Below are 106,840 nucleotides of genomic sequence, written 5' to 3'. Positions count from 1 at the left end.
TCCCCCACCAACCCCCGATCTTCTTGGGGGTTACTCATATCACGTTTTCTCTGGGCCTGAGCGAGCCTGAGCTCTTTTCCTAGATGCCCCTAGCTAGCTGGCCCTTGGCCAGAGCCTGACCACAGCACCCAATGTCAGAGGAACCGCATCTCGCATGGTCTCAGCTGGCCCACAGCTCAGGGAAAACTGGTCATGTTGGACCATCAGCCTGCTCCTTATTACACCGCCCCCCATACATGCACCGAAAGTGCCAGGGATTGGCATCTTTGGGGGCAAGGACCGTTAAATCTCAAAAAGATAAGGTCTTAGTGGTGGAATTTCCAGCACTGGGAAACAGCAGGGGGGCAGATTTCAGGTCAGGGTCAGTGCAGCCGTCGTCCACTCCAATGGAGAACCCCAAAAATGGCTCCACCTCCATCCAACACCTCAAGTGGGCCTTTCGAAGGACCCCCTACTCCACCCCATGCCCCGTGCCCTCAAGCATGTCTTCTATCCAAGACCACAAGGCAGCTACTGGCAATCACCTCCAAAGTCTCCATCAGCGTGCCAGGCCACTCTGTTCTTTGAATGAGAGCCCCTTCTTGAACTAACGCCTAAGAATCTTACAATCATAGAACTTTCATCCGGCGATTGGTGGTAACCCCTCCCTTTGTCATGGAGTTTTCCTGTGCTGTGCACCTTCACAGCCACCCTGTTGGGGTGGACTTGACCTCCAACACATCCTAGCAGCCCGCCAAGGGGCCTCCATTCCACAGAGGATCCAACAGAGGCCGAGGGACGTTATGTCCCTTGCTCAGGGATGTGAGGCTAGCCAAGTGGCACGTTTGGCACTTGAGTTCAGAGCTGATGACCCCAAATTAGTTCAGAGTGCACTTAATGCAGAGATTCTCAACCTGTGGGTCGAGACCCCTTTGGGGGTCAAACAACCCTTTCACAGGGGTCACCTAAGACCATCGGAAGACATATTTCCGATGGTCTTAAGAACAGAGACACCACTCCTCTATCCATCTCCAGGCAGGTCCACCCACAAGCCTACATATGCCCACACACGAGTACCCGGCATGAAAACTGATATCCATGCTACACCACGCTTCAAGACAAAATTGCATTGATTTGTCATTAGAAATAAATATTTCACACTATATAATTATACATCGTGTGATTAATCGGTATGCTTTAATGCTGCTCAATTTGTAAACAATGAAAACACATCCTGCCTATCAGATATTTACATGATGATTCATAATAGTAGCAAAATGACAGTGATGAAGTAGCAACGACAATAATGTGACGGTTGGGGGTCCCCACCACATGAGGAACTGTGTGAAAGGGTCACAGCGTGAGGAAGGCGGAGAAGCCCTGACTTAATGGATCCTTGTTCTGACTTTTCAAAGTCTGGAAGAAACCAAGACCTGAGAGGTCTCCACACGCCAGACACAGACTCGAGACTAGATTGGGGGGTCTGACTCCTGGATCTTCCCCCCAAATCTCTTTCTAAAACCAAACTACCTGCTAATCGATTCTGACCCATAGCGACCCTATAGAGCAGGGTAGAACTTCCCCAATGGGTTTCCAAGACTACAGCACTTGGGGTTGTAGAAAGTCTCATCTTTCTCCCTAGGAGTGGTTTGTGGTTTCACACTGCTGACCTTGTGGTTAGCAGCCCAAAGCATAAGTGTCACTACTACACCCCCGAGGCTACCTTTCAGGATCCCCCAAAGACCTACCAATCGCCCCAGCTCCCAAAGAAGAGGGCATGGTTCAACCAACCTCGCTCCACGAAAGTCACTCCGGCCCCACCTGGTCAGCGGGCGCTGTATCTGGAAGCACCCACAGTGGCTGGAAGGGATGTTGGGCAAGAGGTCAGGCCCGACTGTCCTGGAAGAAGAAGTAGCTGTTACTGCTGTCCCTGCTGAGTGTCTCAGACGATATTTTTGGTTGAATATATATATATATATATCCCTTCTGTCTCCCAGGAGCTGAGCTCATGGGTAGCCAATCCTGAGAGACCGCCCGCCTACACCTGCTATGCCCAGACACACAGCTGCTTCCCGCTTCTCCAGTGATATGAGGCTTAGCTCAGCCTCCCTGGGAAAAAAAAACAAAAAACAGTTTCACTCTACAACTTCCTTATTGCACCCAACCCCAAGAAGAAACTAACCTCGGGTCTGGCTAAGGGCAGGAAGGCCAGTCTGCAGAATTGTAAACAAGCCAAGTTATGGGAAACGAAGGTAAAAGGAAGGAGGGAGGCTGTCCTGGCTCGGCTGCAGTTTTTCACCTCCCCTGCCCTCCCCCACTTCTCTCCCAACATCCATGGGAGGGAAGGATCTAGAAAGAGAAGCCAAGGATGGCACACATACCTCCTTCCACCTGGAGACCAGAGCAGAAGGAAGAGCAGTACGTGGGCATGTTTTCCAAATCCCACTGCCCCAGCCAGGGTCACCACGAATCTTAAGAGAGCACTTTAAGAAGTCTATGATTGTTGTTTTCTAACATGAGTGACAGTCTCAGAAACCCACAGGGGCAGTTCTACCCATTCCTGCAGCGTCGCTCTGAGTTGGCATTGACTCGATGGCAGTGAGTTTGGTTTGTTGGGGGGCGGGGGGGGCAGGTAACAGTGTTTGCAGGGAGCTCTGATGACATGGTGGGTTGTGTGTCCGGCTCCTAACCACAAGATCGGTAGTTCAAACCCACCAGTCGCCTTGCTGGAGAAAGAAGAGGCTTTCGACTTCCATAAAGATTTACAGCCTGGAAACCTACTGCAAACCCATTTCTACTCTGTCCTATTGGGTTGCTGGGAGTTGGAATCAACTTGATGGCTGTGAGTTTGGAGGTTTGTTGTATAGTTTCTATGTTTCTATTGATAGAGAACATATGTTTGCGATCAGGGGGGAACAGCCAGTTCTATGCAAACAGAAGACAGGGATAAAAACAAAGGTTGGTTCCTTGGTTAATGGACTTGGGGAGACAATGCGGAGTAAATAGGGGAGCTTGGGGATCCAGATCTGGAACCACCTGCCGGCTACACAACGACTCTGAGCTACTTTTAGAAAATGAGCATTTTAATTGAAACACGCTTCTGAGGGTGATTGTTAGTTCCAAACGAGATGGTGCTCATAAAGGAAAGAACATGTACTGAATCCATACTGCAGCGGTTCTCAACCTGTGGGTCACGACCCCTTTGGGGGTTCGAACAACCCTTTCACAGGGGTTGCCCAATTCATAGCAGTAGCAAAATGACAGTGATGAAGTAGCCATGAAAATAATGTTATGGTTGGGGGTCACCACCACATGAAGAGCTGTATCCAAGGGTCACCTCATAAGGAAGGTTAAGAACCACTGGCCTACTGGGTTCCACGCACTTGGTCCTTCCTGGGTGCTAGCAATGCCGCGTGGCTAATATGTGCTGATGATAAAGGGCCATTGGTTTGCTTTTGATAGTAAAGTTAGTAATACATCCTTCATTCTGTCACAAGACGGGGTTTGAACTATCTCAGCACAGGCTCTAGAGAGTCGATTAGCCTGAGAGATGACATAAATCTCTATATTGTATCTGAATAGCCACTTCTTTCGGGCCTCTTCACATGGCCTGTGCTCTCTGTTCAGAAGGGCCAAGAGCCCAGCCTCACGGAGGCCACAGTGCACAGGCATGCCTGGGACATCTTGCAGGTTTGGGCCTGTTATCGGGCGAGACCAACAAACTCCAAACCAGATCACTGCCGTCAAGTCATCCCAACTCCGAGTGACCCTTTAGCACAGGGGAGAGCTGTCCCTGTGGGTTTCTGGGATTGTGACTCTGCGTGAGCTGAAAGCCTCGTCTTTCTCCCATGGAGCAGCTGGTGGTTTTGAACTGCTGACTTGCTGGCAGCAGCCCAACAAGTCACTCACTACACCACCAGGGCTCCAGGCCCCGGAAAGGGCTTCATGCTTGAGAAAGTAGCCGGTCAGGGAAAAGAGGGAGAGCATCAGGAGGTGGATGGACACATTGGCTGCCACAATGGCCTCAGACATAACGGCCATCGTGAGCATGGCACAGGACCAGACAGTGTCTCCGCCTGCTGTGCAAGCAGTCGCTATGACTCAGTGGCACTAACAACTGCAATCAAACACGCATCAAAGCCATGAGAGCCCAGGCTTGTGGTGGCCCTGCAGCACATACAAAAGTCAAGTTTACCCTGCGCTGTCGTCTGTTCAGTGGGAGACAGCGTTGTGAAGGAGCCATGGTGGCAGAGTGGTGAATCATTGGGCTGCCAGCTACAAGGTCAGTGGTTTGAAACCACCGATGGCTCCTCGGGAGAAACATGGGGCTTTCTACTCCCGGAAAGAGCGACAGTCTCGGAAACTCACCGGGGCAGTTCCACCCTGTCCTCCAGGGTGTTACGGAGAGACAGAGACACAGAGCAAGCACCTGCTGCTGTGTGGCCACAGATTCTCCAAGTGCCCAAGACACGGTCAGCTGGGAAGCTCAGTGAAGAGAGAGCGGTCTCTGTAGGGGGAAGACACACACACACACACACAGAGGTAGTCGTGGACCCAGGTGCAAGTGCAGAGCACACAGCTGGACTTGGGCACCCAAAAGGAGCCCTGGTGGTGCTGCAGGTTCAGCATTGAGCAGCCAACCACCAGGTTGGTAGTTCAAACACACAAGCTGCTCCACAGGTGAGAGATGAAGCTGTCTGCTCCATAAAGATTGATGGGGACACGACCCAAGGCCTTGAAAACCCTTCATAGGGTTGCTATGAGTTGCCATCAACTCTGTGGCAGTGGGTTTGGTTCTGGGTTGGTCCCGGAACCCAGCAATACGTACACTCGTTGGTTCCCACAGGAGAGCTTAAGCGGGTTAAGGCCTCTGGCCGCTGATGGAAAGGTTCGCGGGGTGAGTCCTTCCTCGTTGTCTGGGAGGAAAGGTGTAGGGATGTCCTGAAAAACCAGCCACTGAAAACGGGCTGGCGCTCAGCTCTACTCTCTCTCTCTCTCTCTCTCTCTCTCTCTCTCTCTCTCTCTCTCTCTCTCTCTCTCTCTCACACACACACACACACACACACACAGCAGCTGGTCAGAAGGAAGAACAGGCGTGGGACATTCCCGTCTCCTGCCTCTCCATTCTTCCAATGGAGAGTCTTCTACATTTCGGGATGCCAAAGACGCAACCAAGCTCTGCCAAAGACCAAGCCTTGGGCCTGGCGTGTGTGCACAGGCACAGCAGCTGCCTGGTCTCGGCACCGCAGGGCTGGCCACTTGCCACGCGAGGACCGGTGCAAAAGAACCGGTGGGGCTCCTTGTTCAAAGTGTTCTACGAGTTTCAAGACGTTTCAAGACGGCAGCACCAGATCAGCAAGCCAAGCATGGCTCCTCTGAGCCCCACTCCCTGTGTGACTGCACGGGCCCTGATGGGGGCAGACCCCAACCAAATACTGTGAGAAAAGATGACAGCGGAAGAGAGAGGGTGACGCGCAAAGAAAATCGGATTCAAGGACAGTGTACCCCAAAGTATACAACTCACAAGTACACAGCTCAGTGAGGAGTCAGAAAGGCAATAAAACAGGTGACCAGCCTCCCGATTAAGAAATAGACATGCCCAGTGCCCCAGACGCTCCCTCAGACCCCTTTCCAATTAGCATCCCCCCACCCCCCACCCCCGCCCCTCCGCGCATGGGCAGCACTACCCTGGCTTCCAGCAGCTTCTGTTAGTTGTGCCTGGTTTTTGTTTTCAATGTTACTGTGATAAAATATATTTTTCAAGTTGCCACTTTAGCCATTTTAAAGTATCCAATGTCTTGACATGAGTCACACCGGCCATGTCACTGCTATCCGGGACCCCAAGTTTTCATCACCTCAAACAGAAACTGCTCTGCTTCAAGGGAACTCCCATCCCGCACAGCCCCCGGTAACCATAAATCGACTTCCTCTCTCCATGCCTTTGCCTGCTCTAGACTTCCCATACATAAGAGCCTTCGAGAGTTACCTTGCTATTTCACTCGGAATAATTGCTTTCAAGATCCAGCCACAGCATGACCTGTATCGGGACTTCATTTTCTTTGTGGCTCCATAGTGTCCCATTGTACGGAGGTACCACACTGTCTTCACCCACACTGGATTGGTAGACATGTGGGTAGTTGCCACCCTTGGGCTGTTGTCACCTTGGAGACTATGTTTCCAAGCTGGCTGCCTGTTCGTGATTCTTCAAAAGAACTCAATGCCTCAGAATAAAATGACCCTTACTTATGAGGTTATTGAGTGATTTTTAGGAAACCAGTCTGCTCAAGGCCTAAGGTTCAAAAGAAGATCCAGGGCGAGGGGCTAGGTCTGTCATCCCAACTCCGTTGCTGCCGTCGAGTGGATTCTAACTCCTAGCGTCCACCTCCATGGACCCCAAAAATCTGGATTCCAGGAGCTTAAAACTGCTTCTCAACTATTTACAATAGACACAAACGTGAACATTTGAACTCCTTGGATAGATGTACATCAACACTAAAAAGAGACCCAAAGGCACATCAGTTAAAGCACCCAGCTGCTAACCGAAAGATCGGTGGTCCTAAGCCGCCCACCACTCCCCGGCAGAAAGAGCGTGGCAGGCTGCTTCCAGAACGCTGCATAACATTGGACACCTGCAGGGCAGGTTCTCTGGGGTCACTATCAGTCAGAATAGACTTGAAGACAATGCATGTAGTCACACAGAACAGAGAGAGCTTTTTATTCTGAGAGTGTGTGCAGTCATTTGTTCAGAAAGGCTCCCCATGCTCCTGCATGTCCTGGGTATAAAACAAGGGAACACAGAAGATATATTTTGGTCTTGAGTGAAAATGATAAACCAACCAAACAAACAAACAAACACACGCTAGCTGCCCTGTCCAATCGATTCTGACTCATAGTGATCGACTCTGGGTAGACAAGGGTTCTGTAAGATTTCCAGCAGCTTATTTGTCAGAAGCAGACCGCCAGGCCTTTCTCTTGAGGCAACTCTGGGTGGGTTTGAACCTGCAACCTTTCTGTTAGTAACTGAGCCCTTAGAAGTTTGCCCCACTCAAGAACTTCAAGTTAAAGTGAAAGGGTCCCAAGTCAAGAGGGACTGATAGAACGAGAAGAAGCTGTGCAGAAAACTATTCTCGGAGCGTATTTCAGAAGAGAACTTCCTAAAGGAACACTCAGGGGGTTTGGAATTCCGTTTCCATGAAATCAGTTCGCGTCCTGGCAGTAGGATTTACATTATGAAAATGTAGCATGTGCCTTAGTGACTCGGGGGACAAAGAGCATGCTTGATGAGAGAACACACCCCCTGCCTGGAATCGAGGGCAGGGCACAGTCCAAGCCCGGTCTGCACCCTGGGGAAATGCCCCCTTCCCTCCTGCTTCCCTCTCTTCAAAGTCTGTGGTCCCACCCTTTTCCATGCCTGGGCAGGACCCAGGCCAAAGTCCACCAGCAAGAAGAGAGTCCCAGAAAATTCTTTTGGTTGGGATATGAAATGGAAAACTGGGTTCCTTGTGTCCAGAGTGCTCACTCCATCGACATTCCTGCCCGCTCTTCCCTGATCCCGCCACCGACCTTCTTGGTCCTCCCACTGACTCCAGGAGATTCCTGGATCCCCTGCTAGGACAACTTGGAGGACCAGCAGGATGGAGGAGGAAAGCACAGCTTTGGGATGAGACTGTGTGGGCGTGTCCGCAGCATGGTCGCTACTGATGCTCCTAACATCAGTGGTCACCCTCAGACGGTATCTGATGCCTGGAGACGCAGGCACGCCAGTGGAGAGCTCTGCTCCAACAGGTTTTCAAGGATTTCCATAGCAATCAGGCTTGCTCCTGGGACAGCTCTGCTGTGGATTTGAACTACCCACCTTTCCGTTAGCAGCTGTCAGTTAACTATTTGCACCGCGCAGGCACTCTGACGATGATTTAGTCAATGTCTACACTATATCAGGCTGGGAGCCCTGGTGGCCTGGTGGTTTCACCTCGGGCTGCTGAATGCAGAGTCAACAGTTTGCAATTAACAGCCACACTGTGGGGGAGAGTGGGGGCTTTCTAAGTCCAGGGAAAAACTGACAGTCTCAGAATCCACCTGGGGCAGTTCTTACTCTGCCCAGCTGGGGCACCCTCCCTAGAGGGTCACTATGAGTCAGCACTGGCTCCACGGAGCAGTGGGTCTGGTTTTTTGTTCGTTTGTTTATTTTAATAAATCATTTTATTGGGGGCTCATACAATTCTTATCACAATCCATCTATCCATCCATTGTGTCAAGCACATTTGTACATTTGTTGCCATCATCATTCTCAAAACATTTGCTTTCTACTTGAGCCCTTGGTATCAGTTCCTTTTTCCCCTCCCTCCCTCAAGAACCCTTGATAATTTATAAATTATTATTATTTTGTCATGTCTTACACTGACCGATGTCTCCTTTATCCACTTTTCTGTTGTCTATCCCCCTGGGAGGGGGTTATAAGTACATCATTGTGATTGGTTCCCTCTTTCTCCCCGCACCTTCCCATTCCCCTCCTGGTATGGCTCCTCTCAATATTGGTCCTGAGGGGTTTATCTGTCCTGGATTCCATGTGTTTCCAGCTCTTCTCTGAACATGCTCTGGTCTAGCCAGATTTGTACGGTAGAATTGGGGTCATGATAGTAGGGGGCGGGCAGGGTGGGGAGCATTAAAGAACTAGAGGAAAGTTGTATGTTTCATCACTGCTACACTGCACCCCTACTGGCTTGTCTCCTCCCCGTGACCCTTCTGTAAGGGGATGTCCAATTGCCTACAGATGAGCTTTCGGTCTCCACTCTGCACTCCCCCTCATTCACAATGATAGGATTTTTCGTTCTGGGTTGGTTTTTGTTTTTATAGGTCATGGAAGTGACTCATTGCTGTGTGAAGGGTGAGTTCGTCCAGCCAGCCAGCCAGCTGCTGTGTGAGAGACAGATGAGGCAGTCACGGCCACACACAACTCAGACCACACTCACGGTCAGAGGGTTGACTTTGGTCAAGGTTGACAGGCTCGGAAACCTTAGGGAACTGTTCTCCTTTGCCCCGTGAGTGGGAACCAACTCTATGGTCATTAGGACTGGTGTGTGCTGGACCTTTACATTCATAATTTATGTTTATCCCCATAATCATACTAAAAATTGCATGGCAGAAGTGGCTTACTGCCTCATCATTTTTTTTCCTTTCTTTTTAAAAATCATTTTATTGGGAGCTCGTACAACTCTTATCATAATCCATCCATCCATTGTGTCAAGCACATTTGTACATTTGTTGGCATCATCATTCTTAAACCATTTGCTTTCTACTTGAGCCCTTGGTATCAGCTCCTCATTTTCCCCCTCCCTCCCATTCCTCCCTCCCTCGTGAACCCTTGATAGTTTATAAATTATTATTATTTTGTCATGTCTTACAACATCCGATGTCTCCCTTCACCCGTCCCCCAGGGAGGAAGGGGCTTATTGAACTTCTGGAGAGGAAAGAGAACTAGGATCTGCCTCAGGAACCCAGAGCGGATGCCCGTGACCTGGTGGTTTGACCGATTCCGTCCTACCCAGAGCACGCTCCAGTTCTCTGCTGGCTTTGCTCATCCATTGTCATGGCCACACAGAACTCACACACCATACTCATAGGTAGGGGGTTGACTAGGGAAGTTACAGGCTACAATTCAGGATCAGAAATGACTCAGGAAACAGTTTCGAAGCCACACCCCCTCAACGTCTCAGTCCCACAGACCGTGGCTCTTTCATAGAACGTGCTCCAAGCCCAACAGGAAACCCAGCTGGAATACCTCCCCCCAAGCCTCTTCCTTGGGCCCTAAGGAGGCGACTGGCCCACTCCTTCTCCATGGCATGGGCCAAGCCCTCATGTTTTCCTTATCAGTAAAGAAAACGTCCCTCGTGTTTAGTCAACAGTGGCTTAGCCAGGGGTTTCAACCTCCTCTCTGGTCACATTTTGACCCCTGGTTGTTGGGCTGTGCTGTGCACCTTCAGATGTTTTAGTAGCGACTCTGGCTTCTGTTCACTCGGTGACAGTTGTCATGGCAACCCGATGTCTCCAGACACAGCTGGATGTCCCCAAGGGCAAATCCTCCACATGGAGAATCACTAGGGAGGAGCAGGGAGTTCAGGCTGCACCCCCGACACTGTCAGAGGGGTGAACAAATGGCCCTGTGTGCATGGCAGCGATGGCCCCGGTGGGGGAGGGCTGGCACAGCAGGGCTCAGGGCTCGGGACTGCTTTCATGTCATCAGTCACCGAGTGCTGCAACTTGTTGTCACCCCAACCCTCCAGCTCACCCGCCCATCCCAGTCACCTGTCAGTCAGGGCCACGGTGGGCAGACCAGGAGCTCCACCTGGACTAGTGGAAATGGGGAAGAGTTATGGGGAGCCATGGAGGAGCTGCCGGGGCAGGGCTGTATAATGGGTGCCAGGCCATGCACAAGGTCTTCTCTGGAGGAGGGGAGGGGATGACCCCATGAGCTGCCTCATTGGGTGACAACAGTCCTAGTGACGCTACTGCCAGTTTCCGCACTAATAACACAGCGTGACAATCTCAGGTACCCGGAGTCCCTGCAGCTATGTAGTTCCAGGTTTGGTGCAGTGTGATAGACTGGGTCGACTAGAGCAACAAATCCACAGACACTCATATATGTGTGTAAGAGAGAACTTTATATCAACAAGTAATTATGTATCAATAAAACATCCCAGCCCAGTCCAGATCAAGTCCATGAGTCTGATATTAGCCCACATGTCCAATACAGATCTGTAAATTCCTCTTCAGACTCACGCAACACATGCAATGATGCCAAGTGCAGGAAGATCACAGGCCAGTGGGTGGAAAGTCTTGTGGATCCAGTGGCAATGGAAGCATCTTGGCGCTGGAGTGGGTCTCCACATGGCTCCTCCAGCTCCAGGACTCTGGCTGCCATCAAAATAGTTCCATGTGACTTGTCAACAGGAATGAGAAGCAGAGAGAGTGTGTGTGTCCCGCCTCCAGGGAGGAAGACAGGAGAAGGCCATGCTCACACAGAAGCATTATTGGTCATGACCTGATTGACAGGCTAGACTCCACCCCTTTGCTCAAGTTGACAGGAGATTATGTAACTGCCACACTTGGACAAGTCATATTTCTATCTGTCTGCCGTCCTCGCTGCACCAAGTCCTCCTCAGGACAGTGCTGGCCTTGTGGTTTCCTCTGAATGTTCAGAACATGGCCCGGTGCTCATCCCTTAGAAGGTGCTCAGTCGGCACACATCGACTGGGTGAGCGACCGGGTTAGCATATGAGTGATGGAAGCTTCCACATCCTTCCTTACGCCCCTTGGAACCCTGAACAAGCCAAGACATTGTTCATTCCTATGCAAACGAAATGTGGTCTCACTCTAAGTCAACCTCTAATGCAAATGACGAAGCCACCCTCCCCGGCTCCTCTAACACTGGACATGCTGTTGTCTTTGCCCAGAACATTCCTGTCACCCTCCCAGCCTCCTACCTTCAACGAGTCAGCCCCTTCGTACACTCTAGGTTTCACTGTAGATATCACCGCATCGAGTACTCAGAGCCCCTACGATGTCCTCCTCAGCCCCCATGCTGCTTGCCACGTCTCCCTAGCAGGAGAAGACAGCATATTCTTCCAATTAACTCACAAAAGTTCACTGCCACCCAAATTCTGACTCATAGTGACCCTATAGGACACGGTAGAACTGTCTCTGTGGGTTTCCGAGACCGGTCATTTCCTTTATGTAATATTCAAGCTATCATTTAATGAATGAAAGTAGCCACTGGAAAGCCAAAAATGGCATTTACTCCATATCATTTTCATGGACGTGGGTATAGGTCGCCTGCAATGTTTGAGTGAGTGTTTAACGGGGATCATGTGTTGCTTTGATGTGCTGGTGAGTACTGGGAGATACACCACAGGAACCCCCTTGCATCTCTGGAAGAGTGGGTTGTGCAGACGGGGCGGCAGCCATTCCGATGAACGGTCAGACAGTACTATTCAAAACCAGTGTCTGTTTGGCGACCCTGAGTTTCTGTTAAGGTTGATGGAACAACTTCGAGATGATTGATGGGGGTGGTTGTATGGCATGCTGAACAGGGGCCATGGTGCTGAACCGGACACAGGAAGATCACTAAGGAGAAATCAGGTGCCTGTCTTCCCAGGACCTAGAGACCCCATGCTAGGTTTATGTTTCAAAGAACTTCTCCCCTGGCTCCCGAGGGGCACATGTCGGAGGCTCAGTGTAGAAGGCTGAGAGGACACAAGGTCGTGGTCACACCTGAGGACCAGGCCGCTGTTAGAGAACTTCAGTTCAACAGACACAATGTGACAACATGGAAGGGCCCTAAGGACATCGTGTTTCATGAACAAAGCGAGGCACCAAATGCCAGTAACGTTTATGCAAATCAAAATGCAAATTAGTCAATCAGCACTATTGGTCAAAGTGCACACAAAAGGATACGTGTTCACCTTTCATCTTCAGGGCCCTGGGCCTTGGTCTAGGACGTTCACGGTCATTGTCATCTGGGGATTGTGTTCAGATACAGCAATATTCACTTGACATAAAGGGTTGCCTTGCCTTGTGTGCTGTTTTGAGAAGAAATATACCTTTCGCAATAGCTCCATGCCCACATCCCATCACTCTTTATTAGTCAAATTTGGGACGTATTGACTGTGAGGGGATGCCCTGCTGCGCTTCCTTGTTTATATGGGTTTTTGCTTTCCTGCTTGTAGCTTGATTTTGGGTTTCTTGGTTTTCTTTCTTTTTGGGTGTGTGTGGTCCGTTTGTCTGGTTGCTGGTTGGCTTACGGCTGCTATTGGTGCCGTTGGTTTATCGGGTTGTGAATTTGTCATATTACGACCGCCAAAGTAAATCTGAGACGTGCCAACTCCAGGGACAAGCAGATGGAGTCTGGGCTTCTACTTAACTCTAGCCCCAGTTCAAGAACAGTTGGTTCTGACAACATGGCCCTGCTTGATACACACCTTCATGGAGTGATCACTGAAGATCAGGGTGCTACAGAAAAGGGATGTGAAGAAAGCAGACGGTGCCTGGCTATCAACTGGAATAGTGTCTGGGGTCTTCAAGGCTTGTATTCAAACAAGCAGCCATCCACGTGAGCAGTCAACTAAGTCCACACGGCGGAAGCACACCAGCTTGTGTGAGCCAAAGATGACAATGACAAAATTTGAATATGGCGAAGGGAAACGTATCAGAGCTAAAGTTATGAACACCCACTTTGTAGAAGGCTACGGAGCACATGGGAACCCAAAACCCATCTGCAGAGTCTCGTCAGGCTGAGCTGCTGGCATATCCCCTCTAGTCACAGGCAGAAGCCTCCAACAGCTTATCAGGCAGAGACCATTGTCACCTTGATTATACTGACCGAACTCCATACTTGACCTGATCTGAATTTGTTCTGGGTGAAAGGATCTCTTACTTGTTCCATGACAGAAAATTTCCCTTGGCTTTTTGAATGTTGATGGGGTCTTTTCTTTCTTACTCATTATTTATATTTTTATCTTTATATTTTATTCTTACTGCCTTATTTTGATTTTGCTTTTTATTGTTTCTGTTGGGTTCCCCACTCTGTGATGCTCAGGAGAGGGTGCATAGTGATAATAAGAGATATGAGAGCTTATAGGGGGTGCAGGTGTGGTATGTGGATGATAGGGAGAGAAAGGGGATTTCAGGAATCAAAAATGAAGGTGAGAGGGGGGAGGGAGCACTAGAACTGAATGTGATTGCACAACTCATGTTAAAGATTTAACGGGGGGGGGTGCTAAAATTAATGTAGTAATGTGATTGCACAATTCTTCTTGATATGAGTGAACTGTTGAATTGCATGATATGTAAATTATGTGCCAATAAAACTTTTTTTAAAGAATGATACATAGTGAACACGTACAGAGGGTTACCCTGAGGAAGGGAAACATAAATGAAATACACGTATAAGACATACAAGAGGAGGGTCATGACAATTGATGTATGTATATGTATGAACTGTGTAAAGAATTGTATCAGCCCCAATAAATTGTTAAAAAAAAAAAAAAAAAAAGAGGAGGGTCATGGTTGCACCATGATCTGCAATCTGACATCATGGGAAAAAGACACCCCACACCCCCCATCCTGAAAAAAAGCAAATGAAGAAGAATCAGTCTTTTAAACTTGCAAACATCCAGAGGTATGCCAACTGAAAAACAGACAAGAAAAGAAAGCCCGTGATTCTACGACTAATGTTCTCAGAATGTCTAGCCCAAACACTCCGACATGAGCTGGGAATGATAGGCAGATAAATTGATAAGATAGGGAACTATAGAAAGAGGGAGGCAAACTTATTGTCGTCACTGGCAAACATGTAACTACACAGCCAGTCAAACTGGATCTGACTGAATAACGAAATCGAGCCTGTGCGCAAAGGAAGCCAGTCAAAGCCAGTTGCTGTCAAGTCGTCTCCACTCACGGCGACCCGGGTGTCAGAGCAGAACTGGGCCCGGGGGCCGGCTCCTCTGAAGCCAGTCACCAGGCCTTTCCTCTGCGGGGCCTCCAGCCGGCCTTGAGCCTCCAGCTTTTCAGTTAGCAGCCACGTGTGTTAGCCATTTGCACTGCCCAGGGACGTGCAAAATAAACACACACGAAAATCAATCTGCATGGACTATTTTATTATTATTTTCTTTTTCTTATTTTTATACATTACCAGTTACAAGGTCTGATGAGAAAAATGATTCTAGCCACCTGGCAATTTAAGAACACCCAGAATACCCTGCAGAGAAATCTGTGAGATCCACAAGGGCGACCCAAGGAGGCCCGAGTTATTCATCCTGAGAGGCATTCACACTTCTGAGTGCAAGGCTTATGAATCATGTTTTACAATCTCCCCCCCAACCATTTTATTGGGAGCTAATACAGATATCATATCATTCCCTAGTTCAATCACATCAAGCAGTGTCGGACAATTTTTACCACAATCCATTTCAAAAACCTTCTCTTCCTTCTTGAACGCCTTCACGTCAGCTCCCTTTGACTCCCCTCCCTCGCAAACCATTCCCCCAACTCCTCCTTCACTAGTTCACAGCTCACCACATCTCTGATTGAACACTGAAGAGACTTTAGTATAGGTTGAATTGACAACATTTCCCTGGCCATATCTGACAAATGAACAGAAAAGATGGCTGTAAATGTTTTAGAAAACAAAAAGAAATGAGATAAGGTGGGACGTCTCTCTGGCCCAGAGGGAATGTACTAGAAAGCTAAAAACAACGCTGTTATCACAACAAGAATCAACAGGCACAACCAAACAACAAAAACAACCACAGCCAGTCACTGCTGACTCACCAAGCAGAACTCTCCCAGTGGGTTTCCAAGTCTGCACCTCTTTACGGGAGTAGACCACCCCGTCTTTCTCCCTCAGGCCTACTGGTGATTTTGAACTGCTGACCTTGCCGTCAGCAGCCTAACCCGTCCCCCGCCATGCCAGCAGGGTTTCCCCAACAGACAATGGAATGGGGAAACATAGTTTGCCAACGGTTCTAACGACTGCGTGCATTTCATGTCTGAGAGAAAGCTCACAAACTGGTGAGGAGAGTAGGCTGTGCAGCGAGTGGTGTTGAGGCCTTGGCTGGAGGGGGGGGCAAGGATTCGTTTCTCTCCATACCCCCCAAATACATTCCAGACAGATGGAAGCAGTGTAGGCGAAAATAAAGCCCTCCGCCCCTTTAAAAAATTAGTTACCACCCAACCGCGGGCAGAGAACTTCCAAAGGAACAGGGACAGGAAGACCATGCGCAACTTCTTCCAGGCCTGCAGTTTCCCACAGGGAATCTGCTTTGAATAAACTGAAGGGGATCTTGTTTGAATGAACCGAAGGGATGCTCTGCTTTTCAGACTACTTTATTTAGATTTGAGATACTTTGAGTGTCTGGATGCAAGCCAACTGCCTCCCTGTGGTAGTTACTTAATTTCGTGTCAACTTGAAGATGCATAAGCTACAGAGTGGTATTCAACTTGTCAATCACCTAATGGTGCTTCCTTGTGGGCATGGCCTTCTCAAAAGAAGGGCCCTTGGGACCAGGTATAAGGCATCATTCAAAAAAAAAAGATATAAGTGTGTGTATGTATGTGTATATATGTGTATATGTATATATGTATATATATATATCATATTAAATGAAGGGAGAAGTGCAGAGTGGAGACCCAGGGCCCAAGTGTCGGCCAATGGAGATCCCCTCATAGAGGGGTTTAGGAGAGGAGATGGGTTAATTAGGGTGTGAGGTAGTATCGATGAAGAACACAGCTTTCCCCCAGATCCTGGATGCTTCCTCCCCCCAACTACCATGATCCGAATTCTACCTTGCAGGGCTGGATAGGACAGAGGCTGTACACTGGTACATATGAGGGCTGGAGGTACAGGGAATCCAGGGTGGATGATACCTTCAGGACCAAGGGTGTGAGGGACGATGCTGGGAGAGTGGAGGGTGAGTGGGTTGGAAAGGGGGAACTGATTACAAGGATCCACATGTGACCTCTTCCCTTGGAGAGGGACAGCAGAGAAGGGGGGAAGGGAGATTCCGGAGAGGGCAAGATATGACAAAATAACAATGTATAAATTACCAAGGGCACATGAGGGAGGGGGGAATGGGGAGGGAGGGGGAAAAAAAGAGGACCTGATGCAAGGGGCTTAAGTGGAGAGCAAATGCCTTGAGAATGATTGGGGCAGGGAATGTATGGATGTGCTTTATACAATTGATGTATGTATATGTATGGATTGTGGTAAGAGTTCTATGAGTCCCTAATAAAATGTAAAAGAAGAAAAGAGAAAAAAATGATTAGGGCAAAGACTGTACAGATGTACTTTATACAATTGATGTATGTATATGTATGAATTGTGAAAAGAATTGTATGAGCCCCAATAAATTGTTAAATAAAAAAAAAAGGGTCCTTGGAATCTCCTCTCTCTCTTTCTCTGCTTTCCCCTTTCACCTGGCTAACCCCAATTGCTACCACAGCCACCACCATTGGATCCACAGGACTTTGCACCCACCAGCCTGCACTCTTCCTGCCTTCTTATGATTGCATGAGGCTGTGTGAGTCTGAGGAGGGACTTATGGACTAGTATCAGACTTATGGACTAGTATTGGACTTAGGGACTTCATCTGGACTGGGCTGGGCTGGTTGCTTGATATATAATTTCTTCTTGATACAAAACTCTCTCTTACACACACACACACACACACACACACACACACACACACACACACACACAAAGGACAGAGTCAACAAAGTCAGCATCCTACGCTTCTGCCTACCGGAAGCCCTGTGACGAGTTCAAAGGCAGACAATCGCATTTCTTCATGACCTCTCTTCTTCTGGAAGCTCTGCTGAAACGCGTCCCCCGAGATGCCCTGCTAGCAGGACAGAAGCTCACAAACCACGACCACACGACAGAACGTTGTCGTTAGGGGATTGAGTTGGCTGGGACGCACAGCGAAGGAAACCCTGCCTGGTCCTGCGCCATCTTCACAGTTGTTATGTCAGAGCCCACGGTTGCAGCCACTGGTCAATCTGTCTTCCTGTTTCTCACTGCCCTGGGTAACAGAGCCAGCGCACCTGAGCGGAAGTCTCACCCCCTTCGCTTCTAAGGAGCGTCCTGGCCGTGCTTCCTCTGAGGCAGCGTGTTTGTTCTTCACCGGCACCTGAATCCAAACGCACCCACCCTGCTTCAGTCTTCCCCGTCGATTGCCCAACTTCCCCAGGCTGGTGAGGCGACTGCACATAGTTGACTGGGTCAGATGCATCTTAGTCCTCAAAGTGACTGAAGTAGTTAGTTTATTGTGCCAACCTGGCTGATAAACACATGTGGGATTAATTGAAGGACAGAGGGATAAATGGCTTGGTGAACCTCGCTTTTCTTGTCTCTTGCTCTTTGATCGTCAGACCCGTGTGTGGCTGCCTTGCTTGTTCTGTGCCTCCATTTGCAAGCTACACTACCTGTGGGACACCTAACATGTGGACTGTATCACTGTAATTTGAGGTTCCTTCAAGACCTGCTTCGCCACACCATTGGAATTTACATCTCTTGAGCTGGGGACTGTCGGACCCTGTCATCTAGCTGACTGTTGGTGACCTGCCTTGCTGTTTGCTGCCTGTGATGGGATAGCCTGAATTGCTCTACAGAGGACTACCCGGCGGCCCTCAGGACTAGAAGGACTGTCAGTGTCTTACAACTGTCTCACGGGAGTGAGATGCACTGAGCCATTTGTACTGCTTTATAATTTAATTAACTGTTTATTTCTCATGATACCTCTCTATCTGTATAAATAGATATAAAATTATTAGCATTCTGGTTTTGTTTCTCTAGAGATCCCTGTCTAACACAGTGACCTCCTGGACCTTTCACCTCGTTGGGACCGTCGATAGAGGGCGGTCTGCACCTGGCCCTCTTTAATTTTCTTCTTTCTCGTTTCGATTCTTGTGGCGGTGGTCGTTTCACAATAGACATATCTGATGCGGATTTGGGGACCAAGAACTGAGGAGATGCCCCCCCCTTCTCCTTTCCAAGCACCAAGGAGCTCCTTGTCTTGACTGAGTGAGTGAAAGCGATCAGAACTCCAGGGGACAGTCGACACCCAGGAGGGGTGTGCAGCAGCATCCCGAATTGTCGGTGCCAGGGAACATTAAGGAACAGTGCCTACGTTGGTTTTTTGGCCTTCTGCTGATTCTATTTCTCCTTGAACTTTTGAGAAGTCTGAGCAGAATGTGTGGTCCCTACGTCCACCCCGGCTGAAGCAGGCAGGAATGGAGTGGGGGCGAGAGGGCCCAGGAGAGCTTGTTCACACACAGGCTACTGCTCCCTCTCCCAAGACAGTAACACACCTCTCTTTGGAACCCAAGATGACTGACTATGTTGGCCATCCTATTTCAACTTTTCCTTTCCAACTTGGGGCACTGCATCACAAGCAAAAGTCTCATGACCGAATGGAAGACATAAAGGGTGGAGAACATCTAACTCCTTGATCTAAACTCAAAACCCAAACTCATTGACATCAAGCCAGTTCTGACCGTGAGCATCATTCAGCATCTACCCAACCTCCATCCAGGGTCCCCTCCGATACCTCCACAGCTGGTTATGGAGAAGGGCAAGGTAGAACAGCTTCTGTGGGCCTCCTAGACTGTAACTCTTTATGTGAGTAGAAAGCCTCATCTTTCTACCACAGAGTAGCTGGTGGTTTCGAACTGCCGACCTTGTGAATAGCTACCCAATGCCACCAGGGCTCCCGACTCCTTGATATCAAGTTCACACATTCTTTGCTAGGAAAACAGCCTACGCCTTGTGAGCCCTGCTCTTTGACTGACACTGACAGTTTTATGGACTCCGATGGATCACAGACCAGGGGAGCGTCATCATTTGGCGAATGGCCAAGAGACCCCAGCCCTGTGTCCATGTGTCTGTCCCACACCAGGGTTTAGAGATCTATTTTTCCTTACACTCACTGCATGGTGTTTCATTGTATGAACAGATCACAACATATCCAATGTCCTGTTGCCACACATTTGGATTCCTACCCGCCCCCCCCACCACCACCACATACACTCCACCCAAAGTGTTTTATGGCTCTTCCCAGTGCTTCAGAGGAATTTAATATCAATATGCGTGTGTGACCATTTCTGAAAAACATAGCCTCAGAGATAGAATGGCTGGGTCACAAGGCGAACAGATTTGACTCTGCATTTCTTGCTAGCCACCACTGAGCGGGCCATTCCCATGGCTAACTGGAACATTGTAATCCTTCAGTTTCTCATCAGCTGATTGTTGAAAGTGCATTGCCAGGCCTTTCTTCCGAGTCGGTCTTGGTCTGGAAACTCCACGGAAACCTACTCAGCGTCGTAGCACCCAGCCGCCCTTGACAAACAGGTGAGGTACATTGGCCGGGAATTGAACCTGTGCCTCCCACTGAACCGCCGATGCACTTCTTCACACCTCCAGCGACGGTCTCCAGAGGTGGCCTCGTCCCCCCACACCCACCGCAGTGGGCATCTCAGAGCCTGTCCGTCGGGCCCCCTCTGAGGAGCCCTGTGGATTCAATTGGCCTTGATGTCATTATTTGCGAAGTTCAGCATCTCTTCAAGTGCTCCTGGGCCTCCGCGCGTCTTCTTGAGCAGCTGTTCTTGGTTGAGAAGTAACCGTTCCACTCCTCAAGTTCAGCCGTCTCCTCCTGGACATGCTCCTTGGACTCAAGCGAGTCTGGCTTCCTGGATCGCACAGACGGGCCTCACACCCCAGAGAAAGGAGAGGTCTCCTTTCAGCATCAGCCAAATGCGGACCACCTGGGGCCAGACACGAGAAAGAGTCATGCAAGGGAAGCCACTTCGCCCACAGCTGAGGGCTCTTGAGGTCGCAGAAGGAGCCCGGGAGCCCTGAGTTAGGGCTTCCCACTTTCCCTTGGGTTCGATTACACTGGCTGCTCAGACTCAAAATTTGAGGCTTCAGATGTGAGACTTGTCTCTGCGCATATTAGACCCGCTGATGCCAAAAGCGGCACCCGTTTTCCCCCTAGATCAGCTCTCATTTGGGGGGGAAAGAATGTAACCAGGTTTTAATGTGCTAGAGCAGCGGTTCTCAACCTTCCTAATGCCTTGGCCCTTGCATACAGCTCCTCATGTGGTGGTGACCCCCAACCATACATTATTTTCATTGCCACTTCATCACTGTCATTTTGCTACTGTGATGAATCAGGTGACCCCTATGAAAGGGTCGTTCGATCCCCCAAAAGGGTCGCGACCCACAGGTTGAGAACCCGCTGTGCTAGACCAACCCACAGAAAGCGCTTTGCTTATGGATCCAGCTTTATCCTAAAGGATACCAAGGAGGACCAACACGGAGAAAAGATGCAGAGGGCAAGGTCTGGGAGAGCTCCCCACTGGAAACGTCCTGGTCCCGGGGGGGGGGGGGGCGGGCAGGCACATCCCCTTGCTAAGAATGTATGCTTTTCCTCCGGTAGGAAGCCCATGGGGATGCTGGCCCAAGTTGGAGATGCTGAGAGTCTCACGATATAATGCCAACCCCAGCCTCTCTCACCAGCAGCTGGGCCATATCACAAGGTGATCCCAGGGCGGGCTTCTCTGTCCATGTCCATCAAAAGGAGATCATCACAAGAGAGGTCCCCCTGGCCTGGCAGCCACCTCCCGAGTGTCCTCTCTGACATGACCTGCCTGGTCCAAAGTCCTGATCAAAGCCATCCGCAGGGAAATTCCCTGGCACTGGGCCTTGTCTCAGGACAAAGACCAGACTCTGTGAGGAAAGTTCATGTAGGCCCCACTGCTGGAAAGCCGAAAAATACATTTCCCAGATGCCTTTGCAAGGAGAGCTTCAGGGATAAATTACTCACTGACATCAAGTAGATTCTGACCCATCAAACTGTCCCTGTGGGTGTCCAAGTCTGTAACTCTTGACAGGAGTAGAAAGCGCCGTCTACTTCCCACGAGCTGTGAATTAGGATCTGCCAAAGAGATGCACAGGGAGCCCTGGGACACTGGGAAAGAACTCTGTAGCGTTCCACCCCGCCAGCTGCCCTCCGGTCGGCTCCAGCTCTCAGCACCCCCACAAGACAGGGTAGGAGTGTCCCCCAAGGCTCCCAAGGTGTAAGCTCTACGGAAGTAGCCTGGCACATCTTCCTCCTGCAAAGTGTCCCCCCACCCCCGGCTCAGTTCCTGTTAAGATGACAGCCTGGGAAGCCCTAGGGGGCAGCACTGTGCCCACCAGAGTCAGAATCAGCTCAGTGGCACAACAGCAATTGGACACACTGGCCCAAGATTTGGAAAGAGAAAGTGAGATGGGGACATCTTTTTGTGGTTCCGCATGTCTATCCTTTCTCCCTCCAGCTGCCCCCACCCCCGGGGCCTACATGGATGACTCCCCAGGCAAGGAGAGAGTTCCCTACATCCTCACCCACCCAGCTAGAATCTAAAATCCATCTGCCCACATTTGCAAACGTCTGAAGTGATTGCTGTATGGAGTTTTAATAAATCATTTTATCGGGGGCTCTTACAGCTCTTATAACAATCCATTTATCAATCATATCAGGCAACTTTGTACGTATGCACCATCAGCATTTCCAAAATATTTTTTTCTACTTGAGCCCTTGGTATCAGCCCCACTCTTTTTCCTCTTCTTCCCCCACCCTTGTGAACCCTTGAAAACTTATAAATTATTTTTATTTTCATATTTTACGCCGTCCACTGTCTCCCTTCCCCCATGTTTCTGTTGTACGTACCCCTGGGGCAGGGGGTTGTATGCCAATCATTGGGATTGGTTTCCCCTTTCTCCCTCTTCTTCCCCCTCTTTCCCCTGCCCTCATGGTATCACTACTGTCATTATTGGCCCTGAGGAGTTTATCTGTCCTGGATTCTGTGTGTTAAGAGATCTTATCTGGAGCAGTGTACGTGGTCTGGTCTAGCCAGAATTTGTAAGGTAGAACTGGGGCCATGATAGTGGAGCAGAAGCATTCAAGAACTACAGGAAAGTTGTGTGTTTCCTTGGGGCTATACTGCACCCTGACTGGCTCGTCCCTTCCTTGTGACCCTTCTGAGTTTCATGGCTCTTGTAGCACTTCGTACCTTTAATTTAAGCTCCAAAGACCTCTCTCTTCTATGTCCAAGAGAAATAATAATAAGCTTACATATTTTAAGTTTCCAAGTAGGTGATCTTCCTAAGGACCCTACAAGGCAGGTATTACAATGATTATTATTCACCTTTCTTTTTTGTTTTACATTTTATTAGGGGCTCATACAACTCTTATCACAATCCATACATATACATACATCAATTGTATAAAGCACATCTCTACATTCTTTGCCCTAATCATTTTCAAAGCATTTGCTCTCCACTTAAGCCCTTTGCATCAGGCCCTTTTTTTTCCCCTCCCTCCCCGCTCCCCCCATCATTCACCTGTCATGGAGAGACTCAGGAGTCTCACTTCCCAGCAGAGCATAGCTCCTCAGAGGTGTGTCAAACCCTCCTTAGCCGTCACTTCCCATCCTCCCACTCCCAGTCACGAGAAATCACTCGTTGCAATTTTCCCCGTGGCTGTGTCTTCTGTGGGCCATTCGTGTAGCCAGAATCATACGCAATCAGTGTCCCTTGTTGTGTCTGGCTTATTTTCAAGGTTTATCTAGGTTGTAGCATGTGTCATAAATGACTTTGTACCTTTTTGTTGCTGAATGCTCTTTCAATGTACACACACATCATATTTTGCTCACCCACTCATTGGCTGATCAACACGTGTGTTGTTTTCAGCCGAGGTACAAGTATAAAAGCTTTTGGGGGACATAGGTTTTATTCACAAGTTGGGGGGGGACATATATTGCCAATCCTCCTCTACCTAGCAGTGAAATGGCTGACTCGTACACTAACTCTATTTTATGGTTTTGAGAAATTGCCAAACTGTCTTCCAACCCGAGGAGCCTGGTGGCATAGTGGTTACACATTGGGCTGCGAACCATGAGGTCAGCAGTTCGAAACCACCAGCGAGGGAGAAAGGTGAGGCTTTCTACTCCCGTAAAGAGTTACCATCTCAGAAACTCACAGGGACCATTCTGCCCCATGCCGCCAGGTTGTTTCGAGTTGGCATCGAGTCCACAGCCACGAGAGCTTTGTTTTCCATTCCAGCTGCATTCTCTGACCTCCCTGCCGCCAACACGAGCCTTCAAATTTCTCCACATCCTCACCCATACTTGTGAATGTTTTTCTTTCTGCTTGTAGCCATCCTGAAGGATCTAAAGAGAGCCCTAGTGGCGTAGTGTTTCTATGTTGGCTGTCAACTGCAAGGTCAGCAGTTCTGAACCACCAGCTGCTCCACTGGAAAAACACAAGGCTTTCTACTCCAGTGAACAAGAACAGCCTCAGAATCTCACAGGGGCACTTCTACCTTGTCCCAGAGGGTGGCTGTGAGTCCACATCAGCTCAGTGGCACGAGGTTTTGTTTCTGTTTGGCGGATACAAAGGCCCTTTGTTGGCACACACAGTTTGCACTCAGCACTAACCAAAAGGTTGGTGGTTCAAACCCACTCAACAGTTCTGCAGAAGAAAGGCCCAGTGGCCTCTCCCATAAGGACCGCAGCCAAGAAAACTCTTATCGAGCAGGCTTACCATGTAACGCACCGCCCACTGTAAGTCAGCTTTGACTTGACTGCAATCGGTTGGGTTTGGGTTTCTTTTCTCAGTGGATAAGAAGTAAGATATGACTGTTCCGTAACACCTGTGAAAGCCGGAACCTGTGTAAGGCAGAAATCTGCCAGAGAAGGAAAACACAAATATTTCCACTAACTGGGAGCGATAGCAAAGTTCTGACTGCAGCCTCTCAAAGTTAGGAAACTTGAGAGAGCTGGGAAAATGGGCAATCCCATCCAGTCCCAGCTTTCACAGGCTCTCCTGCGTTTGACTTGTATCTCCCGAGTAACTAATGATGCTGGGCATCTTTTTATGTACTTGGTAGGCATTTGTGCATCTTCTTTGGAGAAATGTCTACTCAAGTCCTCTGTCCATCTTTTTTCATTGGCATATTCATCTTTTATTATTGACTTGCCAGAGGGTTTTGTGGGTTTTTTTTTAATATATTCTGGATGCAAGTTCCTTATCAGAGATTTGAGTTGCAAATATTCTCTTTCATTCTTTGCATGTCTTGTCACTTGCCTCATGGTGTCCTTTGAAGCACAAGGCTATATGTTTTAATCTTGATATATTCTATCTAGCTATCTCAGTTTTTCTTTGGCTCCTCGTGTTTTCCAGGTTGCAGCTAAGAAACCATTGCCACATACAAAGCCGTGAGGATTTACGCCCGTTGTCAGATCTAAGAGTGGGATGGTTTTAGCTCTTACGTCTAAGCCGATGAAAATTGTTTCACATGTGGAGGGAGGTCTGGCTCCAACTTTGCTCTTTTGCATGTACTGAAGGGAGTATCGGGCAGCACCCATTAAACCTTCTGGGCACCGATGTCCATCCCAGTCAAAGGCTATCCCCCCTCTGCTTAAAGGAGTCTCTGGCTGGGGTAAATGGTTAGCATTTCCAGCTGCTGATGGAAAGGTCGGAAGTTTGAGTCTAGATGGAAGTGCCTCGGAAGCAAGGCCTGGTGATTTTCTGTTGAAAAGACAGTCACTGCAAGCCGTATGGAGCACACTCCCACCCCGACACCCTGCGGGTCACACTGAGTATGTAGATGGTCTGGGGACCATGACCATCTTACCTATCAGTTGGAGCCAGGCTGGCATAGTGGCTACCTCACTGGGCTGCTAACCACAGGGTCAGCAGTTCAAACCACCAGCCTCCCCTTTATGGGAAGCTTTCAACTCCCACAAAGATCTCCTGCTTCAGAAATCTCAGGGGACATTCTACGCTGTCCTGTGGCATGGATATGAGTTGGAATCCGCTCGACAGCAGTGGATTGCTTGCAGAAAATTAAGTTAGAATTGATGCCACAGAAACTAGTTGTCTCATTTTGTGCCTGAAAATCTCTAGTGACCAGGCCCTTACCTCTCAGGATTGAGATAAGTCTCAGGTCTCAGGACCAATGTGAAGTGTACACACACACACAATCTTAAAAAGTCATACCTCCCCCTCAAAAATACTCAGGACTGTCTTAGTTGCACAAGGCAGAGGCCCCAAGTCCAAATTAACCTAAGTGAAAAAGAGATTTCTTTGAAAGCTACTGGGGCTGCCAAAGAGCTCACGGCAGAACCACAGAGAGGAGGCTGTGTGGAGATCCCAAGGGTTGGAAATGGGTGACCTAAGCCGGACAGGACAATGAAGAAGAACTGAGAGTGGTTTGGGGTGGCAGGAGGTGGGTGACTACACAGGGAGTTCTGATAACTGAGCATTCTGGGCTGGAGTCAGGATCAATGGAATATCGTAGCCACTGGACTTCACCCACTAAAGTAAGCCCCATGCCAGCCCCACTAAGATGCCCATCCAAACCTCCTTGCTTTCTCTCCCTCACCTGCTGGCTGACATCCACTCCCACCTAGAACTGCTTAAAGAAGGTCGCAGAGCCGCCACCGGCCTGGTTCCTGAATGGCCTCCTGGACAGCAGCCCTCCCCGCACCCACCCACCCAGTGAGGCTCCTGAGAAGCAAACATGGCTCATGTGAAGCTGCCGAGATTTCAGTCCATAGGTGCCAGGGCAGGGAGCACCTCCTCCGCCGGTACGGTACTCACAGCCATTGAGTGGATGCCAACTCAGAGCAACCCTGGAGGGCCAGGGAAAGCTGCCCCTGTGAGTTTCCGAGACAGTGGCATCTGAAGGGAGGAGAAAGTCCATCTTCCTCCAGCAGAGCTGTGGGTCATTCCGAACTCTGACCTTGTGGCCAGCCGCCCAACGTGTAACCACGCCGCTGCCAGGGCTCCTGAAACGCATGCAGTGGAAGTCCAGTCCGTTGGGACCGGCTTCCTGGCAAGAGAAGCTGCATTTCCACTCGGCATGCCTCCCTCCCTCGGAAGTCAGCCGGATGGGTTTCTATGACCTGGAAAGCATTGCACCTTGCTCCCAATAAAGACATGCTGAGTGGCCGGCCTGGTTTCTGTTGTTTCGTTGGGAAGCTTCAGTAGTCGGCTCTAGTGGGACCTGCTCTGTCCAGCGCTCTATGTTGTGTGTGTGTGTGCATGTGCGCATGCAGTGTCACCTATCACGACCCAAGGGGGTGGATTCCTCAGGTTTCAGGGAAACAGAATGTCCTTTGCTGCAAATCCCTTTACAGGACGAGAGCCCAGATCCCAGACTCTCGGGCTCCCTTCAACCTTCCCGATGCTCAGTTCACTCATCCTAACTCTCCCTGCTACCGAGTCGAAGCCAACTTATAGCCAGAGACCCTCCAGGACAGGGTGGATTTCCCCCTGTGAGTTTCAGAGAGTTCAACTCTTTATGGGAGTAGAAAGCCCCATCTTCCTCTCTCAGTGGGGTAGGTGGTTTCGAACTGCTGACCTTGTGGAACCCAGTCCCACAACCACGATGTCACCAGGGCTCTCTTTGCCCATCCCTAAGCTTGGGGGCGGGGGGATTGGTGGGAGACGAGCCAGTGCTTCCAGACTCTTCCAGGAGCTTCACACAGCTTGCTCACTCCCTCCAAGATTCCTCTTCCTGAGAATCTGATCTGTGCCCCCACCCCCCACCCCACTGACTGAAAAGCAGGTGTGACTTGAACTTGTCCCTGGCAGGGATGTGTGCTCATGTGCCTGAGGGGAAGTCCCTTCCTGCCCAGACTTGCTGGCATGCCCAGAGCCCTATTTCTGAGCTGGGGACTTTCCAGGCAGCTCACCATCCACAAGGCACACAGCTTCCTGGAGCTGGGCTGTTGGCTGGCTCTGGACAGGAGGACCGAGGTCTGTGCTGGAGATTGATGGCCACCCTGGTCTTAGCTTGTGCCTCCTTCATGGGTGAAGGAGAGGGAGCTGAGGAGGCAGCTCAGGGGCACGCCCAAAGCAGGCCCGGTGAATCTTCCCCTGACAGCCTTTCTGCCTATGTCATGCAGATCCCGGAGGGCGAAACACAGAACAGAGACCCACACCAGTGTTCCCCTGGAGTGACTTCCCAGGCACACGGCAAGGGGCGGGGCAGACGACCGGAGACACATCTGTCCACATCTGTGACCAATGGCAACCTGGCCTCTCCTGCAGTTTCCCTCATAGCAATTGTCACTACTGGGCACAGGACGAGGCACTGACTGCTTTACTTCTTGTATAGTCACCACTGTCTTTCCCAGCAGGGGCCTCCCTGGCTGAGCTCACGAGCAGTCCCCTCCCGTAAAAATGGAACAACAGCAACAGACCCATTGCCCTGAGTCAATTCTGACTCAGAGCGACCCTGCAAGGCAGAGCAGAATCCGAGACTATCTTCTTTACAGAAGCAGGCGGCCTCCGCTTTCTCCCATGGAGTGGCTGGGAGATTTGAACTGGCAACCTTTGGAACCCACCACTTGGTTAGCTGCCAAGTGCTTAGCTGAGCTCCACCAGGGCTCCTCCATAAAGATTACAGCCTTGGAAACACCATGGGGTCATGTCCCACGGGATCACTAAGGGTCGGGATCCACCAGGGACAAGGGGTGGGGTTTGTTTGTCAGTGTGTCTTTCCCAGTCCCTGGAACAGTTACTTGTTCAATCCAGGAACACAGTGTCTCCTTGGAAGTTTCTCAACAACTTCCCAAGTGAGCAGGTCTTCCTTGTAGAGATACAGAAGCTGGGGCCCCACAGGCTGGCTGTCCTCCAGCCACGGAAATTCCCCTTTGTCCTTTTGATTCCTGATGGGGGGTTTTGTGCGTGTGTGTGTGCGCGCGCGTGTGTGGGGGGGTGTCAGCAGGCTTTCTGGACACCTCTGTCTTGTGTCCCAGACTTATTGGGCCTCATAGGCCTCTGGCTTAAATTTTTTATAAAAGAGTTGGAATAACTCAATAATAAAAAAGAGATTATAAATTATTCCAACAGAGAGACTGGGAAAGTGGGAAATTCAGAAAGCAATTGGCCTACAGGTTGGGAGAGGGAAGGTGACATAACTAGGTAGGTGGCATTTTGGCATCTCTCAATTCCATCCCACTCCAGCTACTTACTCTGTCCCTTGTGGTGGTGGGGAGCTTCCTGTCACTGGCGGTGTTTAAGAAGCTGGATGACCACGTACCGAGCACACTTGGGTTAATGAAAAGTTCTACTCACCTCTTTCTGAGCACACACTGATGGGCCAGGTCAACAAACAGGCCCTGTCTAAGGTAACCCTTTGGTCCCAACACCAACAGGAAGAGGGCTTGTGCCACCTGGTGGACGTAGTCTTACAGAGCAGGTCTTTCCATGGGGAGACCCACAGCTTGCATGTCCCCAGAACCCTGGGCAGTGAAGCCAGAGGAAGGGTTTCCTGGGGGTCCTCACCCTGCCTGCCTCTGAACCAGACACTATCAGGCATCACTGCTACAGGGAGGGTTTATTCAATGGGCTCAGAGGTTGGTGAAGTGTGGATCGAGAATCAGAATCCGAAGGGACTGCTCCTTCCCAAACTCTATTCCTGACAGGATCAGCTGGGCAACGACCTGGTGGCAGTGAGACAGGGGAGCAGCTGGGAGTGGATGACCTTGAATTATCTTCACTTGGAGATCAATCCTTGTTCAGTCCTGCATGAACTTCCAGGAGACCCCCACCCACAATTTTTTGTAAAAAGTTGACTCCTTTTAAACTGATTGTGGATTAGTATAATTTTACAAGTCTCGATGTTGTTTCCATGCCAATAAAATGGTTAAGAAAACAATGATATAAAATAAGATGTGTCCCCCAAACCCAAGACAAAAAGGTCAATGTGAAATAAAACTTGACTTCTCTTATCTTCAAAACTTAACTTTGTAAATCAGAAGAAACATTCCACTACTTTACAAAAAAAAAAAAAAAACAGTTTGCCGCATACCCAACATAGTTCAAATGACTGCATATTTTCATGACATTTGTTATATCTTTTATAACATGAAAGTTTCTAATAAGTAATTTTTAAAAACATTTTTACCATTTTATTGACATAGAATCCACCCATCATGCAATTCAATTGTTTAAACATATTAAAGAATTGTGCGATTCAGGGTGGGAGAGGGAAAAAATGAGTTGATACCAAGGGCTCAAGTAGAAAGAAAATGTTTTGAAAATGATGTTGGCAACAAATGTACAAATGTGCTTGACACATGGATGGATGGATGGATGGATGGATGGATTGTGATAAGAGCTGTATGAGCCCCCAATAAAATTTTTTTAATTGTACAATCATCACCACAATCTATTTTAGAACATTTTCCTCTTTCTCATGCTCATTAGCTCCCCCTTTCTCCCCAGTCTCCCCTGCCATGTTCCCAAGAAACCATGAATCTAGCTACTAGATTTACCCACGCTGAAGTTCATGGAGATTTATATTGTCGCTTACTGTCTTCTGTCTTCACTGATTATTACCAAAGACTTTGCCACCACCAATTAGCCATTAGCATTACTCACGACATTTGTTAAATTTGGACATTTGAAATCTGTCAGCCAGTGTGGCCCTATCTGAAGCCAATGTTGGAGTCTGTCCAAAAACTCAAAAACCAAACTCACTGCCATCAAGTCAATGCCGACCCATAGCAACCCGATAGAGCAAGGTAAACCGCCCTGTGGGTTTACCAGGCTGTAATTCTTTCTTGCTTGCTTTTTTTGGGGGGTAAAGTTTTATTACCACTTTATCCTCATGTTATACAATTCAATAATTCAATCACATCAAGAAGGGTTGTATAATTGTCACCATATTCAATTCTAGAACATTTTCTTCTTCTTTGTACTCATCATTAAAGATGGTAATACCTTTTTTTAAAAGATAATTTTATTGGGGGCTCTTACACCTCTTGTAACAATCCATACATCAATTGTATCAAGCATATTTGTACATATGTTGCCATCTTCATTTTCTAAACATTTACTTTTGACTTGAGCCCTTGGTATCAGCTCTTTCTTTCCTTTCCCTCCTCCTTTTCCCTCTCATAAATTATAAATGATCATTATTTTCATATTTTACACTGACCACTGTCTCCCTTCATCCACATTTCTGTTGCTCATCTCCCTGGTGGGGAGGGTGTTATACGTCGATCATTGCAATGGGCTCCCCCTTTCTCCCCTCCTCCCCCACCTTCCCCCTGTCCTCCTGGTATCACTACCCCCATTTCTGTTCCTGAGGAGTTTATCTGATCTGGATTCTGTGTGTCGTGAGCTCTCATCTGTGCCAGTGTACATGCTCTGGTCTAGCCAGCACTGAAAGGCAGGACTGGGGTCATCATGACAGTGGGGCGGGGGGCGCGAGGAAGTCTCAAGGAACCAGAGGAATATTGTGTGTTTCATCAGTGCTCTACTGCACCCTGGTTGACTCATCCCTTCCTTGCGACCCTTCTGTGAGGGGATGTCCCATTGTTTCCAGATGGGTTTGGGTCTCTGCTCCGGTCTCCCTTGTTCTCAACAATGTTTTTTGGTTTCTTTGTTGTTATTGTTTTTGGTCAAGACAGCTATTTATTCAAGGAGCAGTGATTACTTATGAGCTCATTTCCTAGAAACAAAACAGGTAACGTTATGCACCTTGAGCTACACTAAGAACAAAATGTAAACTGAATATAAACACATCTACCAAAGTAACAGTAACTTAATTCTGTTTTTATGTCTATTAATTTGTTTCTCATCAAATCAGTGGAAAAGGGGTATTAACAATTCATGACTTTTTGTGGGTAACAAACGACAAGAAAATATTCATCTAGTAATCAACCTGAGTTAAACATGTTATGCACTATCCTACTTTGGCGCCCCTCTTTCTATCAGCTTCACAAAGCTAAGCTTCCCCATACTGATCATAATTTTTATACCACTTTGTGTAACTAACACCTCACCAACCAAGAGAAAGATGATACTTCCTAAACTCCTAAATAGCTATCTGGCCGGTCTCTTTCTCTACTGCTTGACTTATGGGTGTGTAACCCAGAATGCCAATTAATAGAGGCATTGTTCTCACAAAACCCAAGTTTAAAAAATGAACTTCGCTGGCCAGCTATTAGCATGCAAACCCAACATGGCTGAAGTTGCGTCTTTATTAGAAAGCCTCTGTTTTCCTCCACCCCGGGCAGTGGACACTTGCACGGGCTGCACAATCTTCTGGTTAGGTGCTGCCTTTGTGGGGTCTTAGTAGCGGCCATTGCTGTCTTTTTAGTAGCTTGCTTTGCCTTCTTTGCTTCCTTGTCCGCCCTGATGGCCTGTTCTCGTCGGTCCTTTCTAACCTCAGGTTTCTGATTCCTCTCGGCCATTCTGTCAGCAAGAGATGCACCGGGATGGCCCTCTGGAATGTGACTGCACGGCGCGGTCTTCTCTTTTGAATTTCTCCCGATTGCCCCTTCTTGTGCTTCCTCCTGTAGCGAACAGTCCAGGGTATCTGCCAAGGGTTCCTCTTGGAATGCCGATTTGCATTTTGCATTAAGGTACTGGAAAACCTTTCCATCGGTCCTGGCATAGCGCCGTCCATGCCCGAGGTAAATCTTGTACCCGCTGAAGCTGCACAGCTCGACCTTCATGGTTGCGGCAGCAGAGGGCCGGGGAAGACGGCAAAGAGCGGTTTCTTTGTTTTAGGTCTTCTGATATCCGTTACCTGATCCCGTGGACACCTCATGATCACACAGGCTGGTGTGCTTCTTCCATGTGGGCTTGTTGCTTCTCTGCTAGATGGCCGCTTGTTCACCTTTAAGACCCCAGATGCTATCTTTTGATAGCCGGCACCATCAGCTTTCTTCACCACATTTGCTTATGCACCCGTTTGAAAGATGGTAATTCTTGATGGAAGTAGAAAGCCATTTGAACTGCCAACCTTGCAGTCAGCAACCCGACACTTAACCCCTTACGCCACCAGGGCTCCTACCAGAGTCTGGGCAGCCCTGCTCTAAGACTGGGCTGAGTTCCCACTCCCACTCATGGGGGTGACGTAGAGGCCAGTGATTCAGTATGCCAGGAAAGCACAGGTTTACTTGTGCTTATTTACTAATTTTTAGACTTTCACCACATCTTTGGTGTGCTGTGGGCATGAGAGACAGAAGCCAGCATATCTGGAAGTAGAATCTTGAAGTGGTGAAAAAATGTAAATGTTAGGGGGCGGGGGAAAGAAACGAGAAGCTGATACCAAGGGCTCAAGTAGAAAGATAATGTTTTGAAAATGATGATGGCAACAAATGTACAAATGTGCTTGACACAATAGATGGATGGTGATAAGAGTTGTATGAGCCCCCAATAAAGTGATTTTTTTAATGTGAAAGTGTTCATTACCCAAAAAAAAGTGGGGGTGGGGGAAGTGTTCACTAGAAATTAGGAAGGAAGCACAGCCATACCTGTGTGTTGGGCACCCCGATACTGGGCGACCCCAGGGGTCGAGCCGCCCCAGAGGGAACTTCCTCTCTGCCCCAGGATAGCCAACCTTGGCCAGCTGCTCCTCCTACCCCTTCTCCTTCCCGTCTCACTTCCCGTCTCTGACAAAAGGGAATCGTTTAATCAGCGGTTAGCCCCAGCTCTAGAGCAGCGTTGCATCTGCAGCAGCACTGGGAAGCCGGAGGTTCAGGGTCTGGTCCACGTGCCACTCATTAACTGTCTGCTGAGCGAGGAAGTCAAGGTTCCCAGTGGACTGACTTCTACAGAGAATCATTGCCACCTGGTGGGGCAGCGTAGAAATTGCCCCTGTAGGTTCCCGAGCTCTTTGTGGGAGTAGAAGGCCTCGTGTTTCTCCCTCAGAGTGGCTGGTGGTTTTGAACTGCTGACCTTGAGGTTAATGTAATCCACTACTCCAGCAGGGCTTCCTGGAAACTCAAAGGGGTTGTTTTCCTCTGTCCGGGAGGGCTGCTGGGACTGAGAGCAGACTCAGTGGTGGTGAGTTGATCAGTTGCCCGTGAAGTGGGTTATGGGCATGTCGGTGCTGTTCCCGGTGAGTCAGACCAAGGACGGCCGTCCTTCCTCAAATGCTCTCTCCTTGCCCTCGTGAGGGCCTCAGCCCAGTCAGGGCTTACTTTTCTGAACTGGCTGGCCCATGTGTGAACCTCAGGGACCCCTTTACCCTCCCTCTGCAGGCTACCAGCTTCCATCTCCACTGTACCCCCTTAATTCCTCCTGACTGAAAAACAAAGGGAACCCCAAACTTCACTGCCATCAAGTCAATACTGACTCCTAGCGACCCTATAAATCAACGTAGAGCTGCCCCTGTGGGTTTCTAAAACTTTACTTATTTTCAGGAGGGGAAGCCTCATTTTCCTCCCCTGAGCGGTTGGTGGTTTTGAACTGTGATCTTCCCGTTAGCAGTCCAGCTTGTAACGACTACATCACAAGGGTTCCCCTAGTGCCCCAAAACCGCACCTTTCCAGATAGGACTGGGGTGGGGGTGGAGCAGACACCTGGGCGGCCCTCCTCCTTAGTGACGGTGTTCTTGGCAGCTCCAAAAAGAACGCCTCAGTGCCACCTGTCCTCCTGTGTCTCCCGGAACACCTCTCGTCCTGTCCCTGGGGACGCAATGGTCTGCTTAGCAGCGAGGTCTGGCCTCCCCCACTGGGTCTGAGTGACTCAAGGAAGGGATCCTAGTCCTTTTGACACCAACCTCCCAATACAGAACCCTGTAACTGATGAGGATGTTTTTAATTAAAAAAGTTAAAGTTAGGATTAGAATATTTTTTAATATATGCATTTCAAATTCAGACCGGCCCACTTGAAATGTCCTACCCAAATTGGGGAGCTGTCCTCAGGGCAGAAGCGTTCAGTGGTTCCACTGAGTCAGCAGGTGACTCAGAACCAGTGGTCGGAGAACTTGTTCCACGTGTGTGTGTGTGTGTGTGTGTGTGTGTTTTTCCTCTGTGTCCCTACCAAACTCGAGAGAACACTTGAGCAGCAGCTGTTTTAGCGTCATGGGGAGAAGTCAAGAAACGCTGTCACCACTAGGGCCCTCCATGACAAAGCTTATGTGGGTTACCAGGAACAACCTTAACTCCCCACAGTGAGAGCCCAAGACGTGACAAGGCCACCAGGAGTTTTTAAAAGCACTAGATCTGGAGTCCCTGGAGAAGAGAAAGGTTTTTCCAGCAAGAAGCCATATCACGGAGATGATGGTCACGAGGTAAGCCTGTGAGTCGAGGGACTGGGTAGACTCAATGGCTGTGCTTCATTGACGAACAGCGTAGTACAGAAGACTCACTTTACGTATAATACTCAACACACAATGCTTTTAAAGGACATTCCACTCGTGAGAATATACCTTTTACTTTTCAAAATTCTTTATAAGGACAAGGAGCAATGGCAGGGAAGTTGCTCAGACAGCAAACCCCAAACACCTTGAGGAAGTGAGTCGCTGGGCGTAGGGGGCGAGGGCACAAAGGTCCGTGGAGATACCACAGGTCACGAAGGTGACGTTCTACCTCCAACTTTGGTGAGCAGCGAATGGAGTGTGAAAAGCTTGGGAGCAGCCATCTAAGGGGCGCCTATTGGTCTCTCCCCACGTGGAGGAAAGATGTGTAATGAAAACCAGACACACGGGGACAGTTAGAGTACAGTGGACTACTGGGCCACAGGAACAGCCATCTCCACACCCTGGGACCAGAACTAGATGGTGCTCAGCTACGCTCCACCTGTTGTAGTTACATAATCTGGTGTCCATTTTTGGAGCTTGAGAGGATTCAGAGTGAAGGAGTGGAGTCTAGTATGTCAGTCGGGTCAAAGCCAATGGGGCCTCTGTGTGGGCATGGTCTTCCCCTGAGGATTCTGGGAACTCCTGTTTTTCCTTCTTGGAGGTAGGAGACTCTCTCTCTCTCTCTCTCTCTCTCTCTCTCTCTCTCTCTCTCTCTCTCTCTCTCTCTCTCTCTCTGTCAACTGACTCCCTAAGAGACTCTCTACTCACAAGACACACGTATCTATGCCGATGCCAGCTAGAGGCCTGGACCTGAAGAAGCCACATGGAGACCCACACCAGTGCTGAGATGCTTACAATGCCACTGGATCCACACGACTTCCAACCCACTGGCCTGTGATCATCCTGCACTTGGCGTCATTACATGTGTTTCATGAGTTTGAAGAGGACTTTATAGACTGGTAAATGGGCTAATATTGGACTTATGGGCTTGATCTGGACTGGGCTGGGATGTTTTCCTCAATATTCAAATGCTCTTGTATATAAAGCTCTTTCTTAATACACATAAGCCTCCCTAGATTTGTTTCTCTAGAGTACCCAGAGTCACACACATACACACACACACACACACACACAGACACACATCATCTGCTCTGAAAGGGATCACATTACAGGGTCCTGGGCAGAGATGGGGACGAATGTGGAACAGAACTCAAAATCATAAAAGAGACCAACATTCCTGGTAGAATAAAGGCAAATGGGACTCCAGATGCGATGGCCATTTAGGCACTGTGTGAGTCCGGGTAGACTAGAGAAACAAATCCGTAGTCTTATGTGTATAAGAAAGAGGATTGGGAATGAAGGAGGGATGGAAACAGGAAACACGGGGAGGAAGTAGGACAAGTGATCAAGGGCACCTTGAGGGGATGGAGGAACTGAACCAAGATGTATACGACCAGTTGAACGAGAAGTTGATGGTCTGCTGTGTTCGCCTTCACCTGATTTGCAATGTGAGAGAGGCTTATTCTGGAAGCTCCAGAAAAAGTCAAAGCAAATCCTTGATGAGGGAAATCATTTTGACATACAGAAACCTCAGCAAGCCAACGCTCGCCTGGAATCTGAATTGTGTAAGAAACGAATGTGACCCTGGAGCCTTGGGCCCAACTAAGGAGGAAGAAAGGACCAAATCAATCCCTTTATTCTTGGCACTCAGGTGTCCCTCCCTGACCACGGCTTGGTGTACCTGGGCAGGTACCAGGTACCTGGTGTACCTGGGAGCATCCGGAGCCCAGGAACCTGGGCTGGTGGACTCTGATGGTCTCAGCTTCAGGGAAGATTCGTGGGCCTGGTCTGAGTCAGGCACGGTCCCTGGAGACTAGTGATAACCACAGCACACCAGCAGGCAGACACCAGCCTCATCACTGGAAGAAGTGACCGTGACCGATGAATGCATCCTCTGTTGAAACCGCTTCATCTCTGACCCAGGAGCAAGATGCCGAGACAATGAAGAAATGAAGCTATGTGATCCTGGTCATTCTCTCTGAGGTAGTTAGTTTATTGTGCCAAACTGGCAGATACACGCATGTCGGGTTAATTGAAGGACGGGGAGATAAATGGCTCCATGAGCCTCGCCTTTCTAGTTCTCATGTCTCTTGCTTTGTGATGGTCGGACCAGGGTGCAGCTGCCTTAGCCAGTTCCCTGCTCCAGCTGTAAAAGTTCACTTTCTGCAAGACATCCTTGAGGAGAAGCCACTTGGACCTACCCCAATGCAGCCCTGGGTGATGGAGCAGCCCTGTGGAGACCCCTGCCAGTGCTGAGATGCTTATACGTTTACTGATTTGGCTTTCCTCCTGCAGTCGGCATCATTGCATGTGTTTTGTGAGATGGAGGAGGACTTTGTGGATTGGTGTTAGACATAGGGGCTTGTAGGGGCTTGGGCAGCACAGGGTTGGAATATTTTCTTGATGTGCACTTACACTTTATATGAAACCCTCTTATACATGAGTTTCTGTGGATTTGTTTCTCCAAAGTTCCCAGACTAACACATACACTCTCTCTGGCCTGTCTCCTTATCAATAAAATAGGAAAGGGACAAGTTGATTTCAACGGTCCCTCTGAGTCCAGACTCGGAGCAGGGGATTTCCTGAGCTGCAGGGAGGCAGGTGGCCAGCCTGGCTTCCTCCTTCCTGAGAAAGATGATGTGGGGAAAAGAGTTGTGCTTTCGGCTCAGTGCAGACGCTTCTCTCTCTGTCTCCAGGGGACCAAGGAGGCCGCAGACTGAGCCCAGAGCACAGACAAACTCCCTGCTTCAGAGGGCAGGGGATTGAGGGTTTTGCTTTGTTGTTAGCAAGCGTTTAGTAAGTGTCCCTTACTTAAGAGACCCCTTACAAAGCACTTCACAAATACCACTGTAACGAAGCTTCCTGACAAGCCTGTGGGGTCAGGCCAGTAACTGCACCCCCAGTTTACAGATGAGGGTCCCAGGGCTCCTGAGAGGCAAGTGGCCCAAGGTCTCAGAGCAGACAGCAATGGAGACAGGATTTGAACCTGGGACAAACTGACCACAGAATAAGCTCCCGTCCCTACCCACTTCCCCTCCCAGCCAGGGGAATTCCTTCCCACCTCCTCCAAGAAGCCCACCCCCACGTGCCAGTAGGCCTGGCCCTTAAATGTCAGAGTTCCTTTCCTCTGCAGAGTCTCTAAAGAACCACCGGAGGTGTCTCTGCCCTCTTGTCTCAGGAGCCGGAGCCAAACCCAAAGCTGGACACTGGAGGCGCTCCAGTAACAGGACAGACTTGTGGTAGCCCTAGGCCCTGGGGAGGGGGGTCCCAGTGTCCTATTAGATGGGCCAAGACAGGTACTCCCAGGGCTTGCTGGGTTGTGGGATACAGAAAAGTTTTTCCCAGGTTGTCCCCACCCCCCAAATATATGCCAAACCTAGGATGCTGCTGGCATCACATGGTAAAGGACCGCACACTTGGAGGTCAACGCAAGCTGCTTGGAGGTCATCTCCCTGAGGGCATCAGTCATCTAGAGCAGACACTATTGTCTGTCTCATTGTAGGTGGGGCCCCATCCCCCCTGAAAAGGATAATAGATTGTTTCCCTAAAGGAGAGCCCAGAGACAAGATCCAGCCAACTCAAGGAGCAACAAGGTTAGACTGACAAGTTGAATCTAGGGTCCCCCCATCTTGTTACATGTGCACACTTCCTGCCACCTCCTTCTGATTGCATGTACACCCCTAGCTTGTCCTCCTCCGATTGCTGTATGCCTTTTGCCCCACCCCTTCCCATTATGATGTAGTCAGGGGGCGTTGCCTGTCCCCGAAAGAGTACATATGCTGTGATTGGAAATAATCCGCACTCTCTGTGCAGACCTGGCTGCTGAGATTGTGGCCAGCCCAGAGGTGAGCATGCTACCGTGAAATGTGTCTGATTCCTTTATTTTATTGTCTCTCCTATTCTTGGACTTGACTGTAACCCTTATATATTACCACCGAACAATTGCGCCTCCGGACCCTGCAGTCTTCAGAGGCTGGTTTCCTTTGACGCTGGGTGTAAACTACTGGGGCAGGGTGGACTGGCCCTCGGGCGTCACTATCGTGTCCGCCTCATCTCCTCAGCCCTCCCACCTGCTTTCCTTTGTGTCCCTTGAATCCTATTCACTTATCTTGCAAAACCTGGAACTTCCCCTAAACTCCCTGTCACCTGGCCTCCCAGAGCCTCTGCCAGCCCCTCTCCCTTCTTGTCCTGACCACCCTCTTTTTTTTTTTTTCTCATCAGCTCCTTCCTATTGTTTGGGCCGGTCTGGACCATGCAGCCACCTCCCCCAGCTCTCCCCAAAGATAAAGATAGCCTGCTAGTCTGTGCAGCCCCTCCCCCCCTCAAGGCCAGAGCAGGACTGTGCAGTCCCTGCCTCCAGCAGTCCAAGGAGCTTATCTCTCCAGGTCAGGTCTGTACAGCCCGTTCCCTCAGTGTTCTGGGATGATTTACTCACAGACCACATCCTGACTCAGACCCTGCAACTGCAGCACCAGAAGCCCTTCCTTCCCCTTCTCAGCACACACGTCCTTGGTTCAAGCCCTGTATATGTCCCACTGCGTCACTGCCAGGCACAATTTCCCTGACCTAACTCTTTAGTCTTGGAACCCGCCTGGGGCTCAAGATGCTCCTGTCGTTCTCTGCTCTCCCTTCCCTCCCAGGAGTTCTTTCCCTGCCTCAATAAAATCTTTCTCAACTCCACATTCCTGATTAAATTCTGTCTCTGTTCTGCGCCTCCATCTCCAACCTCTCATCTTGGTGCCGAAATCCCAGACCGACTGGAGGGGCCTCTGTACTTCCCGGGCTCTCCTCTGGCTGGTGCCCAGCCCCATCATCCATTTTCAACCTCTCATCTATCTGCTCAGTTCTCTTTGTCTCCGGTCCTTGTTCCCTACCCCTCACCCCCAGGCAGACCCTCTGAGGCTGAGCCATTTGGGGGTGGTGGTGGGGGAAGGAGTTCAGCTCTGCTGGGACTGCTCCCTGTAGAAAAAGGGAAAGAGGGTGTGGTCAGCCCTGTGGGGATCCATTTGCCAAGGTGAGGCCATGGACAAAGAAGTTCCTACTCTGCATGCACAGAGCTCCCAGCTTGGAAAACCTGGCCCCCGGGGGCTTCCCACTCTTCATCCCCCTAGGTAGGGCACGGACATCCACGACTCTAGGCCGCAGTACCATCCCCATTGCTCCCCGCTCTCCAGGCTGCTTCCGGATGGACCAAGGTTTCCTGCATCCCTAGCCTTGCTTAGTGAGCCCTCTGGGGTACCAGAGGCAAGCTGGGTCTTAGAGAGGAGCCTGTGACGTGGAGGGATTTCTGCCCCTTCAGGTTTGGAGTGAGATGAGTGGTCCCACTTACAGTCATGTGACAGTGGGCTAAGCACCCACAGCTCTCCTGTGAAAATGGGGGTGGTGACACTGAGCTGCCACAGCTGTCTGGGGACAGGACGGGCATGCCCAGGAAGTGATTGCGTATAATCCATGGGAAGTAGGACTGGAGTCCCTGCTGAGCCACTGTTCCCTCAGGGCCCTACTTATTTCTCCTCCCCCAGGGTCTCCCTACCCTGCAATGTTCCTGGGGCAATTTTTTGACCTGCCCCCCTGGTAGCAGAGTGCAGGACACAATGGGCTGCAAGCCGCAAGTTCGAACCCACCAGATGCTCCTCGTGCGAAAGATGAGGCTTTATGCTTTGCTCAAGATTGACAGACTCCAAAAACCCACAGAGGCAGTTGGACTCTGTCCTTCAGGGTTACTGTGAGTCAGACTTGACCGCCATGGGGGTGAGTGAGTGTACCCCTTATCAGGCTCCATCCGTATGTCCCTTTCTTCTCCCAGCCAATGCCCCTCCCTCCCTTGGCAGACACAGACCAACATTAGGAGGGAGGGCGGGGGCATGGCCTGTGGTTATGTACAAATGAGGTGGGTCTTCTCCAATGGCTCAGGTAGGCTGCGGGAACCTCAGATTTCTCCCCTGCCCCCCCCCCCCAGTTTCTGATCCAGCAGGTGTACCCCCTGCCCTCAAGTCAAGTCTGATTCACAGTGGGGCATAACAACCCTGTGGGTCTCCCGGGTTGTTACTCTCTATGGGAGTAGAAAGCCCCATGGGGCCAACAGTTTGCCTTCCAGAGGATGCTGATGCTGCAGGTCCAACGCCCGCTCTGAGGACCACGAGTGACACAATGACAACGCAGATGCTAAACCAAGACTCTAGTCGGGTGGGGCTTCCTGAAGCCTCTGGGTAGAGAAGAGAGGTGCAAAGGCATCTTGGGCCCCACAGACCCCCAAGAACTGAAACCTGAGGGCAGGTGGCTGGGCCAGGTCAAAGGAAGGCCTGGGAACAGAGAGGCAGGGCCATGGCCTCGGTCTGGGAGGTACTTGGATACATTCAGAGGCACAGAAAGAGAGCTCACTACCAGAGGGCCAGCCCCGCTCTGCAGACTGGTCACCATGCCTGTGCAGCCTCCACTTCCCCATCTGGACCCCTCACAGGGTAGGCGTGTGCCGGTATCTGGCACACAGTCACCAAAGCAAACTCACTGCCATTGAGTTAATGCTACTCCTAAACAACCCTACAGGATGGGGTAGAACTGCCCCTGTGAGTTTCTGAGACTGTAACCCCACGGGAGTAGAAAGCCCTGTCTTTCCCCCAGGAGCGGCTCGTGACTTCAAACTCCTGACCTGTGGTTACCAGGCCGATTCGTCACCACTACACCACCAGGGCTCCTCTGACCCATAGTAAGCACTTAGGAATTGTCACTTGTCAGCATCCTTCTCTATAATGATTGTTATTGTTGTTGTTGTTGTTGACAAAGCACTCGGCTGTGTGTCCTTCCGTGCCTCAGTCTCCTGAGGATACATTTTTATGGACATGCCCTTTTACAGGAGAGTCTCCGCAGGCAAGGGACCTCTGTCCCTTGAAGGGAGCTCACAGCGCCCTCCCCAAACCGGGTGGATAATGACCACAGGAAAAGCGGAGTCCACTCGTGGGCCCCCACTCAGGCCCGGGACCACCCTACCCAAAGTTCACCCTGGTCTTGGAGCTGAGGCCTCCAGTGCTCATTCCAAGGTCCCCAAACAGTCTGAGGCTCCGAGGCAACAGCAGGGCGTCCTGCTGCCTGGGGAGGAGAGAGGCTGCTGGGCAGCTGTTTTCATGGTGACTCGGTCCCCTCCCCATGAGTGCCAGGCCCCTGGAGGAGTCTACCTGCCCCTCAAAGACAGACTCAAAGCATCTCTTCTTTGAAATCCGTACTGTCCTGCCCCTGCCTCTCCAGTGGCTCCAGACAGCTACCCTGGTCCCGAACGGTCTTCCCTGGGGTCTTTAGAAATCTGGAAATGAGGCACAGCTGTAAGTCAGCAATTGGAGGGCGGGGAGGGGGGAGAGTGGGGCTCTTAGGCCAACTGACCACAGACCCGCTTCCCCCTTTCACCTCAGCCCCTAGGCCGCTCACCTGAACAGCAGCTTCTGCCCAGGCTCCTTCTTAATGATGTTCAGCTTATAGTAGTGGCGCAGGGCACGTGACATTTTCTCATAGGTCATGTTCTCCCGGTTCTAGGAGGCAAAGCAGCCCACGTCACCATCCCTTGGAGCACGACAGGAGGAGGCTGGGGAAGAGGTCATGTAAAGGGCCGTTCACCTGGGCCTATGGGACAGTCTAAGGCCCAGCTGCACCCCTGGGAAGCTGTGCGACCTTAGACAAGCCTCTGCACCGCGCTGAGTCTGTTTGCCGGACGAGGATACGAACACCCTCTGTTTGTTTCGACAGCGAGGAAATCCATGAACGCGGTGCTCATACCGCATCCAGCATAGCATCAACCAGAGAACAAACCGAACTCACCGGCATGGGGTCCACGCCAACTCATAGTGACCCTACACGACAGGGTAGGACTGTTTCCCAAGACTTGAGAATTGTATAGGAACAGAAAGCCTCGTCTGTCTCCTTCCGAGCAGCATGTAAATTCAAACCTCTAACCTTGTGGTGAGCAGCTCAATTCATAACCCACAACTCCACCGGGGCTCCCTCAGGATGTACTCCTCACTACCAATCGATGGATCCTGCTCATGGTGACCTCAGAGGACAGGGTAGAACTGTCCCTGTGGGTTTACCAGATGGTAGATCTTCACAGGAACTGACAGCCTCATCTTTCTCCCAAGGAAGAGCTGGTGGTTTTGAACTGCTGACCTGGTAAGGGGCTGCCCAACATACCATTCACCGTGTACCAGGGCTCCTGGCAGTGTATAATCACGCACAATTCGGCGCCATTAGTGAGTGTGGTTTCCGTGCGTAGTAAGTGCTCGTTAAAGAACTGCTGCTCTCGGCGCCCGGTGCCCTGCCCTCCCATAGAGATGCACGAGACTGGGACCCCCAAGCAGCAGGCCTCGGCATCCTTCCAGCCACCCGAGGGACGAAGAGGCAACACAGTAAGGTAACTCAGTGTGCCTGGGTTCAAATCCATGCCCCGCCACCGACGGGCTGCAACTGTCGGGCGCGTTGTTAAACCTCTCTGCGCTTCGGTTCCCACAGCGGATGGCGCCTACCTCACGCGGTGGCCGCGAGGACCAAATGAGCAGTGCTCCCAGGGGCAGTGGCCGGCACTCCAATGCGGACGGTTTCAGAAATACTCACGATTGCTGACCGGTCGGTGACCAGGAGTGTGCTTCTGGCTCTCTGAGAAAGCCTGGCTTTGCTCTCTTTTTCAGTGGGCACATTGATTTTACAGTGATCACCTGTGCATGCCAGACCTGCCTCAGGTGAGAAGCCGGGCCTCTCCCCTCATGAGGAGTCCTGGGGAACCAGTAAGATGCCCCCAGTCAGACTGTAGTCTGGATGAACTGGAAAAACCTGGCCATCGAGCTGCTGTCCTGCAAAGTTCCGCAGGCTCCAAAAAAGGGCCCTTTCTTTGCAGCATCGCCGTCAATCATGAGACTCACGGGGTGGTTCACTGCTTCCACAGTGTTTGTCCCAGCTTGTGATAATTAAACCGTCACCACTAAAATGAACAGTTACGATTAGAATTTGAGGCAAATTGCTGACATTCCCAGGCAGCCAGTTACAGCTGGGCACTCCTCACGCTGGGGTCATCACAGCCTTGGGCATTGCCAGGCCTTTCTGGTCCTGACTCAATGTGGCTGTGGGGCCCATGACCTGGGTTTGAATTCCAGCTTCCCAGCCTAGCAGGCCCACAGCACATGCGACCCAGTCCGTGCACTGGTGCCGGGGAAAGCTCAAATTCACAGTCAAGGTGGGACGCAACGATCAAACCCACAGCCATGGAGTCGATGCCGACTCCCAGTGACCCCATCGGACAGGGAGACCTCTCCCACTGAGTTTCTGAGACTGTAACTCTGGACAGGAGTAGAAAGCTCGCTCTTTCTCCTGAGGAGCAGCTGGTGGTTTAGAACTGCTGACCTTGTGGTTTGCTGCCCAACTCGAACCCCCGTGCTAACAAGACTCCTTGATTAAAGGATTAGAAGGGAAATTCCATTGTTCCACCGACCTTCTCCACCCACCAGAGGTAACTGAGGGTCCTCAGTCTCTTCCAAAGTAAAACGGACCCAGGTGCGTTGGGGCCAGATGTGAAGGCCTGTCGGCTGTACTGCCCTCTAGTGTTGAGCGGTCCACGCTGACCCTCTGGAGAGGCTGAGACTACGCCTGCTGGGGCAGAGCCTTACCTTGTGGTTTCCCCAGAGTCTGGCCAGCCCGTTGGGATCCACAACTCGGAAGACTTTAGCATCTTTGTCTTCCCACTTGATGTAAGGTTCGTACCTGGCGTCAGAGAGGAGCTGGTACACGTAATCCCACAGCAGCCGGCAGTCTGCAAGAACACCGGGGCGGGGCCAGCAAGATGGTCAGGATGCTGATATCCACTGAGGCAGCTGATGAAGGGCGCCCCGACTCCCTGCCGCATCCAGTCCTCAGGACTCTGGGAGAGGAAACTTTACCCCTGCCTTGTGCTCGTTCTAGGGGCTCTGGAGCCATAGGAGTGCTCACATGGTGGGTTGCTAACTGCAAAGTCAGCAGTTTGAAACCACCAGGGACTCCAAGGGAGAAAGGCAGTCCCTGAAACTCACACGACAGTTCTACCCTGTGCTGTCGGCTCGCTCACAGTGCGAATGGGCGTGATGTCAGTGAGTTTGGTTTGGCGTTTTGCTGCCCAGATTTTACTGCTCGCTGCTGTGGAGCTGATTCTGACTTGTGTGCGTGTAGCGTAGAACTGCAGCCCAGAGGGTAATCTAGAAGCAGATCACCAGCCCTTACTTCCACCCCACCTCCAGCAGGCTTTGAGCCATGAACCCTTCCGGTGAGTAGCCCAGTGCCTGCCCACTCACCGAGCTCCTAAGTGGCCGGCAGAGCAGGGGTCTAACCTGGCTCCACCTGACGCCTCCACTGGAGCACCTGCATCTGAACCCTGCCCCCAGCTCCCTCTCCACTCAGCCAGTCCCCACACCGCCTGCACCACATTCATCCAGCGTGTCCTGTCCGGCCTGTTGACACCTCAAAGGGGCAGCGGGAGCTCAGTTGTTGAATCCTGGCCTCCTATGAGGAAGACTCTCGTTCGATTCTAGCCAAGCACCTCACGCACAGCCACCACCCGGCTGCCAGTGGAGGCTTGTGTGCGGCCAGGTCTCAGAGGCGCTTCCAGACTAAGAGAGCCTGGGAAGAAAAGCCTGGTGGGTCTCCATCCAGAAGCCAGCCGGTGAACACCTCTGGGTCACACCAGCCAGATCTCACCGTGCACGGGGCCGCCATGACTCCAAGGCTCATGATGGCAGCCAATAGCAACAATCCAGAGCCGAGCGGCCAGGGAGGCTCAGGACAACCAGGCGGGCTGGCCGGCCTGGATAGCAGGCGGGCAGTGAGGCTACAGCGCCTGCACCATCCTGAAATTCCTGTGCCTGGGCTTCATGGCAGAGTGATTTAGTCAACCTACCTCTTCCAAGGGGGAGGATAAGGGGACCGACTACAAAGCCAAACTCACTGCCACAGAGTCTCCTGAGACGCAAGGATGAATGACATAATTGTAGATCAAACAACCCCCCAAGCCCCACCCTACTCACTTTGCACCTGGCCTGGGACAGATGGCTGTCTTTTCAGGGATTTCCAGTCCCTGCCAAGCTGGAAGGCAAGCTTCTCCCCTTAGGAGGTGTGAGAATAAATGTGGGGGGCCTCCACACCAGAACACAGGCTTCAGCCAGGCAGGAAGTTTATCCTTCACTCTGCCTGGTGGTCTGGCTCTGAGTCAATCGTTGAACAATGACTGTGCAGTGGAGCCAGGCTGCCTGGGCTCACGCCCCAGCTCTGCCACTTACTAGCTGTGTGCTCGCGAGCAAGTGACTTACATCTCTGTGAAAGAGGGCTAAAGGATTGTACCAGCCTCACAGGCTGTGGCGGGGATTGAATTCATTCCGACCGGCACATAGGGGGTGATCAAGGATTTTGAAGTCGATATAAGTTACAAAGAAGAAGGAGGAGGCACCTACTGCGTGCCAAGCTGGGTGCTGGCTCCCTTTGGGGACGTTTCTGCCTGGGGTTGTTCCTGCCATTGACACCTGATCACGGCCAGTGCGTAGGGCTGTCACTCCACCCCTTGGACTAAGATATCTCACCAGCACCAGCACCCCCCAGGTCAAAACAAAGCTCTCCTTGTCCCCATGCCACCTGCAGGACTTGGCTTCAGCACACCTCCTTTTGGCGGGGGTGAGTGGGGGTGGGAGGTGGTGACCCAGCCCTTACTCACCAGCCAGCTTGCCGTCGATGGGCACCTGTGGCCTGGCAGGGAAGGGGCAGACCCCCTCAGGCCTACAGTCGGGCTCTGCACACTGAGGTAAGGAGAAGGGCTCCTCTCTGCCAAGGGGCCACTTGGCCAGGCTGGAGACATCCAGGTGGCTCAAGGAGCTGGAAAGCCTCAGGTCTGGTGGCTGCTGCAGCAGGCCCTTCCAGACGACCACCTTCGAGGGCCTGGGATCTCCTGAAAGCAGATGGGTATTGTTGATTCTGCAGGTCCAGAGCTTCCCCATCTCGAATCCCAACAACATGCCTGGGAGCCCCAAGGGTGAACTTATAGCCTTCTTCCTATATCCACAGGGGTAAGAAGTCCAGGTGGGGGGCAGTGGGGGGGAGTCAGACATCGTGGTCTGACCCCAGCTCGCAGGCATGTACCCTAATCTCTCTGATCTGCTCCTTCATCTCTGAAGTTAGTCACAAGGCTGGGTGTCCTGTATTCAGTGTCCAGTGTCCTTTAGGCGCCCAACAAATAGTTCCTGAGAAGCTCCTATGAGGCAAGTTTTGTTCTAATGGGAATATATCCCTGAGCCTCCCTGCCCCTCCCATAATCCTCTGTCTTCGTGGAGCCCTACATTCTAGAGCAAGGAGACAGGTGAATGCATTTCTTAAAAGGACATGGAAATGGCATGTAATTTAGGGGGTGGGAGGTGCAGAGCCCAAGGAAGGTCGGCATGAACGCTGGGGCAGCAGCAAAGGGTGCTGTTTTAGAACGGTCGACCAGTGACGGTCTCGGTTCCACGGTCACATCTGAACAAGGGCTGAAGAAGGAAGAAAGGTCAAGTATGTGGGTGTCTGGAAATGAGAGGAGAGGAGAGAAGTGAAGCAGGGATAGCATGTACAAAGGCCCTGAGGCAGGAGTGTCTGGCTTATTCAATGGCCAAGGATTCCCATGTGGCTGGAAGACCACAAGCAAGAGAGGAAGACAAGGTTCGAGGGTGAAGACCGTGACCATGAGTCTGAGTCAGATGGGAGCCCTTGGGAGATGTTGAGCAGCGAGGTTCTAAACAAGAACCCCCCTGGCTGTTGTGTTGAGAATAGACCAGCAGGAGTCAAGGGCAGACGTAGGAAGACCACTGAGGAGGCTGATGTGTCCCTCCAGGCAAGCGGTGACTATGATGGGGGCTGGACCATGGTGGGCAGCAATGGAGGTGTGTGAAGGGTTTGGTTGCCGGAGAGATTGTTAAGAGAGAGCCAACAGGACTTGCTGGTCATTGGGATGGGGGCGCGGGGCGCGGCTGTGGGGCAAGGGAAGGGAGAGAAGAGCATTAAGTGCTAATGCTTTAGCCGAGCAGTCAGAGAGCAGGGGCCGCCATTAGCTGAGATGGGAGCGGCTGAGAGAGGAGCCGTGCTGGGCGGGCCTGGGAAGGTGAGAGCTCAGACATTCCGTCTATGGGCACACTGGGCACCCAGCGTGGGGTACACGAGGCTGGAGTTTAGAGAGAAGTGGGCCAGCGACCCGAATGTGGGCATCATTGGCACATGAGCTCGCCCTGTAGCTCTGGGTGTAGATGGGGTGGGCTCGCTTAGGTCCCCTGAGCCCTGGAGTACTCCAGCGTTTCCAAGGAACAGAGAAGGGGCGACACCAGCACACGAGGCTGAGTTCAAAGGAAAAGCCAGCGAATGAGGTGTCCCGGGAGAGAAGGAAGAGGTTCAGGGAGCGGAGTTTATCCAGGGGTCAAAGGCTTATCCAGGGGTCACACTCATAAAGATTCCTCGATCCGGGTCCCGGGAGACCTGGACAAGAGTCATTGCAGTGGCGCAGGGGGTGCGGAAAGCCAGAGGGGAAGACTGGGGGGCGGGTGAGCACTTGGAGCTGCCAAAGAGGCTGCTTTGCTGAGGAGGAGAGCAGAGAAATGGAGAGGTAGGCAGGGCATTCCAACCGGCAGGGAGAGAGGGCCTCCCTTTTAAGGAGGCCCTGTTCCCTGAGACTAATTGGGTGGGGGTGTCTCATAGTTCCACAAAAAGCCCCCTTACCTTGCACGGTGCCAGGAGGCTGCTGCTCTGGCGTCTTCTGCCCAAAAATGGCTCCAAAGAAGGGTCTGCACACCAGGGCTTGCCGCTGGGTCCGGATGTACTGGAGCAGCTCATACAGAACGTCGCCTGTAGAGGGGGCCAGCGGGCAGGCTGTTGACCCAGCAGGGAGATATGGTCCTAGAGGGAGGGGGCTAGGCAGGGCCACCCAGCCCTCTGGTGGGTAAGCATAAAAGGCATCCCTTGCTGGCAGGGTCAGGCTGCATCATCTCAACCCTCACCAGGCCGGTGACCCTGAGGGTGGAGACTGCTCTTCTAAGGCTCGCTGGATTTCCAGAGCTTTCTGAAAGGACAGGCCCTGCCTTCTAAGAAGCAAAACGGTCCCTGGCACTTAGTTCCAATGCCTTGGGCTTTGGAGACTGGACCAGCCTCTTTCTATGAGATTTGGGGGCTACATCCATGAACCTGGGGAGCCCTGGTTATACATTGGGCTGGAAACCACAAGGCCAGCAGTTTGAAACCCACAGCTGCTCCGTGGGAGAAAGATAAGGTTTTCTACTCCCATAAAAAGTTACAGGCCTAGAAATGTACAGAGGCAGCTCTACCCTGTCCTATAGGGTTGCTATAAATCAGCATGCATTTGATGGCAGAGTTTCTTTTTTATTTTTTGGGGTGGGTGGGTGGGGTTCATGGGCCCAGAAATTTTCCTGAACTCCCAACATTGGCTTAGATGCTGCTGATGGGGGGGGGGGGGGGGAGGAAGGGAATCTCTTAGTGGAAAGTTATCCTGGGGATCCAAGCAGCCAGAGGGGTAAGATGCAGACAGTGGGTCTCAAGGGTGCTTGGAGGAAGCCGGGGAGGTGAACAGGGGAGGAAGGGGACCAGGCTTTGCCTCTGGACAGACTGTCACAGGTGTCAGGGAGGCTTTATCTAGAGACAACTCGTTGCCTCTGTCCACCTCCCTCCGACCTGAGCTCTGGCATCCAGGAATTAAGTCCCAGCAGCCCCTGGGGGAGGTTGACAAGGGAAAGTGTGTGCTAGAACCTGGAATGTGGTATGAGCCTGGCTGTGGGCATGTCCGGAGAAAGAAAGCAGATCCAAATATGTAAGGGACTCCCTTGGCCAGGTGCCCCCTGGGCTGGTCTGCCCCAAAGGAGGTCTGTATGGAAAACACACGAGCATTTAACCCTTTCGAGTCCAATTGTTTTCTGTTCTGAGTTTTTTTGTTGAAAACATGTGCTTTTATTAATAGGAGGTATCTTGAATATAATAGAAAAAACCCTTTTTTGAGGTAATAGGGATTTTGATACAAATCAGTGGGGGCACATATACCCTAAGGGGTCACTAGGGATGATGAGAGGACCACTTCTAATTCATCAGTTACACAAGGCAAGATGACCACACATACTCTAAGTGGGACAGGTGCTTCCCACTAAACACCAGAGGTGGAAAGTACAAGTGGAACAAGTTATATCCCACCGAAACTAAACAAACTCACTGTCATCGAGTCAATGTTGACTCAGGTAAAGAACGGATGCCCAGGGGGTGATCATTCGGAGAGCTACCAGAGGACAAGCTAACTGGGAAGCAGGTATGGTTTTCCAGACTCCAGGGGGCTCCCTTGCCTGCCTCCCCCCACCCCTCCAAACACTACTGCCTGATACACCATCATGGGAGAGCCTCAGACCTAGTTTTCTGCTTAAAATAAGAGCTCCCATAGGGAGGCAAGATTTTAGCCATATCCAGTGTTTCTACTGTACTATGAATGGATATTAAATTTTTCTCTAATTGTAGGAGTGGGAAGGGGAGAAGGACATGGATGGGAAATAAGAAGGGAGAAACCTTGTCTGGGAAGGGCTGCCCGGAGGAAGGCTCATAGACAGATGAGACCCAACCCAAAGCCAAGCTCACTGCCAAGAGTCGATTTCAACTCATAGCGACCCTCAAGGACAGGGTAGAACAGCCCTGTGCTGTTTGCAGGAGTAGAAAGCTCTATCTTTCTCCCACTAGGAACCAGCAAGCAAACGTGTACAGGAGAGAGGGGCATCCTGCCACACTAGGAGGTGAGCATGACACCCCAACACTGCCCCTCAGCCCCCCTCCCTGGCTCCCCACGGGGAACTTGGGGCGCCCTGGCCATCAACACGTTTTAGAGCAGGCGGTGCTGTTTCCTGACCTGAGCCTGGAGCACGGTGCCGGAAGTCGTCCTTGGTGAGGATGCAGAGGGCACGGCCATTCATCTGGAAGCAGTGCCTTCCTGTGCGCTCCAGAGCATACTCCTGCTCTGCCCACCGCAGCCAGTGCAGGACGTCCTCCTGGCTCCAGAGCGCTGGCTGGATGCCTGCAACCGGCAGGGGCAGGGGCTGGAGGAGGCCTCGGCTCTCCCTACCTATCTCTCATGGCTCCAACTTCGGGCCTGCATTTGAAGGTCCTCTCCCCCAAGATTGCCCACTGTGAACCCCTTCCTGACAAATCACTCACCCACCGGCCTAGGCCCCTCCAACCCCCACACCCCGCCCCCATTATTTTATGTCACCACGTCTTCTTCTTTGCTTTCCTGGCAGCATGCACTCTTTGAATTTACATTTTACATGGGATCTAGTGATATGTTTATATTTCACATGATACATGCAATATGCATATGCATTTAATGATTACTGCTTGACCCGGGGTTCCCACTGCCATTGAGTGCTTAAGAATTGCTCCTTAGGATTTCTGAGACTGGAGATCCTCCCGGGAACAGACAGCCTTATCCTCCCCCATGCCCTTCCCAGAAGCTGGTGGGTTTGAACCTCTGACCTCACAGTTAGCAGCCCAATACTTAACTCACGAGGCCACCAGAGCTCCTTGACACTGGCCCAAACCAAAAATCCAAACTCACTCCCATGGAGTTCGTTTCGATTCACAGCGACCCTATAGGGCAGAGTAGAACTTCCCCGTGAGTGTCCGATATGGAAACTCTTTATGGAAAATGAAAGCCTCCCCTTTCTCTCTCAGAGCAGCTGGGCTTTCAAACTACTGTTGCCAACGCGACCCCCGACACCACCAGAGAAACCTCACTGTGTGTACTCCTGGAATGAGCCTTGTGGCTGGGACCCTCCCCACCCCCGCTTCCCAATCATTACATCTTTGGGCTCTTCCCTGCAGCCCAGCCCCGGGCTTCCCCTTCTCCGCAGGCCTCAGCTGCGCAGGCAAACCTCATGTCTGGGTGCCTCCCAGACACTGCCCTTTGGTGCGCAGGCAGACTGAAGCTTGGCCGCAACCCTCCATCCGAGCAGGCCATGGGTGCCATTTTCCCCACTGCCTGTCACAGTTTGATAATTCTCCTAATATTCCGAACGTTTTCATAATCATATTGCATCCTTAATAGACCAGAGTGCAAACATAAAATGTGTGTGTGTGTGTGTGTGTGTGTGTGTGTGTGTGTTCTGGAGCCGACCCCACAAGCTCTTGTATTTTCAGTTCCTTCACACGCACCATCTTTATTACTCAACTCCAGCGAGCGATCACCTTACTCTCCTGCTCGGTGGATTGCAGACAGGGGATTTCCAGCTGGGCCACATCCCAGCTTCTGAGACGGATCTGAGCAGAGCCCCCAGCCGAGGCAGCAACAGGAGCTGCTGGAACAGGGTCAGCACCTTCCCACACCCAGCGTTGGCCATGGGGGCTCCCACTCTGCCCTCTCCCCAGCTGTCGAGCCCCCCCACTGCCCTCCTCACTAGGCAGAGGACTTCTCACACAGACACTCCACCCCACAATGGAGCTCCATGATTATGGATCCTTGCCTGATCTCCCCCAAAACATGGAGCCAAGTTGGGCACATAGTAGATGCTCAATAAATATAAAAGGCTGAAAGGAGCAGGCTGTAGTAACAATGGTCGAGTTCTCACCTAGAAACCCTCTTAGGAGTGAAGTATATGATCCTGCGCTAACCTGTGCCATGGCCTTCAAGAGGATTCCAATTCAAAAAACCCCACATGGCCAAGTAGACCTGCTCCCTCAACCTTACAGGGCAAAGTACAATGGCTCCGAGTGTTTCCACAGCTGGAAATCTTTACGAGAACACACCTCTCTGTCAGCTTCGCCAACCACACCACCAAGGCTCCTTGAGTAGAGGTGCATACATATTTTCCTGCTTCCCAAGGGGCTTTGCCTTTGTCTTGTCTTCTCAGAGAGTCGCCCGGGTGCCATCCTCTACCTGTGACATCTGGATACAGGAGTTGGCCCTGGGTGTCTCCTGTGGCTTAGTCACAACCAGCAGCTCTGAGCATCAATCCCCAACCAGAAATCCTTAATCCCTCTCTATCGGATCTTCTTTATCAGTGGGAGTTCACCGAGCTTTTCTCCATGGAAGAATCTGCCATGACCTGGTGGCATAATGGGTTACACATTGGGCCGCTAGCTGCAAGGTCAGCAGTTCAAAACCACCAAGCACTTGGAGGGAGAAAGATGAGACTTTCCGCTCCTTTCAAGAGTTACCATCTCAGAAACCCATAGGGGCAGTTTTAACTTATCCTATGGGGTTGCTATGAGTTGAAATCACAGTGTCAGTGAGACGTCTAATTACAGGAGCCCAGGTGACGTTGGGCCAATAACTACAGGGTCAGCAGTTAGAAACCACCAGCTGCTCGGTAGGAGAAGGATAAGGCTTTCTGTTTTTCCGTAAAGAGTTACAGACTTGGAAATCCACAGGAGCAGTTCTACTCTGTCCTATAGGTCCTATGAGTTGACACCAACTCGATGGCCGTGAGTTTGGTTTGGGGACCTTCCCCTGGCACTTGCTGCGTGTCGGAGTCATCTGTGCTCCACTGGATTTTCAGTGGCTGGTTTCCATCAGGAGATCACCAGGTCTTTCTTCCAGGTGCCTCTGAGTGGACTGAACCTCCCATCCTTCAGTTACCCGCTGAATGTATTACCCCTTTTCACTACACAGGAGGAATACAGTCCAGGAAAATCAAGAGAGCCCCAAGAGGGAGACTGAAGAGTCCTGGTTTGAGGCCCAATCTGGCCTGACAGTGGACACTCTTTCCTTTGGGCAGGAAGCGGGGGAATGACTCACTAAATGAGGCTGTGGTGCTGGTGAGCTCTGTACAACCTCCTGTCTCCAAGTTGTCCCAAGTCACCTCCCAGACTCCCCCTGTGACCTCAGCCTGGGTCTCCCAAGCAGACTCCCGGCACTTCCAGCTGCCATTCCAGCCTTACAGCAGTGTCCTTTCACAGCTCTGGACCCTCCAGCCCCAGGACCACCCTGAGGGACACAGACCAGGAGGTGGGGGCCAATCCGCTTTCACCATTCTCTTTCACACAGCAGAATTTTGAGACCCTTATTGTGAGTGGGGGACACCCTGGCAGAGTCCCTCCAGCCCAGCCCAGCCCAGGACCCTGTCCCTCGCCACAACCTTGGACCTTACACTCATCCTCAGAGGGGACTTCCACCAGCTCTGCCGCACATTACGTCACAGGCCTGTGAAAGCCAGACGGGGAATGAGGAAGTCCAGAGAAGGACAGATGCATTTGAACTCTGGCGCTGCCGAAGACTATTAACAGGTCTCTGGTGCCAGCAGAACCACACATCCGTCTTGGAAGACGTACAGGCAGAATAATCCTTAGAGGCAAGGATGTCATGTCGAGACCTCGTCTCGTGGACTTTGGGCATATCAGAAAAGACCAGAGAAGGACACCCTGCTTAGTAAAGTCGGGGAGCAGAGGAGAAGAGGAGGATTCTGAAAGAGATGGATGGACACAGTGGTCCCAACATTAGTGGTGAGGCTGGTGCTGGACTGGGCAGCGTTCTGTTCTGTTGGAGCTGGCCTGATGGCACCCATCCACAAGCAGCACCCGCACATCTTGGGTGGTCAAACAAGGAAACAGCATGTGTGTTCCACGTAGCCCCAAGTCACAAAGCAAAGGGAGACTTGTTTTGCTTGCAGCTGAGGCAAACCAGGTCGATGAGATCAGAAGCTGGAGGTGGAGGAGGGAGAGGGGTGGGCGATGCAGAATGGATGGCAGAGAGATGCCGAGAAATGTGAGAGTTTCACCTCCAGACCCAGGAAAGGTCACCCCTTCATTTGGTGTCCGTGGTTTGCCGAGTTGGGCATGGAGTGAGTTTCTTTAGTGTACCCTATCTTTGAAGATGGCTAGAGATGTCCTAAGGGGCAGATTTGTGTTATTGGAATAGTCTCAGGGGGGGTCGATGAATATGAGTCATGGGATCGAAGGCGATTGGCCCAAAGGCCTCCTGCCAGCAGCAATACCAACTCACCAGCCACCTGCGGAAGCTCCCTCCCCAGCAAGGCCCAGCCAACATCTGGCTGCAACATCATCGGAGATGTCCACCCAGGACTTCCTGTCCCATCAACCCCAGATGCCTGACCCAAAGGAACCCTGAGGGAGAATCCGGCACTGGTGCTGCTCCAAGCCGCCACATTTTGGAAGGATCTGTTACACGGATTAGGACTCACCCGTCCTGCCCAAGAAGCACCCATCTCATCCTAAGTGTGTCGGTTCAGAGCGCAGGCTCGGGAGCCAGATGCCTGGGCTTGGGGTCGATAGCTGGGAACTCATTTCCACAGACCAGGAGTCGATCTGTTTCTCGTGGTGATCTCTGCCTGGATCTGGCTGTTCTACGTGCTCTTCTTATTCTCTGTCATTTCCCAGTTTTTACCACAAGCCATGCTACTTTTTATAACCATCAAAATTAAGTCTAGTGTTTAACTCAACGTAAGTATTGAGAAGAGGGTTGCCCGGGAACGTTTAGAGCTCTTCTCTGAGCAGGCCCTCCCGGCTAACACCCCCCACTCTTTGTCTTCAGGGTGCAAGGCACCAACGAGCTCATCCTAGCAGTGCGGAGACCACCGGGCCCACCTGCGTGGCCCTGACCCGGTATGAGTTCTCTGCTTCAAGAACTCGCATTTACCTCCTCTGGCTTCCATGTCAAGGAAGCCCCGCAGGGAAACCGCACACTGGAGGGCAAGTGAGTCCTTAGATAAGAGGAGCTCCTGCCTCACACTGACAATGCTGTCAAAAACCAGCTGTTCGCCTCCCCTCTACTCACGGAGCCTTCCGGGCAGTCTGCAGATCCCCTCCTCAGGCAGCAGATGCACTTGAGCTTCCCATTCGGTCTGTGCTTGCGGGGCTGGGGGTGGCGTGCCGGCTGCTGCTGAACTTGGAGGAGAGTTCACCAATGCTCCCTCCTAAACAGAGGACACACCAGAGTGGTCACAGAGCGCAAGGGAAAGGCTCCAGTGCATGGAAGTGTGTGGGAATTCTTTCTGAAATGAAAGAGCTTTCGTCGCTGCCAGTGGACAGTGTCAACCTTATCGGGAAGAACCACATCTGGCTTCATCTTGCCGCCACCAACATCTGGTTCACAGTGGACATTTGATGAGGGCTGAGTTGGATTTCACCTTTCCCAGCATTACCATGCATATGCCTAACTCCAGGCTTGGCTGTAAGCTTGAAATCTGAGCACCTGGGAATGCTGACTGGAACTGGTGCTTGGGAGAGGCCGCAAGCAAAGCTGAGGGGCCAGGAGAAAAAGACTTTCCATCAGAAAGAAAGAGAGAGAGAGAGAGAGGCTTTAAATCTGTTTTATTTTGTTATTATTGCTAGAATTATTTTGTTTAATGTTTTTTGTATATGAAACCCAGAATAGGTAAATCTACAGCGACGGTAACTGGATTAATGGTTCCTTGGCGGAATGGCAGGGGAGGTTGGGAGGGAATGGGGAGCTAATGACGATGAGCACAATAATGAAGAACATGTTCTAAAACTGATTGTGGTGATGATTGTCCAACTCTTCTTGCTGTGATTGAACTATGGAGTTAGATGATGAGTTAGTTAAAAGTTTATTGTGCCAACCTGATCGATAAACATATGTGGGGTTAATTGAAGGACGGAAATAAAGGGCTCAGTGAACCTCGTCTTTCGAGTTCTCAGGTCTCTTGCTTTTTGATGGTCGGACCAGGGTGCAGCTGCCTTAGCCAGTTCCCTGCTTCAGCTGGCAATGCTCACCCTGACAGTGCTGAGATGCTTACACACTCACTGACTCGGCTAGCCTCCTGCAGTTGGCATCACTGTGTGTGTTTTGTGAGATGGAGGAGGACTTTGTGGATTGGTGTTGGACATATAGGTTATTGTTGGAGTTGTGGGCTTGGGCAGCACTGGGTTGGGACGTTTTCTTGATGTGTACTTAACCTTTATATAAAACTCTCTCTTATACATGAGTTTCTGTGGATTTGTTTCTCTAAAGTACCCAGACTAACACAGATGATGTTAATAAAAGCCAATAAAACTTTAAGAAAGAGAGAGAAAGAAGCAAACAAATAAAAACAGTTTTCAAAAAAAGAAAAAATGGTCATGAGAAATTTGGTGACGGAAAGGTGCCCTGGTGATATAATGGGTTACACACTGGGTCACTAACCTGAAGATCAGCAGTTCCAAACCACCAGCTGCTCTTCAGGAGGAAGAGGAGGCTTTCTGCCCCCATAAAGATTTACAGCCTTGGAAATCCACAGGGGCAGTTCTATCTGTGTCCCAAAGGGTCGCTGCTATGCATTGGAATACAGTCAATGGCACTGGGTAGGGGTTTTTAAAGGGTGATGGTTACACAATGATTGATGTAAAGAAGATCATTAGATTCTACACCTGAAAAATATTGGATGGCAAAACCCACCAATTGCTCTTCTGGAGAAAGACAGGTTTTCTACTCCAGTAAAGAATTACAGTCTCAGACCCATAACAAAAAATCACATCCTAGTGAATGAGGGGGAGTGCAGAGTGAAGACCCAGAGCCCATCTGTGAACAAGTGGACACCCCTTTACAGAAGGGTCACAAGGAAGTGATGAGTCAGCCAGGGCGCAGTGTAGCAATAATGAAACATACAACTTTCCTCTAGTTCTTTAATGCTTTCTCCCCCAACTATCATGGCTCCAGTTCAACTTACAAATCCAGCTAGACCAGAGCATGTACATGGCTACAGATAAGAGCTGGAAACATAATGGAATCCAGGACAGATAAACCACTCAGGACCAATATTGAGAGTAGCCATACAAGGAGGGGAAAGGGAAGGTAGGGGGAGAAAGGCGAACCTATCACAAGGACCTACAGGCGGGCGGACAACAGAAAAGTGGGTGAAGGGAGACGTCGGTTGGTGTAAGGCATGAAAAAATAATAATTTATAAATTATCAAGGGTTTGTGGGGAGGAAGGGAGGGGGAGGGGGAAAATGAGCCAATACCAATGGTTCAAGTAGAAAGAAAATGTTTCAAAAATGATGATGGCCACAAATGTACTTGACACAATGCATGGATGGATTGATTGTAATAAGAGCTGTATGAGCCCCAATAAAATTATTGAAATTAAAATCAGGAACCCACAAGGGCAATTCAGCCCTGTCCTATAGAGTCCCTTTCAATAGCAACCCACTTGATTACAGCGAATTTGTTTTATTTGGGATATATATATATATATATATATATATATATATATATATATTTCAAGAGAGATAGGTTCTCAGGTAAATATTCCAATCCCATGGATCCCTATGAGGTGAAGTCTGTACAGGTATCCTTCAGAGATATTGTGACTTTAGTTCCAGACCACCACAATAAAACAGTTATCACACAATTTGGTGGGGGGGGGGGGGGACTTCCTAAAGGATCTCTGTGGTGTAGTGGTTACGCATCGGGCTGTGTACCGCAAGGCTAGCAGTTCTTAATCACCAGCCGCTCTTCCAGAGAAAGGGCTTTCTACTCCCATAAAGAACTAAGAGTCTCAGAAACCCAGAGGGGGCAGTTCTACCCTACCCTACTGCTTGGCCGCGAGTCAGCATTGACTACTGGCAGTGAGTTTAGTCTGAGAGCCTATCAAATTTCTGTTACACCATGCTGTAGTCTATGAAGTGTGCAAGCGTATCATGAAAAAGTTGGAACGCTTGGGAGAATTGCCCAAATGTGGCGCAGACACACAAAGGAGCGCCGGTGCCCACAGACTCTTTCAGCACAGGAACCTGCCACAAACCAGTGGCAACCGGTGGTCTCTCTCTATGTATCTGTGACGCACAGTCAAGAAAAGCACACTCAAGCAAAAAGTGAAAACAAAAACGAAGATCAAAGGCAAGCACAATAGTGCCAGCGGACTCTGTGTCTTCATTGGTCATGAGGTCCTAAAAGCACAGCCTCCTGTGTTGACTGGGCTCGTCCACCCAGATGAGGAAATGAGGAAAAGTGGCAGGATTGTGTTGGAACCCATTGGTGGCTCCTTGGGGCTCGGGCCAGGCTGGGGCTGCCACATGAGCTGCCACGCCATCATGCAAAGGAAAAGTGAAACCAGGTCGATTCGGTCATTTGGTCACCCTGGGATCTTCCAGAACTTAACGACGGTTTCTCCCAGGCTGAGGAGAGCAGGCTGCAGCCAAGGATTTGGAGCCTGGGGTCCCCAAAGCAAATTCCAGAAGCCTTGATTTACCACAAATGAAGATGCAATCCAGTTTTCCTCTGATTTCTGCCCCTCCTGCTACCACCACCATCACCCCCCTTTTTAGGTAACTAAACCTAATGGGTGGCAGGCTGCATTGTGGGGAGAGGCTGGCCCACAGCCCCAAAGGGGAAGGGACTCCAGACCTGGCCATCCTTGGCCTAGGACTTGGAGGCAACACCTAGTCTACTCCTCCATCTTCTTAAAAGCAAATAAGAATGGGAAATCACGGAGCTAAAAATTCCTGGAAAATGTCAGCTACTGAGGGTCAGACTTCCCGGATTCAACAAGAAGGGCTGAGGGGATGCTCAAAACATAGATATCGGGGAGAGTAGTGATGAAAGCCTTAGAGATGGGAAGGGGGTCTGGCTCCACAGGTGCTACTGAGTTTCCCCAGGGAATGGAGAGGCATTCAAATGGGAAGCTACTTGTCTTCCCTTGTGGTCACTGGTGCAGGAATGATGGGGACCTCACACCTGGTTATATTTACAGGGAACAAGGAAGTAAGGAGACTTGGGAGCCATTGAACACGAACACTGGTGGGGGGCAGGGCGGGGCGGTGGATCAGTGCCTAGAGGTAGCACAGGACTGTGAGGTCCGGAAATGTTCGAGCGAAATTCCAGGCAGGGAAAAGGTCCGATGAAAATGCAGGTGATAGAGAAAGAGCGGGGAACGGGGAACGGGGAGAGGGCAGGTGGCTCCCTCACGCGCCCAGGACTCTTACCTGCATGACAGGTGGAGGTGAGGGCGCCTCCGGCCTTGCGGGCTGAGCGCTCCCCAGGCGGCGACGGCGGAGGGCGCGAGGCTGGGACTCCCCGGCCGTCCTCTGCGGGCCCCCTGACTTGGCCGGGGAAAGAGAAGGGCACGTGGCAGGGCAGCGCTCCCCAGCCGTGGCCAGGCGGGTGTGCGCTCGGTGCGCGCGAGCGAGCTGGCACGCGGGGTGCTCCAGCGATCGCAGTCCTTCCGGGAAACGAAAACGAAAGAGCGGGATCCCGCTTCCCCGCCCGCCCGCGGGCCGAGCCCAAGGGGGGAGGGGGCATGGCTCTGCTCCCACTCCCCAGCCAGAGCCCGACTGTCTCCTCGCCGGCCCGGGGGCGTGGTCCGGTTCGCTTGGCGTCGCCGGCCGATCGCCAGCCCCACAGGTGGCCTGGACAGGACTCTGCCCCCCAGGTGGGATGTGTCCGGACTGGGGAAAGGGAGGTCGCCCTACGGTCCGGAGCTCCAAGAGGCGACAGACTAGCTTCCACATCGCTCGCTGGCGGCCGTGCGTCTCTGCAGATGGACAGGAGGGAGTTGCTTGGAGCAGGCGCCCCCCTCGAACGGGAGCAGTGACAGTCCCGCCTCGCTCTCCCTGGTTGGGCTCCGGGAAGCCCCACCAGCCCCCGGGTCCGGAGCGGCGTCTTCTCCCAGGTCTCCAAGCATGCCCCGCAACCCCCTGCCTCTGAAGGAGGACCGAGAGTGTGTCATGAGTCAAAGCCACACACGCGCAAGAAAGAAAAGGGGAGCGGGGAACCTCATCATCTTTCCCTGAAAACCCGAAGGGGAAATATTATAAGACTCTCATAAAGACGCCTTGGGCATGAGCTCCGGGAACAAACCAGGATCAGTGGCTTACAACCAGTGAGCAAGGTAGGACGAGGCAGTTCGTTCAGAGGAACCTGCCCCTGGTCATAGAAGATGCGTCCCCGCATCAAACCCAAACCCACAGCAGCCAGCCCATTCCAGCTCAGGGCTGCGGTGGGTGGTGAGGTGCCATAGAGTGCTGTTCTGACTCACAGCGACCCCACAGACAGACCAAAGGGAACAGCGCCGTCCTGGGTCGGCCCCCCAATCCTCCTTAGGGTGAAGTTCACTGTCGCAACCACTCTGTCAATCCGTCTAGTTGAGGGTCTTCCCCGTTTTGCTGCCCCCCCCCCCTTTACCAAGCAGGATGTCTTTTTCCAGGGACTACTGATCTCTCCTGGCAACAAGTCCAAAGAACGTGATACAAAGTCGTCCCCCGTCCCTGCTTCTAAGGAGCATTCTGGCTGTACTTCTTCCAAGACAGATGTATTGAGGCTCTTCAAAGTCGACCGGTCTGTGTAACTCTAACTCAAACGCATCGGGTCTTCTTCCATCGTCCTTACTCAGCGCCCAACTTGCACCCGCATCGGAGGTGCCTTGGGTCAGGAGCACTGTCGTCCTCACAACGACATCCATGCTTCTCAACGCTTTAGAAGAGAGATGTGACATGGCCCGTTTACCCAGTGCAGGTGCCGTTTGACCTCTTGCCTGCCCCTTCCAAGAGTCTGGGTTATGACGCCAAGCAAGATGAAATCCTTGACACCTTTCATCTTTTCTCTGTTTAGCATGAGGTTACCTGGGGGTGCAGGTGTGAAGATTTGGGTCATCCATACGGAAGGCCACGATCCTTGATCTTCATCAGCAAGTGCTTCAAGTCATCCTCACTTTTCGGCAAGCAAGCTCGTGTCATCCGCACATCTCAGGTTGTCAGAAGCCTTCCTCCAATCCTGATACTGCGTTCTTCATATAATCCAACTTCTCTGATTATTTGCTCACAATCAAGATTATTCCCTGATGATTCCAACAAGACTGTAGATGCTTATGACAGCAGACAGCCTCATCTTTTTCCCAGCTTGCAGGTTTGAATAGCGGACCTTGCAGCTGGTAGCCCGACCCAAACCCAACAGTGCCATAAGAGCTCCTAGATATGCAACTAAGTTACTCTGAGATTTCATTTTGTCCCCATTCATCTGGGGGGGAAACCCAAATGATTTATAACAATCTGCTGAAGAGGCTGTAGGGCACAGGGGTTCCACGGAAGTTGTAAAGTGGCACCAACTCCATGACAGCCAGTATGGCAGCATCTAGAAAGTCCTTCGCCAGGAATTCCGTCAACAAACACACCCCTGCACATCCCAACGATGCCAGCAAACTATGGCCTCCGTGATGGAACACGTGAAGCAGTAGAAGACGTGGTGAACTCTCCGTGGACTGGGGCACGCTCCCCGGGAGGGCGCACAAAACACCACCTAAGGGCCTGGGCTCATGTATGTGAATGAAGTGCCAATAAGACTGTTAAAATAAACAAATGAAAAATAAAAAGATTCAGGACCCCGAGGACAGCCTGCCTGAGTCCCAGCCTAAGAATCTCAGCTCCGTCACTTATTAGTTGCGTGACCTTGACCAAGTGATTTAACCTCTGTACTGCTTCACTTTACCAACTACTGCCTCAGTTTCCTTAGGAGTAAAATAGAGCTAAAAAATACGAATAATCCCGACCTCAGAGTTGTTGTGAAGAGTAGCATTTCTGAAATACCCAGGACAGTGCCTGACCATCATAAGCACAATCAGATTTAAAGGAGTAAAATAGGCTAAGCTAAAATATATCTACATAATAAAAGCAAGTCAGAGAACCATGTGTATTGAATGCTATTTTTGTGTCATCAATATGTATGAGATCTTTATCATCTAAATATACAAGGGGGCCTAAAAAAGCATGGGAAATTCCATTATCTTTTTTTTCATGGTTAAATAGCTTTTATTTATTTTTGCTTTTTTTTGCATTTTATTAGGGGCTCATACAACTCTTATCACAATCCATACATACATCAATCGTGTAAAGCACATCTGTACATTCTTTGCCCTCATCATTTTCAAAGCATTTGCTCTCCACTTAAGCCCTTTGCAACAGGTCCTCTTTTTTTAACCCCTCCCTCCCCACTCCTCCCTCCCTCATGAGACCTTGATAATTTATAAATTATTATTTTGTCATATCTTGCCCTGTCCGGCGTCTCCCTTCACCCCCTTTTCTGTTGTCTATCCCCCAGGGAGGAGGTCACATGTAGATCCTTGTAATCAGTTCCCTCTTTCCAACCCACTCACCCTCTACCCTCCCAGTATCGCCCCTCACACCCCTGGTCTTGAAGGCATCATCCGATGGACATGACTTTCGATGCCAATCCCCTTCTGGATGTTTCAGAGGTGTCCAGAGCTTTCTCCAGAGGAATCTAACAGGTGACTAAGAGCCTAACATTCATGGACTTTGATGCAAGCATGGAAATTGCTATTTACCATGTGTGTAGTATCCAAACACACCCTTGACGTCCACTTCCCATATGGCTGTGTGCACCAGGGCCACAGTGGTCATCTTGGGGCCCAGACCCACAAGCACCACGGTGCCTCCCAAACATGTTGCGTAGCTGCCAGCCTGGATGGCAGCCTCTGCCCCCATGCACTCGATGCTGACTTCTGCCTGCACCCCAGCAGGCCTTCCACTTTCCTGGCGATTTTCTGGGGGTTCTCTTTGGAGACCCGAGGGTGAGATCTGCCCCAACTTTCTGGGCTTTGGCCAGGCGAGAGGGGGACAGGTCAGTCACCACCACTTGAGCCGCTCCCATTGCCTTGACCACAAGCAAAGTGGCCAGTCGCCTGTAGAAGCACAAAGGTTTCAGTCATCCGGGGGTGACGGGGGTGTGCGGCAAAGATGGTTGGTGACAGATTGTACCGACCAATCATGCAGAATTCACCAGTTTCTCGTGGAGCGGCAGGCTCGATAGCAACCCGGTCACCTGGTTTCAAGTACCTTATTAATGGTCCCTCTTTGAAGACTGTCCCCGAAGCTTCATGCCCCAGCACCATTGGCTTTTTCAGCACGGAATCCCCGATTCGACCAGGCTGCCAGTAGTGGACGTCGGAGCCACAGATGCCAACAGGGTACCTCGTCAGCAGCACCGCGTTTGGCCCCGGTTCAGGGAGCTTTGCAGACGCAGGTGCACCACCAGGGCGAGTTTCTCCCTTTGGTCGCTGCCATGGCGTGCGATCCCTCGGCGTGGAAGCTGGAGTCCACAGAGTGAACGTCCGGCCGCTCTCAATGCTTGAAGACACAAACACTCAAAATACACGAAAATACGGCCTTGACTCACCCATTCACTCTGATCCAGAAATACGCTATCTCACACACGTGAATTTTCCAGTTTACCGCTCCAAGTCCTTGGTATTTTGCACATTTTCCATAATTTCCTTGTTGTTGTTGTTTCTCTTATCTTTTTATCTTTGACTATTTAGGTGGGAGTTCCATTATCTTCTAATTCCATTTTTCCATGAACTTTGTCTCCGAATACAGGAGCCCTGGTGGTATCGTGGTTACGCTTTGGGCTGTGATCCTCATGGTTGGCAGTTCGAAACCACCTCAGGAGAAAGACTGGGCTTTCTTCCCCTGTAAACAGTGACAGTCTCAGAAACCCACAGGCAATCACTCTGTGCAGTTACCATTGACGGCATGGCTGTGAGTGTGGGTTGTTACATATATATATTTAACTTTCATTTTTATTTAAAAAGAAAAACTCTGGAAGAAAATGTAAAAACATAAGTGGTGAGGAATTAGAACAAGGGTTTTCACTCGACACCTTTTTTAAATTTTGATTTTGAGCTAGGTAAATGAGTTGCCGAGTCAAAGGGATAAATAAATTGACAAGAAGCTTTAGAGTCTCTGCTGTACCAGTCAGCCGTAAATGAGGGGATGAAGGACATGAACGGTGGTGGCCCGAGGCAGGCTAAAAAATAGGGACATGCCCATTTGTCTGTGTTCAAAGGGTAGATTATTATGAATGGGAAGAAGTGGAATCTTCCTTCACAAAAGAATGATGCACAGGTACTTCGTGTTCAAAAACATAACAGTATTTATTTTTAAATTATTTTTCATTTTAAATAACACTTTCCTACAAAGAATCCAAAATGCCTACGTAGAACTTTTCATGCACAACAACAAATGTGCTTAATACTTGGCAGGGGGCAGGGGGCGGGGAAAGATGAGGTAGAACAAAGAGGAGAAGGGAAGGAAGGAGAAAGAAGACCAATGAGAATGAGCAACACAAATTCAACGGCTGAGGCCCACGCCTCCCTCATAACGAACCCACGCAGCACAAGGAAACAGCCACGAGTGTTTGCCTGGTAATGAACTCATCAGACATTCTGGGCTTGCTGCTTCTGCGGGGGAAAGACCATGCCCATGTGGGGGGCTGAGCGCTGATGGCTGCATGGGGAGTGGGCCAGGAGGACCCAGGGAGGGGTCGTCCCAGGTGAGGGAGAGGAGTAATAGGCAAAGAAAGACCCTCGGAGGTTGTGGAGACTCCCAGCAGCGTAGGAACCCTGAGTGGCCTGGAGACGGAACACAAATGGAAAATAGTTTGCCTTGAGTATAAAAGGGACAGAGAGCGTTCTCGCTGATCTTTCAGAGAGGGTGGGGACTCGGTTGGGGAGGGGAAACTGGCTCCGCAGGGGAAGTTAGTGCACTACAGATCTGGACACTAACAAGACAGTTGAACCACAGGTCACTGGTTGGGCACGGTCCACAGGGAAAGGCCAAAAAGAGCACTCGTCTCTGTAACTTCTGGTTTGAGAACAAGGTCCTATTTCACACATGGAAAGAAATGCTCTAGAGCTCCCTTACAGGGAGCAACAGGGACCTTCCGCCCCGCTGGCGTTTTCTGGGCAGCAAGGCCTCCTGGGTTCCTTATTACTCTTTGGACTTTGCTACGAGGCAGTTGCAGCTCCTCCCTGGTTGCTCTGAGGAGACCAGTAGCCAGTGAGTCCACAGTTCAACAGACAAGACATAAACCGACTGCGATGGGGACAGGGAGAGGGAGACGGAGCAGGGCCTTCGTCCCACCTGCCCCCGTGTAATTCCTCCTTCTCAGCGGGAAGAAGGAAAGCAGAACTTGACGCGTCCATTCCTTTTACTGCCAACGGTCATGCCAGAAAAAGTCCAGCAGCCCAAGGACTCTCCTGAAGCAAAGCAAGATGAGGGGAGCCAGCACGCGTCGGCCTTCCTGGTGGCGATTCTGTTTCGAGAAGAGAGAGAGGATTAAACATCATCATGATTTATAAATGATCAAGGGTTCATGGGGGAGGGGAGCAGGCAGGGAGGGGGAAATGAGGAACTGCTACCAAGGGCTCAAGTCGAAAGCAAATGTTTTGAGAATGATGATGGCAACAAATGTACAAATGTGCTTGACACAGTGGATGGATGGATGGATGGATGGATGGATAGTGATGAGAGTTGTACGAGCCCCCAATAAAATGATTTTTTTTAAAAGAACTGATGATCTACTGAAAAGGCAGCCTTTGAAGACACAGCTTTACTCTGACACACAGGCGGCACCATGAGTCGGAGCCACTTACTGTCAAATGGCATCAGTACTGATAAGAGAAAGGTCTTGTGTTTATGGGAGCATCGGGGAAGGAGGCTGAGAATTCTGTTGAAATAAGCAGCATTCCTTGCGCCCACTTTGCCTGCCCCTAAGGTCTATTGTCCACACGGCACCATTGGTGCTACCGTGGACACGTGGTGCGGGCCTCCACCGGCGCCACGTGCCCAGCTTGAATTTCTACCTCCGAGTAGAAATTCTTGTGACCTTCCCCATCTCTCTCTGTGTCTCAGTAAACAAGATCTGCAAAAGAGATGCCTGGCTCATTTCATCTTCTTTCTATTCAGAAGTGTTCATGTCCCGCTGTGCTATGGAATCTCCTCCCCTTTTACCCCTCTGTGGAGCCCCGGTGGCAAAGTTACACATCAGGGCCCACTAACCTCAAGATCCACAGCTCAAAACCACCAGCCCCTGCACAGGAGAACCCCGAGGCTTTCTGCTCCCAGAAAGCCTTTCAGCCTGGGGATCTCCTGGGGCGGTGCCACCCTGTCCGCTAGGCTTGCTATGGGCTGGCATCGACTCCAGGGTAGCACGTTTTGGAGCTTGGTTTTTACCTCACTCTGCTGTGGTCAAATGGCCCTCTTTGCTGGTCCCCAAATACACGTGACAAGCCCCTGCCTCGGGTCTGCTGGCCTCTCAGCCTTGTGACTTTTTCACCCTTCTCTTTCACGTGTCTGGCTGAAGTCACCGTCTCCGTGAGACCTTGGCTAATGGTCCCTACTGCGACGCCTCACCACCAACCCTGTTCGCTACCTTGTCTGGTTTGATTTTACTCCTACATGTTTTTCACTATCTGATAAATGAAATATTTCATTTGGTTTTCTCTCTCTCGGGAATATAAACTCCATGGAAGAAGTTTTGTCCGTTTTGATCATAGCTCTCTCCCCAGTACTTAAACAGAGCCTGATGCATGGTAGGTGCTCCAGGCTAAGGAAGGTAGATTTTTCTTTTTCTTTCTTTCTTCCTTCCTTCCTTCCTTTCTTCTTTCTTTCTTAAAGGTCATTTTATTGGGGGCTCTTACAGCCCCCACAACAACCCATAGATCAATTATATCAAGCAAGAAGGTAGATTTTTCCCAGTAACTGAAAGCCATTAAAAGACTCTCCCCCACCCCTCCCAATTATCATGACCGCCAATTCTGCCTTGCGGACCTGGTTGTACCAGAGGATATACAGCGGTGCAGTAGGGATCTGGAAACACAGGGAATCTAGGACGGATGAACCCCTCAGGACCAGTGGTGGGAGTGGCAACACCGGGAGGGAAGGGGGTGTAGAAAGGGAGAACCGATCTTGGAGATCTGTGTGTAACCTCCTCTCTGGGAGATGGGCAATGGGGAGGCAGGTGAGGGGAGACGCCGGGGAGTGTAAGATAAGATATAATAATTATTTATAAATTATCAAGGGACCAGGGGGAAGGGGGGAGCCGGAGGGAAGGGGAGGGGGGGGAGGGAAACCGAGCTGATTCCAGGAACCCAAGTGGAAGGTGAATTTTGAGACTGACGAGTGCAATGAATGTATAAGGGTGCTTTGCTCAATTGATGTATGTACAGATTGTGATAAGAGTTGTATGAGCCCCAATAAAAAAGATTTATTAATTAAAAAATAACAAAAAAAGAAAAGAAAATGATTAGGGCAAAGAATGGACGGATGTGTTTTATGCAATTGATATAGGCATATGTATGGATTGTGATAAGAGTTTATGAGCCCCTAATAAAATGTATTAAAAAATAAAAAGACTCTCCCCCACCGCCGACACTTGGTAGGCATCTCTCTCTCCACTGCTACCAAGCTGGTTCCTCCTACGCAGAGCAAACCTCGGGTTCAGAAGAGAGCTCCCCCAGGGGAGTTTCAAAGCTGTCCCTCTTCACAAACGCTGTCCCATCATTTTCCTACGGGGCTTCTGGCGGTTCCCCACTCCCAACATTTCAGTTACCCGTGGCGTCATCAGGGCGTTTATTGTGGCCGCCAGTTGGCAAAATTAAATGAACTGCCTTTCAGCACAGCAGATGAGTTCGCCTATCGAGTGCTGAGTCAGACGTTTAGCTGGAATTTAAATTCTAGTTTTGCCACATGGGAGCTGACCGGTCTCTTAGTTCGGTTACGTGATCTCTCTGAACCTCAATTTGCCCCTCATGGAATGCCTAGAGACAATAACTCATATGCACATTTCATTGGTAGAATCACGTAAAACGTGTAAGAGCCTCTAAGAGGACCTGAAATGACTTCATAGAGATTCCTTTTCCTTCTCAAAGGGCAATGACTAAGCTTTCAGAGCTACCCACAAAGGCCAACGGCTGGTCCCTGCAAAGGCTCCTGGGGTGAGAGGCTTGGTGATTGAGGTAGTTAGTTTATTGTGCCAACCTGGCTGATGAACACATGTGTGGTTAATTGAAGGGTGGAGGGATAAATGGCTCGGTGAGCCTCGCCTTTCTAGTTCTCAGGTCTCTTACTTTCTGATAGTCAGACCAGGGTGAAGCAGCCTTAACCAGTTCCCTGCTTCAGCTGGCAAAGTTCACTTCCTGTGAGACATCCCTGAGGAGAGGCCACATGGTCCATGGACCTACCCCGATGCAGCCCTGGGTCCTGGAGCAGCCGTGTGGAGACCCCTAACAGCACTAAAATGTTTACACATTCACTGATTCAGCTTTCCTCCTGCAGTCGTCGTCATTGTGCGTGCTTTGAGATGGAGTAGGACTTTGTGGATTGGTGTTGGACATATGGGTTAATGTTGGACTTTTGGGTTTGGGCAACTCTGGGTTGGGATGTTTTCTTGATGCACATGTAACCTTTATATAAAACTCTCTTGTACACCTGAGTTTCTGTAGATTTGTTTCTCTAAAGTTCCCAGATTAACACAGTGATCTTCTCCTATAAAGACTGGAGCATCAGAAGCCCCATGGGGCTGTCCCATCCTGTCCTATTGGGACACTCTGAGTTGGAATCAAATGAACTGCACATACAACGATCTACAAAGACATGGGGCCATGTGTGTGGAAGCCACAGGGGATGGCATGGGACCCAAGGCTGGCAATGTCCACTGTCACCTTTCCTGGGGCAGAAGTGACAGGGAGGGAGCAATTTCTAAGACTCCGTGGAGAAAGATTGCGAAGGCATCCATCTCTGAGATACGAAATGCTCTGAGGAGCTCAGTACTTAAAAACCTACTGTGGTAGTTACATAATTTCATATCGACTTGATAAATAAGTGTTGGGGTGGAGTCTAGCCTGTCGATCGTGTCATAGCCTCTTTGTGGGAGTGGCATTCTCATAAGGATTCTGGGAACTTCCTCTTTCTCTCCCTGCAGGTGGGCCACTCTTTCTCTCTGCTTTACCTTCCTGTTGAAGAGCCACACTCAGAGATCAGGAGGAGCCACGTGGAAACCCAGACCAGCACAGAGATGCTTCCCCCGTCATGGGATCCACTAGACTTTGCACCCACCAGCCTGTGATCTTCCTGCATTTTGCAGCATTGGATGTGCTGCATGAGTCTGAGGAGAGGTTGGTGGACTGGTATCAGACTTAAGAGGTGATATCAGACTTATGGACTTGATCTGGATTAGGATGGGATGTTTTCCAAATACACAATTGCTCTTTGATATAAGGTTCTCTCTTACAAATATATGAGTGCCTCTGGATTTGTTTTTCTAGTCAATCCAGTCTAACACACCTATTTTAGAGGTAGGAAAAATGCATGCCCCAGACCAAAAGGACCAGGTTCTTAAATCAAAGCTCCACATGACCAAGCAACAACATAGAAAATGATGTTCTCAGAACCAAGGCTCGTGTGCAAACACAGAACATTCTTGCTCAAACGAAGAGAATAGGAAAGCCACACGTGCTTGCTTAAATAAGAGAAGGCAGAGTGCCTGCTGGAACCCCTGCCGACTGGGACCCTCATACAGTCTTCACATCAAACTATAGACCACAGTCCAACTAGAGTCCGACCACAGTATGGCGAACAAGGGACCCCAGAGGCACAGTGGGTTAGCATGGGGTTGCTAACCCGAATGGCCCTCCTTCCCCCACCAGCTGCTCCAGGAGGGAAAGATCTGCTTCTGGATAGATTTGCTGTCTCAAAACCCCCTCAGAACAATTCTACTCTCCTCTAGGGCTGCTACGCGTCAGGAATAACTGCAAGGGCAGGGACTTTGGTTCATATGTCAAATGCTGATGCTAGGGAGGCACCTACACCTTAGAGCAGTCAACCGGCAAGAGGAGACCACACTGCTCACACTTCACTGCCCTGGGGTCCGTTCCAGCTCCCAGAGCAGCGGTTACTGGGGGGCAAAGCTTAGGAAACCGAAGGGGCAGGAAAGAAGGCCGAATGGGAGGGGTGAGACACATGGAAGAAGTGGGAAGAATGCTATTTCATGGTGGGGATTGCGGCCCAGGCCACATAACAAAGTATGAGCTAACGGTTGAATGGATAACCCGGTTGCTTTGTATACTTTCTCCCAAACCACACACACACACACACACACACACACACACACACACACACTACCTCAGCTCAAGGACTTGTGGGCTCATTGCCAGGGAGTCCAAGAGTAAGTTTAAAAGTCCCTTTCGAGAAATCAAAAGCAGGCACATGGAGAAGCAATGCGATCTCTTGATGGAAGAAGTACAGAATGGGAATAAAAGATGAGAAGCTTCGGAAGAAATGTGCCGTGCCCGATTTGACGTTGCTAAATTTAAACCTGGACGCAAGAAAGGAAAGCCTCCAGTCTTTCAGCGGCAAATCCAGGGGGACTGTTCCTTGGCACAGACTAGTGCGGTGCTTCCAGCCCTGCATTAGCTTGTTGAAACATTACATTGGTGTCCCCTCAATTCTGGCAGCCCTGTCTATCGCTACTACCTTCACTACCATTGGTTCCTGAGCATACGTTGCTTCTTGAACTGATTGGATGTTGACCGCCTCTCCTTGGTAGAGGGACTCTGTCTATTCCGTCCATCTTCTTCCGATGCATCCTGCCTCATTGAGTATTTTCCCAGAGAATCCTTCAATATTACAGCCAACCCTTGATTCTTTTTCCTTCGGTTCTTTCAGCTTGTGATCTCCGGAGCATGTTTTTCCTTTTTGGTGTTCTAACTCGAGGTCTTTGCACATTTATGTTCTTGTTCCCCTTGTCTTCTCAAGCTGCCATGTGATGTTTTCCTGTGTCACACTTTGTGCTTCATTCAACCTTCCATTTGTTTTCTCTACGCTCAAGACCAAATGTCTTGTAACGCTCACTTTGGCCTGGCCTTGCTTTTCTGTCTCTTGAATGACCTTTTGTTTTCTTCATGGATGGTGTTCTTTATGCCATCACACAGTTCTTCTGGCCTCCGGTCATTAGGGTTCAAGGTGTGAAATCTGCTCATGAGTTGGCATATGCTCAAGATCTTATTCTGGCTCTCGTGGACTTCATTTCATTGACTTCAGCTTCAACCTGAATGCCCACATGACCAATCGATGGTCTGTTCTGTCACTGGCCCATGACTGCTGTGGTTCATGAGGTTGAGCTTCTCCATGGTCTCTTCCCATGGATGTCGTCCATTTGGCTCCTGTGTATTCCCTCGGGTGAGTTTATTATACAGCTTCTATTGTATTATTGAAAAAAGGAATTTGCGATAAAGAAGTAATTGGTCTTGAAATATTCTATCATGCAATCACCAGCTTCAGTTCTATGAGAAAAGACCATATTTCTCAACTACTGATCCTTCCTTTTTATTCCCAACTTTTGCATTCCTATCACCAATAATTATGGTTGCGTGTTTGATCAATTTCAGACTAAAGCACCTGGGAGAAGTCTTCAATTTCTGCACCATGGCTTGAGTTATTTGAATAATAACTTTATTAAGGGATCTTTTTCATAGGTGTCTAAATATTATCCTATCACAGGCAGCACCATACTTAAGATAGAGCTTAAAATGTTCTTTCTGGTGATGAATGCAACATCATTCCGCTTGGATTTGTCATTCCAGGCAAAGTAAGTGACTGATTCAAAATGACCAAGGCCAACCCGTCTGCTTTGGCTTACTCATGTCAAGGATAAAGCTCTTTATGCATTCCTTTTTATTTTTGATGACTTCCAGTCTTTCTAAATGTATACTTCGTACATTCCACATTGTAATTGTGAATGGATATCTGCAGCCATGTCACTCATTGTCAGTTGTGCCCCATCAGCCAATGAAGGTCCGGAAGGCCTGGCGCCATCGTGGTATGGCACGTTCTTTTGAGGAGGCAACCCGCCCCCGGGTGTCTACTGAGGGTCTTCCCACCTGAGGGCGCATCTTCTGCCCCCTGTGTGCCCGCTTTCCCTGCTATCCTATCCTAAGGTTGTCTGTGGCTCTCGTTTCAGAAGAGACCACCTTTTCTTTCTCACTGGTCTCTTCTTCGTCGGGAAGCTCTGCAGAGACCTGTTAACCACAGGGGACCCTGCTGGCACTTGAGATACACGAGGCATGGCCACACACAAGCTACCACCTATGACAAACTGAGCGGCGAGTGGAGGTGCATCTGGATCTTCCGTCAGAAACAACGACGTTATTTCATCCACAGGCCCTTTTTCTGACTCTCCACATGCAACCCCTCAACCAATCATCCAGGTTCTGGTTTCAAATGTCATCTGTGTCTGGTCATTTCTCACCACCTCTACCGCCACACACTGGTCCGAGCCTCCATGGTCCTCCTCTGCACTATTGCTGGGCGCCTCTAACGGGGCTCCTGCTGCCCCACTTGCCCCTGTGTCCATCCGACTCTCAGCACTACACCCAGTCTCCAGTCCAAATACAAATCAGCTCAAGGCACTCTCCTGATGGCCCCTTCTAGAGGCTTCCTTTACACTTAAGATAAAACCCAAGTTCCTTACCATGACCTCCAAGACAGAGGCTGTTCCTAGGCCTCCTCCCGACTCTCTCCACTCTCCTCATCCCATCTCCTTGCCTTTCCTTTAGTGCACGGTTCTCAGCCTGCTTCAGGCCGCGACCCTTTAACACCTCACGTGGTGGGGACCCCCAACCATGAAATGATTTCCGTTGCTGCTTCATCACTGTCATTTTGCTACTGTGATGAATCAGGCGACCCCTGGGAAAGGGTCACTCGAGCCACAAGGGGGTTGCAACCCACAGGTTGAAAACCGCCGCTTTAGTGTGTTCCCATCACAAGGCCTTCCAGTTATCTTTGTCTGAGACATTCCCCCGCCCATGTGCTATGGCCTGCCCCCACCCTGCCTGTCTTTGCTCAAATACCACCTCCCCAGAGAAGCCTTCCTGACTGCGCATCTAAGCTCACTCCCATCACTCAGGATCGCCAAATCCTCCTGCTTTCATTTTCACTGAGTCTCATCCCTTCCTGACGATCCTGTTTAGTGGTTGCTTCATTGTCTTTCTGTCCTGTTCTCTGCTCCCACTACCAATGCCTAGAATTGAGTCTGTCCCAAACTTGAGAGTAAATATCCACTTTAACAAGATTGGTATATAAAAGATTCCTCTTGGTTCCCTTCTGGCTTCTAGAAGCATTCCTTCCTTTCGTTCATGAGTTATTTCTGGCGATATTTTATTTCAGGGAGAGGCTGTGAACTAGCCACATCCCGGTAGAGCAAAAGACAAGCTATGACACTTCTCAAGGCCAGCCTGTGGGAGGAAGCAATCATTGACAAGACGGACTTAAGGGCAAGAAGTAGAGCCTCTGAGGAGCAGCCACCCGTCCTCCTACAGAGTCCCTGGGATCATTACCTCTGCTGCCTACCACCGGCTATTTGGGAGGAAAACTAAGTTGAAGATGGATTTCATCTCTCTCAAGAAGCAGTACTATATAGATTTTTCAGATAATTGTGATTCTTGCCTTATTATTCCTGTTAATCTGGGAAAATAGGGAGGGTAAGGGTGAGATATTTAAAGTCTGTTGTGCCAACCTGGCCGATGAACGCATGTGGAGTTAATTGAAGGGCGGAGGGATAAATGGCTCAGTGAGCCTCATCTTTCTAGTTCTCAGGTTTCTTGCTTTGTGATGGTCACACCAGGGTGCAGCTGCCTTAGCAGTTCCCTGCTTCAGTTGGCAAAATTCACTTTCTGCAAGACATCCCCAAGAAGCCACATGGACCTACCCCGATGCAGTCCTGGGTGCTGGAGCAGCCATGTGGAGACCCTGCCAGCGCTGAGATGTTTAAACACTCACTGACTCGGCTTTCCTCCTGCAGTCAGCATCATTGCATGTGTTTTGTGAGATGGAGGAGGACTTTGTGGGTTGGTGTTGGACATATGGGTTAATGTTGGACTTGTGGGCTTGGGCAGAACTGGGTTGGGATGTTTTCTTGATATGCACTTGCCCTTTATAAAAAAAAACTCTCTCTTATACATCTGAGTTTCTCTGGATTTTTTTCTCTAATGTACCTAGACTAACACAAGGGGTCAGATCATAATGCTTAGGTGTGTATCAAAGATAAATGACCACAATCTAAGACAGAGGTGGGAGACTCTGACTTCACCTGGGTAGATTTTAAAATACTTGATTCCCAGGCCAGAGCCCTGGTAGTAGAATGGTTAAGGGATTCTGAATCTGCAGCTGGACAAGAAAGCATGCTATAAGCGTACTCTCAGGGGATCTTATACAACTGCAGGTTCTGATTCAGTAGATCTGCGGTGGAGAGGCAAATTCTCAGCAAGGGGTTAAACCACAATAAACCTGTTTGGAGGTCTGGTTAACAAAGTCGATTTCCTTTAGAAGGTGTGAGCTGGGGGCCAAACCTTTGCACATCAGATTGGATGCCGGATAGCAAGTGCTGTTGGTGGGAGGACCACGATTTGAGTGGCAAGAGTAAGAGCAAATACTGGCTTTAACTGACTTTCACCGTATTTGGAGCTTACATTTGGAAATTTAGACCTGGGTTCTGATCATTCCTGGCCAGCCCACCCCTGGGCAGCCATTGTGGTGTTGGCGCTTTCCTCTGGTGGGTGCTGCCTGAGAAAATAGAAGACTCACCTGTTGAGCCAGTTCATGGTCCATGCTGTCCCCAGTGTACCTCAGCTGCAAGGCCACCTTGTAGATGAGCTCCTCCTGGTCAGGGCTCTGGCCAAGACTGTTCCCTTTGGGTTGGAAAGGCAAATTCATTAGGAAGGAGTTCAAAAGAGATCATCTCTTACCACTAGTGACTTTAAACTGTCTTCGGCTACGATGGGGATAAAATTCCATCATTATAATCATCATCCAAAAGCCTTGCATAAGAATACATCAGCTCTGCCCAATAAAAATATAACTCATATCACATATGTAACTTTAAATTTTTTAGTAACTACATCTCAAAAAAAGGAAAATTGGGTAAAATTTTAATGATGTATTTTATTTAATCCATTATAGTCAACATATTATCCTTTGTGATCAATATTTAAAATTATTCATGATATCTTGTATTCTTTTATCATCCCCAAGTCTTTGAAATCCAGCAGGTATTTTATACTTCAAGCATATCTCCATTTAGATACTAATTTTGCTCTAGGAAATGTTGATTCTGACTTCATAAAGTTTAGAGTTGAAAAAGTAGATTCATATACCTAAGTTGTTCCAAACATACTTAGAAGTTGTCCAAGGTTGTAGCTTAGTGGGTACTGAGTTTCTCTTTGGAGTGATGAAAAGCTTGTGGAAACAGGCAGCGATGAAGGTAGTACAAAATGTGAATTATCACTTGTGCCACTAAATTCATCCAAAAGCTCTGCCATTGAGTCCAGGCTGACTCAGAACCACTGATTTATAAACTTCAAGTGGATTAAAATGGTGAAAATTTTATCATCTATATTTTACCATAATCATTTACCAAAAAAAATTTCCCAATACTAAGAGCCCTGGTGACAATAGTAGGGTACACATTAGGCTATTAACTTCAAGGTCTGCAGTTCAAACCCACCGGTGTCTGAGGGGAAAGTTGAGGCACTGCCCTCCCACGAAGGTCTATAGCCTTGGAGACCCCAGGAAGCAGTTTGCCCTGTCCCTCTAACAGGGCTGAGCCTCAGAATTGGCTTCATGGCAGTTGATTTGGTTTGGTTTTTGTTTTTTCCCAACAATTGAATTGACCATTAGTTTTGTTTTGTTTTTTAATCATTTTATTGGGAGCTCCTACAATTCTTATCACAATCCATACATACATTGTGTCAAAAACATATGTACATTTGTTGCCATCATCCTCAAAACATTTGCCTTCTACACTGTCTGCCGTCTCCCCCTGCCCTCTTCTCTGCTGTCCCTCCCCCAGGGACGAGGCTATGTGTAGATTCCTGTAATCAATTCCCTTGACCATTAGTTTTTAACCTCCAGCGACAATTGAATTAAGAATTCTGACCCTCCCTCACACGGGCCACACAGCAAGGGCTCTGTTCCATAAATGCTGTTGCTGTTGTGGTTGCTGCCAGGTGCCGTTGAGCCGGCTCTGTGCACAACAGAATGAAACACTGTCCAGTCCTGCACCATCCTCACCATTAGGTTCGCAATATCTGTGGCTGTTATATCAAAAAACGTGCCTTGTGGCTATTAAGTCAGCATGCAGGTTTTTAAATGGGCTTTTCCATTTAACATGTGTACCTATTTTCCTTGCTTTTAAGCTACACCGTGAGTGCTTTGTGGAGCGTCTGAGGAAGAAAGACATGGTTTCTGTCCTCAGGTACTTACAACCCACTGGTTATGATGAAGCCCTTCCCAAGCACTTTAGGAATACAGAGGATAAAGAAATAAAAGTGGCCTAAAGTAGATGTAAGAGCAGCTTCTTGGAGAAAACAAATTCATGTCAACAGACATTAAACGTCTTTGGTTTGAAGTGATCCAAAATCGATGGCGAAGAGGATGTAGGACGCCTGGTAAGGCTTGATCAAGGACAATGTAACCAAGAGGAATTACTGAAACCCTAATGAAGGCTGAACATGAGAGTGGGACAAGAGGAAAGTAAGGAAAGAACTAGGAGGCAAAGGGCATTTATAGAGGCCTAAATACAGGCATTTACATATGTAAATATATTTATATATGAGGATGGGGAAACAGAGCTATGTGCATATATTTATATCTTAATTATTAAGGTAGCAGATGGACATTGGGCCTCTACTCAAGTACTCCCTCAATGCAAGAATACTTTGTTCTATTAACCTGGCATTCCATGATGCTCACCTTCCCAACACAATCGCTGAAAACAAAGCAGATGCATAAGCAAATGTGAAGAAAGCTGATGGTGCCCAGCTATCAAAAGATATAGTGACTGGGGTCTTAAAAACTTGAAGGTAAACAAGCGGCCATCTAGCTCAGAAGCAACAAAGCCCACATGGAAGAAGCACACCAGTCTCTGTGATCGCCAGGTGTCGATAGGATCAGGTATCAGGCATCAAAGAACAAAAAAAAATCATGTCATAGTGAATGAGGGGGAGTGCGGAGTGGAGACCCAAAGCCCATCTGTAGGCAACTGGACATCCACTGACAGAAGGGTCTCAGGGAAGAGACGAGCCAGTCAGGGTGCAGTGTAACAACGATGAAATACACAACTTTACCCTAGTTCTTTACTGCTTCCTCCCACCACTATCATGACCCCAATTCTACCTTGCAAGTCTGGCTAGACAAGAGGATGTACACTGGTACAGATAAGAGCTGGAAACACGGGGAATCCAGGATAGATAAACTCTTCAGGACCAATAATGAGAGTAGCAATACCGGAGGGTAAGGGGAAGGTGGGATAGAAAGGGGGAACAAATCACAAGGATCTACATATAATCCCATCCCTGGGGGATGGACAACAGAAAAGTGGGTGAAGGGTGACATCGGTCAGTGTAAGACATGACAAAATAATAATAATTTATAAATTATCAAGGGTTCTTGAAGGAGCGGTGTTGGGGAAGGAGGGGGAAAAATGAGGAGCTGATACCAAGGGCTCAAGTAGAAAGAAAATGTTTTGAAAATGATGGCAACAAATGTACAAATGTGCTTGACACAATGGGTGTATGGATGGATTGTGAGAATACCTGTATGAGCGCCCAATAAAATGATTTTTAAAAGGAAAAAAAAAAGATCTTTGGTTTGTCAGGCATTTTACCCAAAGAATAAGCCTTGTCCTTAAAGAGTCTGCTGTTGAAGTAAAGCCACAGATTACAATGTAACAAGTTAGTAAGAGCATCCTTTGCACAGAGGAGGGACTTAGCCCCTCCCTTGCCGAGTCAAGAAAGGAATCTCCAAGAAAACAGTATCTTGCGGGATGAATAAGCCTGATCCAGGAGAGGGACAGCTGGGAGGGTGGAGGGATGAACACGGAGGAGAGAGTGGAAAAGAGGGCATCCAGGCCAGGGAGCAAGTGAGCAGAGGCACGCTCCAGGGATGGGCAGTGAGAGTGTATCCATACACTCTAAGGAGGGTTATTTGAAAGGCAAGTGGTGCTGAGAGACTTAGGCAATCATAAAATCATGAAGGCACAGTATTGGACTCTATTTGGGGGCACAGGGAAGTTACTGAAGGCTTTTATGCAGGAAAGAACAGGATTACTTTTTGCTTTCCAGCTATCTCCCTGCGCATCACCGGAGAGGCTGGTAAGACTTAAAGGCAGAGAATGCTTTCAGAGGCTACTACAAAAATCTGAATAACTAACATCCCGAATGCCAGGCACATTATCTGCTACACCCTTTCAATGACACCCGGGAGGGGATGACCCAAGTTACAGGTGGAAAAGTTAAAGTTCTCAGACTTGGTTCAGCCCTGGAATCCCCAGGAAAGCTCTTCAAATTCCCAACCAATGAAAAGTAAATCGTCTTGTTTGTTTGTTTGTTTTTCAAAGCTCCCCAAGTAGATTAGAGTGGGTAAATAGCTTGTCATGGGATTGTGAATTAATAATAGCCACAGGACTGCTTGGGGCCCTGGACAAGTGAAAGCCATTTGCCAGTCAAATGATGAAAGGAAACTAAGCATTCAGAAGAGAGTGAGGGGAGAGCAGCCGATTGAGAGGAATGGATCAGACACCCAGAAAGAAACCAAGACCCCAAAAATAAAAAAGAAATATTGCCTTGCCCCCACTCCCACCCCCAGAACTACTTCAGCACATGAACCCTCCAAATTTAGCTCTGTTCATAAGCAACTTCATCAGAAACCACCTCTTTCTGGAGATGACAGGAATACGTCTTGACTCTTCCCTGCAACCAGACAAATGATCGTCAATATCAGTATCGCATCCACCTTGCTCACTAAAACCCAGACACTGGCAGAGAGGGCTCTGCCATGACCTGGAAGCTTCATGGGGATCGGTCGCATCATTTGGTACCTTGTGTACTCCCAGCACACTACATGCAGCACAGATTCCTGGCAAAACAAACAAACACCCAGGCCCTTTTCCTCTAGTAGAAAGGTGAAGTTTTCTGTACAGATGTTGGTGTCCCCAGTTTAAAGGCCTAGAGCCAGAAAGGCAGGATCCCTGGTGGTGTAGTGGGTTACTCCTTGGGCTTCCAGCCTCAAAGTCAGTTGTTCAAACCCTCCAGCGATCCAGCAAGAGAAAGGTGCTGTGTCTACTCCTGTAAGACTCACAGCCTCAAGAACCCCAAGGAGTAGTTAGACTTTGCCCTAACGGGTTGCTGTGAGTTGGAATCAACTCCATGACAGTGTCAGTGGCCAGAAGGTCAGCTCTCTAGTTCATGTCCCTGCAGCACTCCCCTAACTACACGCCCTCCTCTGTCTCATTGAGTCCCTACTCTGAATGGAGCTCTGGAGATAGGCAGTTGGGTCCAGGGGTGGGCATGAATTTAGGGGCGTCACTGTTCACCCCAGTACACTGCTCTTCCAACTCGACAGGCATTCACTGCAAGGATTTTCTAAATTGGAATGCTTGTGATATGCAGGTTTGTGGGTTGAGGGGAAGGAGCCAGAGAGGAGTGATATAAAATGGAAGCTACAGTAGGGGCAAAATTAAGGCAAAATCCCAGAGGACCTAAGAGGAACGAAACCTGAGAAAAGATGTGCTTTGAACAAGAGAGGGGTCCCCTCTTCCTTTGAGGCAGCTGGTTAATGGGTGATCTTACGGGGACATCTGGAGCACCGGGAGGAGACTCAGGTTCCTTCCCCTCATGGTTTCAGTTTTGAGCATCAAGTAGACTCGGTTATCTGCTGAGAAACCAGGGGGTTGTTGAAGTGGTTGAGATTAGTCACTAGCTGAAATAGCCAAAGGAAATCAGAAAACTGACCAGAATTACACGACAAGAGCCCAACACACGATTCTCTCATCACCTTAAATGCCTGCAGCACTTTTAGGCCTCGTGGGATCTAATCTACCTTTAGTTGTAACCCTTTCATCATCTCAAACATAATATACGATGCATATTAAATGGGTGGAGATATGCTAGCACTGCCAATGACAGTAACAGGAGGTTCCAGCACGGTCCTCTTTAAAAATGCGGAATTGAGGAGTGTCCTCTGAGAAGTGAAAAGTAAGACTGAAGTCTCACAGTGGAGAGGGCAGTTACTGGAAGAGGATAGGAAAGGTGTGGGGCAGCTGGGTATGTGGGGGGCGGGTTCCAGGTCACCCTTATATAACCTGCTTCCTCCACCTGCAACCTCTAGCTCCATTAACTCCTTCAGTTCTCGATCCAGGGTAACATTGTGTGGGCAGCCTTCTCAGACCTCCTCACGAGATCCAACCTTCATTCGAGATGTATCTGCACCTCTTCTTAGCACTCACCACGTCACATGACACTCTTCGTGTGGGACTACCTCTTATCTGCCTCCATTACCAGACTGCATGCCCCACAAAGAAGGGGCTGCTTTGGTCCATCGTTGGCATCCTTGCGCCTAACACACATTGGTGCCCGGTAGGTTCCAACTCCCTGGGACCCTTTAAAGCCAGACAGAGTGGAACTGCTCCAAACCATTTCCAAGGCCGCAAGCTGTGTGTGTGTGTGGCACAAACAGACGCAACAAAACATTCTCCAATCCAACAACCACTTCAACATGTATAATCCGGTGCCATTGATGATCCTCTTCATGTTGTTCAACCATTATTGATATTCTTTTCCAAATTATTCCACCTCCATTAATATAAGCTCAGTGCCCCCTAATCAAAAACTCTTCCTCCTTCACCCATGGTAACCATGATTTAAGTTTGGTTTCTTCCCTTTTTTTAGTAGTTTTTTAGTAGTGTTCTTGATATAATATTCACATATCATACACTTCCCTAGATAAACCACCTTTTAAAGAGTTGTATATACACCATCACAATCAGTTCTAAGCTCCCTCCTGCCTCCCTGGGCTGCAATCGTTACAGATCAAGGTCATGAGTCTATGTGAACTAATAGTGACCCTGGAGGACAGGGCAGAACTAGCCCCATGGTTTTCTGAAGCTGAAATTCTTCCTCCCTTGGAGGAAGAATCCAGTGGTTAGCATCATGATATATGGAAAACAGATTGAAGTTGTCAAGGATTTCATCTTGCTTGGATCCACAATCAATGCTCTTTTTTTTTTTTTATCCTCCTGCCCGAGCAGCCCAGCTCTCCCAATCAATGCTCTTAAAAGGAGCAGTCAACCAAGAAAATTGCACATAACACTGGGTAAAACTGCTGTCCGAGACTATTTTAAAGTGTTGGAAAGCAAAAATACTAATTATTTTGAGGACTAAGTAAGGTGTGCGTGGCCCAAGCCTTAGTATTTTCTTTTTTTTTTTATTGAATTAATGAGTTTTATTTTTTTTAGTTTAATGCATTTATTAATTTTTAAAGCCTTAGTATTTTCAATTGCTTCATACACATGTGAACGTGGGACTAAAGAAAAATCGGTGCATTTGAACTATGATGCCGGCAAAGAATATTGGAAGTCCCAGGGAAGGGACCGCTGAAAGAACCATCAGATCTGTCCTGGAAGCAGGACGGCCAGAATGCTCCTTAGAGGCAAGGACGGCAAGTTTGTGTCTAACATACTTTGGATCTGTTATCAGGAGACACTAGTCTCTGGAAAAGGGCATCATGCTCGGTACAATAGAGCAGTAAGAATGAGGAAGACCATCAGCGAGCTGGAATGACACGGTGGCTTCAAGAATGGACGCCAAGGTAACAATAGCTGCGAGGCTGCGCAGGGCAGGGTGGTGGTTCGCTCTGTTGTACAAAGGATTCGCGGTGAGTCAGAACCGCCTCTACGGCACTAACAGCAATACATCTCACCGGAAGCTGACGGCCACCTCGTTTTCCCTAGGAACAGTGGTTCCCAACCTTCCTAAAGCCGAGACCCTTTCATACAGTTCCTCATGTTGGAATTACTTTCGTTGCTACTTCATAACTGTCATTTTGCCACTGTTATGAATCATCATGTAAATAGCTGATATGCAGGATGTATTAGGAGACCCTTGTGAAAGGGTCGTTCGAGCCCCGCCAAAGGGGTCTCAACCCACAGGATGAGAACCACTGTCTTGGAAGAATTCGTGCTTCCCAAATGCCTGCTTTTTGATGAGCAGCCCAGCACTCAAGCCCCGCAGTGGCTATTGGTTTTGAATTGCTGACCTTGTGGTCGGCCAGGGCTCCTCAGCAGTGGGCGAGCGCTCTCAAAGAGAGAAAGCTGACCAACCAGACTTTCTATTGCCTGCTGGTTACAGACGCATATCACATTTATACTGGATAGGCGCATCCCGTATCTATTCCACCTTTACCATCAATAATGAATCATACATGCTTAGTCCTTGTCACACCACCCCTACAGAGTGATAGTGGGCAAGGAAATCTTTTGCTTTCTTCATTTTCCTCTCTACGCATTCACTGTCAAGTCCGTTCTGACTCATAGCAACTCCTGGCAAAGTAGAACTGCCCTTTGGGTTTCCTGGAAAGTAGAAAGCCTCATCTTTCAGATGGATTTGAACTGCTGATCTCGCAGCTTAGAAGCCCAAGGTGAGCAACCCACTGCGCCTCCAGGACTCCCAGGATTGCCTCAAAAAAAATTTTTAAAGTCCTCACCACCTGGGGTCAGTTCCCACTCAGAGACCTAGCTTCCCATAAGTGAAGCCTAAGAGCGGTTTCCTGGACTCCCCACAACCCCCTCCCCCACTTAACCAACCACCCAATCCATTGACTTTTAGCTGATTCCCACTCAAACAAAGCCACTCGGAGCAGAACTGCCCTCACAGGCCACTTAACAACTGCGCCACCACGCCTTTTTTTAAAGAAAAAGAGAGCTTTAAATTGCTCATACAAAAAGTATGTATTTTTTCCCTCTAAAGGTCAGGTTTATGTGGGTGGATTTTCCCCAACGTTGGCTTCAATGAGGCATTTGCCAGTCCACGCATGGCTGGTGACTTTTCACTGGCCGTCGGTGTTCACAGTCCGGGAAACGAGCCCCCGCGCAAAGAAGGGGCTCCCCTAATTGGGGATTCCAGAGCTTCGCCAGGTGGGGTCCTTCCTGGCGCCAGTGTTTGTTTGTTTGTTTGTTTGTAGTGGAGAGCCTCCGGACGACCTCTGCATGACCTCCACGCCTCCGGGGAGCCCGCCCATGCGTCCCCGCCCCCGCCCGCCCTTAAGACACCGCCCCAGACCGCCTCTAAGTCCCCGCCCCCGCCCGCCTCTAAGTCCCCGCCCCTCCCCTAGGTCCCCGCCCCCCCGCCCCTAAGTCCCCGCCCCCGCCCGCCTCTAAGTCCCCGCCCCCGCCCGCCTCTAAGTCCCCGACCCCGCCCGCCTCTAAGTCCCCGACCCTCCCCTAGGTCCCCGCCCCCCGCCCCTAAGTCCCCGCCCCCGCCCGCCTCTAAGTCCCCGCCTCCGCCCGCCTCTAAGTCCCCGACCCCGCCCCCGCCCGCCTCTAAGTCCTCGCCCCTCCCCTAAGTCCCCGCCCCCGCCCGCCCCTAAGTCCGCTTTCGGCGTCAGATGTCACGTGGCCTGGCTGTGACCAATGGGAAGCACACACAGTGCGTGGCGGCGGGAAGCGGAGCCAGGAGCCGCGCGCACTGCTCTCGTTCCCTCTCCAATAACAACTTCGAGATCTTCCCACCCCGACCCCGTCAGGGTGCACACCCCTCCTGAACTCCGCACTCTCTTCCCGTACAAGGCAACCCAGGCCTCTGAGCCAGGCACGGTGCAAAGGAAATGAGCTCGTGGCGGCTACCCTGTAGGCATCCCCATCCACCAAGTGTTAGCGGTCTTGGAGCGTCCTGGACATGAAAACAACCTTGTAGGCTGGGCCCTTCCCCAACACAACGTGGGAGCCATCCCACCCCGCCCCTGCTAATGAACTGAAACGATAGGAAAGGCATTCTAGATCAATGCTGCAACCCACGGGGCACCTGCACGGTACCAACCAGCGGCATAAAGAGCATGGCTGAAACACTGGAGAGGTTGGCAATAAAATACCAACAGCGGCAAACGGAAAAGGGCATCGCGCTTGGGAAAGGGCGGGGGCACATGGTGCTCGGTAAAGCGGCGGGGCATTGGGAAAGAGGAAGGCCCTCAGCAAGATGGGCTGACGCCGTGCCCGCCAACGGTGGACCCAACAGAACAATTCCGTGGATGACACTGGACAGAGCGGTTATTCAGACGGCCGCGGTGGAGTCGGAACAAGCAGCAGAAAACAGTGGTGATGGTCGCACGACTTTGTGAATATACTAGCAGCCACTTTAGAAGGGCGAACCTTATGGTACGTGATGTCGATCTACATTTTTTGAATCTAAAAAATAATAATAAAAGGTGTCGTGACTGGCAGGATTTCAGAGTTAACGAAATCCTGGTACCTGCACGGACAAAAACTCAAAATTTTAGCCCATTGTGTTCTTTCTAGGAATTGGACATCACATTTGGTGATGAGACAAGAGACTCATTGGATAATTAATTTGCGGTTACTTTTCATAATCCTCAACCATAAACCTCATCAATTTAATGCCGTTCCAACCATACCGCTTTCGTTTTCTAGCATTCTGGGGCCTTTAGAAGGCACTTATTTTGGCAAAACCAAAGTTTCAAGTTCTTCCTTCATGTTCATCCGTCTGTTGGCAAAATCAAGAGGCGCCCCATCTGAACGTCCCCCTCTTAACAGCGCGGCCGTTGGTAGGTCCAAGTTAAAGACGACGTTTTATTCAACGATGGTCTTGATCTACTTTAGTCAAGTTGAGAAAACCTTAATTACTTGTCAAAGCAATGGTGGAGGAGTTAGTAAAGATTAACGTATTGCCACAGCATAGTCAGTTTTAGATTTGTACCACCTAGTAACTTTAACGGATTGATTACTAGCTTCTTAAAGTTCATTTAAAAATAATCCATTTAATGTCTAATTTTACATCCCACCCCAAGAAAAATGCATGCTAAAGGGTATTTATCTTAGATTAATAAAAAACAATCCCTTACCTGGGTTCCTTGACATGGCTGAAACCCGACAGGAGCTGACAAGTTGGGACAAGTATGCCTTCTGAAGACTGTATTTAACCTGCAGGGGTTTGCAACAATTTGTTACATTGAGAGCACTCAACACTTCTTTAGGTGCATAAACAATGCGGTCACGTGCTTTCTTCTTCACGTTTTTTTTCTGTGGAAGAATATATTTTCAGGTGATTAAAGAGATATACTTATCAGAATACATTTGGCATGTTAGGTAAATATATTTACCTGCTGTTACTGCTATCCAGTTGATTCTAACTAGGCTATCCTATAGGAGAGAGTAGAACTGCTAGAAAGCCCTACCAAGGGGAAGAAGTAGAGATGGACTATATTTCAAGTCTTTCCCCATGTGTGTCTGAGTTGACTCCCCATAATGATTCTTGTATTCTCTCTTCCATATGCACAAAGTCTGTCTCTGCGGACACTGATGGAGGTGATTCTGCCTCCCCTTTCTTCCCCCTTCTAGTATTAGAGTACCAGGAGCCCTGGTGGCATAGTGGTTATGTGTTGGGCTGTTAACCTCAAAGTCAGCAGTTTGAAACCACTAGCCGCTTGGCAAAAGAAGATGAGATTTTCTAATCCTATGAAAAGCGACAGCCTGAAAAACACACAAGGGCAATTCTACTCTGTCCTGTAGCATCAGCTCTGAGTCAGGGTTAACTTCACGGCAGTAAATTGGGTTTGAATTTGAAGAAAGGCTTTTGTTATCCATCTGAGCACTTAATTCTCTTAATGCAAACACTTCAGCTTACTATTCTTCCTAAATTGGAGCAGTTACTGGAAAGAGATGCAATGGGTAAGAGGGGTCAGGTCACAGAAAGCCACCCAAGAATTCAGAGAGACCTTTCGGAGCCTGCTGGGTGATGCTATCCAAGAGAAATGCAATGTGAGCCACCGGCTATTTTTAAACTTCCCAATCATTACATCTAAAACTATTTCAGAGTGACAGTCATTGGAGTTAAATATTTTACTGAACCCAGTGTCTTCCAAAAGAAATCTAAATATTAATAACGAGGTATAAATTACCAAGGGCATATGAGGGAGGGGGGAAAGGGGAGGGAGGGGGGGAAAAAAAAAAGAGGACCTGATGCAAGGGGCTTAAGTGGAGAGCAAATGCCTTGAGAATGATTGGGGCAGCGAATGTATGGATGTGCTTTATGCAATTGATGTATGTATATGTATGGATTGTGGTAAGAGTTGTTTGAGTCCCTAATAAAATGTAAAAGAAGAAAAGAGAAAATGATTAGGGCAAAGACTGTACAGATGTGCTTTATACAATTGATGTATGTATATGTATGAACTGTGAAAAGAATTGTATCAGCCCCAATAAATTGTTAAAAAAAAAAAGAAATCTAAATATTATTTCAATACATACTCGATATTCACATTTTTTCAATTTGATATATAGATTTAATGTGATTAGAAGTATCAAGTGATCTAGATAAAAATCAGTAATAAAATTGAAACAATATATATTGTAGATTCCAATACTTAGTTCAGTTATCTTTCTGTATGTAATCATATTAGCAATCACATTGTCGATTCGGCTTGTACTTAATGGATATACAAGGGCACTTCAAAAAGTTCATGAAAAGTTCACTTAAAAGATAATGTGATTGAGACAACTGATGTGTGGATTGTTATAAGTAAAAAAACAAACCAGGCAAACACACCCTGCGGGCCATAGTTTGAAGACGCCTGGAAGTCTAGCCTATTATTTCCCCTTTCTGCCCTCTCTCCCACCCCTGGTAAATAGCAAAATGTTTATTTTGGAAAGAGAACTTTCATCTTGATTTTTTTTTCTTTTAAATAACTGGTTTATTTTTCTTTCTTTAAAAAAATCATTTTCTTGGGGACCCAAACAGCTTTTATCACAATCCATACATCTATCCATTGTGTCAAGCACATTTATACATATGTTGCCATCATCATCATTCTCAAAACATTTGCTTTCTACTTGAGCCTTGGTATCGGCTCCTCATATTTCCCCTCCCTCCACTACCCTCCCTCCTCATGAACCCTTGATAATTTATAAATTATAATTATTTTTCATGTCTTATACTGACCAATGTCTCCCTTCGCCCACTTTTCTGTTGTTTGTCCTCCCGGAAGGGGGTTATATGTAGGTCATTGTGATCAGTTCCCCCTTACTCCCCCACCTGGTATTGCTTACCCTCCTGGTATTGCTACTCTCATTATTGGTTGTGAAGAGTTTATCTGTCCTGGATTCCCTGTGTTTCCAGCTCTTATCTGTACCAGTGTACATGCTCTGGTCTAGCCAGATTTGTAAGGTAGAATTGGAGTCATAATAGTGGGGGGAGAGGGGAGAAGCATTAAAGAACTAGAGGAAAGTTGTATGTTTCACCGTTGCTATACTGCACCCTGACTGGCTCGTCTCCTCCCTGCGACCCTTCTGTAAGGGATGTCCAATTGTCTACAGATGGGATTTGAGTCTTCACTCTACACACTCCCTCATTCACATTGATATGATTTTTTGTTCTGGGTCTTTGATGCCTGATCCCATCATGATCACACAGGCTGGTGTGCTTCTTCCATGTGACTTTGTTGATTCTCAATTAGATGGCTGCTTGTTTATCTCACATTTTTAATACCCCTTTAATACCCTATATCTTTTGATAGCCGGGCACCATCAGCTTGCTTCACTATATTCACTAATGCACCCACTTTGTCTTCAGCAATCGTGTCAGGAAGCTGAGTATCATGGAATGCCAGTTTAGTAGCACAGAGTGTTCTTGTGTTGAGGGAGTACTTAAGGAGAGGCCCAATGTCTGTCTGCTACTTTAATACTTAACATATAAATATATGCACATAGATCTATTTCCCTATTGTTTTATATAAATATATTTACATATGCACATGCCTGTATTTAGACCTCTATAAATGCCCTTTGGCTCCTAGTTACTTCCTCTATTTCCTCTTACTTTCTTCTTGTCCCACTATCATGCTCAGCCTTCATTCCGGTTTCAGAAATTCCTCTCAGTGACATTGCCCTTGATCAAGCCCTACTAGGCCTCCTACACCCTCCTCACCATTGATTTTAGATCACTTGTTGTTCCTTTGTCCCAGGGTTTATCAACACCCACTTCATGTCCCCCGCCCCCCCCCCTCCAGCCTCTCCCTCTCCCATATGCCCTAGAACCACCAGTCCGTTGAATTCTCCTTCAGATTGTTTATCCCGCCTATCTTACCAAGATAGACATTCAGAGATACTAATAAACACAAAAACAAGACAGCAAAATAACAATAGACAAACAACAACACCAAAATCAAAGACCGAAAAAGCCTATAAATCGTACAAGGTCTGTTTGTTGACCTCTAGGAGTGTTTTCGGGTTGAGTCTGATGGGGTGCCACACTCTGGCCCCAAAGTCTATTTTTGGCATTCCCAGAGGACTTCATTGTTCTGCTCCCCTTGCTGCTCTGTTGCACACCCTTAGCATTTCACTCGTTGTGGTGGGGTCAGTTAGGACACAATTCCTGCAGTGTCTGCATTGTTGTCCCACGTAATGCTATGGGTCAGTGAGGGACTTCATGTCTTGTGGGGCCAACCCTATAGTTCTCTCTGTACATTGGCTGCTCTGAGTAAGAATATCGTCCTAGGGGCTTGGTAAGCCAGGATATGTTCCATTCTCTCTCCTTTCCTGTTCATTTGTGTAATTTAAATTTTATTAATGAGGTATTTTGCGTTCTCATTCATGTAAGTCTGAAAGTTATGGTATGAATTTCACCCTTAAAGCACATCTCAATTCGAAAGAGACACATTTCACGTGTTCAGTTGCCACTAGGCTCTCCGTGGTGGCCCGGATAATGGCCTCCCAAAGATTCCTCTTCCTAAACCCCAGGACCTGTGGCTCTGTTACCTCCCATGGCCACATGGAATTCAGACGTGATTAAATTAAGGTTCTTGAGCTGAGGAGACGATGCTGGATTACGTGGGTGGGACCACTTTAATCACCTGGGCCTTCATAAGGCAAAAGTCAGAGGGTCGGAGGAGGAGACAGAGCTATGGAAGCAGAGGTTGGAGCGATAAAGAGAAAAGGGCAAGACATGAAGGCAGCCTTCTACAGGTGGAAAAGAGCAAGAACACACTTCTTTACCACCCACAGAAGCAATGCTCCCCTGCCACTGAAAACTTCTGACTTCTGGATTTGTACAATATCACTTCTGTTGTCCTGAGCCACAAGTTTATGGTAACTTGTTACAGCGGCGAGTGAAAACTAATACATTCTCTTGTTGTAGCCTACTCTCTGTTCCCAGAAAGAAAACAACCCAGACCGCCGACAAGTTCAAAAGAAAAAGTTTTATTTCCTGCGCAGGGACCATCAGCCCTCTTTGAGAGGAGACTGAGCGGTGGCCTGTCTAATTTTCCAAAGGTTTTTATACTTTTGCAATGTGCAGGTTCGCAAGCAGAGTACAGAAGCAGGATCTTGCGGTTAGCCATTCTTAGCTGAACAATAACTGCTCTTAGTTCTTCCAAGCCTTCTGAACATGCATGTCCTTCGGTACAGTGCATTACGCTTGTCAGCACAGCCTGCCTCCCTGCTGGCAGCTAGTCCATTGATAGTTCATAGCGAGTTCATTGACAGTTCATGATGGCTTCTGTCAGCTCAACATGGCTTTTCTTGTCAAGGTTGTTTAAGCTTCTCCCAGAGCTGCTACATTCCCTCCTGTCCTTAGCCAAGTTCGAATCATTGAATCTGCAGTAGCCAGCCCAGTGTATGGTGGGCTCAGCGCTAAGCATTTTATGGCTTGTACTTTCTGTGTGAGGACTGCCACCAGCTTATTGGTTATTATTGGTCCAAATGTGAGGCTTAGCAGGCGGAGGATTAGGGGTCCGGCTAGGGCCGTTACTAGGCTAGTTAGCCAGGGTGACCAATTAAATAGCTTTTCAAACCAATTGGTTCCTTCATTTCTTTTCTTGTCTCTTTCCTCTAATCTTTTCCTAACCAGGGCTAAACTATCTTTAATGATTCCTGAATGGTTTGCATAAAACAAGTTTCTCCCAATGCCATGCACAACACTCCTTGTTTCAAAAAGAGCAAGTCAAGCCCTCGGCAGTTTTGCAACACAACTTCTACAAGGGAGTCGAAGGATCTTTCAAAATGGGAAACCGGTTTTTTTAACCCCTGTAAATCTAACGCAATTTGCTGACTCAGAGTCTGATAGTTTAAGTTTCCTCGTATTAAAGCAGCTGACCCAGCAATCCCAATCCCTGCTAACAATGAGACCAAGATTGGGGTTCTTTTAACTCGTCCAGAAATTCCAAAGTGACCCCTACCTCCTTCACCAGAATACAGGTACACTTGAGGAATAACATACACTCGTACACAAATACCTGAATCCGCTGCTAATACTGGGGGAAAGAGACAGGGTGTTCGTCCTGTGGAACAAGCAACCCACGTACCCATCAGAGCGGATAACAAATAAGGATCAACATTTGGTTCAATAGGAACAGCTTGAAGGCAAAAATCTCGATAGCATGATATATGAAAGGGATAATTAGATGAATAAAAACCCAGTCCTTGCCCTTGCAAATCTTTTAAAGTGAGCCTAGAATTGCGTCCACTCTAACCTCACCTACAGACTGCGGCTTCATGTAATCCTTCCTACTAACATTTTTAATGTGATTACACTCTGTACCAATAGTGCTATTTGTACCTGTGCCTACATAGTAAGGGGAAGCAGGGTTCAGATAAAGTCAACAATCAGCTGCGAGGTTAGGATTTGAGTTCATAAATTGGAATACGGCATCCAGAGTATCAAACACAGAACCCTGAGGTGGCTCCTGAATGGGAAGGGCCCTTTGAGTTGGGTTGGCAGTCAACGGGAAAGTTACTGAAGAGTCTGGAGGGTGCGGCAGAGGAATCTCAGTGATACCCAACTGTGGCTCTTCAGGATTTATCACCAGGATTGGGCCTTGTTACGGATGGCAGGTTGCCATATTTTACTTTTCTGAATAGTAAAAGCTGTCCCAGGATCTCTATCTTTTACATAAAGTTGAATTCTCCACGTTTTCCCAGTGAACTACTTTTGTTCTTAATAGCGCTTGAATCCATTGGGTTATATTTGGAAACTGTACAAGTAGCGGGATCAAACCCCTCAGACTTTAGTTCCATTCTTTTGGAAGTAACATCAGGGTCTTCTCTAACAAGCTTCCACCCTTTTGGTGATACAGTTTCACAACCCCAAGCTGCACAATGGTCATGTCCCTCCCCTTGGCAGTTAGGGGGTCCATCAGCCGGGCATATATAGAAATGATCATTTCTGTTTTTTTTTAATTTAGATTCAAGAGCATGCCCTTGGGGTGTAGGAATTATTATAGCTCTGCCTGCCAATGATCTTTACATGCAACTCAGGTTCAAACAAAGCACACAAGTCAAAGCAGAAAACAGGGGGTCACATCCAGTGTAGGAGTTTACATTTTTCCCGCTGGAGGTTCGAATAGCAGTCCACAGATGTGTTTGTGGTTGATGGGGAAAACGGCGGGTGTTGTCAGCGATATGCAGACAGACAAAAACAATTATGTTCTGTAAAGCCTTAATTTTGAGGGGTTTTCTGTCTTTCTCAGTGTCCATCTTTGCAGGTTATGCTCAGGGAGGGCTTTCTTTACTTGTGACTAATGAATCCACGCCCCCTTCCCCGCTGCTTTAACAGCAGTTGGTGTTGTAAGTATCACCTGGTTATGGGCCAGTCCACCTTGTAAGGTTGTAAGGTGTCGGGTTGGTGCTTCTTTACCCACGTTCAGTCTCCAGGTTGCAAGTTGTGGGCTGATTCTTCACCTTTCCCTCAGTTGGGCCCAAAATGAAGGTGTCGGAGCAGATGATTTGACTCTCTCACCTGCTGCACAGTCTGCAGGCACTCGATGAGGGTGCGATTAGTGACTTCCATTATTTCTACTTCCTTCACTCTTGGGAGGATTGGGGAGGTTCACGAAACATAGATTCAAATGGGGTCATGCTTTTCACATGGGGAGTGCAGCGGACTCGAAGTAGGGCAAAAGGTAAAAGATCAACCCAGTTTTTGCCAATTTCTAAATGCAACTTAACCAAAAATTCCTTTAGGCTTCTGTTCATTCTCTCTACTTGCCCTGAACTTTGGGGCCTATAAGCCCAGTAGAGCTTCCAGTTAATATTTAGAAGCCTTGCTAATACGTTAGTAATTTGAGCAATGAATGCTGGGCCACTGTCAGACCCCAAGGTGGTGGGAAGTCAAATCTAGGGACAATTTTCATTACTAATAATTTACACACATTGGCAGCGGGTTCCTTCTTCGTTGGGAAGGCTTCCACCCATCCAGAATAGGTGTCCACGAACACCAGCAAATACCTGTAGCCATACTTTCTAAGTTTGATATCCATAAAGCTAACCTCCAGAATTCTCCAGGACTACTACCTCGAGCTCATGGTTGGGGTTGCTCCTTTTCTTTCTGGGGTTGTTTACCCGAGCACAGTGCAAGCAACGGTGGGTGACATCTGCCACCCAGTGTCCAAGCCTGGGTATGTAAAAGCACCCGAGGAGCAACGGAGACAAGTTAGAGAGGATCCCGAGTGCATACCTTCATGTAGTCCTTGAATCAGATCTCTCCCAGAGCTTCTGGCATGAATCTTCTTCCATCAGGATGGAGCAGCCACCCTGGATGCTCCCAGTCTTTTTGGCAGGCCAGCTCTTGGCTTATCTTTAGATCATTTTCTGAGTATGCAGGTTGTGGCTGTAACACGGGGACGGCATGGTCACAGCCACTACCTAAGGGGGATTGGTCCTTGCCACTTCTTTCACTGCCTGGTCTACCAGTGAATTCCCAGTTATCTCAGGGCTACTTCCTTTTTTGGTGAGTCCGACAATGAATTATAGCTACTCTCTTTGGGAGCCATAAAGCTTTCAGCAACTTTACAATTTCCTCTTTGTTTTTCATCTCTTTACCTTGTGACATCAGCAACCCTCTTTCTTGGTACGAGGCCCCATGAGAATGTGCAGTAGCAAACGAATATTTGCTGTCTGTAAAAATATTTACAGCCTTATCCTTGGCTAACTCCAAGGCTTTGGTAAGGTTATTAATTCTGCCCTTTGTGCCGAAGCATGACTGTCCAGGGGCTGAGCCCACAGAATGGTTTCCCGTGTCACCGCTGCAGCTCTGGACACATGTGAGTTCTCAAATACATAGCTACTGTCATTCGTATATAATTCCAAGTCCACTGATGTAAGAGGTACATCTTTTAGGTCAGGCCTGTAACTGGAAAGAGAGTCTAACATGTCAACACAATCATGCACTGGAGCTTGATCATCAATGTCTGGCAATAGGGTGGCTGGGTTCAAGACAGAGGGTTTTAAAAACTGTATCTGCGGCAGATTGAGCAGCAGCACCTGACATTGTAGAATCCTGGCGTTCGAGATCCACCGGTCTGGAGGACTTGTTAGGAGAGTCTCAACCATAGGTCCCCACCACAGCAATATCTGTCCCAGTGTAAGCTTGCTGGCTTCTATAAGTAGGATGGCGGTGGCAGCCTCAGCTCGCATGCAGCTCGGCCATCCTGCAGCTCCAGAGTCCACAGGTCTCTTCCATGGCCGCAAGTTCTGATTTAGCACTCCTTTTGCTGTGCCTCCGGCCTCATGTATAAACAATTGGAAAGGCTTTTCTATGTCTGGAAGGGCAAGAGAAGGTGCCCATATGAGCGACTTTTTTAAGGATTCAAAGGCTTTCTATTCTACTTCAGTCCATTTTTTAAAATTTTTCCTTTCCCCCAGTACTTGCATATAGGGGTTTGGCTATTTCTGCAAATCCCCAAATCCACAATGGACAGTCCCCCACAGCTCCTAGAAACTCTTGCACCTGCCTCTTAGTCTCAGGGACTGGGATTTTGAGGATCGCCTCAGTGGGGCTGGGGGACAAGGTCCGTTTTCCCTCCTCCAGTTGGTAGCCTAGGTGTACAGCTTTATGGACACAGTTGAGCCTTTCTTGCAGATACCCTGTACCCCAATGGGCCAAGGACTATTAACATGTCCTCAGTAGCCCTTTGGCACTCCTCCAGGGTTTCAGAGGCCAGGAGGAGGTCATCTGCATACTGGAGCAAGGGGGTTTTGGGGTGTTCCTCCTTGTATTCCTGTAACTCTTTACTCAAAGTCTCATCAAAGTGTGCCAGAGAATTTTTAAAACTCTGAGGCAATCGAGTCCACATTAATTGCCCCGTTTGCCAATCTTGGGGGTCTGTCCACTCAAAGGTGAAAATAGGCTTGCATATAGGTGACAAGGGAATGGAGAAGAAAGCATCCTTTAAGTCCAAAACAGTATAACAAACTCGGTTTGGCGGAATAGTACCCAGGAGGGTCTCGGGGTTTGGTACCGTGCGGTGGACAGTTTATACCCTTGCATTTACCTCTCCGGGATCCTGCACTGTTTGGAAGTCCTCAGTTCCTGGCTTCTGCATGGGCAGCAGGGGAGCATTCCATGTGGACTTGCAGGGCACCAAAATGCCTGTCCTTTTGGGTCTGCATATGTGAACAGCAATACCCACCTGTGCTTTCCAGGGAGTAGGGTTTTCCCTGACGCTCACCAGTGTGGCCGAGCTCAGAAGTTGTACGACCCCAGGCACCTGAAGTTCAGCAAGACCTGGCAGGTTGTTCTCTGCACAAACAAAAGGAATATCCTTTAGCCAGTTATCAAGAAGTTCCTTTGAGGAGGTCTCTTCTGCTCCTTGATAAAACACATATCCCTCTGACAATGGAACGGTGAGCACAACCTGGGCGTTTTCAGGTTCAAGGGTTAAAGTGGTCTCAGCAGGCAAGAAAGTAATTGTGCCCACCAGTTTCTGTAATAAGTCCTGACCAATTAGGGGATAGGGGCACTCAGGCGTTACCAGGAAGCAGTGTGTAACTGTCACTGGTGCTAAATCTGTTATTCTAGCCGTTCTCCATGGGTGTGCTTGGGTCTTCCCTGTGGCCCCTGTAATTACAGTCTTTCTTTTGACAATGCGCCTGTAGTCTTTTTCAAAAGCGAGAAGGTGGCCCCTGTGTCCACCGAGAAATTTCCTGGCTGGCCCCTACTTGGAGAGTTAGCCTGGACTCCTGGGGGCCAAGTGAAACAGAGCCCTGACACCTTCATTCAGCTTCTTCAAGCATGATTGTCTCTCGCTTGGGTTTTTCTAGGTGAGGATGAGGCCCATCCTCTCTAGTGGTGGCTCATCCGCCTTTCCTGGGATGTTCAGGGCACTGATTTTTCCAATGTCCTTCTTTTTGCAGTAGCACATTGATCCTTCCCCAGAGGTCAGCGGTGCCCATGGCCTATCTATGAGTGGGCCACGATTTCCCTTTCCTGAGCCTCTGAGTCTCCCATGGCAGTTACTAAAATTTTAGCCAGTTTTTTTGTCTCTGTCTTGGTGGGGGTCATCTCTGTTGTTATACACCTGCTGAGCCACTTCTACCAAATCATTAAGATTTTTCCCTTCAAACCCTCTCAACTTCTGCAATTTCTTTCTAGTGTCTAGGGCCTCCTGAGTAACAAAGGCAATATTTATTGCCCTCCTGTTCTCAGGGGCCTCCAGGTATAAAGAGGTATAAAGCCTGTAGGCTTCCATCAGCCGCTCTAAAAAGGCAGCTGGAGATTCTCCTGTAACAGCCTGTAAAGTCTCACTGACCTTAGATAAATTCGCAGGTTTCCTGGCTGCTCTGCGGAGACTCTGCAAAAGAAACTGGTGATACCTGGTCAAGGCTTCCCGGCCTTGTGAGGAGTTTGGATCCCACATTGGTCACACAGTGGGAAAAAGGGCTTCTCTCAAGTGGGTAGTGCCCGCTGGCTGCCCATCAGGTCCAATGACTGCCCTCTGGGCCTCTCTCTGGATGCGCTCCTGTTCCTCTGACGTGAGCAGCACCTGAAGAAGTTGCTGGCAATCGTCCCAGGTGGGTTGATGAGTGTGGCAAACAGTTTCTAGCAAAGAAATCAGACCTTGTGCTTTGTCAGAAAAGGAGGAATTCTGTTGCTTCCAATTATACAAGTCACTGGAGGAAAAGGGGACATATACCAGGAAAGGGACTCGGGGTTCTTCCCCAAGTGTTGGGGCTGCTTGTCTTAAGGGGAGAATGGCTGCTGCCGAGTGGTCCTTACTGGGGGTTGGTAAGACGTGCCAGCCCTAGTGTGGGGGGACTCAAAAAGGGGTTGTTAGTATTTCCCTCTTTTTTGGCCCCTGGGAACCTGATAGGGTGGTGGCTGCACCAAAGGGTCGAACTTCTCCCTGGGGCCTTGGACGACTGTCATATGCCCCGTGCAGCTGACAATTCACCCCTAAAGGTGCACCGTTCAAGTCACTTACCAAAGGAGGTTGCTCAAATCAAATGAACTGGGGCGAAGGCACATCTCTTCGGAAATCCCCTAGTTCTGGGGAGAGCGCTCCTATAAAGGAGGTCTCCTTTCCAACCAGACTCGGACAGTGGCAGTAGGATCTTGGTGGGACCTCCAAATGTTGAAGCCTACTGTCCGTCCCCAGAAGAAAACAACCCAGACCGCCGACAAGTTCAAAAGAAAAAGTTTTATTTCCTGTGCAGGGACCATCAGCCCTCTTTGAGAGGAGACTGAGCGGTGGCCTGTCTAATTTCCCAAAGGTTTTTATACTTTGGCAATGTGCAGGTTCGCAGGATCTTGCCATTCTTAGCTGAACAATAACTGCTCTTAGTTCTTCCAAGCCTTCTGAACATGCATGTCCTTCGGTACAGTGCATTACGCTTGTCAGCACAGCCTGCCTCCCTACTGGCAGCTAGTCCATTGATAGTTCATAGGGAGTTCATTGACAGTTCATGATGGCTTCTGTCAGCTCAACATGGCTTCACTCTTGTCACGGCGGTTTCAGCTTTTCTCAGAGCTGCTGCACTCTCAGTCTGGGAGCATGCTGGCTCCTGGTTTCAGCACTGCTCATGGTAAAATAGACAGAGATGCCGCCCGTGTTTCATCGTGTCTCGCTGATAACAGGTAGGCAATCAAAGTAACCATGGTTACTGTGCTTGAACTGCTTTTTGGTGGTAGCAACTTTTAAACCACTGACCTCTTGGTTAGTAGCCCCCAGTCCTCTGAGCCCACAGATGCACATTTATGTGTGTGTGTGTGTGTGTGTGTATTATTTCCTACTAAATACCAGAAACTGTGAGGCTCAATGGGAGTTGCAGTCAGTGGTATGAGAGTATATCATGGAGGATAAATCTAGTCTCGGTGGGCAAGAAGGATTCACCTGAAATCACCTGGAGCCGCGATGGCTTGGAAGCGGCCAGGAGGGAAGCTACTCAAACGCACAACTGTCTAGTCGATTCTGACTCGGAGCAACCCTGGAGGACAGGGCGGCACTGCCAGGAGGAGAAAGTTTTGTCTCTCTCCCCAAGAGAGCAGCTGGTGGTTTGAACTCCTGACCTTGAGGTTAGCAGCCCAGCCTATAACCACTCCCGCACCAGGGCGCCTGGGAGGGAAGGCACAGAAGGAGGGCCATGTCTTGAGCTGGATGACAAAGTACAAAAGTTCCAAAGCAGACAGAGATTCAAGACCTTGAAAGACCCAGGGGGCTGGGAGGGAGGGGAAAATGAGGAGCTGATACCCAGGGCTCAAGTAGAAAGCAAATGCTTTGAGAATGATGATGCCAACAAATGTACAAATGTGATTGACACAATGCATGGATGGATGGATTGTGGTAAGAGCTGTATGAGTCCCCAATAAAAATTTTTTTTAAAAAAGATAAACCGGGGGAACGGGAAGGGAAGGGGGAAAATGAGATGCTGATGCCAGTGGCTTATGTGGAGATAAAATGTTTTGAGAACGATGAGGGTAATGAAGGTACAAATGTGCTTTATACAATTTATGTATGTATGGATTGTGATAGAGTTGTATGAATCCCCAATAAAATGATTTTTTAAAAAGATAAACCAGTACAAATGACTCAATCTGAACAGAGAGAAAAATGGAATAAATAAACAAATAGAATATCCCCCCAAAATTTTTAAAGACCCCCAAACAATGAGGACTTTCCATGTCAAACTTGCTGAGATTTTCCCTACCGCTGCTCTTAAAGTCACCCCAAAATAACAAGGGTGGGGGAGGACCAAACACAAATGTCCTCTCTATTGAACCAGGCTCACCTCAATCCACCGTGGGCCCAGCATTGCGATGGATGCAGCGTGGTGAAGGCCTTCGCCAAGTGCTCCCAGCAGCAGCAGCAGCAGACCCAGTCCAGAGACGGTGTGGACGGGCGGAGAATAGAGGCCGGGAGAGGGGAGAAGTGTCCGACTGAACAGGGAGACGTGTTGGAAACTGAGTTTGAGACGTGGCTCTACGCCCACGCCCCCTCCCCTGCCGACTGTGGCATACAGGTCAGGGAGGGACAAAGGCGGCTTAAGAGAAAGAGAAATCAAGTCCGAAACGGAAGAATGAACCACGGAGTCGTTTCTCCTTGTCAGTGACAGAGCTCGGCGGTCATTTCTCAGAAGAAAGTGCACTATCTCCGGGGCCGGGGAAAGAGCCGGGGATACAGACATTTGGGGATTCCCATAGCAACAGCAGCCCGGGCGGGCAGTGGGCAGTTACACCCATCAGGGCTCCGCAGGCCCCTGCAAAGGTTAAGTCTCCGAACCCTACCCAGGGCTCCTGCGGGCAGAATCAGGGAGGCTGGGGGTCTAGTGGGGGATGCATCGGCTGCTAATCACAAGGTCAGCGGTTCCCACGCAACAGATGCTTCTCGCGAGACGGTGAGGTCGTCTGAGCCTATAAAGGTTTATGGCCTCGGAGTGCCGCAGTCCACTCCGTGGCGGTGATGAGTGAGTCGGAATTGCCTGAATGGCAGTGGGGATAGAAAAAACCTGCAGTGAATCCCTTCCACGGCCAAACCCGAAGCACGCACACTCCAGTTGCCTGATTGGGCCTCCCTTTTAAAATACAGACAGACAAAGATCGTCCAATACAAGAGGGACACCTTCAACATGAACGAGAAACCTCCCGTCTATAAGCACAGGGCAGTGAGGGGACACCACAGGAACTAGACCTGCAGGCAGCAGGGAGATGTGTCAGAGGAACGGCACACGCATGAACTGAGAGCACACGGTTATGATAAAACAGAAGCCATCTAAAACCAAGAGAGAACCGTACATGTCATGACTCTAGTTAAAAGTCCATTTTTTTAAAGTTGAAGGATAAAGGCTTCCAAGAAGTAGAATGACACTGGAAATTATGATAAGTAAGGAAAGGCCCTGAGAATGTTCTAGGAAATCCTAATGAAAAAAGTAGTATTTGGGGTGGAAAACGGTTCTAAATACAAAGTGGCTAAATATGAGGGATGAAGGAGTCCCTCAGTGGTAGAAATGGGTAAAATGCTCAGCTGCTAAACTGAAAGGTTGGAGGTTCAAGTTCCCCCAGAAGTACCTTGGAAGGAAGGCCTGGCCACCTGGGTCCAAAACCATCAGTCACTGGAGCACAGTTCTAGTCAATATGCAGTGGGGGAGCCATGAGTCAAAATCAGCTCCCCATCAACGAGGTATGCCTGCCGGCTGGACAGTAGAAAAAAGGACCAAACGCAGTAGAAGAATTGTGAATCCTTATTAAATTAACAACAAAAGAAAAACCCATAATCATTTTTATAAGATGATTTTTAAAGCTCACTATCATTGAGTCAGTCCCAACAGGAATTATTGCTACTTTTCTTATGTGTGATTAAGCTATTAGAGGTACACAGGAGAACGTGTTAGAAGATGCATTTTTAAGGTATCGGGGTACATGCCATGTCTGTCACTTTCAAGTGGTTCAGCAGAATGGGTGGATGAATAAACAGGCCAAGCAAATGGGACAAAAAGTTAACAAGGTTTAGTCTGACTAGTCTATAGAAGTGACGACTGTACTGCTTGTGACTGTTCTGTATGTTCATCAGCTGGAGCTAAAACAGAAAGCAAACACAGCAAAATGTTGATCACTGTTAGAGATACACAGCTAGTGTATTTGTATAGATTATACTATACTATCAACTTTTCTTTATGTTTATATTGTTTCATAATAAAATTTGAGGGAAACTGATCATTGATATCTATATTTTAATCGAATTTTATTACAACATCTTAAGAATTATTACCTCTTTTGAAGAGAGTCCAGAATGAAATATACACCGTTGTTCATTGCAGCATTATTTATAATAGCCAAAAGGTGAGAACTTACGTCTACCAACAGTGAAACAAATAAACAAAGTTATCTTTTAGTTCAAATTTTCCACAAACTCTTTTGAAGCCTCATCATATATGCACAATGGAATATTATTCTGCTTTACAATTATATTAGAATAGAAATTGCTAGAACATGGATGAGTCTTGAAGACATTATGCCAAGTGAAATACATCAGAAACAAAGGACACACGTTGTAGCCCCCATCTGTGCGAACTCTCTACAACAGACAAATGTAGACACAGCAGTGGTTGCCGTGAGCTAGAGACAGAAGAACGAGGTGAATTGCTTAACGTGATATAGATTCTGTTTGGAAAGATGAACAAGTTTTGGAAACAAATAGGACTTTACAACAGAGTGTAATTAGTGCCACTGAACTGTACACTTGAAAGTGAAATGCCATACTTCAGTTTGTATGTTTTTGAGGTTGGAGAGGGGAAAGAATAATCACCGATAATGAGCAGGTTTTAGGGTTTTTTTTGAATTTTAACTTTGTATTATGATTTAAAATTTTACAGAGTACATTGGTTTTCCATTCAGCAATTTATACATTGAAGGCAGTTCCCAAGATGTACCAGCACTCTTCCCACTTCTGCCTTCCCTGTGGCTTAACATCATTATTCATATTTCTTTCTTGTCCCTTCTTGCTCTCAAGAGTTTTTATTCATAATACTGTCCTTTTGATTTAATACGGGTGATTGTTCTACGGAGTGTATACCTTTTGTATGTGATTCTTCCCCTCCAATCCTGCACATTTTTTGGGTCAAAGCTGAGCCATGAGGAGAGAATATAGTTCCAGGATGGAAGAGTTGCTGAGGCCCATGGTCTTTGGATTCTAAGTCTCCATCAGAACAGTAAGCCTAGGCAATTTTATGATGTGGGGTTTTGTTCCACTTTGTTCTCCGACTCTACTCAGAACCCTCTTTGTGATCCCTTTCAGAGTACTTAGCAGTGGTGGCTGGGCACCATCTAGTTCTTCTGGTCTCAGGGTTGTGGAAGCTGGATTTTGCTGTGTTCCATTCATCCTTTGGACAAATTGTTCTTTTTTCTTCACTCTTATTTTATGGTACTTTTGTGCTGTCTCCGAGTGGAGGGGCAGGTACTACTAGCATCCGGTTGGGCACTCTACTGCTTCATATCGCTGTGACCCAGACACACCAATGAGCAGGTTTTTGATAAGCAAGTAAATGGATTATGACGGCACTTAACCTGAAGACATAAGATTTATGTCAAGCCTTGTATGCTAATAGGCTTTATTTAGAAGAGGAATGAATTCTGGGTAGAAAATGATGACTTCTATGTTGGATATAGGAGTCCTGGGTGATGGAACTGGTTCAGTTCTAAACTGTTGACCAAAAGGTTGGCAGCTCAGTCTCCTCTAGAGGTGCCTCAAAAGAAAGTGCAGGCAATTTGCTTCTGCAGAGTCACAGCCTTGCAAACCCTACAGAGTTCTGCTCTGATAAACATGAGGCTGCCAGGGCTGGGGATTGGCTGAAGGAAATTAAAAGAATTGGGGGGGGGGGTGTATATTCAGTTTGATGTATATAAAAGTCAGAACATGCATGCTTAGAGACAGTGATTGATGTAACAGCTTATTGGGGTGGAACGGAGAGGTTGAAAATTGGGCCCCAAATAATGAATATGGGAGGGGATAGGGCAGTTATGATGATGTTTATACAACACTTTTTAAAGCAGCGTAACTATGGAAGTAGATGATATGTAATTTTAAATCAATAACACAAGTGAAAAATTTTTAAATAAAAAAGTCATTCAAGTGGAACAATTGCGTGCACATTTGGCAACGCGAATTTGGAGCTAGAAGATAGCAGTCAGCCTGGAAAATAGAAATCTGTAAGTCATTATTGTAGAGCAGATGGAAAAGTCTACCCAAGAAGAGAGAACACCCTATGTCCAATCATCCAGGATGACTCTGATAGGCTCCTCCTATGTGCAAGGCACTAGGCTAGATGTTAGGTTACAGTAGTGAGCAAAACCTTCCATCATGAGATCTAAGAGCATGGGAGGGACATTGTATCGATGCTTAAACCCTGAGCACCAGTTTGAGAAGGCGCTGGATGACAGTGAAAGCCCCAAATTCTTCTGCAGAGTCCCCACAGGGACTAAGCCTCCATTGGACTCCCACAGACCACTGTCTCACTCACTGCCATTGAGTCGGTTCCAACTCACAGTGACTCTAGAGCAGTGGTTCTCCAGCTTCCTCAGGCCGCGACCCTTTCACACAGTTCCCCATGTGGTGGTGACCCCCCCAACCAAAAAATTATTTACGTTGCTACTTCATCACTGTGATTTTGCTACTGTTATGAAAGGGTCGTTTGACCCCCAAAGGGGTTGCGACCCACAGCTTGAGAACCGCTGCTCCACAGGACAGTCTCCAAAACTCTGTGGGTTTTGGAGACTGGAACTCTTTACAGGAGCAGAAAACACTGTCTTTCTCCTAGAGGGGCTGCTGGTTTCCAACTGCTGGCCTTGCAGTTAGCAGCCCACCACTGCGCTGCACTGACCACTCCACCACCAGGGCTCCGACCATTGCCTAGAGACCTCAATAACCTTGCCCGCATACAGATTGCACTGGAAAGTGATCAATGCATACATAATTAGGGTAAAATCTAACATATTATTTGTTTTCCCTGTTGGCCTATTCTTAATTTATCCTAGTTCATATTATTTTCTGCTTTCTTTGGATTGGCTTGTGTATTATTTTGTTGTTGCTGTTGGGGTTTTCCTCTGTCTGGTTTTATTTATATGGCATCCAGAATAAATATCTACAAAGGTAATAACTAGAGTAAGAGTTGCTTCTCTTTTTTTAAAAAAATCATTTCATTAGGGGCTCATACAACTCTTATCAAAATCCATACATACATCAGTTGTGTGAAGCACATCTGTACATTCATTGCCCTCATCATTCTCAAAACACTTGCTCTGCACCTAAGCCCCTGGCATCAGCTCCTCATTTTAGTAATAGTTTCTTAAAGTCATAGCAGGGGAGGTTGGGGGAAATGGGGAGCTAAGAACAGTGAGTACAAGAATGAAGAAAAGTTTCTAAAATTGGCTACGGGGATGACTGCACAAGCCTTTTATTAATATTAAATAATGGAAGTATATGATGCTTGAATTATATGTTAATAAAACTGCAAACAAAAACAAAAGAAGGAAAACATCATGGTAGAGACTGGTGAGTAGGCTTCCATGAGGGGGTACCAGCCCCTAGAGGGCGCTGTCGGGACTGTTGGGAAGTATTTGGACGGCCTCATCAATTGAGGGAAAATACATTCCAATCTAATAGGTAGTCTGGTACAATGGACCTCCAGCGATGCCTGTTAAGGTTCTGCCCACAGATAAAAAACAAACAAACAAACCTACTCAGCGCCCTGCTGGATGTTCATGTAGTTTAAAATAAAACTAGTTAAAATTATCCGAGTCTAGAACTTTATTCTTTTTCACATGCACACCTCAACTGATTTCCACTGTGCCCACATGCCCTCCCCCCTCTTTTGGGTACATCTAATCATTAGTAACATGAACTACATGCCGTGTTATCATTCTCGTGCCACCACCACCACCCCCAAACAAGTAAATATGATATTAATTATAATGAAAATTTTCGCTTATAAAAAGAGGTATTGAGTGGTTGGAATGGAACCCTGTGATGAATTGGGGACTGCCTACAAACAAAGATTTTTCTGCATGGAATTTATATATATTGGATTTTGCAGAATGCATCAACAGTGGAAAATCAGAGAAACTGAGACTTTCTTGTTATTGTTGCTGTTGTTTCGTGCTTTTTCTGAACTTTCCCAAGGTTTGTTCACCAAATAATAAACTCAGATCATTGAGGGCAAGGCCACAAGTGGAAGTCAAGTTGCTCATTTTACTTACCTTATAAAACAGTTTCTGATTGTCACCTTCACAGTGGTTTTAAGCATATACTCCCCCCCCCCCAAAAAAAAAAAGAAGTCACTGCTTTCCAGCCAATTCTGACTCACGCCCATCCTACAGGAAAACTAGAACTGCTCCTGTGGACTTCCAAGTTTTTATGGGAGCATAAATCCTCATCTTTCTCCAGCAGAGCAACTGGTGAATTTGAACTGCCAACCTTGTCGGTGGCAGCCCAATACATACCCCACTACACCACCAGAGCTCCTTGGTTCAAAATACAGGTACAAGCAAATGAATACTTAGTGGACTCTTCTCGTATTTATGATGCTTAACATATTGTTATATGTATAATTTTGTGATAAATATAATTGTAAATTACTTTGCTTTTAATTCTCCTTGATGAAAAAAGAATTAGGTAGATGTTTGAATTGGACGGGTAGATAATTCATAAAATGCCATTCAAGGAGAGAAAAGAAAATATAACAACATATTCATCTTCAGAAGTGGGTTTCCTAGTGTTGTGAGACCCTTGCACTTTCCCAGAACAGGTTCATGGTACAAATAAATGTATATTAGACCTTATAAGTCAGTGTTCCATGTTGTAATCGTGAGGGTAACCATTAAATTAACAGTTTAAATATACCAGGGCCTTCAAAAAGTTTGTGGTGAAAAATCCCATGATCTTTCCATTCAAATTTTTCGTGGATTGTTTGGAGCCCCTTCATGTATTTACAAACACACACACACACATAAACTCTAAAAAAAACAAAACCCCTCACTCCCATCGAGTCAATTCTGTCTCACAGCCGCCCTACACAATAGCGTAGCACTGTCCCAGTGGGTTTCCCAGGCTGTACCCGTTGTTTTTCCTTTTAGGTTTATTGGCATATAATTCACATCTCATACAGTTCATAGTTCAGTTGTACTAGGAGTTGTGCAATCACCACAACAATCGATTTTAGAATACCCTGGTCTTTCTTATAGTCATTGTTGTTAGCTACCCATTTTTCTTCCACCTGCCCTACCATGCCCTAACCAAATTCAATGCAACCAAGTAGATTCTGACTCTTAGCCATCATGTAGGGCAGAGTAGAACTGCCCTTGTGAGTTCCTGAAGCTGTAACTCTTTACAGAAGTAGAAAGCCATGTCTTTCTCCCGATCAATTTTACCAGGCCCTCTGTCTGATCGCAAGACTATTCACATCCCGTGACTATGGCAGCAGGACTCGCTGGAGACTTAATCCACGGGAGACACTGCAAATGGATTTGGGCTTCAACTGCCATCCTTCCCTTTTGCAAATGGGGTGTTCAGAATTTAGGCTCTGGTATCGTTCCCTCCTCTGGGTTCGAATTGTATTATTTGCAATCCTTGGATCACACAGGCTAGTGTACTTCATCCAAGTGGATTTAGTTGATGCCTCACTTAAATGACCGTTTTAAGACAAGCCTTGACAAAATAATAATCTATAAATTATCAAGGGCTCATGAGGGAGGGGGGAGCAGGGAGGGAGGGGGGAAAAAGAGAACCTGATGCAAAGGGCTTAAGTGGAGAGCAAATGCTTTGAAAATGATTAGGGCAAAGAATGTACAGATGTGCTTTATACAATTGATGTATGTATATGTATGGATTATGATAAGAGTTGTATGAGCCCCTAATAAAATGTTTAAAAAAGTAAAAGACCCCCGATGCTATTCTTCCTGATAACCTGGTACCATCTAGTTTCTTCACATTTTGCTAGCTATTGCATCCATATCTTCAGTGATCTCTTCATGAGCGTGAGTATCAAGTAGGGCCATGTCTTAAGAACTAATTGTTCTTTGATTAGAGCTACAATTAACTGTAAACCCAGTCCATTCATATATATGGCTTATATATGTTCCTGGTTCATTTTATATGTCCCTGGTTCATATATGTGTTCCTGGTTCATATATATGTTCATAGATATGTTCACATATATGGTTCATTTTATATGTTCCTGGTTCATATATATGGCTTATATATGTTCCTGGTTCATATATGTTCCTTTATCATTTTATTGGAGACCATTATAAATCATCCTACAGGACAAGTTAAATCTGTTGATCATTAGTTTAAAAATTCTACCAATGGTATAGAATTTAGCATTGTTGAGAAAAGGAAATCATACATGTATAGGCTGGCTTTTTAGACCACAATATATGAATTGTTGACTTTAGATTAAAACCTTAAATGATTGGATACTATTTACACAAACAATGAAGGCTGGGGCAAAATTTTCAATAACACTCATTCACAAAGGCAGGCCCATGCTTGCTAGACTAACACATGTCATAAAAAAGCAACTAATGCCTGAAAATAGTAAATATAGGGT

At 48.8% G+C, this 106,840-nt stretch overlaps 2 protein-coding genes and 1 pseudogene across 2 annotated transcripts; all 3 read right to left on the bottom strand.

Annotated features, from left to right (window-relative positions):
* Positions 1-41,079: 41,079 nt before the first annotated feature.
* Positions 41,080-60,308, bottom strand: ETV7 (ETS variant transcription factor 7). The gene is made up of 10 exons (XM_075553807.1): positions 60,184-60,308; positions 59,960-60,072; positions 59,611-59,846; positions 55,465-55,603; positions 50,587-50,751; positions 48,414-48,539; positions 46,393-46,623; positions 44,327-44,469; positions 42,105-42,205; positions 41,080-41,982 (listed from the first exon to the last, which is right to left on the bottom strand). The coding sequence occupies exons 1-10, from the start codon at positions 60,306-60,308 to the stop codon at positions 41,877-41,879; spliced, it is 1,485 nt and encodes a 494-aa protein (XP_075409922.1). The 3' UTR covers positions 41,080-41,876.
* Positions 60,309-62,818: 2,510 nt separating this feature from the next.
* Positions 62,819-71,603, bottom strand: LOC142452526 (sorbitol dehydrogenase pseudogene; annotated as a pseudogene).
* A 3,097-nt stretch (positions 71,604-74,700) lies between these two features.
* Positions 74,701-92,987, bottom strand: PXT1 (peroxisomal testis enriched protein 1). The gene is made up of 5 exons (XM_075553805.1): positions 92,982-92,987; positions 85,378-85,555; positions 85,116-85,120; positions 75,055-75,180; positions 74,701-74,709 (listed from the first exon to the last, which is right to left on the bottom strand). The coding sequence occupies exons 1-5, from the start codon at positions 92,985-92,987 to the stop codon at positions 74,701-74,703; spliced, it is 324 nt and encodes a 107-aa protein (XP_075409920.1).
* Between the last annotated feature and the right edge of the window lie 13,853 nt (positions 92,988-106,840).

Source organism: Tenrec ecaudatus, chromosome 7 (assembly GCF_050624435.1).
Source record: "Tenrec ecaudatus isolate mTenEca1 chromosome 7, mTenEca1.hap1, whole genome shotgun sequence".
NCBI classification, from domain to species: Eukaryota; Metazoa; Chordata; class Mammalia; order Afrosoricida; family Tenrecidae; genus Tenrec; species Tenrec ecaudatus.
This window is presented reverse-complemented; position numbering and strand designations above follow the sequence as displayed.

Coding starts and splice junctions, on each gene's coding strand:
- ETV7 (XM_075553807.1), bottom strand. CDS start 60,308: ATGCTTGGAGACCTGGGAGAAGACGCCGCTCCGGACCCGGGGGCTGGT. Junction 46,624..48,413: donor GCCTCCTGGCACCGTGCAAG/GTAAGGGGGCTT, acceptor ATCTGCTTTCAG/GAGATCCCAGGCCCTCGAAG. Junction 44,470..46,392: donor CATCGACGGCAAGCTGGCTG/GTGAGTAAGGGC, acceptor GTGTTCTTGCAG/ACTGCCGGCTGCTGTGGGAT.